The 144,179-nt window shown below is 39.1% G+C and overlaps 3 protein-coding genes across 3 annotated transcripts; 2 read left to right on the top strand and 1 right to left on the bottom strand.

Moving 5' to 3' along the window:
• Window positions 1-39,779: 39,779 nt before the first annotated feature.
• On the top strand, window positions 39,780-86,641 carry LOC135472939 (short transient receptor potential channel 7-like). Its single transcript, XM_064752717.1, has 16 exons — window positions 39,780-39,854; window positions 43,942-44,592; window positions 65,842-66,015; window positions 66,841-67,008; window positions 67,499-67,760; window positions 71,096-71,252; window positions 71,689-71,813; window positions 72,505-72,689; window positions 75,174-75,292; window positions 77,312-77,403; window positions 77,789-77,845; window positions 78,373-78,533; window positions 81,342-81,548; window positions 84,319-84,442; window positions 84,652-84,807; window positions 85,303-86,641. The coding sequence occupies exons 1-16, from the start codon at window positions 39,780-39,782 to the stop codon at window positions 85,680-85,682; spliced, it is 3,093 nt and encodes a 1,030-aa protein (XP_064608787.1). The 3' UTR covers window positions 85,683-86,641.
• A 3,332-nt stretch (window positions 86,642-89,973) lies between these two features.
• LOC135472852 (amine oxidase [flavin-containing] B-like) lies at window positions 89,974-103,594 on the top strand. The gene is made up of 16 exons (XM_064752594.1): window positions 89,974-90,119; window positions 90,801-90,937; window positions 91,160-91,247; window positions 91,486-91,660; window positions 92,523-92,637; window positions 93,196-93,352; window positions 93,922-93,931; window positions 94,125-94,214; window positions 96,288-96,375; window positions 96,982-97,082; window positions 97,700-97,879; window positions 98,407-98,594; window positions 99,278-99,354; window positions 99,856-100,204; window positions 100,596-100,683; window positions 101,619-103,594. Exons 2-16 carry the CDS (start codon window positions 90,814-90,816, stop codon window positions 101,811-101,813), a joined length of 2,025 nt encoding a protein of 674 aa, XP_064608664.1. The 5' UTR covers window positions 89,974-90,119; window positions 90,801-90,813; the 3' UTR covers window positions 101,814-103,594.
• Window positions 103,595-107,163: 3,569 nt separating this feature from the next.
• On the bottom strand, window positions 107,164-121,165 carry LOC135461708 (UPF0764 protein C16orf89 homolog). Its single transcript, XM_064738909.1, has 7 exons — window positions 121,102-121,165; window positions 114,136-114,291; window positions 113,466-113,616; window positions 110,763-110,880; window positions 109,655-109,814; window positions 108,646-108,765; window positions 107,164-108,076 (listed from the first exon to the last, which is right to left on the bottom strand). The coding sequence occupies exons 1-7, from the start codon at window positions 121,109-121,111 to the stop codon at window positions 107,910-107,912; spliced, it is 882 nt and encodes a 293-aa protein (XP_064594979.1). The 5' UTR covers window positions 121,112-121,165; the 3' UTR covers window positions 107,164-107,909.
• Between the last annotated feature and the right edge of the window lie 23,014 nt (window positions 121,166-144,179).

The raw sequence follows: 144,179 nt of genomic DNA, 5'->3' as shown, positions 1-144,179 counted from the left end.
AAGATTCATTTCCACAACAACGTTTAACATTAACACTAACAAAGGTATGTAAGAAATTATACAAATAAGAAATAAAGCCGGTAACACACAAGAGAGAAGCCGTCATCAGTTTTCAATGATGCTGGGCAGACAATGAATATTCCAGGCATGAATTCCATATCAAAGTTCAAATTCGTAGTCCGTGAATGAGTTCCATGTCAAATAACAGCTAAACAAGTAGGCCTATCTCAGTCGCGCTTTCATTGCAACTGTTCATAAAGGCCCCTAGCCCCAGGTTAAGCGGTATTAGATACAGTTTGAAAATGACGAGCGTTACACACCCTAACCGATCAGATTATGATTCAAAAGTAACGGACGATTACGTCTTTCCCGTTAATATGTAAAGATCTCATGCTACAAGAGGCGCCATCTATGATATTACACATGACATACAAGATAGACGGTTACACTGGGCAACCAGCGCCATCTATGTTGTTAAATACCATGTACGTGATAGATATGTACATAGGGATAACAGCGCCGTCTATGTGGTTGATCACAATGCAGATCGCCAGAGATTCTGAACGCTCTGTCCATACCTGCCAACGAGAGTGTTATATTCAGTGTAAAATTTGAGAAACTTACAATGAAGGCGTTTGATGGAGTATCCTTGACAAACTAGTTTTTGAACTAGCAACTTGTGACGCAGATTAAAGTCATCACAATTAACCCAAGATCTGACAAATGCTACAAGGCGAGATATGTATACGCCATATGCAGGACCCTTTGGTATATTGCTATCTAAATAAGGATAATTTACAATATCAAAATTGAAATTATCCCTTTTGTCGTAAAGGTGGCGTGAAAGGAGACCTTGTCCGTCTTTGTACAGATATAGATCCAAATAAGATGTAGGCCTACCGGTACCATCAGGACTATCTGTCTCCTTTAAATCCAGTGAAGGCGGATAGATTTCCTTCACCGCTTCAGCAATATGGGGATTATTTAACGCCAGTAGATCATCAATATACCGCTTGGTAAATGAAAAGGATCGAGCTTTAAAGATATTACTAAAGATATTACAGAAGTAATTTCTGCATATAGTCGTATTCATATGAAAACAGGTATAGGTCTGCCAAAAGAGGCGCACAACTGGTACCCATTGGAATACCTATGCACTGTTGGTAAATGGTATCTCCGAATTTCACATAGATGTTGTTAATGAGAAATTCAAGTAATTCAATAAATAATGTAACATCCCATGAGTGGTAACCTTTATAAAGAGTAGAACTAAAGAAAGCCTTATTGCTTCTGACGTTAATGTAACGGTGACCAGTTTTAGTAAATACCGAGACAATTAACGACGATATTCTTTCAATAAGATCTTTGTGAGGAATCGTAGTATAGAGAGTAGAGAAATCCCATGTGGATACGTCTTTGTACGATATATGCATATGAGCATCGAGTTCTTCTGTAAGACGTTTGGAGTTGTTAAGAATCCACATGCAGTTGACACCTGAATTTTTTGTTATGGCACAACAATACTTATTCCAAAATGACTTTACTTCTTGTAACGCTCTCGTAAGTAGGGTTGACAAGAGTTTAGTGGTACAGCTTCTTGAACCTGCAATAAATCGAGCCTTGTATGGGGATTTATGCATTTTAGGAATCCAGTAAAGTTGTGGTATTTCTGTGTGACGGTAGGTATATTTATGCGCCTTTCTTTCAGAAAGGTTTTGTGTTTGTTCCTCCAGAAATAGTTCCTCCAGAGTACATGTAGTAGCAGAATACGTGGATGTCGTTGTAGATGCTCATAGCTCTTGAACAAGAATTTGATAATAATAATTCTTGCAAATAAAGATGACATTATTAGGAGCCTTGTCGGCTAAAGTGATGACAAATTTACTATGAAGGGCAGCGAGTGTTTCTTGCACAGTGGCATCCTTCAGAACCTGTTTAACTTTAGGTAGAGCATCAATGTCTAGACGGTGTATAGTTAAACTAACTTTCTTTTTGACAATCTCAAGCCAATCGTTAAGTACCGAAGAATCCACTTTCTCCCGTTTTGACCATTTTTTAACATACTCCTCAAGTGCCGAGATAACACACAGGATCTAACAAATTTCCCAAGATATGTTCACGCCATATGCAGGACTCCTCGGTATAAATTGCTGTCCAATTAAGGACAATTTACCATGTCAGTATTGAAATTATTCCCTGTGTCTAGGGTCTGCGGGAGAGGAAACCGTTTTGGTATTTGTACAAATATAGGTCCAGAAATGATGTACCATCTGGAGAGTTTGTGGTTTCCTTTAAATCCAATGATGGTGGACATGTATTTTTGGCTATATACGGTTTGTTCAAAGCTTCCGGATCATTAATATACAGTGTAGTGAATGGGAAAGATTGGGCCTGGTGAGGATTATGCCATTATAATTTTGCATATAGTCGTATTCGTCTATGTCTGAAGTTCTGAAGTCATGTTTTCAGAACTGATAAATGTTCACATAAATGAACCTGTATGCACTTCCTTGATTAAGACTTGCTCGGTATAGTTTTCATTCCTCAACATAGCTGTACGTTTTTTTTGCGGGAAATAGTGTAGTGTTCAGCGGAGCTTCAAAATTCGATATATGTGAAGATGTGTGATAAAGGTTACGTCTGCCTCAGACGTTAATACCCCAGCATTCTTCAAGGTGTTTACTTTTTAACGTTATGGATAAGTTGCGAGAGTCAATGTTGCGTCTAGAAGTCGAGATTAGGACGGGTTTAAATAAATATTACGTATGAATGGACACCAACCGCCAAAATATCAAAGTTTATGTTGATACTTGCACAGGCAGTTCAATGAAAATCATATTTACAGCTGATACCTGTGTGTAAGTTTGACTCCACTTCCTGCCTTATATCCCAGCAGGGAATTGAAATCTGTTTTGCAGTGAATTTAAGACCGCCTATCTCTTACGGAGACGTTCACACACTGTCACAAAACGGCTCTTATTTGCTTTTATTCCACGTCTTCAGAATATCTAAAAGACATTTTTCATTCGCTAAGCGTGACTAAAAGGCGCCCGGCCGGTCAATAGTGTCAACAGATGCCAGCCTTCGAAAAATAATCCAAGTACAATGGGAGATTTTTGATAGTTGCCTCCAGGATTTCGGCCATGTTTATTTTGCTGCAGTCGATTCACATCATAACCTGATGAATCAGCGTCTGTTACAGAAGTTCACTGTTACAGATTGATATATTACATCGCATAATGGTTTTGAGTCTTTAGTGAGTAAAACCTGTGTCTGATACACAGCACGTGGGCACAAGTCATATATAGCACAAGTGTTATGTGTCTGTAACCGCAAGTTCTGGAGTTTAACTAAGTGTATATAGAGTTTATTGAGAAAGCATTGGTGTAGATATCGAACAAAATGCAAAAAAAGAACATCAGGTGAGCATGCTCACAATTTTGAATCGAGTTAATCTTACTAAGGTTAGCCACGTTCACTGCGCTTAATTCGCTGGTTGATAAATGAATTTGCGTAACAGTTGTTATAGATTATTGAGTCTGAAGCATTCTGGTTATGGATCGCTTACTTCACAGTGCTGTTTGAAAAAGGCGGGTATTTCTACCTTGTCTTTATACGCAATTCACACCTGTTTGGTTCTCAGCTCTGTACGTTATACCTTACTACGTCACTGTAAAAAAAAACTGTATCGCGGGCATCAATATCAGATTATTTTTAAAAACAAATATCTACGTATATTAGACTATATTTAATATTGCCAGCCACAATTATAACAGATAGGGAAAAGAGTTCAAATATTGATTGTTGAAATCTAGTTTCACTAGTCCCAATTTCTTATTCCATCGCTGCATCGTCGTCAGTGTGGACGGCACTCGTCTTTTCTTTGAAATCAATTATTCCTGCATTTGGAATTTTTCAACATACCACATTCCATAAAATAAACCGTGAATTCATCTTCTGATTAACTGACTAATTAAACATATTCATCAACATCATGTAAAACATTGTGTGCGTTATTTTACAAGTCAATCTTGACCGAGGTTTCCAAAATGTCTCCAGAATCTGCCATGCCCTTGGATTTACACAGTGTGTTAGTGTGTTAAAGATAACCATTTCAGTACCCAAAAGTGCGACATTTCCGTTGGTTCCATTTTCATGTGGTTGTTTTTGTCTCTTTTTTGGTTTGTTTGAACAGGTTGAACAGCATTTAGAGTTATGTATAGTGAAATCAGAAGAAAATGAAATAAAATGAAAATGAACAATTGTGAGGTTAATCAAATGTTACAGTTGCATGGTATAGATCAGAGCTATTCGGAGTGTTCCGGTCCAAAAGTCCTCTGAAACCAGGCCACGATGAACAAGTCGCCTCCATGAAATATATAGGCCTTCCTCCACAACGCTTAAATTTTAACTTTTTAATAAAACAATAAGTATTGCAATACGGTGTACAATCACAGTTAAAATACGTTAATTTTAGGGGAAATTAATTTTCCGGATGTACCTTTACAAGCAGTGAGTGCAGATATTACGTTGACTCTGCCTCAATTTTCTCACAAAATCGTGTATCTGTGTGTTCTTCCAGAGTCACACCCAGATCTACGCTGTACGCAGGGTACACAATCATCAGGACCGAGTAGTCACGGCTGGGATACAAATGTAAATATACAGAATTAAACGATGTGCACACAGGCATGTTTCAGTGTAAGCATCAACAGGTTTACACCCCGTTTGTCTTTTTACATATGTCTAATTACTGCTGAAACGAATCAATCCATCTCGAATCAGGAAAAAAATTAGTTATTTCAAGAGGGCATAATCTATTCGTCTATGCTTGTATTTACGGCAAAGTCCACATTGCAACGCCAAACAACATAAGAGTCTACGAATAAAAAAATGGGACCTATGTATAGACTAAGCGTTGATTTTTAAAGTAATACTGCAACAAATTCAAAACAATGAATGTCTGTCGAGTTACCCCCTACTTGCAAGGTGGTAAATTTTTATCTCTTTTATTTAATTTTTTTCACGATTTTCGGCCATACTGATTAACCATGCCATGACGTTATCCGGATTGAATCGCACACTGCAAGACATGCAGTCGCCCAAATCTATCACCTTGTCAACTGTTTTCATTTTCGCTAGGATAAATTCATTGTTTTAATCTTGTTTTATCAGCTCAATGATCGTTTTAATTCATCACCGTGTCAGTAGGCCATTAGCCAATGAAATCGGGGTTAGGTTCTGGCAGTGATTCCAATCGTATACCTTCCATATACACATTGGATTTGACATTCATAAAATTTAGTCGACGGAAATTTATCGCAGCGCGGGTTTCGCTAGTTTGATAGACCATTAAGCGAGGAGCATTGAGAGAGGAGAGGCTGAACGGATCTTCCTGTGATATTAATTACCGTTATTGCATTTTATGCAGTAATTAATTGTGATGTGTATTTGTGGTGTACAATAGCACCCGGGTGATAGGCGCCAACTGGCTGCCTGGAGAACGCTACAACTACACTTGCCTACCCGGAACCTCGCTCCTCGTGAACGACTAATTGACCAATAATTAACTTCGTCACATTAGTATCCAATTGACCAGAAATAAGGGATAAGAACCGCAGTCATTTAATATTTGCAACTACAGACCCTGTGCATTAAAATGTTGTAACAGATCAAGTCGTTTCCGTATACACTGAACCTACGTATATGTTGATCATTTTGTCTCTCACGTGGATAGTGAGTGAGTGAGGGCTTGGGGTTTAACGTCGTATTTAACAAATTTTCTCTATTATAGTGCCACCAAACTTTAACCCACCACCGACATCCCTATTGTACACAGCAAGGAATGCCAATTACATTTCGGTTTTCTTAAAGCAAAACTTTTGATGTACACATTTATTAAAATGATTATTCAGGTTTACCAAGAATAAATAATCAAATAATCTAACCTGGTATAGAAAGGCAAAGAAACTGACTGAAAGTAAAAAGTTAGCTTATAAGAGCGGTATCAAGTCGCGTTCAGATATGAAATCATTACTCAGGGCAGCATGCCTTAGAAATGAAGTTCTACATTCTGCTATGTTCATATATTTACCCTGAACCGTTGATGGATATTTTCCTTGAAATACTGAGATGATATGTAGAGCTTAATAATTACGAACCCGGGACCCCGTTCAGCCTGTCTATCGCCTCTCTTCATTTTAAATATTCATCAGCATAATAAGGAAAAGTCCAAATCGCATATATAAGTTTTTTGGCCATTTAATATATTTATGTTCATTAAAGCTGGTGTCCTTCATCCCTCCATGGAGACTATCTTTAGGCCACAGAATGCTAAGTTCCTTCAGGCTATTGCCTCCTTCCTGATGCGCCGTAATAGGCTCTGACGCCTCAGTAAGCGTTTTATGTTAACCTTTTGCTAATCCATGCCTGTCTGTCTATTGTTTGACCCTCTGTGTCAACCCCAAACTATGGTGTGACTCCGTGTCCTCTGTGAATATCCCTCCTCAAGAGTTATGTTGTTTAGTCATTCATATTTGAGTGTTTGCGGTGTGTATTTACTGAGACAAACCCAGACATGGAAAAATTGTGTGTGGTATACATGTGTGTGTGTATGCATATACGTAATATAGTAAATACATGTACCTACTGGTATTAAAGGCTGAGCTATGGCACAAATCATTCGTTAGAATGGGGCTGCCATTAAACCAATATATATAGATGATGAAGAACTTGAAAGCTAATTAAACAGCATCCTGATACCTTTACAAAAAGATGTTTTACATATAGTGTAATCCCTGCGAAATAAAGAGAGAGCATGAAATACACTCGAATAAAATCTAGACAGGGTGCTCTATAATCTGATGTGGCCGTGTGATGTTATAAGATCATGAACTTTCTCAGCCTCTGAACTATGTATCACCTTAGCATCAGTATATGTTGATAGCCATATTCATTTACAAATAGCAATTTGCAGCCCTGCATATAGCGCACACATATAGGTGTCAGGTACTTCATAGAAGAGCTGGTACGAAAACAAAGCAGTTTCAAGCCGAGTATATGAAACACCGTTACAAATTAGGTGAAGTGAACAGCCGGTCTCACTAATTCGATTCTGACATTTAGTGTAGTATTTTGCGCATTATCCATATCTGCATATTCTGTGCATATTTTGTGGGCATTATTGATACAGACAATCTGAGTGTGAGCTCTTGAATTCAGACCATTGCACCTCGGTTTGTGTTTTTTGCGTAGGGTGTTCCGGCGATAATCAAATAGCGGGTTGTGATTTAACCCTGGAGATCTGTGCTAGATTGCATTCAACCAGGACTGATTACTGAGCCGGGCATGGGGTGTTCTCTGGACACTTGACGGACATCGAGAGAGCCCGGATGGACCAAACGTAACGTTTCTCTTCGCCGCACAAACACAAGGAACATCTTTTCGAAGCTGACAAATTGATTTGGCGGGAAAATGAAATTGCCCTGAAGGCCAGGGCGAGCGTGTTTGGGTCATCCACACAGATTCCAGTCTCATAGGTAAAACTCGATGACTTTTGAATCCTGAAGACTTTCATATCGATGCCGAAGAACATCAACGACTGGATTACGTATAAAGATCTCAAACCTGTTTAATTTGAAGTATGCATTTTAACATTTTATCTTTTTTAGAAAATGTTATTAAGTTTTACTATCTATAACACTGTTAATGTTCTTCTTTATTTCACTTTGATTTTTCAGATGTTCAAATATGGTTTCTTTACAGTGTGGCATTTCACTGTCTTCCAGAACACTTCATACCCGTCAATTCCAAGACCAACTTCATGATTTCATGAACAACTTCAAGTTAGACGAGAGCCACTGTGGTATACCATTATCCACTTAGTATAAACACACGCTACTTGACACTAAATGCACTTGGCACTATGCCATGTGACGGGTTGTAGTGATTACACTGACCGGCCCGAAGAAACACTGTTACCAGCCAGTTTTTTCGTGACCGACCGCGTCAGCACTGTGTCCTCGCCTTCTACATCGCAAACAAGGTGTTAAGAGCTTTCCTCCGTCGAGGTTCTGGATTAAAGTCACTGCGTGGAAAGTGTGATGAATCCTCTCATCCCGTTCAAGGTTGACTTGGTACTGATCATTTAGAAGCCAAGCCACCTGAAAACCCGTGGTTTAACTGGACGGCCCTTGATATCAAGATGTTTTTTTATTTTACCACACAAATTGAAGTTGATTCCACTGTTTCTCACCTGAGGCTCGAATTTCACCGGGAGGTGGCGCTTATATTAATACCTATGGCCTGAGTTCTGCTACCGAGCATTAAGCAGATACTATCCCCTTTATCATGCCCAACAACATCGGCATTAACAGCGATAAGCTGACGTCTGATAAGATAGCTCATGATTTTAGGCTAAGCAATACATGCACACGAAGAGATAACGTATTTGGGAGTGTTTTGGTGAACTATAAATCACTATATGATCTATAAGTAGGAATAAATAATATAGACTCCAATAGAATAAAAACATAAACATGTTTTAACCGTGAGTAGGAAGACAAGGTTGGGAAGTTAAGAAACTGTCACCGTCTGTACTTGGTATTGACAGGCGGTTGGCTATTAATGTATTTCAAGCCTTATAACATCACGACAAGTTCAAGACTACATGAGATTCACGATCGTTGCCAATAAAGAACCAAGTGATAACGCGCAACTCCCAGAGTCAATACAATCGGATAGAATTATGGTCTCTATACGGTATTCAAACACTGACGACGCTTGATTGGTTGTTTGAAGAGACTCTGGCTATATTCGCTAGTGTATTGCTGTGAGAAGTCTTCACCTGGCTCCATTTACCTTGTTTTTTGCTTTAATGTATCTGAAAACTGAAAGCTTGCTAATCAAATACTGCGCGGAATGTGATATATTGGTTAATGTATCGTTTGCCCATAAATTAAGGAGATCTTGCCTCTTTAAGGTAAGAAAAAATATAAAACGTTTTTGTAAAGTCATGTTGAAAAAGATGCCCCCATAATAAGGTGTGTACTGGGAATTCTGTTCCTGACATACATTCAGGTCACCTTGCTGGAGTGAATGGACCCTGGAGTTATATTACACCAGGTACTCAGCTGAAATACTCATGTTTCAATCTTAATCCACTTGTAAGTGTTATGATTTACACTGTTCAACGGCACTGTTCCTTCCAAGATACGATTGATGGCGCACTTTATCACGGCCTATGACGTCACGCTGTAGTAATGACGTCAGAAGACATCATAGTGTGACCCGGCTTGTCTTTATGTGAAGTAACAATGTTACTTGTTGTGTTTGCAGATTATTGTCACGGCGTCCTAGAATCACCCACGCAAGGTCAAAAGTCACGCGATAAGCTTACGTCACGCCACACATAAACTGAAGTGTAAATAACCAATGCTTTCAAAAAGTTTATGTTGGGCTACATAGGCTGAAGTTTTTTTTTATTTGCATGGACAGTAAAGAACGGATTCAGTAGTGGAGCACTCGTACAGGAAGTGGTTCAAACTAGCGAGCCATCTGGTAATGTTGTCTAAATGTTCCGGAAAATGCTTAGTGTAAAGAGACTGGGAATTTGTGAGAGCAGATCTAGTATTGACCATGTCGGATACCGCGTTGTAAAGGTCCATTACATCCCATCACTAAAGCAACCTTAAATACAATCCCTCAGCTTGGCTATCCCTGATTTAAACGTTCAAGATTTATCTTCTAGCCGGGTCTAATGCAAGATTCCAGGGGGAGTGTAATTTAGAAGGCTAGATGAAGCTGCCAAGAAAAACTTATTCACTGTGTTAATTGTATTTCGATCTGATTTATAACAACGCTGTCTGCTCAAACCTCTTAAATCTGGACCGACTACCAATCACTCTTACATACCAAATCCTCCCCTGCTTTAAGAATTCTTCTTTTCTAATGTCTTTTTTTCTGAACTCTTCATTCAGGAATTCCAGAAATTATGTTAAAGATTTGCGGTACCCGTCCAATGGTGTAAGTTATGCTGGGATTGTGTATTGTTACAGTGAGAGAATCCTGCTGGAATTCTATTGGGACCCCCTCACAGAAGACAGCCCCTAGTCTTACCGAGCTGTGACAGCGTGACAAGGAAGGGGGCGGGACTCCGCTACTACTATCAAGTTCCTGAGTCACCGAGTAGACGATGGAGAGATCAGGTATGGCCCGTCCTGGTCACATGGCCATTCCGAAGCCCAGTGCACTGAGAGAGAGCCAGGAAGTGTGGCCAGCTGTTACAGTGGTCATGGCCGCGCCTATGAGCGAGGCAATCAGAGGACGCTTACCACACGAGGCCATCACACACTGCTGAACCTTTATCGTACCTTTTATCAGAAGCCGCTGGAAATTAAGAATCACCAATGCATGTCTCTCGATGACTTGTGCGCTTTTCCTCTGTAAAGATTTCGGGTTATCGAGGCTCTTTATGAACGTCACTAAGACGGGATAAGTTTCGGAGACCAATTATGTCGTAGATAAGGCCCTAGTATCGACTGCTAACTGCAGATATGGCTTAACACGACTCACCAATAGGACCCCTGTTTTATGACCCCCTCTCAATGACTCGGCGGAGCTCAACGGGTCCAGTATACGACACCTTCCAATGGCCAGTCATTGGAAATGTGTGGAAATTCCATTGATTACTTGTGTATCAGCACCTGATAACCGATTGTTTTGTTGCCATAAATCTGGTAGGGCTCGTCCCAGAGTGACACGTTAGGTTTGCTTCGGAGCTCGATATTTCATAGCCCTGCTAAAGGCTATCTTCTTCGGGGTCTCACTAAAAGCAATAAGCTATGAAGCAGACGTCAGGTGTCGCTGACCTTTTCTTTTCCGCCGGCAGGATTTTCGGGTGATTTTTCACGTGTTGTTTCTCGGGAACTGGGGAGAACTCCTCGTTAAGGCCGGCATGATGGTGGACTACTGTCGTCTGGCAAAAATGGAGGACTTCGACGATGTCAACTTGACGATGTAAGTAATCTTTTCCTTGACATGAGCAGTTAGGTAATCTGATTCATTCTGACCTTTAGCGGAGTTCAGTAGACGCTCACAGTTCATGACCAGGGCTTGATGTAGTGTGACTATAATTTTACTATGAGCAACACATTTTTACTCTTGGTATATGTGTATGTATGTAAGTAAATCTTAGACTGAAATATTACTAACATTGGATTCCTTTGTATTCATCTGGTGTCAGTGGCGATACATGGTTACCGTCACAAACATTCATGTTAGTGACGATGCATGGTCATTGTTACAAACATAATAAGCCGATAGGTACCGGATGCACCAATCCGCAGTCTTTTTCCGGTATTTGTCAGATGGACCGACTGTGTAATACCAGGGTTACTAATGCTTGCTGGCGAACTGGGGTTAGCGTCCGTACACGCAAACCCAATCTACGCTCACATCATTCCAAGAAAACCAGGTAGACGTAAACAAGTTATTGTTACCAATACGTGTAGTTGCACTTCTTTTTTCCTGTAATCAAATCTGGGGTGAGTTTTCAATGGGGTCTTCTGTAGATTAAAACACTGACGCTCAAAGTCATCGCGGTACCCAGGAATCAACCAGTAGGGAGATATTCTTGATTAATGTCCTCATTTTTGCCTGAATTTCTGATTTATCTCGACACTCTGGCAGTTTCTAATCCCATCCAGTCTAATTGGACCAAAGGAAGACAAATAGAAGACAGAGAGCAGAAAGTAGTCGGGATGTGACACGCCGATCGAGGCACCAGCTTTCGCAGTATTAATAAATCGCTGTTTCATGCCGTGACGGCTGGGCACAACACGAGACGTGGAATGAATCGGGGCCAATTTGTGTTTTGTATTCTATTAGGATCATCTCCAGCGTTAGATGCAAACTACGAGGCTGTAAAACACGACGACTGTCGAATACGATGAGGCTTGAGCACGGTTTAGCGTCTTTAGGCGGCGTTTTTATGTCTTCCGGCTCAACGCTGAGAGATCTTACATTAAGTCTGGTTCAATACGCGGCAAGTGTATAGAATTACTCCGTGCCGCTTATGCAGACTCTAAAACAATTTACTTTTTGTCGAAAACCGGATGTTTCCATCGTGTTAAGTCGTGTTGAACACTCAATAAAGCTTACTCTCTTGTTGTATAGGATACTTAAAAATATTATCGTAAATGCAAGCTTGTTGTCTATAGCGTTTCTTGATTTCCGTATTGAAGTGCGGCACACAAAGATACAATTTTATTAAAAGTCTAACGTATGGCAACTTACGGCTTGATCTATGTGTTGTAATGAAGCCGTGCTAGTTTCTCTTACACTCATCAAAAGCTCTAATAGAAACTAATCCCATCTTAGGTTTTTAATATATTGACATTCACTAGCACAGGGTACTAATAAATCCATTCAACAGGAGAATCAGTTTCTAATACTGTTATACTGTAATGTTTCCCCGTACTCCTAATTCTCGAAGGACGTGATCTAGATTCGCTAACAACCCATCAATAGTTGAACTGCACGCAGACTGGCTCCGATATGCAATTTCCTCATTTATCAGCTCTATTTCTGAAGATTGCCAGATAAAATGTTCGTGTTTATGGTGTGTTTTTTCTTCATATCTAATTAATTTTCGTTGCTCTTCGGCTCCCAGGTGGGCTTACAGGTACAGAATGTTATCCCAGCCTCTGATCCCACCTAAAGATTTCCTAACTTCACCCGGACGTTTTCAATGGGAACCAGGCTTGCTATTCACAATCTCTCGATTGAATAAACTGATTCAGCAAATGTGAGTTATGGCTGTTCGATACGTGATTCAAATTAAAATGCATCGACGAAAAAACTGTTTTAATAATTAATCACTTTTAGAAATTATCTGTAAAGAATCTTCGTGAGCGGTAACGAAGCAATGTTATCAGTTGTCAGTTTGAACTGCTCGGAACACGAGAGGATCGCGGGGGAATACAAAAGTGGTTGTTTCGCAGTTGTGAAACATTTACCTTGCAGTCAACATTTATTTGTTGCGTAAACTATGTACGCGGAAGTCTGTACCACAACAGGATTATACAGTACGATTGCTTATGTACGAAATAAAAAAGCGATACATCATTTTGCATTCCGCTTAGTTTAATGCTTTTAAATTAATTAACAGTTTTGAAGAGTATAGGTTTTATTAGCCTGTCTCGCTAGTCTTATATAGATGTAATGTAATGTTGTATAATAGCCCGTTCAGTATGATGGAATCAGTACTTAAGCATCGGTGTTTGTCGCTTACCCGACCATGTGGATATGTCAACTAGAACCCTGGATAATTGGCCAACTTGTCAAGCGATATCCTGTTAAAGTCTGCTGATAATGGCCATGACGTGTCACCTTAGTACGGGAAAAAATCAATGCCAGGAGTGGTCCACCTATGGGTATCACCACTGAAACCTTGGCTTTTTGCCGTTACACCGATTCCCAGTACACTAAAACACAAAGGGAAACAGCCATGGATATGTCCATACAGTTCTCACTAGAGTCCATACAGTTCTCACGGAGCACAAAATTTGTGCTCCGTTCACTAACATCTCTTCTGGCTCGTTCAGCACCCCGTGGCGTGATCGTTAGCCCCTCCAGCTAAACCACTCATCGTATCACAGAGCTGTGGTGGATTTGTTTACCTCCAATAAAAAAACCAAATGTTGACAACACGTGCTGATTTCACACAGATATTCTGTACCCCACTTCATAATTAATGACTACAAACAATGGAACCTAGTTAATACACCCTAACACAAATGACTATAGATTTATCTGTATTTGCTTATATCACGTGCATTGTGGACAGTGAGCATGTTAGGAATTCTGATTATTGTAACAACGAATAAATTCGTGTTTCATACGAATGTAAACAGTTGACATTTGTTAGTGTGTCAAAAACTTTGCCATTTTCAGTTCGTGCATTTATTCACTTAGAATGCTGACATATATTTCCTTAAAGGTATTTTGAATTATTTATTATCACTTTACAACCGTGTCAACCTGCTGTTAATTGGCAAAAGCTCTCTTAGTATTGAGTTCTTTCCTTTCACGATTTTTGTCTTGCGAACAACTATGAAGTTGGTAACACAAAAATCGTAAAAGGATATTCTAGCACTAGAGTCAGCCTTTTATTCTAGTACTAGAGCACGACTTTTACTCTAGCACTAAAGCAAGCCTTTTTTTTCTAGCACTAGAGCCAGCCGTTTATTCTAGCACTAGAGCAAGCCTTTTATTTTAGCACCAAGACAAGCCTTCTATTCTAGCACTAGAGCAAACCGTTTATTCTAGCACTAGAACAAGCCTTTTATTCTAGCACTAAAGCATGCCTTTTATTCTAGCACAACTGAAGCTCTTCAATTCATCTCTTGTACTTACTAATTTCCTGCAATGAAATATCCTCAAATCGAAATGGGAAAAAATTGACTGTTAATGTTTAATTACTATACAATATAAGGCAAATCCAGCATAAAACAGTTGGAACAAATTTACTTAATAAAAGAAAAGAGCTACATTTACTTATACACCCGGTAATTTAGTTGTAGTCATGACTGAACTGTTACTTTTTACGTTATTGTGAGACATTCTCAACGTTCCAAATTTCGATGAACAATCTAACAGCGAATCCGGCCTTGGACAAGGAATTTGCAGATTTCCTTACTCTCACTATTCGTGGGGTTTTGGTTAATATTAGTGGTCGATGATGCTCGTGCGGCATTTTTTGCGTAGTCTATTGGTTGAGTTCGTTGATGACCACCGGTCTTCCACCAATGTTATTTGCAAATCTGTATATGTCACAAGAAGGATAGCTCGTAAGTAATTTGGCAATGTTCTCTCTGGAGAGAAGCATCGCCCGTGACATTGTATTTTTTTGCACTCTTGCAAGTCGTATTGGTGGATTATTCAGCGTAAAACTGTGCAAATGACCAAACACCAGCCCTAGAGAGTCTATTGTTGCCAACGTCCCGCGAACAAAGATGGTAGGTGCAACCTACAAATTCTCACTATGGGATTGAACCCGCGCCCCTTCTCGTTTGGATTGGCCCTCGTAAATCAATGAGTTACTCTGTCGCGTTTCAGCGTACCAAGTGTAAATCTTGCAGAGCGTCCTCAACATTGTGAAAACGACTGCATTTGGTAAATGGAAGGAATGTTTGTGCCAAACCTAGATCTTGTCTAAAAACACTGCACTTCAGATGCCCTCTACGTCCGTGCTGCTCTTCCTCAATAATCTTCCATCTTTAGCGCATTTAGTTTATTTCTACTCCAGAAAATTTTCATTCATATTTGCTCATCATTCGCGCAAGGTGACATGAAAAAAAAATTGCGTGAAATATCGGGGACCTTCTACGAAATCTTTTACAAAAATGTGAGCTATGTACATGCAATGATTTAGCACACGCCATCATTTTTTTTTCGAAAATAAGTTATTTTAATTATCGCTAATGGTGTGAAAGGTACTAGGAGATTCGGCGAAACCCAAGGCTCTATGAGCTGGAATGGCCGGATTTACTGCCGGGGATTTGCAGTAGGGAACAGGGACAGAAGGGTATCTGAGCATAATTGGGCAGATGTACGACAAGGGTCGATTAAAGCTCACATAAAACCCATCCTGGCAGAGAACAGGGCTTGTCAACTTCCACAACGATCAATACAACCAAAAGCTATACATCGTTTCGTGAACACTAACGACCTTCCGTTTTTAATTAATGATTGCTTCTCCTACAATTCCTCCCTTGTGGATTGCTACGGCCATCTAGATATGGCCGTAAATCTAGGAGCAATAAATGGATAATATGTATTATAGATATCTGGAGAGAGCTGAAACTATTGAGTGGTCAATAGGGTCAGGATAACTCCTGTGAGATGGGCACCGGGGCATGGGGTTTGTTACGAGCACTGCAACACATGGCCAGTCACAGTAATATATTCATTGGTTGTTAATCCCACTGGCCGGACGCTAAAAGCTGATGCCATCATCGGCTGGTCGACTACTTTAGGTGTTGATGTCCAAGCCGTATCTTTTTCAAATCCACAATACTGCGATTCCTGGAGCAGGAAATCTGATAAGCAGCGCCAGTGGTCAACAGACGGTACTGCGACCGCTGGCCATAGAAGCAGGAATGATGAATCAGCCACTTAACTATGTTCCATAAACCAAGATGTGGCAATCTTCGAACAGTGACTTTCGATCACGGCAAGGGAGTCTTTGATCTGTGTAAACTTCCCACCTCGTAAGCCACACACGCGTTTAGTTCTTCCCATGAAGACATGCGTGTATAAAGATGTATCTTTTATCTGCAAATTAGCTTATTCTACAGTGAAGTACAGGATTCCTCATGGCTGACATTTGTGAATTTAAGGAATAATTTATTATTAAGCAAAGCTATAATATTGCAGGAAGAAAATGGGTGTCTTTTCGTCAAGCTGCATCATCTTGCTTTAGAAAGGTTTTTTCCAGCAATCCTCTTTTTTGCCGACATACCGTATATGTGGACAGGTGAAAGGAAACAAACACAGTTATATGGGATATACGTGTACTTACATATGTACATATGGCAGTGTTTTTAGAATATGTAGGCATACTTGGCAGATGTTTCAGTGCTTTCCGTACATTTGTGTGTTGTTAACGTTTATTCATAACCATGACCACAGTAAAATTCCACTTTCTCATATTAATTGCAAAGTTTTTTTTACCTGTCTGCGGTTTTTTAATATTTTGCGCTTCAAACGAAACAAAAGCGTTGTCTCGGGACACACCCTCAGCTTTAATGCACTCATGCGTACTAACACATGACTGACATTGTGATTAGACGGCATTCAAAACATCAGCCTTTGTTTATGTGGCCATCCTGAATGCACTATATTCATAATCGAAATATAAAGAGCAATTCATAAATGATGTCTTTCTTCAATCTTAAATCTTTCTTCACCATTTTTATTGCTGTGACTACAAAGAACTTTCTATCCTTGGAACCCTCTGTATGGAAACACTTTATTTGAATAACAAACCCGCTAAATTGACCAATTTTGTCTGTACCCCACAAATTGACCTGTTGTGGTTTAGCCTACAAGTGTGTGTTTGACTGCGGTGGTACCATCTAATGAAGTACTGGGTGAATGTTTAAAGAGGTAACGACAAGAAACAGCGAATTTTCTGGTAACTGGGTCAATTGTGTCAGGTTTGGTTCTAAATTCACTTTATTACACCAATATCCGCAGACAGCCACGGAGAAATTCCGCAACGCATTTCATACATTCTGTGTCTATGACAACCGGAGGCCGGATATGAGAGTCATTCCGAGTTTAACGCCTGGCCGTTACAAAATGCTCGATTGAATTGCAGAACTGTATAACAGCTCGTTAGTAGGCAGTTGTGTTGGTCTGTTCAAAGACAGGTCTCATGCACAACGCTAACCGATGTCGTGTCGCCAGGTGTTTACGTGGACTTCGAGCTTGGTGGATTTGAGAGGGAACCTTAAGGCATGGACTCTGCAAGAGAACATAGAACGGACATTGCATTTCCCACTCTATGTTGTTAATGCCTTTAAAAATTCCATTGATATTTGACAATTAGAACTTTGAGTTCTGCATGCTGCCCATCCTGACTGACTTCTATTACATCTTTGGACATTTCATGTAATTGCTTTCACATTCGTATTCTTTAGGTCTATGTCATCAGCTTTCTCGCGACCTCTGCCAAAAAATGCCGATTGATTGTACAGCAGCTGCAAGTGTAAAGAAAATGGGAAAGATCTGAGTAGAGTTTTTGTGCCGTCTCCCCGGTGATCAATCCAATTTAGCATTTACGGCCAAGGTGTAAAGTAAAGCCAGAGGACAGAAACCTCGACTTTTACGACAAGAGAATGTCTTTCAAGGTCCGGTAGAAAAAGATTAATCTTAGAGCCATGTAATGAATAACAATCAAGGCTTTGGTCTCTCGTGTTCTTATCCTGCAGAATGTAGTCAATTTGTCGGCTGTTTCCCTGGGTTGTCTCAATTTGCCAGTGAGTATTTTCGCCCTTACGGCAACCAACCCGATTTCATTTATCCGAAAACTGATCAGTTTCACTCTAAAACTGACAACATTTCAATTATTGCTCTGATCTTACCCAACGTAGGTTTTAGCATTAAGTTCATTTACTTTTAATTGGATCAGAATAGGCCTTTCAAAGCAAGAATGAACACGTGTTTGTGCTTAGATTTCTAATATGAGACACATAGAAATATGTGAAAACACATAGAAAACATGTAAAATGGTTTAGAGTCTTGCATTTATAATATAACGTTGATTGTTTGCCAAGACATTGAAAAGAATATATTTATTATTAATGTGTACCAAAATATTGATGTCAACAATCGTTGTGAAGAACGTCTTATCGCAATATCAGAGAATCTGTTTTGCTAATATATAATGTAAATATTTACATCGTTAATTTATGCCATTTTAGGACTCTATAGTACCAATTTTAAGACTATGCCCTTACCTGGTTACTTTCCCTTTCTTTACGAGAAAGTGTTAAAGATGAATCGCCATTTCAGCTGGAGGTATAAGATGTGCAAGAAAAATAAACTGCCCTGTTTCAACAGATACAATATACAGCTTTAGAAAAGTCATTGGGAGTTTACATGAGAAAATACAATCATGACATATTAAACTTTTGACTTTTGCTGTCATCAGGTCAAATCTAGTTGTCATTTTATGTTACATACGTGGCTATCAACAATAACATCCGTGTTTCCCCAACAGCACTTGGTAATGTAATTGTTAAGTTTTATTTGACAAGTACATTAAACTGAAGGTAATATAGATGACGTGTCCAGAGCAAGAGATCACAGCTATCGACCAAAGCAAAATTGTTTTCTATAGTGATTATTCAACTCCCCTCGAACTGGAGCAAAGCTGTATCCTGGAACAAAACTGGTGTACGCCTAATAAGACTTTTTTGTTATACAAACTTTACTCAGTGTCTGATATAGTAATTAAGTGTATTCATTGAGCTCCTGGTTGGAGCATATTTGGGTTTAAAAGAAGATAGCTAATTTAGATTTACTTCAGAAAAATCGCTGCTCAGTATGCTTCTTAATGAAGTGGGTTTTACCAGCACCTTGGTCTGGCAGAGCTATATGACAAATGGAACAGAAAAAACCCTAACGATGTTATTAAGTACCTTCATGAAACCTGCATGATTAGAGGACGGTCAGCCCAAAACTAGGTGATTAATATACGAGATTGCGTTTGCCAGAACATAATTCTAGTTCAATGAATTATATTCATTCTCTTTGTATTGCTAAAGCGGTCTTTCGGTTTATCAGATATTACATCGCCAAACTTGTAGGATTTGTAAATAAGCAACCATGGGTCAATATTGTTTTGTTTGGGGGTAAGAAATAAATGGGCTAAATTATCGTCTGCATCACAAGACACTGCTGTGAAATGAGAAATTAATTTGTAGAGCTACCGACTTGCAAAGAGATAGTATTCTGATGAATTCACAGTAACTGTTACTGGATTACTGATGAAATGGCCGTTCCAGCCAGTTCCGAAGCCTGCCAGCTACGGCTTAAGGAAACACTACTAAGTGTATGTCGGTTGTGATGAAAAAGGAAAGGTTTGGCAGGAATGTCAGCCACGCCATAATCTATATGTCAACCGCAGTTTGGACAACGCCAGGCCTCGCAGTGTTGCATTAAATGCTCTCCTTCGAATAAGAATTTAGTTCCGTTGTACAATTGAGAAATTCGATGATTATTTCACAGTTTAGATGATCTGAGGTAAGAAACGTAAAATAAAAATATGTGTGCTTTGTCAGTAAGGCCGGTGGCTCTTTGGCTAACAAAACGTTTACCGATAATTTGGTTTTAAACTGGTTTTTTTGTGACCAAAATGTCAATTTCGACGCGCTGTTCCTTTGCGGCAAGGTTTATAAAACTCCTTTGCCGCAAAGTTTATAAAACTCTTATATGAAATAGGTTATGAATATATTTCTTAGGTTGATTCTTTGCGTGTGCAGAGAATTTAGTTCCGCTATGGAATTGAGAAATTCGATGATTATTTCACAGTTTAGATGATATGACGTAAGAAATGTAAACCAAAAATGTGTGTGCTTTGTCAGTAAGGCCGGTGGCTCTTTGGCTAACAGAACATTTACTGGTAATTTGGGTTCCTTAGTGACCAAAATGTCAATTTCGTCGCGATGAATGCCTTTGCCGCAAGGTTTATAAAACTCTTCTACAAAATTTCTTAGGTTGATTCTTTGCGTGTGCAGAGAATTTAGTTCCGCTATTGAATTGAGAAATTCGATGATTATATCACAGTTTAGATGATCTGACGTAAGAAATGTAAACTAAAAATGTGTGTGCTTTGTCAGTAAGGCCGGTGGCTCTTTGGCTAACAGAACATTTACTGGTAATTTGGGTTCCTTAGTGACTAAAATGTCAATTTCGTCGCGATGAATGCCTTTGCCGCAAGGTTTATAAAACTCTTCTACGAAATTTGTTAGGTTGATTCTTGGCGTGTGAAGAGGCACTGTACAAATATCCTAACTTTTTCAGTCCTTTAGAATTCAAACTCGTTATTACACCACGCGAGGTGAAAAACACGGGTATTAGAAACAGGGACTAGTACTACAAACGCTTGAACTTTACCCTTTTACTTTCCTGTGAAACGTTTTCTAAGCTGCCATCAGCAAGACTGTGAAGAGGTCATTAAACCATTGCTATATTTATAAGAAACTGCCGCCAAATCTATGCAGATCTCAATTTTATCGCCAAAAATTGTGAAGAACTCGGGGCCTGTATCGTTTTACTCATATGAATGTTTACACGACAATTTGCTTTTAATTACTGGGTATTGCAATTAAGATACACACCCTTGTTACCTTACACAAAACACACCGATAAAACTAAACTTAGCCTTTAGGAAACCGAGTTTTATGTGCAGAAGGTGATTAATGGGCTTATAATTTTTCTGTTAGTCAACAAAATCACTGAAGTAAGGCCTTTCATGTAATTTCAAAATATTTGTGTTTCATTCTCTTACTGATTTCTCCAGTCAAAATCCACTCCATATTGGTGGATTGAAAACAAATAGTAGTACGAGTTTCATTTATTTATAGGCTTGCTATTTATCGCCCTACTCAATTATTTTTTCAATTATACGAGAGCGGTCAGGTTTATGTATGGAGGAATCTAGAGTGGCCAAAGTTCTGGTTATTTAGTTAAAGCAGTTTATCTTTAATGAAGCTGATAGCTGCAGAATAATTGTGACCTGAAGGTTGTCCTCAGCGAGACACAAGACCGGTCAGACGCCATGTTCCTTTTACATCAAACAGAATTGTTTGATGTAAAAGCGAATTGCCTTTTGGCAGGGAGGTGTCAGGATTTAAAGCTGCCACATGTTGTTATTAATTGGCATGGCATTAACCAGTCCGTATTAATAAAATCTCTATTAAACAGAAGACCTTTGTACAGATGGATCAAAGGGAATGTCGTCGCCTGGGATTCAACAGATACTTGCTATCTGTAACGCCACCCGTCAAGGTATTTCCCAACTAACCTGCTAGTCGAGGAGAGGTTTAATCCAGTACACGGGCGCTTCTGATCCACTACCTCTCTCACCGAGACACACCAATCTGTAGTCGCGAGTAAACAAAACAGACTTTGTTTCCAGTTGAGCACGTACGCATTTGTCTCTTCTCCCCTGCGTCAATCGATACTTATGTGGTGGTGAGCAGAAGGATGCCGTGACTATCCTTTTCACAGACAAGATCACTGTTATGGTACTCTAGATCACATACATCCTAAGCGTAATCGGCCACATGTCAAAATGAAAAATCGTTACTGAATATTTCCACGACCTATAATTCTGTTCATTTTTATTCATTATCACTTTTTTGTTGTTTTAAATATTTTACCAAAGCTTTTATAATTCCAAGGTGGTAAAATATTTACCACTGTTGACGAATGATACACACTTTTTATGATGTAATATTAAATCGATAATTTTTATCGAATCAAATAACATCCACGGCATATTTGTCCCTTAAATGCTGATTTTAAAAAGCGAAGTTAAGTAAATAGATGCGAACTGAATTCTAAACACCACATTGTTGGATTTAAAAGGTGTAAGTTATTCCTCATACCTTCTATAACAGAAATATGTAGGAAGACGATAAGATTTATGTAACCTATCAGAAGTTAGCACAAACACAAATATTGAATATATCTTCAGAGATAAACCAGAGCATAGCGTTCTTTACACCATGCATGACTGACGATCCTTAATAGAAAACTGTCAAATTTAAATTGTGAAAAATGAGCTTGTGATGAAATCCAATTTTCAGGTGTTCGAGTTAAGCAGCCATTTTATTCTCACGAATTAACTACACAGTCGCTTGGCTCATTGCTTAACAACAAGGGACTGTTTCAAAAGATCCCCTGTGTGTATAAGCCCTTTCATTATTACTCGAGTGTTGGCTAATCTTTGATAGAAACCAAGCTACTCAAGAGAAGTTGCAATAACAAGTCCACTAGTTCAAAGGATGACGCAAGGAAAACAGAGGCGTATCAAAACCAGCGTGACTTTTGTTCTCCGTGGTTACCCAACAGCGGAACAATATCAGTCGGAGGAATTGTGAATGACAAATGACGTCAATGTGAGCGTACTCTGTTTACGCAATGTTACTACGAACCCAATGCCAACACTGCACTACACACCCACACATTCCATGGATCCATCTTACAATAGTCATAGTAAAACATTGCTAAAGAAAGTAAAAGGCTAGCTGAACTAGCCTTTTCTACCTCCCGCGGCGGCGTCACCTTGGTAACGTCTAACCTTTGGCTGAGATAAAGACGCTATGAAATACAACATACATGCAAATTGGATGTGAAACAATAAAGCTTTTTCGACACAGAAATAAAAATAAATTGTATCGATTTGGCGAGAATCGGCATCTGAGCAACAGGACTCCAGGTGAGTTTTCTCAACGCGCCAGTTGATCATACAATAGCGACCATGCCATTTTAGTTTAGCTGGTTTCCATCTGAGATATGCCAGTCCAAGTAAAAACACACTATAAAATCAAATCGCCCCAGTAGCAGTTAAACATCTTTCAGAGAGCAATAATCTTTCAATTTCCAGTGCTGAATCAAGTGAGCACGAACAGGTCAACGGCTGATACACGACAGGACGATTTGCCCTGAACGTACGATTTATACTTATCATAAACTGAGCAGCAGGTTGACAATACAGTGCGACAGCCTATTACAAGAGTTACACGTGCGGCCTTGATAATTTAGATAGCCCTGTTTCTCTGAGTATTTGAAAATATGATTTTAATTATTAGGTTAGACGTTAACAATTATTCCATTCGGCTGAAAGAAATTATTATAATAGTTTTCAATACCAAGAATAGATTTCTTTGGTATTCTATGTGCACTAATTTTTAAATTTTAATTTTAAATTCTTGACATTTTCGTTGTACGGTTAGAGAAAACGTAAAATTTATTTTAAATTCAATTATTTTTCAATTAAACCAAGTACTGGTCACACACCGAGCGTTGAGCATGTAATTTTTACCACATGAAAATGACCCGCAGCCTTTATTGTGTCACTTCGCTACAGTGTTGCGAAAAAGGCGGTGATTCAAACAGCTACACGTCCTCTCGGTAAACCACTTGTCTAAGAAACCCAACTCCTCAGCCCGACAACGGTAATGTAGCAAGAATAGAGATGCTTTGAAACTGTAATTCTTAGCTGAACAAAGAATTAGACTGAACGATTCAACCTAATCGTTTAAACTGAATATCACACGCTTTACGTTTGGATGGGGTCCACAAGGGACTATTTCTGACATGGCTGCCGACCAGACGGCTGCTGGAAAGAAAACCGTTGTACGGATACTGGCGCGGATGCTTGGATGCTGGCCTCACAGTGGGTTCTTAATCAGAGGAGAGGGAGGCGGGAGGAGTGCATTAGTACTTCATACATATACCCCAGATCGCTCTTTGACAGGCCTCCTTTAGCATGCACAACACATGAGCCAATGTCAGTGCGATAGACACTTCAATTTATTGAAATGATTGCTGACCAACAATATGATCTGACCGACATTTTTATATATAGTACATTTTGTATCATGTCTAGTATAATTTTTTCAATGAACAAGTAAAAAGCCTCTTAACAAATAAAAAACAGGCACTTACCTGTAAAATGAAGCTCCTCTATTTGTATTACTATTACAACATATATTAATTCAGTCAATTACGTGATCAAACCCAGTTATGTAGATGATTACATCCTACAACACGCTACAAAAAACCCTATTCAACTTCTTCTGAAACATTGCGACTGCTGTTTTTCTATGATTTTATACTCATAAGATTTCTTCTTGATCAACATGAGAGTTGTTAACAATTTCTGAAATATTTATGTGCATGTGGAATTATTAAGTCATCTGTGAATTCGCGCTCTTGCAAGACTTTCATGTTCAGTTACAACAGATTTTAAAAACGTTTTGACATCAGGTAAAGATTTGACAAAATAGTAAACACTAAAATGCATATATGAGAAAGACGTTGTACAGTGCATGCTTTGTTTTGAGGCCAGCTGTAGTTCAAGAAACACTTAGGGCCAGTTCATGTAACGCCAAGTTGTTAAAAATAAGTTGACTTAATTTTGAATGATAACGGCAAATTAAACGGTGACTATTTCATTCCTATTGCCTTTGCATGTTATACCATAAATTAAGTCCAGTCATGTATCACAGGTAATTGTCTCTAGACACTGTGAACGGTTTCAGATAAGTTACTGTTCTCAGAATGGGAGGCACGAAGCTGAGGTATCGGAAATTCTACCTATCCCTTTTTATATATAATATTGCCGACCAAGGAATAAACTGGTTTTAAGGTGTTTAACCATGTTTATTCCACGCGGTTAACAGTTTTGCTTTATGGTGGGTACAATGTGTAGAATATTGATTTTACTCTCTCTCCGGATCTCTGTCACTGGCCTGGCAGTAACATTTCGCAAACAGAGTAGGCCCAAATTGACTTTCTTTTGTTTGGCTCTAGCTCACGAACTTTTTTCTGTGAACTGCAGTACAAACAAACACTTTCTTGCAGTGTGATCCAAGATAGATATCATGAACAATTATTGCAAGGCGTTGCTTAAATCACAATCGAATTGTATTATCAAACGTAAGTTGCCAGAATAAAAATGATTTCCGTCAGTTTTTTTCCTAAGTAACCTAATATCAGTCTTCTTCTAGTTTGTGCACACTATAGATCTGACGACACCATTTACCCATCTCCTACCCACAGCTACCAACATCATCTAAGTGTCAATCGATTAACAAACAATAAGATTTTATTTTTCCCCATAAGAATAGTGTCTTAAAATATAACTTTACTGAAGAAACCTTTCACGACATCAATTGCGTTAACAACACGGAAGAGGACAGGCTATTCTGTCCGTAATACTTCTTAACGTTTGGTCGAGAGGTTGGCTAGAGTTGCAATTACTGACTCACCTTGGGACCTATGTCAATATTGACATAACTCTTGTATCGCCTGCTTTACACACCTGTCTATTGCAGTACTGTCATTTCTTAGCCAGTGTTGGTCTCCCTAACGGAATCAACGGTATAAACGCAGGGATACAACCCCTCCCGTTCTTATGAAACAATGAAGTACAGCCTTCAGTACATCGTGCCAATAGCATTAGCTTCTAGATTATTCTATATTATTGCGGAGCAACTCTGCTTGGCTACCTATAACGATGGGACGTTATTCTTTTATGTCTGGCCTATCTGACCTTATTGTGGATACGAGTGTCTTCAGATATCAAACAATCAGTTCTTAATAAAGTACAGCCTTGGGCTCTTCCCAGAAAATCATTCTGTACTTAAGCCTATGGTGGCTATTTTTATTTCATACGTGGACTAGATTCGAAGCTTTATCTTTAGATACCACTGTCACAGTAATATAGCTATAGCTTCTCATTAATTAGTGATCAGTAATCATCATCCCTAGAAATAAGCTATTAATTAAGTCAAGAAACCTACGTGACTCGTCCATCTTGTTAAAGGTCTATTTAGCTCAATTTGCCGGACTGTTTGTGTCCAGGATTCAATGGTAGTCTTGAATTCTGCGTAATCTCAGATCACAACATCAGCAGGGAAATTGGAAGATTTCGGATGGGTCGTCTGACGAGGCCTCCGCTATCCCTGTATCAGTAACACTGGCACGATTGTACTCTGATCCGGATTTTGAGTCGAAGACACCTACTACCAATCTACGCTTCTAATTTTCGGCCTTGGATGATAGCTGGCTTACTTGAACGTGGTTGATATGTGTATCTTCTGGCAATGGCATCATGTCTTAAACGACTAGCCACGGAGGACTGGAAACAAAGCCTTGAGAGACGGCCCATTATCAGGAATATATCGATTCTATTGGTAAAATAATGGGCATTCGATACTTGATAAGGGAAATTCATTTCCACCTGCTTGGCACCGCGCGTGATGGAATGAGGGATGTATGTTAGGAGAGTGGTTGTTTGACCAGACAGTCTGTTCTATGATCAGCGCCAAGAAAGAAGGTGGTTAAGAGACCTTACGGACTCAGACTTGTCCTAGTTTTACTGTCCTAATTGTGGTCAGAGAACTATTGCTGCCCCTTCAACTTTCATCCCACTCACGATCTGGATTATCTTCCCCGCTTCACCAGTCCAATCCTAATGTCACTGACAGGATACGTAACATAGAATCAGTCTGTCACGAATTACAACAAGTGTTTGGCAAAGACTGGAAACATTGCATACTGGCGTATTGTGGTAACTGACGACTTTCCTGGATTCATGGACAAATCACAGTATTAACAGTGATATGGCTCACTTCTTTATACACCCGTATACTCCCAAATACATGTTCAAAGTTTAAGAGTTGTGGCAACATCCTGTTGATTCAAATTCTGTTGATTTAAAAGCCAATGTTGTTTGAATACCATTTTAGCGAGATAAAAGAATATGGTATGTGAACCCAAAATGTACAATACAGAACTAATATTCTCTGTTCTAAGCAGGCAACCCGGTCTGTACCTTTTAGAGAGAAAGAAAAGTGAAGTGCTCTTACTGAAGTGCGTGTTACGTCATTTCATGTATCTGTCTCTAGGGCTCCTCTTGATATCGACCCATGACAAGAAAGTCTATTGGGCCAGCAGGGGCCAATTACATGACTGGGTTTGGCACCGACTGGGGTCTACAGACATCTGCTGAAAAGACCTGTCCATGGTGGCTATTGTCAAGTATTTGAACTAGATAATAGCTATAGCGCCTGATCTAAGACAGGCAGACAAATACCGATATCTTCCTGACTGCTGACAGAATGTAGGGGCACATGGACCGATTCAGGCTGAAAATGTAAGGGTAAAACAAATATCACTACCATCAAGACTTAAATTAAGATATTCGATTTGACCTACCAAAGTTTTCATTCCTGGGCTTAGGACGTCCAAGAGAATGAGAAAGTGATAAAACCGGACTACACAGTTCGCGTGCGATTTCATTTGGAGGTGAAGATGAATAGCTACCCTTTTGTCGCAGTGATATAGACTGAAGGCATAAGCCACTTACGAGGACTTACATTTACACGTTGTTGTACTCACTAGATGCAGTCATTACTTAGTGATTTACCGCTATATGTTCCTGCTTAACGATTAAACCATTGGCTGGGCTTCTTTATGTCCCTCCTCAATACCACACGCTGGCTCTGTGTGAGTTGATCGATGGATCGGTATGAGAGCCCGGGCACGCTTTCCTGGAGAATGGTGTCCCGCCCTCCCTGACTAAAGAGTGCTCAGAAGTAGCTCCTAGTAAAAGGGACAATACTCCGGAAAGCACAATTAAGGCAGCCGTGAACAGCACTCCTTTGGAGAAAGGCGGTCAATTAGCAGAGATTCTCTGAAGTGAAGATTTCGACTGTCCGATATATAGCCGTCCTGTGCTACGTTTATCACCGTCTACTCGTGGAGTAAAACTCTACTGGCCGTCTCTTTATAGCCACTCCGGATCGCTTATCCATAAAGACAACCCGCTTACGTCTTCAGCCATCTGTAAGCTTTTCGAGAAAATGCCAAACTCATCCGCCTTCCCCTACGCTCCACTAGCCCTGTTTCTCTTCCCATTGGAACCTAATATATGTAATGCCTAAACCAGCGAATGTAATATTGTTATGGGCGAACATGGTAATTTCATTTCCCAGAACATTTATCAGTAATTAATGTCTTAGACCTAGTTTGTGACATCTTTAAGATGAAAACCAAAACACCAAACAACCGAAAAAATGAACATGTACGTAGTGAATGATATTTTCGTTTTAACGACAGTCTTAACAGAACAATGCACGAAACGCCGTCTCTGTGGTGAAGTATTTAGTTTTATAACACTCACAGTCAATACGAGGTGGTGTTCCCGTTTAAGACACATTGGTAGATAAAACACAGTATATAGTGTGTGTCCTTTAAAAACATGCACGTAAATAACTCACAATATGTTCAGGTGTTTCGTTTGTAATATAAAAACTACAGCATGGAGAGTAAAACTAGAGCAGCGACGACAGTTTTCTAGTTAAATGGCGAATGTGTTGCCATCACACTTAAAACATTTACATGGGAACGGTACAAAGGAGACACTCGCGACACACACACAAGTAACACATAAAAGCCCATCTCTGTACTAATTTGCGTTCCCGCTTCAGACACCCACTCAAATGACACACAAAACACCGGTTTTCCTTCTACCTATTTATCTAAACTGAGTTCTCTATACTCTAGGTTGGTGTCAAAACCCCATCGTTGGGAATGGTGAGCCATTGGGTAAATCACAGAACACCGTCTCCGAAGATTGACGTTCAATATAATTGTCTTCAGTGAAAACGCCAAGCTTTGCTTATTTGCTTTACATAAAACTATAGTCTTCAGAAAAAACGCATTGCTTTTTTTTAATTTGCTTTACCTAAAATAATAGGGCGCAATGACCCTGAAGCCCCCCCCCCCCCACCACCACCACCACCACCACCAATGCGGTAGCTACGAGTTTCAAGTCCGGTTCATGCTGGCTTCCTCTCCGGTCGTACGTGAGAAGGTTTGGCCGCAACCTGCGGAAGTCTTGGATATCCCGCGGGCTCTGCCCGGTTTCCTCCCAAATATTCTTGAGTACGACGTAAAACACCAATCAATCAAATGAATGAATAACCTAATATTATTGTTTTCCATAAAAAAGTAAATCTTTGTTAATTTGATTTACCTAAAATGATAGTACGCAGTTTAAAATACACTGTAAATAAAAATAACGAAAGCTAAATCACTGAATATTGTGTGAATATAAGTAGGACGTGCAGAGGTCAACACATCAATGAAAGAATGCCTTTTTTCTGTATATAATGGAATTGCTCAGTGAAAATCAAGCGGACTATGAAACCCACAGATTTACATATTCAGAAACGTGACATTAATATAGACTTGTCCTTTTCTAAGACAATATTTAGAGAAAAATGCAGTACATTGTCTATTTGAGCACCTGTTATGGTTGTGGAATTTCTGTATGAATCTTACTGCATATTGCCCTCACGTGCTGACAGCGGTACAGTATAGAAAAAGTGATATGTGGTCCCAGCAGGCGTCGATAGCAGCATATCAATGTTGCGTTAGTTCTGACCTGCTGGATTAATCCATTGGTTGACTGGTTGATAGCCCGATGTGAGGAAACACGATTTCAACTCGCCTATCAACACTTCTCCATTTGACGTCGTCCATCGCTCAGTTTTTGCCTGAATTAGGGCCCAGCTCAAGCCTTTTGTAGGAGACTTCTCGGCTGGACTTTGCATCGACGATTGGTTGGGACAATACATACCAAACCTCCAATCCGTCTTGTAATAAATACTAAGGTTTTTCCGATATTAAGCCCCGGGTATTCGGTATTGTTCAGAAGAGAAAAGACAGTGCGGTATATATGAACTAACAACTTCTACACTACAAGTTCGAAGTCACTGAAAAAGCATAAATACAGTAGATAGAAGCACGAAGTTCGTGTGAGTCAGTTAAGTAATGTTCTCTATGCGTAGAAAGCCTGACGCTAGTCAGTACGATATTACAATTTGAAATGGTCAGTGTAGTAACAACCCTGGCAAAACCGCAATCGTGTGTCCATAGAGGCCCGGTTGTCATGGAAGCACGTCAACTGATCTTTACCATCTCAATAAACTTTAATTGGCAATATCAATGGTAGAATGAGCACTCGTAAACGGCACCGGAGATAAATCTGACAGCCGCTTACCCGTATCCAGTTTTCATAGGAAATATGGCCTACTTTTCTGGGAATGTAAGCGTTATTTGTTACGGCTCTGTGTGTAATTTGACATAGGCGCTCCGAATCTTTAGCTGATTGATCATTGGTAAAGCTTCGAGTAAAGAACAGGCTGTTGTGGGCAGGAAACCCAACAATGAATTTCCTTACAGTATAATCATCTTGGTTGTTAGTGTTTTTTTTAGGATTATGCGAACTGCCGTCACTGCGACATGGTTGATCCTTCTCAAATATAATAAGACAGTGTAATGTATAGCGAGTACTTCACCATACCAGTTAAGCCATTACAGTAATTATCTTTACGTCCAATTAATAACAGATAATTTCTGTAGTGGACCAGTGAAAACCTAACACGGAATACGCAAACTAATTTGCTGTTCTGCCAAAACCTACACAGATCAATATGTATCTAATCTATACAAACCCACTTGATATCCCAACCTGTTGTTTTCACGGATGTTCTGGATTGGGTGGCATATTGGCGGTGTTTAGGAGATATCTCACACGTCATTCTATTCTTCAGAGACCAGCACTAAAGGCCAATAATCTGCAACTTTTCTCTTGAAAGATTTTATTTCCTATTTGCTGAGTGAATTCCTTTAAATATGTTTTTGTTTTTGTCAACAAATGAAATGAAATTACTAGCACTTTAGAAGAATTGGTAGCCTCCATATGTTGTGATTGAGGTGGTGCATCATTTTTTTCTGATTACATGACGAAATTATTTTGTTCGTAGAAAAATGTATTTGTAGAAATTTAACACAAGCCGTTTAGATTAAACTAGGATATTAAGACACATCCTTTGTGTAGACTGCACGCAAGACTATAGTTTGTTGTCACTGTAATAAAACAATAATAAAAAATTCCTTATCTCTGTATCACATCGACTGAATATTACCATGTGTTTATGTTTAGATTTCTATTTTGTAAACAAATTCTAAAACACTTTTCTCTGATTAGGGTATGATTTCCTTAGAAGTTTTCAACATTTAAGTCTAAGTCCCGAATAAATAACAGTTTGATAGATTTAATAAAACCTACAAAATGTGCGTTAATAAAATCAAAATTAAGTCCCTAATGCATGCGTTCTCTTAGATCTCTATTATATTTGCCTTTCCGATGAACTGTAGATATAGAGCTCTGATGTAGGAACTAATAAATCTGTCAGAGGTGAGATCCTCCCAGGACTAAGGTGTCAGGCGTCAATTTAATTGATCAAATGCACAAAGTCACTCTGTGGGACATCCATCTTACTTCTGAATGCTGATAAGACGAATAGAGATTGAACGAGCCCTGAGTATCCCTGTCAATTACAAACGGACTGCTTGAACATAATTAGATGGCAATATTTGTCCAGCATAATACTGTGCAGCAGCCGTCATGTTTGGGGTAGAGTTTGGGCATTGCGTCTAGGTTTTAGCACACGGCACTATTTAATTCCCTAAATACAACATGTTATTTCATTTAACTCGAGCAGAAGGTCTTGTATCGCCAGAGAGCTTGTTCAAAGGTAGCGCAATTTTCTCGATATCCACGTTAGCAGGTGTTATTTCAACACATATTGGGTATCAAGTTTATTCAGAGTTAGTCATTCTGTAAGGAATCCGGTAGAGAGCCTAAGTCTATAAGCAGGTAAGTGTGTACTGTTTATGTAGTGTACGTGTGAAAGATTATCTACATACAGTCAATTTCGTCGTAATTGATGTTCACTAAAATGTCACAGGGGTAAAGGATCCGCTGTGTGGGGAGTAGTCATAGCAGTTCGAATGAACTTAAAATATGTATAAATTGTTATGAAACGGGGACATATGAAATGATCACTTAGTATAGTGCAAGATGTTTTCATTTGCCAACTTTACGCAGTCAAGGAATAGATCATAGTGCCAGAATCAACGCAATGGAATCTAGAGTTAAATACTACATTAATTCTTAGATGCCTCCAATTTGAGAGTGTATCAACTGCCAAATAATTCTGTGCCTACACTGACAATGGAATATACAACGTCTCATCCGTGTGTAGCAACCTGCGGCTGGTCATTGGTTTCCCCCTGGTTATGTCCGGTTTCCTCTCACCATAATGCTGACCGCCGTCGTATAAGTGAAATTTTCTTGAGTACGGCGTAACACATCAATCAAAATAAATAAATAAATAAATAAATAAATAAATAAATAAATCTCATCCGTGCGTGACAAGTATGCTTCAAAGTAACCTGGGTAAATATCGATGGTTTTGCTGGGAAACACCGGCCCACCGTGGAAAACATTTTCGTGTACAGACAGACACAAGAAGTAACGTGTCTGTTATAGTACCATATTTCTCAGCAAACACCCCCGTATTTGTCTGCTGTTAGTCCAAGTGTGAATTGCCAGTCTGCATACATGGGTACGCCTGGGCGAATCACTCATGGTGAAGGCCAGAAAACCGATACCACATTTACCAGACTCGATTTGCCCTCATTTCCGTCTGTGCTCGGATGTTTTTGACGGATGATGCTGAGGAATGAACTAAATTGTGATGGATTGACCCCGAAAAAGCAGATAAACAGGAGCAGAAAATGGCAAAGAATCTATCTGCTAATACTCAACACACAGCAAAATTGTTTCGTAAATATGGTCCATTACCACCACGTAAGAACACATACCCAAGTTAAAAGAACATAATAGGCAATGTTGTTTTATACGGCATGTTGGAAATATTAATATCTGTGAAGATGATTGTGCAAATGTTTATAAGAACATCTTAACCTTTCCTGACAAACTGTTAATGTTAATGTGCTGTGTGAACGAATGAATTCAATAAGCGTTCATTGTGATACTGCAGTTGGGTTGTACTGCAGGTGAGTTGATAATTCTTTGTTTAGTAAATGGCGAGAAAAAAAATCAGTAGGGTTGACACTGTATTGATTGTTGTAATTCGTCAAAGTATGATGGATAAGGTAAATGTTTAATCATTGACATTAATATATTTTGAAAAGCCAACCCAAACCTATATCCAATCAATATGTCCACAAATCGCAACAACTTTTGGTGCGCAAGGCATTATGGGTGAATCGTGTGCAGGCACTAATTTGTTTAGGTGATTTCCTGCTGTAAATAAATCTTCTAGGTTGGCTGAGGTAAACAGTAAACAGTTTTGGAAGTTTAAGACTGAGTCTCAGAGAGATTTCTGCAATCTTGAAATCAATATCTTCTCATTACCCAGCCCTGTTAGTGCTCACAGCGCAACAACGCCACTTCTACTTCATTAAGTTTAAACACAGGGAGTATGCCGAGCGTCAATCTCAGATAAGTACTCTGTATAACATCTATGATAGAATAAAAAAATATACCACCAAAAGAGCAAGTGCCACTGTGATTGATGCCTGTCGATTTGTTTTGTTGCTGGAAGTGGGGAACGGACACTGTTATAGGTCAAGTGTAAAGTCTTACTTACTCTATCTCCAAACGGATCGATGTAAAGCACTGTTCTGAAGTAGCCGTGGGACCCAACTGTGACCGCTGCCGTGTGGAGAGCTATGGGCAGTTTCATTGGAAATGCCAGACAGCGCAATCAGATGAAAAATATATCTACCGAGACCGATATGCCTTTAAAATACTGACAGTTAAGTATAGTCTACAGATTGCAAAATCACTTTTCCGTGACATTTCTGGAAGAATTGCTGTCCTTTAGATGACATTGCTTGTATATACATCAACCAGGCCTATACACGTAATCACTGTGTCTGAGCACATGTTGCGCATATCAGTAAACCACTAGGGTCCCAACTTTATCGGCCGTTGACAATATGTAAATCAACTTAGCTGAGTTAATATGTCTTCTCGTCTATCAAAATAGTTTACAAAGAAAATGATTGGCTGAACTTTAGTCCACATTTCTGTCGAATCGTCAGCAAGGAGTCGGATGTTGCGCTAGTTAACACATGTAAGCAAACTTTAATCCAACATTTGTGGTTTTTCTCAAGTCATTGCTGTTCTGTCACAATGACCTTTAAACATCACTGTCAAGCTCTGGACTTAATACTGATGGCTACATGTTTCTCTGCAAAATTTTCTCCCTTTTAAATTACTGACTTTTTGGCCTTCTCGTTACAATGTTACACTATTGACTCTTAGCAAAGTTTCTCACGCAGTTATTTCTGACTAACTCACTGATAATTTGACAGACGAGAGCCGGTGTTTCGATATCACTTGGTTAGATACAGTGGGTCTATTTTGGTGACTTGGTTGAAGGACGTTGCTGTGAGATCGCGACGTAATTGCCAGACCGACCTCAGACATGACCGTGTGGATAAAGATGGAAAGTATCTTGCTCATTTACGACTGGCTGTGTTCCAAGAATCCCTCTTCAGGGCATGTCTGGTGTTCTGCCTAGCTTACAATTTCTTGTCAAATCAACATTTCTCCAGTGTTCAAATTGTGCAAAATTTAATAAGTATAAGGTGATGATCACCATACTGGAGGTGATGATCACCATAGTGGAAGTGATGATCGTAATACTGGAGGTGACGATCACCATACAAGAAGTGATGATCGTAATAGTGGTGGTGATGGTCATCATACTGGATGATGATCGTAATACTGGTTATGACGATCACCATGCTGGAGGTGATGATCGTAATACTGGAGGTGACGATCACCATACTGGAGGTGATGATCGTAATACTGGAGGTGATCATCACCATACTGGTGGTGACGATCACCATAATGAAGGTGATGATCATCATTCTGGAGGTGATGATCATGGAACTGGAAGTCATGATTACCATACTACAGATGATGATCACAATAATGGAGGTGATGAAGATGCACTTAACTGTAACCTTGTTATGTATCTCCAAAATGGTTGAATGTAGTAGCGTTTGAAACAAGGAAGATTGTGTGATTTTTGTGATAACGGGAATACAGTTGTCGGAGCCTACGTTTATATCAGTGCTGTCGATAATAATTTTTTGTTTTTGTTTTTATGGCACCTAAGGGAATACCATTCATTTTTAGCTTTGTGGAACGACAAGGTTTCCACTTAACTGAAATATATACCTGATACTCCGAAGGTAATATATACCTGATACTCAACACAATGTATTCATTTAAATACCATCAGTATGCCTGTGTTACCTTTGACTACTTCCCGTAACATTTGTCCTTACAGAAAAAGCCATGTATAAATTTTATATTTTTGGAGATTCCCAGTGAATACTGTCACGTCGGTATGTGGGCAGACACTCTTTTCCATCGGAAGCAGTTTAACTTTATTCCCTACTAGTTAACCGCCTGAAACACTCAGAGTGTTCATTTAACACCTACCCGCTAATATTATATGCAGAAATCATTATTATTTCAAGTGACTGACCTTCAATGTATTGCCTACAAACACTGTCCAGCGGAATGGTCAAATCATTCTGATTTGGTTGGGAACAGGACCAAGGTGGAGTGCCTTTCATTTCTGTTTGAGACGGTGCATGTAGAAACGATCCCACACAAGTTACAAAATTGTCTTGATATCTGGGGTAATTATTCGAAAACGTGGACGAGCTGGTACTTGGTAGCTTGCCGTAGTGTTTGACTTACCCCCTGTTGGGCATCCCTAAGTTTGTGATACGGGGAGAGGGACTCTAGGCCTCTTGACGCGACTCCGTACTTAAGCCATGTTGACTCAGCATCTTTGAGGTGATCTTTGATATAAACTGGGAAACATGATTCCCTAGAAGAGTGGGATAAAGGGGCGATTGCAGCCTGGTATCAGCTGGTTCGAACACACGTCTTTTCTATCGATCGCTATTGTCCGACAAGTGCCCCATTGTAAAATACTCGCTTCAAGAGCTTGTTGACAGTAGGCAGTCATGATCGAAGTTGGCAAGCAAGGCTTGGCTTTTCTTTGCCCTTTTCTAAGTTTCCTTCCAGGAATCGCTTTCCAACCCAACTCGCAGACTTTCATAACCCTGAAAGATTGCATATTCATTCGCCGCCAACTGTAGCTCGATCATTGCTCTGCTCTGAACCAAATTAGTCTGGGTTACTGGTTATTGTTTTATATACACAACTGATGCACATGATAGTTCAAATAAAATAAGTCCGTTTACACATACTTCTAGGAAAATCATACCAAAAGAACTTCATTTCAAGGATGCCTAACTTGATAAACTAAACGGAGTAAAATATTTGCATGTGTTCTTGTCTTGAAGAATATTCAACAAGCGATTATTTACCAGAAGGATCAAATTTTGATTGTTGAACACATTTTCGACTTTTTAGCACACTTGATTCTTTACCCTGATGTGTAATCAACCAATCGATTAGTCTAGAAACCAAAAACAATCGAGAAACAGAACTAGTTAAACGATAAGTTTAAAAGATAAGTATTTACCGAAGAGAGTAAGGCAATACGCCTATATGATCTATGCGATATCTTGATGTTTCAAATATATATATGTCATTTCAATAAGATTAGTTTGCCATTACGCTTCTAAATGGTGGAAAAAAACGATCAAAAATACATATAATAACATACCACAATAATTAGGTAACTTCTTGGCCATTGGAGCAATCTCTCACAAATACATCTGTAAAATAAGACATATTGGTGAAAGATCAACAGTGACGATCACAAAGATAAAAAGTAGATACAAAAAGCTTCACAAAAAAATAACACAGGCTCGTCACAATACTAGTTTTTCATTTGTACATGTAAGTGTTCGACAGATAAAAGAACATCGTTTCTTATTTTGCTTGCGTTGATAGCTGTTTAATCAAATCGTGGAAATAGGATATTCGTCAAAAAAATCCTAAAACACACACAACATCTCCCATACATGGTTTGGTCAAATTGTTGCCACTTATCACGCGTACATATTTTGATGATCAATCTATTATATTGCTATGACGCATGGGATTTCTCCGTGATATTTTTGCTTCGTTCAAGAAGTGTTTGCTTGCCATCTATAGGCCTTATTGTGCAGCGTCTTGCAAATCTCTACACATATTTAAACCTTGGCGAAAACAACTTATTTGTGAAAATTATTTGTGAAGTTTATCAATAAGCCATCCTATGAAAGACTGAATAATGTAATAACTTCTTGCTGCAGTGTATTGATTCTTTGATTACTGCCATGCAGTTTCTGATCCGGACATCACATTGTATGTGATATATCACATCGTCTGCTATGAACAGCTCTGCCAGTATACCGCCAATCACCGCTAAAAACGCAGCTCACGTGATCTACCATTTCCTCGGTGTCAGAAATTGGCATTCCGTTGGTGTTCATTGCGCCCGATATATTTATTGAAGAAATGTCCAGGTCATTACTTCCCCACGCTGAGATGTACTTTTTTGTCCCCAACATCGCCACTTCGGTGAAATGACTTTACTTGCGAAAAACGCATTGAATTTGCCTTGAAATGATACGATAAGAATGTGACGGACAGAGGGTGGTCTACATCACCGGGGCTTTATTGAATGATGCTACTTATGTCTAACTTCCTGACGGTCTATTTGACTTGTAACTATTCCAAAGTCATTCCACGCTTGTTCAATTATCATATTACTTGTTTTTCCAAACAAATTTCAAGCCTTCATGTACTTGACGTGCATGTTACATGTACTTATTTGACTTTAACATGCTGTTCTTTACTTGTGCATGTTACATGCACTTGAAATGTGCATGTAGTTAACTTATACATGTTAATTGACTTGTACTTGACTTGTGCATTCCACATGCAGTTCATGTTACATGTATTTGCCTTGAAATGTATCTGACTTGTGCATGTCATATGTATTTGATTTCTGCATGTTACATGTACTTGAATTGTAGCATGTACTTGACTTGTGCATATTACATGTGCTTCAAATGTTCATGTTAAATGTAGTGCATGTCACATGCACGGGTATTTGTCTACAAGAGTTCTCCTCCCTACCTTCCCTTCCATGCATCAGTTCAGTTTGGGCGGTGTAATTAATCAGCAATTGCTCTATGGAGCAGAATTCCAGATTACAGGTCGAAAGGGACAATTGCTGTTCATTTGAACATGCTTAATGTTAGTCCGAATAAGTATGTGTTGACAGTCTTACTTAAAGTATAATTGATTAAAAACACATTCATCATTATATGTCGTCTGGCCGGAAGTAATAAGCTGGAGTGCACGGTGGCCGAACATTTCAGTGCAATGTATCATTTCCATAGAGCACACGTCATTGAAATCAATACGACTGAATGTAATGAGGAAAGGGCGACTCTTAATTAACACAACCCCGTGTCTCTGAGGCTAGAACAAAGCTACAGGTAGCCGCTATAGAACAACTTCCGTCTTATGGCCATCGTACAATCAATTTCATGCTTGGCCGAAAGATGAATGGTCCAAGAAAGTGCATTAAAGACGTGGCTTCACAACCGCTTTAATAGTGCTTGTATTGTTGACTTCAACTTGCTCGAACCGTAGTGAAGGATTGCAATTTCGGAAGGTAAACACAACTCCTATTCGAATTCTTTTCCTTATTCCCTATTCGAATTCTTTTCCCAGTATCAACAGGGACGTTAGCTTCCTGGAACGTCGATCGAAGTATTTAGCTCTTAAATGACAGTTATGGAAAGAAATCGTTTCGAGTCTTGGCATAATGGCTAGCGCTGACAAATTGTGGCAGCCTTGTTGAAGTATAACCAAGAATCTAAGCAAACATCAACCAAGGTTTGGAAAGGTTCTAACCATGGAAAGCTGTTGAGGTGTATGTTCCGACGGACGGCTTTGTTATTTGTCGCTCTTGGGGTTTATCGTACAAGGGTTTAATAAGGTGTTTCAGAACGCCATGCATCGTCCTGAGGCTTAGGTCCTATTTCTCCTCTCTTGATCCTCGATTACCATAAATCACCAAAGTCAATCTTTCCTGTCCATATCTATATAAAAAATTGACCCATCGGCCGCTCTCTTTTTCCAAACTTCAACTTCATTTTTAAGGTATGTATCACTGAGACCATTCAGCTACGGTCTGTCATCTCTAGCTCTTAAAAGGCTGTCGCTTCCTTGTGCCGTTCATGCGTGGTTGGGCCGTTGTTTTGACAAAGCCGGGTTCTCTGTCAGTACCAACAAGGCTGCGCTCAGATGCGGATGTATAACGCCTGCGAAACTCACCAACTTGTGGCTAGATCAGACAGCCGGCTTTGGTACGAGGACTTTAGTACTCTGACGATTCCAGTCAAGAAATCGAAATCAAGGGATCAATTAGGACGCACCGAGGTTCGCCGCGTTGGGAACTCTTGTGTTTAGGGTGATCTGTTAAAGGTTGTTAACTCGGGAAATGTTTAAATGACCGGATGTTTCCAGGATGTCTCAGTTACTTAATTCTTGTGTCATCCATTCATCTCCTTCTAGGAGTCCAGATTGCAAGATGACGGAGACTCGGCGTTCGGCCACAGCTGTGCCTTCACAGGGCTCGCTCTTCACTAACTTTGAGGATGTGCAGGTAGGTAAACATTCTTTAACCATAAATTCTATAAAATTAATGTGTATATATCCTATTCTATCTAAATAACTCAAATTATGAGATGCTGAAATGATAGACGTGCTGCTGGGGAGAAATATTTAAAACATGTTTATTGCAGCGATAATACTGAAATGGCGGAATAGAATTTTTGTAAGAGGTGTAAGCAAATCTAATCCCGGAATCAAAAACAAATCAACAAATGCACTATACCGTTGTCATTGACAACATGACAGGTCCATTTGGACAAAGGCGGTTTGTTTCTCTGAACAAACGCTTCAGAAACGGGAAGCTCCTGAACATTGTTGGCTCTATTCGCCTTGATCCCACTTTATTGACCATTATCCTTCAGTGATAAGAAACAGAGCGTGGTGAAAAATAACAGTGATTATTGGGGATAATGAACCTTGGCGAAATAGCACAATACGGAAATGAAGACATTAAAACAACCAAATTGAGTTGAGCACGGGATTAAGCGATTGGTGAATGTCTCCAGGTGCAAAGTTAAAAGTTGTGAATCGCCCCGTTACAAGTGCTATGTGTTGCAGAATATATACTCCAAAACATAAAATTCTTGAATACTTGAAAACATGATCTAGATATCAGATCTTTTTTCTTTTAGGGTATAGCTATTATTGAATTATTGAATATGACAGTGTAATATTGACCAATCCTCAGATATTTTCGATGTACCGCAAAAATACGCTGTTGTTCAGTGGAATAAATTACATACAGCCAGACGCGGATACATAATGACAAGGGTTTTTAAAGGTATACAATTTTGAGGTGATTCTGAGTTCCACTTAATAAAGTCAACCAGCCATCATCATTGTCTCCTTCCGGCTTTGAGCTTGAAACCGTAAACCAGTGTCGACATTCTGTGTCTATTATGAATTCATGTGCCACATGCTGGAGATCCGCATGCTTCTCGGGGCATGCCATATTTGGATTTTAATATCTGCAGTCATGACAGTTCCTTTGGTGACGTTCAATATGTATATGTCTTGGTCCAGCACTGATCGGTCCGCTGCTTGCGTACATATGGCTATGTCGGACTTCATATGCATATGTATGTAATAAGTACTGTCAGTGTAGTTATAGTTGACAGCGCTACAGATATGTTCACCAATGATGCCAATCTGCTACAACGCGATACCGCCGTGATATGAAATCGAATCCAAAGTAAACCAACTTCTACACCTTCAAACAGGGCAGTCGTTGAAGCCTTGTTGTTCGCACTAACCGTGTATAGAATGCAGTTGGTCTAGAAAGTCTCCGAAAGCTGATATAAATCACAAGTAAAGGAAAGTAAGATGTTCAGTATTTAGCATAATATTCTTTATTTATCGTATTTCTGCAAAATCCTTGAGTCAGTTTTATGTGTTTGATTTCAGAAAAGCAAATCACAAATGGCAGATTTATCCCAGACAAGAGTGTGTGGTACATCTGGGTAACCACTTGCTCAGTGATTATACTGTGTAGGTCACCAAGACCTCACTTAAACAAACTAATGTTTTTTAGAGAGAAGTCAACTGATCAGCTGCTTACATCCAGCTTCGTTCAGATATCGGAGATTTTCTAAGAAAAAAAAGAAGAAATCTATTTACTAGACAATTACTTGTTCATCGGCGTAAAGTAGGCCATTTTTCTTTAAGGTTTCATTTTTCGGTTGAATTCACTTCAGTCACCACCAAACCACTCAAGGGTAAAATACCCGGGAAGAGCACTTCACAGCTTAATACAGCAGTGGAGAGAAAACACATGAAATCCCAGATTGGTTGGCTTTAAACCAGTTTTTCTTGTCTTTTTTGTAGGCGTTTTTAGCAGGTATGTGTAAACCTATTCTTGGCATACGACAAGTTACTGGTATTTTTTTCTTCCTCGAAGCATCTTGGTGCGTGTGATCAGCGCACTTTTCATTATCAGAACTGCAGCAAACTGATTAAAATAAGACAGGTGACGCTGGAACAGTTTATGATTGATTGGCGGTCCTGAGCTATATAATTTTGATTCAGTAGGAAATTCTAAACTGCGGATATATCCCTGAATCTTTACCTCTATTGATTGTACTACTCCGTACCGTAGTTAAGTAATAAGCGGTGAGTAAAAAACTGGCTTACCCCTAAAAGGTTCGGAGGAAACTTCATATCCTTTCTTACAAAACACAATAGGTTCTGTCAGAATGTTCGATTCCGAGAAATTCTGGAAATTGAAGTTGAGTAAAGTTACATTTTGTCGTTAATCCACATAGAGTACATAATCAATACGGCGGTTTTCCAATTACACTACTTCCTTTGACGAGGCAAGTGGCGTACTACCCTTAACACCATGGAGATGAGCTCGTACTAACTGTGTATGCTCGCCATATCACTAGCAACAAAGCAAGACTTAATAGCCGGCACGTATATGTCAATGGAGCCCAGAGAACGAATTTTCCGCTGGAAACGCCGTAATTCGTTGTGATTAGATAAGAAAGAGGTTCTGCTTTAAATGTATCACTATCCTAGTAAGCCTAGTAAATTTAATGACGTTTTTCACGTCTGTTTTGGGCATACAGAACTGTCTATAACACGATGTATGTGTTTGTTATACTCTGCTAAGGTAACATACATGCAGCTTACAAGAGCTACTAAGGTCAGAATCCATCCAAGAATACAATCATTTTGAAAGTTACACAGATCATGCGAGTCCTATTGATTTTGTTATTTTGGATACACAGTGTCTTGGCATGCTACACATTCTTACTAAATTCATGGCAAACCCCAATGATCCAGGCTTTTACATAACCAGGTTTTACGGTAATTTGTTGGTCTGTGCGCCAACTGACCACCTAGTCTCCAGTAGGTCCAAAACCTGTGTTACGTATTCACGAATGAGGACTGCGCAAATTACAACATGGGCCTGTACTCAGAATTCGATTTAAAAGGTACCGTACAAGAACACGGCACTGCCCCAGTGCTCAGAGGATATCTGCCCAGATCTTTTATTTCTCTGTTTACTGAGGTACATGTACATCTGGATATTGTCTCACGCTTTAACAGTTTAATACTTAATGGTCAACAGTCGCATTCTTCTGCGAGAGCAAGGGATTATACAAGAACTTTGACTTCAAACGAGTCAAAAAGCCTTTATCAACATAACATCTTTTATAAAAGTATGTTCGTCCAAATAATTCTAAAAATATCGACCGTTATTCGGTCTTGTCCACATTCAGATATTTAGATATTGTACGACTTAACATTTTGAAATTATGTGCTAGCCTGTAATCATTACAGCGGTTATATATCAAAGACACTTAATCGATTGAGCAAATCTCTGTTGTGTTTTGCATGGAAAATCTGTTACATTCCGGAATTGGCTGTGACCCATAAGACATTTTATATTCCTTGGAATAAAAATACTTTCTTGTGTTTAATAAACCCACAATCAGTTGTGGACATCTTATCAGTTTAAATAGAAAGGTTAACAACCTCAATTTCCATCAGCTGTCCAAAGCTGTCTGCTTGCAAGGTAATGAAACTTCACTCCGGTCACAAACCCTGTCCAAAGTGATCAATAAAACAGACAGGTCATAACTTCGTTATGTCAGTTAACTAAGTCAAACTTCACCGGAATCGCCTAGATTTGGTGTATTTTTCTAAATATGTTAATATTTCTTCTTTTTTAAAAAATTTTATTACGCATCACTGTAACTTTTGACTGTAAACGACTACAATTCTTCCCACAAATGTTAATTTCTTGTGAAAAGTCACAAAAAGTTATGAATAACAAATATCACCAAATGCGATATACATGTAGGTTATGAGCACATCCAAAACTAAAGGAAAAGTTAAATGAAACAGATTTTGGGCTCCTTTGTTGAATGAATATGCCAAGATACATGTAGTTTTTTTGTATACAGATGTTCCTGAAAAATGCAGATATTTACAACAATCCACTGAACCATACTTTTTGTAAAGCAGCGAACACAAGGGCAAACTTTGCTTTAGATGCATGTGTTACAAGCGCTTTGTATGTTTTCATTCATGTTGTCTTTTTGCCCTGTTCTAACCGCTGTTGCTGTTTTCAGCTGACAGACGAAGAGCGGGTGTATCTAAACGCTGCATCCATGGGAGACGTTGGGGTGGTGCGGCAATCCGTGGAGGAGAATGACATCACCCTCAACCTCAATTGTGTGGATTACATGGGAAGAAATGCCTTACATCTAGCTATAGACAGTGAGAAAATTGATGTGATCGAAATTCTATTGGATAACCTCAGTTTTAATTGTATAGAGGAGGCTTTGCTTCACGCCATCAGTAAGGGGGCAACGAAGGTCGTCAAGATTATAATTGAGCACCCAAATTTCATGGCCGGAGAGGATAGGTTAAAACGATTGGGTGGCGGGGAGGCGTTTTTCAGGACGGAAGAAAAAAGCCAGTTCTCACCGGATGTGACGCCATTGACTCTCGCTGCCCATTACAACAACCATGAGATCATTCAGATGTTCTTGTCGAGGAATCATAAAATAGAAAAACCTCACCCTATATCATGCAATTGTACAGACTGTGTTACCAAACAAAACTACGACTCGTTAAAACGATCCCGCTCTAGATTAAATGCCTACAGAGCGCTGGCGAGTCCGGCTTACATGGCCTTGTCAAGTCCAGACCCCATCATGACGACATTCGAGCTAAGGCAGGAAATGATGAAATTGGCGGAAGTGGAGAAAGAATTCAAGGTAAGGGAAGGGTTATATTCTGATTGTGTTAATGTTGACTTTATGACTTTGTCTGACAAAATATATATGTACAATAACATACTATTTGGTCCAGAAAATAATTACACCTTTTTACTAATACTATATGTGTTCTGATCATTAAACTCAGACAAAGCATTCTACATCAAAATGCTAATTTTTTAGTTACATGAAGTTTAAAGCATTGATTTGTTTTCAACTGAAGCTATAGATGACGAATTCATCATGACAAATTACAAATGACTGATGTCTTATTCATGTCACGTGCTTCAGTAACTCTCCCAATCCCGATTCCACTTCTGCAACGTGACGAAAAATCACCATATAGTCTTCAAGAAATATAGGATGCATGTGCCTTTCACCCGATCAATAGGGTCTCCTTCAATTTATCTTTCAAGTAAAATTTTACAGCTCAATGCATGCGGGACACAGATATTCCAGTGAAAGCTTACTGCGTTGTTTTTCGACTAGCTGATCTTATTTACAGAATCAAACACAACCATTTTTGATACACTTTGGTTCTTGGCATTCCTAAATCGTTAAATAGTTCAAATTCTGGTGGTGCGAAGTCCATGTATCAAACAGGACAATCTTTAAATTACCGCTTTCATTGTTTATATATTTATGCATACACTGCTGCTTTGGTGTTTTACGTCATATTCCCGATTATTTCACTCATGTGACAGTGGTCATTTTTATGGTTAAGCAAAATGAGCAGAATGAGCTTCCCCAGATACCCGGCAGTCATCCTGTAAGTACAAACATAAAAAAGATCAAAATGTAATCAGGAAACCCTCACAGGCCAAAGCCTAATGAAATGTACCAAAACAGTTTCAGTGATGAAAAGTAAGTGAATTGTACTGAAAAAGTCTGTTATACTCTTATTTGGTACTTGGGAATGAATACTAAAATATGAATATTTATTTTAGATTACAATTTACTTTAGTGTGTATTGCTTTGTACGCATCTCTTTGGGCATCTTTGGAAATGTAGACTGCTTCTTGCTTGTTCAAATTATATACATGTTTAAGATATTGAAATATTAATTAGATTCTGTAAAAATGTTTTGGGGGAATTAGATGTTTATTATATGTTTGATTATTTGTTTTTTGATTAATGACTTGAGTGTTCTTGAAACTTTGCATTTACTTTAAGGCGTCATAAATTAAGAACTATGCGATTTAAATCAAAGATAACCTGGTACATTATTTATCCAGTTTTTCCTCAATAATTTAATGGCGTTTTAGATTTCTCCCGTGATAAAACTGTTAATACAACTTACAACAGGATGTAGTGTGGAAGAAGGAAGGCATGGCTTCTTTTCCGATTTGTCCTGGGTATAGATTCGAATTTATCCTCTCTGTGGGAAGATATTTGGTTCATTTACAAGCTATTTCTGTGGGGCTGTGTAGATGACCAGACTCGCATATGTGGACACATTATGGGGAATTTGCCAGATTTAGGCTGTATGTCTTTTGATGAATGTACGAAGTGCTGGAAATCAGGCCAAAGCTCGGCAAACGGAGCACTTGCTCTTCTACAAGTAAAATTACTTATATACTGAGACCCAGACAACAGTTTATTGGTGAGATATAGCTGGATTGGACTAGGAGGTCTATTAATTCCACAGTTTGTCACTGGAGGTTGGACCTATTATAAGTTTTCGCTGATCGCGTGTCAGAGACCACTTGGAAACCCGTACACCACGGTTTTCACTGTGCGAAAAGTGGCGAGCTTGGTGTGAATACAATGCTAGGCATGTCTCAAAAAGAAAAATTAAGCTGCAAGTTTTCATGACAGTTACACGAATACATTCTCGGCAGCTTTCTTGGCAGATACTTGTCATCTGTGGCTTACCAATGTCGGCGTAGCCAGCCCTTGTCGTCTGTTCGTCTAGATTCCACAGTATGACCAGTTACATTGCCCGTTGCTAGGCTGAAAATTTTTATCAATACGCATTGTCTGTATGCCTCGAACAAAGGTATTTGGCAAAGGAACGACAAGCCGATAAAACTTCCATGCGGCCCTATTCACATTCAGTCCTGTAGACATTGATATGTCTGATGCCAATATATCGAAAACATTTTGTGTTACACTTTTTGCCCTACTTAAGTTGGTTGAAGTTTTGTTCATTTCACTTTCATTTCAACATGAAAAACCTTTCACGGATCCGATCAGTGTAATATTGCAGAGGTTACTCTTAGAACATATAAATTTACATATTAGCTCTACAATACGTGTCAGACATATACTTTGAAACGCGCACAAACTTTTTCAGTTTTCATTTTGGCCGCAATGATGAGTTGTGATGATAATATATCCACCCATTTTGTGAAGAATTAACAAGTCAGGCATACAGGAGACAATAGTTATTATCCGAGAGCAACATAAGTACAGACTATGATAACTGAGGTCAGATGTATGAATTACAAAGCTACCCTTTAGTGGTTTCCCCGCAGCCTAATCAGTAACAAGTACCTGGAAATTTCCATTAGATGGTCACTTTAGCATATATGGTATATTCCACTTATGTATGAACTGCCACTCCACTTGACTTGCGTCTTCTAACCCATCGATTTTCCTCGATGAAATACTGACATTAGCAGCCATAAATCTAGTTTACCCATCCTCTTCTATTTACCTCTGTAGACGCAAGTGACATAACCTGGAAGTAAGCCAGCATTTTCCGTATCTACCGTTTGTTCTGTTCTATGACATGTGTAGACCAGGTCGGTGCTCTACTGTGTAATTGTGTTTGCACAGACTTCGGAACCTCCAAGGTTTGAATCAAACTCGCAAACTGCTGAGGTAGTTTCCTGATGGAGACAATGTGCCTACCAGTCAGAATATCGCTGCCATGTGTCAAACCCGGCCACCGTGAATCTTCAGCTGAACTGTCCCGATAAGTAATACCGTCAGTCGACCACCCTTGCTTCATACAGCCTTCTTACTTCCCAATGTGATAAGCTCTTCGTTATGTTCGAGTGCTGTCTAAAACCCTCATAGACTGAAGATGTCGGCCATACTGTTCTCAGTATGAACTCTTGTGTACAGCATACTACCAGCTGTTTTAAATTCTCACATTTATTTATACGCTAATGCCACTAATTCTCCAATTGTTGCGTCGTGACTAGAACAGGTTCCAGATGATACTGGAAAAGGTAATGTCACAATTTCTCAAAAATCGTTCCAAGATCATCTTGTTCAACCGTCTTGGTTTGGAATATAGGATTGAGCATTTTGTGCATAGCATTACAAATACCAGCTTTGGTTAAAATGGCGTCGCATGAAGAGCATACTGACTCAGGGCTCACGTATTCTAACGCTTATTATAAAGTCCAAACCGAGGCCATGAAAACGGCTTTTTATAGTGTTTATCTGTTAAACATCCGCATAAGAGGCAGACTCTCTAGCCACTAGCTCTCTACACCGTTATTTTCTTCTACAGTGGACATCGGACGCACTTAGACGTTTGTATTCACTTATTTGACTAACAAGATTGTCAGCTCTATGCAGCACATTTGCTACATGCCGCCACAGTGACACTACATCGCTCTTACATGATTATCCTTCTAGGGTCGGTGGCTTAATTATTTTGGTGCTGGTACATGAATAAGTTCTCCTTCTACATTATGATGCCATTAGGTTATACTGAAAAGTGGAAGTGAATAACAAAGAACATGTTCAGAATAACAATGATATCAGAAATCGACGTCGATGAGTAAGCAAAGATAGCCTTATATGTCAGATTATTATCTTAATTCCTGACTTGTGATATAGTTAGGTCAGGCATTAAGCATTCCCAAAATAATTATATGTATCTTTCATTACTTATTTGCAATACTACTTTTCTCAGCCGGCTCATAATTTGCTATGATGGAGGCTAGCGTAGCGTTGATCTTGTCAGTAATCTGGCGCGTGTCCAAATAACGTCTGATCTCGGGGTCGTACGGGAAAGACGCGAGCTTCAAGTGTTTGGACGACAATTCCCCATAAATGGCGGCGTGTGAGAGAACTTCCGGCTGATTTTTCTGGTACCGGAAATGGAGTCATGATCATGGATGGGCCTGGTGACTTAAGTCGGCTCTGAGGCTGATTTGTGCAGTAAGTGGGGTCAAATCAGTCCTGACCAATAAGTCCAATTATAAAGCCAAATCTGGCCACTGATTGGATTTCGATTTGATCAGCTCATTCACAAAATTTACAGCACTTTCTGTAAAGCGACTTGAGTCGTCGTTGTGACGACTGAATTAACCCGCTTTGTAGATTCAGAATTAATTCTCTACGCTGAAATTATATCAGTGCAGAGCTTGATTTCACTGGAGATTGAAAAGTGATTTCCACACGCAATTTCAAATCTGTGTCTCTCCTCTAAGTGTATTCAAAACTCACTCTTCACAAATTCGATAATCTACCTTGTTTTTAACGTTTTCGGTCTCAGTTCTTTTTTGCGAAAGTCTTACTTGCGTATTGCTGTGATCAAGGGAACTATCACTGGCGTGGTTTATAGGTAGTCCACTCAAATTCAGTAATGAAATTCATGCTTCTCTTGCTGTAAATTTTTTTGCATCTTTTTTATACGCTAACATTCGTGTGTTGTCCTTAATTGTGCATTTTGGCAATCGTACAGTGTTGTTTTGCAAGACACTATTACTTACTATTTGCTTAATAATGTTTCCAAAGTGTATCAATCTAGTACTTGTTTAAGAAATGTTTCTGCTTATTGCTATTTTAATATGTCTGGAAATAACAAAATTAACAAAAAAGGTTGTTTTCAGTGTTAGTTATCTCTGGTATCCCTTGTAGTGCTTAGGTCATGATACGTGGAAGCCAGGTCGCACTGAAACTGGCCGTTTGTCAAGGGCTTGCCACAAGCCCGAAACCATCACACAGTGTTACGGTTGTGGTGTAAGAATTGGCATAATTCATCTGCTATTGTATTTGTTTGCTGATAAGGCGTCTTTGTGCAGAGGACATAATCTGCTAATGGGCTTTATGTGTTCCAATAGTAAGATGGAAATGAGAGGCGGAAGGGAAGAATCCTTCTGAACGCTTACAATTTGAACACCTCCGATGGGGAAGATGCGTCCCAAATTAAATTTGATGTAGACATTTCCAGTTTACCTCGGGTGCAAAAGACCTAGGAAATCCCGACGGTGTGTCCATAAATCAGAAACGGAATACTTTGTCCCAGAGATCGGCTTTTTAATACAATAATAGCAAGGTCAGATGAAAATGGATTGATGCTTTACCGGCCCACATCGATGTGATGGAAAACATCTGTTTGACGAGCATCTAAAACTGGAATGACATTTTATCTAATAATAAGAAACTTTATGGAATGGCGCTTGTCCAATGAAAACTGGCCTTAAATGCGTGCCGACGAGGATGGTTCTCTTAATTCATCTAGATTAAATCGCGATACGCGAAGTGATCCTCCGAGTTGACAGGACAAACCCGGTAGATGAAAATTAACTATTCTGTCGCATTGTAACAAAAAGCAAGTAGATGTTTTGAAGAAAGGCCATGCATATAAGAAACACATGCAATACCCAGGTGATAAAAAAAGTTGTCTCTATGGTCTAGTGTCTTCATCTTCAAACCTATGATTACAATGGCTAAGGTGGACGCAACAGGTAATCCGTGTTACAGCTACATGTACATGCAAAGCAAACGTCAGTGGCATACGGTTGATCGTCTTCCATAACATATAACTGGTACACAGTCTGCATGGGTTTCCTTCTTAAACTGGGTAGAATTAATTAATAAAACGTTGTTTATGTCAAAACGCCAAAGACTTTCCGCCTCATTTCCAAATGCCAATGGGTTGTTAAATGTCACATGGGTTATTAAATCCCACTGGGTTGTTAAATGCCACATCAGTTGTTAAATCCCACTAGGTTGTTAAATGCCACATGAGTTGTTAAATCCCACTGGGTTGTTAAATGCCAAAACATGCGGTTTCTCAAACGGCAAAACATTAACAACCTACATTCACATAAACCGACGTTGGTCAAGAACATTCCAAATAATGTGATTAACTATGCTTTTGTGATAGATCAAATACGTTGCTGCTAACAGAGGCCCAATGCAGAGAACATGAGCCCCTGGAATCTGTAGTTACATCTGTAGAGAATTTGTGAAGCAACATATTGCACATGTCTTGCTATTCAGAAATCCCCCAATTTCATTACCCTATATTCCATTCAACGATTGTGTAATGATGTTTTCCCATGGCTCGAGATTGTGCAGGACATGAAAAGCAATTTGTTAGTCTGGATTGTGACTTGGAGCTAAAGTAAATGTTGATATCACTGGCAATAGGTTAGCCAAGCTTTAGAGTATCAGGACACTCTCCTTTTCGTGACTGCTCTCGTAAAACAGGGCATGCTCTATCCGTCAGCAGATAGGACTACCTTTCTATGCCTATGTCCAGCTAGTTCTAATATGAAAACTGTCATTCCCTGTTGAAATATCTACTTTATAGTGGAACATCAATCTTGCTTGTACGGATTTCCATTTTCAGAGTTTCCGGAAAGGGTCAATATTTTGTATCTACTCGTTCCACGCGACCTAGGCTTACGGGCATTTGACAGGCGTAAATGTTTCCTCGAGATTAACAGTTATGTAACAGGCGGTAGCGGATACATGCTGCTGAGGAATTATCAATGGTTAACCATCAACAGGACGTTAACCTTCAGTACACAGGGAAGACACGATTCCACATTCCACAGATGCAATATTCCACTGTTTCATGTCAACACATTTATAATGTTTGTTTATGCATAGGTTGAAACTTAAGCATGTACATTTATTTGCCGAGCAATATTCACTGTTCCATAAAACGATTGGCTTGTGTCTGCATGATGTGGGACTGATGACCACAACATGAGGTATGATATAGCTAGATGGCTGTAGCTACAGTGATAGAGTTCTCCCTTCCCTCGTAAAAAATGACGAGTTATAACGCGAACGGCAGAGATATATTCACTGTGTGCAGTCAATGGAATTGCGCTATCTCTTGGCACAGACTTACAAAATGGTAAAATATGGCAATCTGTTTCACACACAGGCCGATATACTCCACATAGACTTTATCTGGCTGGGTTGCCAAACCAATTTGGTCTCATGGTTTGAATAAAAATCGATTGGAGGTCATTCAGCTAATGAGAAGGACGTGTCATCGTAAATGAAGGCCTAGGCCTATGCACACAGCATACAATTGGCGAATTAACTGTTGCAGTGGTTGTAAATGGGAATTAAACTACAGCCTTCTCAGAATAGCTACTAATGCAGTATTAAAGTGCAGAACCATGCCTCTGTGGTGGCACGTCTTGAGATTATGGTCAACAACTTTCTATCCGATGTACCTTTCCCAGATGTACAAATCGGCCATCGGTTTAGACAAATCAAAACTGAATGACTACTGAATGATTTTTTTTTTTTTTTTTGATTGGTGTTTTACGCCGTACTCCAGAATATTTCACTTATACGACGGCGGCCAGCATTATGGTGGGTGGAAACCGGGCAGAGCCCGGGGGAAACCCACGACCATCAGCAGGTTGCTGACAGACCTTCTCATGTACGGTCGGAGAGGAAGCCAGCATGAGCTGGACTTGAACTCACAGCAACCGCATTGGTGAGAGACTCCTAGGTCATTACGCTGCGCTAGCGCTTTAACCGACTGAGCCACGGAGGCCCCCACTACTGAATGAAGTGAAAATATTCATAAAATATGTCAACTGGTACCACCTCCACGGGGGAAGGACAAAAACCCGCGGACAAAAGCCCCGCGGGCAAAATTCCCGCACACAAAAACCTCAGCGGACAATACACGCGGCGGACATAAGTCCGTCGATCAATATTAAGAGTGTATGGTAAATATCCTATGTTGTTTAATTGTTTGAAAATACTTGAAATATTCTCCCTGAAGTGACATTTAATATTTTAGTACATGTTTGCAATCAGTAGAAGCCATTCCTCCTCGTTCAAACTCCGTTTATTCTAAGCTTTTTTGACGAGACCATTGGACCATTTGCTTTCCAAAACACTGTGCATGTGCAGGTTCATGGCGTTTCATTACAAGATACGGCTATTGCAAATATGACTGCAACGTAATATCGACATTTTTCTGTGAATACTTTTATCTTTTAATCGATTTTGAAATCGTTTCTATGGGATTTTTTATTATCAGGCATTTCCATTCTGTAGGGTAAATGACAATTTATGGCTTTTGCCCCTCGAAGTGGATTAACCAGAAATGATTTACTGTCGTGTCATGATAAAGTGCAATCGAAACTAAAATGGCCGCAATTGTTCAAGATTTGGGTCAAATATACACTTTTACTATAGCTCACTTGATTTACATCATGCCACTTCATTTAACCTACCTAAGACTCCTGGAGACAGCTAAATAAGTCATACAGTCTGAAAGGTTCCCACAGAAAGCATTTAATGAGCTGATAGATAGTATGTCAAACAAATTGGCGGCCTTTGCTCATGTTTTGAAGTAGGAAAAAAGTTGAAAATAGTAAGTATCTTGGCAATATGGTACGAAGTCCTTACTGATTATCTACCTACTCCACACACGACAATACATCGTTTGTCAAATACCATACAATTTCCCATTGGTTTCAGATTTCAGGTATAGTACCCTGATATACAGCATGGGAACTGAGGGTTCTCTCTTGTGTTACGAACATGTTTAGCATTTAGCAGGGAGTTCAACAGGAGAGATCATTTTATCATGCGTGATGCTGGGGAAAATTGTGCTTTCCTTTTTCATGTTCGCAAAAAGACAAAAAAAACTTCCTGAAGTTATTCATACTAATACTATCGTCTTGACTGACAAAGAGAGTTCTTCTGTTTACAGGAAGATGGTATGAATCTCATCCAATTGGATGTTTTGCCATGATGTAGTTGGGCCATGAATCTTGACGGGTATAATTGTATCACAACAATTGGGACTGTTCGACATTTCAGACATGCCTGGAAACTTTTATGAGCTTTTTTACCTTAACTTTTTGGAAATAATCATTTAGCATTTGCCGGTGACAAGTTAAAGGCACTCTTATCCACCTAATTACTTCTATTATAAGAAAGAATTTGCATGACCTCGATCTGCGCATTATATGTCTGCTCTTGTACAGAACAAGTGTCACTCGAACTGCCGTCAGCTCCATCCCGATCCATGTGTCGTTATACCTGGCAGAGAATCAGGACTTACAAAAATGTAATACTCAGGGTACATCAGTAACGTGTTCATTGTAATACTCAGGGTACATCAGTAGCGTGTTTAATGTAAGGGTACATTATTAACGTGTTCAATGTAATACTTAGGGTACATCAGTAACGTGTTCAGTGCAATAATCAGGTCACATCAGTAACGTGTTCAATGTAATAATCAGGTTACATCAGTAACGTGTTCAATGTAATAATCAGGTTACATCAGTAACGTGTTCAATGTAATAATCAGGTCACATCAGTAACGTGTTCAATGTAATAATCAGGTTACATCAGTAACGTGCTCAGTGTAAAACTCAGCGTACATCAGTAACGTATTCAAGAGAAGCGGTCCTGCTCGCACCAACTGACACTACATTGAGCAAAAATTTCAGAAGTATAAAGATGATCGCTGTCGAAAATCGATATGAACAAGACAACGTAATAGCATCTTAGTCTCACATCCATCAACCATTAAAGATGACTCGTTAAAAAAGTCAGCCTTTTTCTCATAGATGTCAGCTATATCTTAGTTATGCACGACTTTGTGGGCGGGCATGAGGTGGAATGGAGTAGTGAGGTTTCTTTTTCTAATAAAAGCATTCTTAAGTTCATCTGATCGGTTTGGAATTGGTATGCAATAATTTATAGTGCAACAATAATTTTATTCGTATACAAGAATGACTATATGTACAAAATGTTTTTGCAAGGGCGAAACCGCTTACACGTTGTCTTGTTCATATCAATGCATCCATTTGCATTGATTGATTGATTGGTTCATTTGATTTTTGTATTTTTTTTGTATCCCGATGTACAAGATTTTTTCACCACTGCGATGGCTGCCAGTTGTATGGGTGGTGAACGACTAACGGCATCGCCAGATCGCCAGAAGTGGCATTCTGGGGAATGTGCATGGAGATCAATTTTATTACAATAAGTGCACCAGCATGCGCTTAGGACGAACTCCATACAGTAACACAGCCTGTACTGTGATACACGAGATAAAATAATAGTCATTTGCTGTGGTTATATTATAATAAAACGTGTAAACAATTTTAAATACGATAGAGCCAGACACAAGGTTTACAGTAAAATCAATAGTAGTCTAGATAACTGGTGTCGCCCTCCGTCAAAACATGTTGAACTTTGTCCCATATCCAGCATGTCACTGTATTTTTTGAAAAATTAAAAGAGCTGATGCGTTCTTTCCGTCAAAACCGAGTTTGTGGACATTATGAATTAGAAAAAGTAACTTTATTTTCCTGGCAGTAATGTGAACTTCAAACATATCAATGTGTTGAGCTTACGTTGTTACGTGTCACTCACTAAAGGCGATTTTTGTAGTGTGTATGACTGTTTTTACAGACAACTGAACATAGGCGACTGTCTAAAACAAGCAGACTGTTGCACTGCCGGACAATGAATATTGTCGATGAATACTATGAACGATATGTCACCCACATTCTTCTGAGCGACGACACGTCCAGTTTGAAATTCCAACTTTTACCATTTTTCTTGTTATATTTGTCGTTATTGTGTACGAGTGCAATGCCATAATATACCCATTCAGCTATTCATACTCACGCTTAATACAGGACTGAAAATATGACAATATGCAGTGCTTATAAAGAAATCTACATCGATGTTCTCGTGTTTGATGAGGATAAAGTGACAGTTTGAACGATGAAACGGTCGCAAAATTAGGCATCAATACGGCGGTGGTGTTTTTATGTAGGCTTGGGCACAGCCGGTTGTAAGCTGAAGTTATCATCGTCCGAGATGATCCATGGTTGAATATGTACATCAAATCAGTGGGATAAATCGTCCTGTGTTCCAAGAGAGGCAGCTTACATCACAGTTGGCCCCAAAGGCTCCACCGAGAAGCAAATGTAGAAAGTTGAAACAATTCAATTACCTGGTGGGTGATGTATGGATCAGTCCAGAGCACTCCGATCTGTCATAAGCTCTGCTCTTATTGCCCCAAGCTAGAATCAGCCTATCCCACACAGACAATAAATACTTTATTCAAATTTGATAACAACACACACAGGCTTTCTCGAGGATTCTCAAGCCGCAGAGGGTCTTTAGGTCACATCGCAAAAATTAAGCCCAGAAAGCCAAAGTCTGGGGACTCATAGTTGGCCAGATGTTGAAGAACTGAAACAAACATATTTTCCACTAAAGTATCTTTAAAAGGAAGAAAAAAGAACGCTATATGGTGTTTATTATGAAAAAAAAACATGAAGGTCACAATTGAAGCGCTTTTCTCATAAAATTTAGAACACAGGTTTTGAAAGCGCTATGTGTTTGTTAAGTCATGCTGTGATATCTTAATATTTCCTGTTCACACTTTTAAAAAAAGGCTTTTATTTCGTCTGGCGAGATGGTTGTAGTGAATCCAAAACACAATGTTTACACGTGAATTATTTGTCATTCTGGGATAATCATGGGATGTTGAAGACTAACACCGTTATGTAACCTGACAACGGCACGTCGACTAGACGGACTGATCATGGGTGGACATAGCGGGGACAACAGAACATGAATTGCTTGTTTAACAATCCTTTACAAATGCTTGGTAATCGCATAAAAGCGGCATGTTTCTACATAAATCACATGGTCCCGCGATGTACGCAGGACTGAAACGTGAAATCACGCTGTGCTAACTAAGGCACAGGTGCGGAAGTACAAATTGCCATGTTGCGTGTGTGTTTTCATTCCGGATTCTGATGCATCAATGCAGACTATATGTGTTTCAGGGGAATTCCAAAGCATGTACATGTATATGTGTTTACTGAGGCCTGGTAGTTGTTTACAAACCATATTAGTTCTAAAGACAAAGAAACTGCTGAAAAGTGGGCCAGCCAAGACACAACTTTCCACCTTTTTCTTGGTCATAACTATAGAAGCACTGCCAAGCAGAATGTTCCTTCACTCGGGGGATGAATTACAACGGAAATTGCTAATTACTTCCCAGATTGCGGTCCTTTTATTGATCGCTTTGTAAAAGATCAATCGGTCAGATAACCGCCAGCAGACCCTAACCGTCGATGCTGTCTTATCTGTCTTATCTCCGTTGGCCTGTCGTAACAAAGAAAGTCGGGGAGGAAATTTCAACCCGGAATATGGCGACGGAAGGATTCTCAAGAAACCAAAGCAAATGTTGCCAAATAAAGAACGATTTTCCACGATCGCCAGTTTTAGTGTGCCATGGAACTCACATCGTTCAAAAACCCAGGCTGTAAAGACGTCTAACGCTAAAGGAAATGGTAAAAACTCCTTATCTGTTACAAACCGACAATGCAGTTAAATTTACTTCTGCTGTATATACCATGCCCTTCACCAATTGTTTCGTCTTTTGTTTAACCCAATTTCCAACAGACTATATCTCGAATGTTTCCTCGTATAACTATTTCGTGTTATAGTTGTGTCATCGTAGTATAGGATATGGCTGTATTGTACCGCCTGTGTGTGCTAGAGCTATTTTTGTGGAAACAAAACGTTTCAACTACGACCTGCATCAATCTGGTTTATGAATGAAGGGCCAAGGACAAGGCCACACCGCTATAGCCAAAACCGGTCATTCCCGAGCTGGACTTGATCCCGCAAACGCTGCAGTCTGGCGTAGCTATATGTAGGCCAACAATAGCACCCAAATGTTGCTCGTTAAGTAGGGCTATCTTTTGCTGTAGTCATGTTTTGCAACCACTTTTTTGTGCCGTGATTATATTTTGCCGCCAACTTTACTTATCAGACTTATCAGATATCACTGCCATGTGGGTCATGTTCCACCGTGGCTACCACTTGTACTCAAATGAAGATTTTCAGCCGCAGTGTACCTGAACACTCCACTCTGTGTGAGATATACAGATTCATTCTGTGGACGCTGGGCGGATTAAGTATGACATGCTAATAGCCAAAAGGGCCGAATAAAGCCCCCCGTTATCTACGTCAGTCTGTTTCATTATTGTTAATTTGGGACCAACTTTTTCGGACAGATAGTCTTACACATATTGAGCAATTGCAGAATTGGTAGTTTTTTGATGGGAGACCGTGTTTGCAAATTTATGCATTATCTTAGAGAAATCGATATTTTTGCACCATGTTCCCTTGGTGATTTATTACGCAGATAACCCAACCGTTTTACCTTATAAAACCCTGATAAAAACAATTTATACCACTGACCATGTCATCAATATTGAAATTTTTACTCTCCAAATCTTTTCAATTTTCAATATTTCCTTTACATTCACATGTATAGTCATTTCCTTTATGAAACAAATAATATGTCCCTGTGTAAATTGTACCACAGCTACATCCTACATTACACGTCAAGGTCGTCTGCAAGAACTGTATTCTGGGCATACTGTACTGTGGATGTTTTTCCGAGCGCATACGTGTCTCACACCAAGGTCAAACTACAAGCATGCCGCACTAGAACTCCATAAGAGCATGTTGCAGTGCATCATGTACTATTTTAACTTGACTGAATTTTTCAAGGATAATGTTTTGAAATGCTCCATACGTTAGTGTACAAGGGTGAAAGGTTGTATACGGTGTCTGTAATGTGAAACTGTCCAGGAGGATCTAAAAACAAAGTGTTCCAACAGGGACTATGCTTTCTTTGACTTCGGGTTTCGTTACACGGGTTTTATTGTTCACGCCAAAGCGTGATTGAGGACAGGCACAAATTGTCCGATTCATACGGTACCCTTGGGGAATCAACGAGCTAATCGACTTTAACAATAACATTTTTTCATCTGGAATTTGACCATCCCAATGAGGGACATTGTTCAAAGAAAAAAGCGAATTGCGAAGAAAAAACTCGATCTGACACTTTATGATACCTCCCATCTGACATTTGGCTGCTTCCAGTTGTTAACAAACGTCACATGGCTGATTGGTTCATTTTAATTCCACAGGTTACAGTATTTCTGCCAGCTTACCATCTCTCGTTTGGAGCAATGCTTTTTTTTTTTTAGTAAACTTGCTAGGCAGACGGGTGTTTGTAGATTTTTCATATGATTATTTTTTTTCAAAACCTTTTGACTGCGAATTTGCTAGCATGTTTATTGAGATAAGTCTTATATACAACCAACCTAATTATCGTCTGTATTAATATTATAATTAAGAACGCTAGTAAGGTCGATGGTGAAAAGCACATTGACAAGGCCGAGGATTTAGGGATATTCCTAAATCGTTTATTTCTTCATAACATTAATCTCTTAGATCGAAACCTGTCGTTCATTTATTCGGCTCAGCCAAACGTTGGGCAATGAAATCTGAAATTCATGAATAGGCCTATGTTGACAGCCATTAATTTCTCATAGACATGAATTAAGTCGACTGGCTAAGCTGAGAGAAATATCTTCTCCAGCTTGCTGGTTGGGAGGCCTTAAGTAGAGCTCGTTCACAGCCGTAAATGTAACCTATCGCGCTTAAACACGATATATGCTATCTTTATGACTTAAGGAGATTGGGTGGGGGGGGGGGGGGGGGGGGCGAGTCTCATTAAAGCTGACGTACTCTCTTCTCGTCCCTAGGGACATACAACGGCTGATAGCCCAGTAGACACATATCAATACATTGACTGCTGCAAAACTCTTGTCCCGTTGTGGTGACGACTGGGACAGAGTGCCCCTTGTTCTGTAATTTCAGTAGCAGTTGTTTTACTTCAAGGAATATGTCATGTGCATATTTCCTTTAAACTGAGTGGTTCGAGTGTACCCATTGTAAACTGGGAAAACATAAAAAACAACTTGATACATCCGCGCTTGTCGGGCCAAGACTGCTATACCTATTCGGCGTGACACTCCAGTGAGTCAACAAAAGAGAACCTAGCCTATTCTTACCATAAATATCATATTCATATATGCTTTCCAGTTTTTGTTGATATTGGTCAAGACTAACTCGAACTATAGGCCTAACAAAGGTGTGCAACTATGTTATATAAAAGCGCAATTGAGATGGATATTTTGGCTATAAAACGAGAGGTTATATAATATAATATAATTTGAATACTGACAAAATTAACATGCCCAGAGCGTTTTTTATGTCTATCCATTATTAGAAACTGTTAACTCCGTTCTAATTTTTTACACACTTTTTCAGCTATTTGGTTATTTGTGTTAAGAGTTGTTTTGGACATAGAGCTTGCGATTGGTCACCTTGAACCTCCATTAAGATCAGCGATTGACATACAAATGTCTCGAAGCCTGGAGTCATAGTGCACTCTTGTTTCTCTCTAGTTTTCCTCATGTGTCCTCCTTACACGTCATTAAATGTTTATACGCTGTAGTCAACGTTTTTAACATTGCCAACACAGAGCGGAAAAACTCGACGCCTCTCAAATACCGATCGGTGATTTTGTTGTCATTCCAAATAAACTTCATGTCAATTTTGAGACGAGAGTTGACTGGAGAGAATCTGCCCTGGAAAGTATACACTTTGTAAAGGTTTTAGTGCCTAGGTTTTAGTGCCTAGGTTTTAGTGCCTTGATCGTGAGATTGGTAAATGTTTGCATTAAGCGTCCAACAGAGGTAACTTTATCACGGCCAGGGACTACCGGAACAGTCCTCCGGAAAGTTGGTTATTGCAGTGACAGGTTCTGTGTACTTGACGGTTTGGGACAAGACGCGGTGGCAAAATGATGAATTGTTGTTTAACAAAGGGGTTCGTAGGTTTAATGAATTAATGGCTTTCCAAGGCGGGTGGTTTGATTAATGTTTAGTTGATAGACTTATCGATCTCTCACAGATATGCGTACTGGTTGGAATAGGACTGACGGCTTTGAAATTTGAACGGGGCGCCCGCGCCTTTCTTTAGAAATTGAAAAAAAAACCGCATTCCTTGTTCGCAAATGTGATTATGTGTCGGTTTCCCATGCATAATAGACGAGCCAGTGTAAGACTCTATCGATAAATTTTATCGGTTTCAATCTACGTGAAAAAATGAACTTGTACCACGAAAATAGCGCTTTATGACAACATTGTAGTCATTATGACTACATTGAACTGTTGTAATACTATATTAACAAATAACTCTTGAGTAAGTTACAGCGTTGGTTATTAATTTAATGTTTTTTTGCAAATATTGATGGTAATGATAACAGACAATAAGATATCCGTCCACCAAGCTGCTGTCCGCCGTCACGTAAGGGAAATATTTTTGAGGACTTCAGAAAATACCAAATAAATAAATGTATAAATAAATAAACAGGTAACAAATACTGGGATGCTATGTATAGCTACAGGAAATGTATTTTATACATAATACCTGGACATTTCAGGCTTTGAGTACACATAAAATGAAATCTAGCAAATCTAGCATCATAAAGGACATATCTAACCCTCTGCCCACAATAAGGCAACTAACACTATGATCAACAGACGGCCGAGCGCTCATCTTATTTTAATTCTGGTCATTGAGGGCGGAATAATATATAGGCACATGCCTGCCCATACAACTAAATTACTAGTCGCAAATTCGGTTTGATGCGTGCTTCCTTTCTAACACAAAATGACTTGTCTGCAAGAGACGGGGCTATCAACGCGACCCTACATCACTAGATAAGACAAGATTAACTCTTAGACTGCAATTAGCATTAAACTTTATATCAGCAGCAAGAGTGAGGCCAATTCGTGCGCCTCCTATTTTGTCTCCCCTTAACTGGCGTGGCGACGACAAAGTCCTGTTATTTCCAGCAGGCAGCAGATAATTACGTTCACAGGATGCCAACATGTGGCAGCTGCAAGAAATCCGAGTTGATGGTAATCAGGTCTCAGCAGTAGCTCATTTGAGGGCAGGTCATTATCAGTAATTCTGACAAACTACTCCTCCATAAAACCCATTTGTGACGCCCTTTTAGTTCATCTCATACAATAGAATATATCTGTACAGAGTATTGTTCAGGGATATGGATAAATTCTCCTCTAGGTCACTACGTTATCCCACTTTTTGTGAAATCGTCAGTATCTCTGGGAAAACAGTAGTCTTTTCCAAAGTTCATTTATACATCTCTGCTTATTTAAGAAGACATAAGCATTTCAGACTGATACGCAATGATCCGTGTGCACAGTTGATTTGTGCACATACAGTCTTAGAGCCTTTTTGCGTTAGTTTCTTAATTGGTAGTCTCCTTTTTAGCACAATTCGCTGAACAGTGCTACAAGTAGTAGTTAATGGATATGCAGAGTGAAATTGCTGTCGTGCTATTACCATACCCGTCATTGGTTAGTACATTGTGGGTTTTCAAACTTTTTGCGTTATCGTTATTTAGGGTTAAACTTTATACAGCTGTCACATTTTGCATGCCGTATCCAACATTTTATTTGGAAGTCATTTCCTGGCTTACAAGCTGCTTCTGCAAAAAAAACCCGCTTTACTCAATTTAATCATAGAAAGTTTGACGCAATAATGATTTACTTGAAATTTGATGCATCAGATTTTGTGTTGTAATTGGTTTAGCCTGTTGTAGTAGCGCATAGCAGTTAAAATATGTGAATTCACCACACCAGACAGGCTAGGGTATCAAAACAGACATTATCAGGACAACATACACTTGGTCTAATTGTGGAGGAATGTCTTTGGCCTTTTCCTGGCCGACCTTGCGGTTACTGGTTTCCTGTGCGTCAGTTTTTATTAAGTCATTGGAGAACGTAAAGTAAACACATTGCTTCTTTCAACGTATCGGCTTTCTCCTGACCTAAGATTTAAATTCTTAGCTATCCAACTGTCGGCAAAGAATGGGATTTGTATGCAAATTTAGCAATATTGAACTAGAGCCGCAGTTCAAGAAAGTGACAGTCAAGTGCCCTTGTTGTGACGATGTCTTTAAATTAGCCTTGGTCCGCCAGGAAAGCTTTTGTTATATTTATTCAGTATCCATTGAGTGAGACCCAGACAAACATGCTGCTTCGTTGTCGTAAATGAAATTTGAGTGTATCATTTTGTACAGAATAAAAGCATTTTTGGGATTGAAATAAGATTTTATTACCAAGACGCGCTAATGTGTCAAGGCATATTGGTTTCAGATCAGTCGATTAGTTATGCAAGGCTTTTATCAGATACTGACTGTATTTCAACAAGAAGTAAACTATCTAAATATGCAAACTGATGACAAAATCCAAGAATTTATGCATCTTTACAATCTGTCATGAAATGTCTCTGAATTAATTTAGGCGCTTTTGAACAAAGATGTAAACAAGTACAGAGAACACGACTGTCTTTACCCCCACAGTTTTACAGCATTTTTGGCACTTTCTTAAGGCATTGTTAGCAAATTTTTCTGTATTTGAATTATTATAGTTAATTAGACACAAGTGACGCAGCTCGGAGATGACATTGCACTTTTGTATGCCACGGTTACTGGGTCGAGTTTAATCATAAGGTCGTATTCAAGACTTGGTAACTATGCATTGCCTTGTCACAAGGTTGCGACATCTTGTGCCTGTGCCGATTGATGGGGGCTCTGTAGAAATGAATCCTCACAAATGTTTGGTTTGTTCTCAGTCGGACAGATCGTGATTCTGCATTAGACGGCTCATTCATGGCCTTGTTATTGGCATGTCTATCTTGAGTCCAGGAGAGGAGTCCCACACACTTATTTATTGATTGTCTATTGCGGGAGAAGGGCACCGTGAAGCGAGCCATCTTCACTGAGACACGCTCTAACAACTGGCATGGTTATCATCGCGGTATGGACACTTCCACGCTCATGATTTACGTGGCAGTGTTTTCTAGATAGGTTCCTTCCTGACTTCTATACTAACCAAGGTTCATATACTGTGCACAGCGTCCTTATAATATGCACAACATACAAACTCATATACTGTGCACAACATTCAGGCCCATATACTGTGAACAACATCCACGCCTATTTACTGTGAACAACATCCACGCCCATTTACTGTGAACAACATCCATGCTGATATACCATTTTAAAAACCCAGACTCATATATTCCGTTCACAACCGCAAACCCATGTACTGTGCACAATATCCAGGTCCATGTACTGCACACAACACCCAGGCTCATATACTGTACACAACACCCAGGCCCATGTACTGTACACAACACCCAGGCCAATATACTGTACACAGGCCGTTTAATTGGTGGCCACCTGTCTTGTTCTCATTCATCGAAGCTTTGTGTCGCTGGCATTCAGCTATTTCTATTTTATAAGTTAAAGATAAATGAACTTTCTCTTCTAAAGTATGCTGCACCATTTGCCTGAAAATAGAACAAAAGCTGATTGTCACAAGCCAACAGGTTAAAGGGGTGAACTACTCACTTAAGACGAATCTCTCGTGGTTCTGTCATGACGATAAGAGGCACATATGGGTAATCATGCATTCGCTCAGCGTTCACCTGGCTTTCTATGCCAGTATATCAGCATTAATTTGCTCTGACTGGAGTTGTACACTATTCTCATTACTCAGTACAGTATTGCAGGATAAACGCAAGTGTAAAATATCTTAAAGTATATATATACTTTGTAAAGTTATCTATGGTCTCGCATTGGATTATCAGACGGTGGAGGTATTGTGCCTTTGTTGTTTGTATGTATGCAAACATTTTGTATATTTACAATTAATTGCAAAACAAAGCTCCGAGAGCATTTAATGTGGAAGTAATTTTTTCCTACATGCGTTATAGAAAGAGATACGGCCATAACCCAGCACATTGCTCTCCCCCTCCAACAAGGGTTTTATTTCAGCATCTAAGTGCTTTTTTGTAGTTCAAATGGTATATTGCATATGTATACCAGTATGCTAGCCAAATAGGAATGGGGATTGTTGATTAAAATTATACCGAGTTTTATAACAAAACATTGTCCATCCCTTGCAGCTATAAAAACCATTGTCACGTGTACACAGCTGAGTTTGTAATTATAGAAAGTTTACGAGGAAATAAAAAACGAACATAAGTTCTTCCGCGACGCCTACGCCAGGCCTAATATTCGATCGCCGTGTCGTGTTTTTATATCAGTTTTTTAAATGATACATCCCTTTTGCGTTTTCTTCAGGAACCCCATTCTTCAACATATCTTAAATAAAGTCAATCGATTTCATTTCACTTTTGCTCGACGTCATTATGTCCCGTGGCACAGTAATTTACCCAGCAGAGCAGGCGGCTCACCAGTTCTGTACTTACCAGTAATCATTAATGATTGTGTTGTATGTACCTATTACTTTGTGGGAGCTTGGACACAAATGTGATTCATTGAAGTTTTTGCCACAATAAACCTGTTGTGTATTTTTGAAATCCGTAGAATAAATACATCAGACAGCATTCACATTTCGAAGGTCTGAGAGAACAGTCGGCAACGGCTTGATGTAATGCTGGACACATACTGCATCACAATATTTCTTCCATATGATCTAGCGCTATTGAGCCTTACCCTGCAATAGTCTTCGTATTTTACTAAAGGAGTAGACATGTTCACAAAGAATGTCGCTTTTCAGCTTCTTTGAAAGCATCGCACTAATCAAAGAAGAATTCAAAGCTACGTGAGCTCTTGTTGTCTCTATTCTTGGATGAGGCAAACATGAACATACTAGTATGTTCTGAAATAGCATGAAATAAGGCCTGCCTCAAACTTTAAGTTATTTTAGGACAATACCTGAAATGAAAAGCACGTTAATTTAATCGTCTACTTTACTACATTTCTTTTTATTGCTAATCATAACGACTTCGTTTTTATTATAAATAAAGATAGCATTCAATTACTGTTGATTTTGTGTATTTTCTGCATGTTCCTGTTTCTATTGTCTTTTCAGTAAATATGAAAAACGTAGTAAACTTAAAGCTGTTATGCAAGTGTTTTGTGTCATTTCTAGGACAATTTGTATGCGATGGTAGTAATTACTTTGACATGAATGGCCTATATCTATTCTTTATTGGTAGCTGTGATAATCATTTAAGCAACCAATGAGTTGACATTCAGGATCAATCAGTGGATCAGCCAACTAAATTATCAATCAATCTGTCTTTTGTCTTTCTTGTCAGAGTGATTACCTGGGTTTAGTGGAACAGTGTATGAACTTTGCCTGTGAACTGATGGACTTGTGTCGGGGCACGCAGGAAGTGGAGGCCGTGCTTAGTGAAGGCTGTGAACCCGAGAATGGCAAGAGAGACCCCTTGGCCAGACTCAAGATGGCCATCCGCTACGAGGAGAAGAAGGTCCGAAGTAAAGAGGCGTATTCTCAGGTTTTATGTTGTTAATAATATATAAAGAGCTGACCGTAAGCTTCCAGTCTGCAGTTGGTATGTATCAGTTTTACTATGAGTGGTTCCTCCGTCAGACCCTAAACATGTTAATAACCAACCCAGCTTGCCCTTGGAAACATAGTCGTGTGTAGAACGATGGCATGTTCTGTCAGGGTGTTCCATATACTGCATACTCAGCGTAGGCATTGTTGTCAGGTATAAGCGTCATATTGTTGTTGGGTTCCGGATTGCTTATCGCCGCGCCCGTGATACTGTGTCGTTGCTGTCATGTATATCTAGGGCTGTGACGTGTCTTGTTTTCGCTGTGGGATTTCATGTTCGCCTGTAGGACATAGGAATACACAAAAAGCATTGGTTTGCTGCGCGTTGTATTTATGATCGCTGCATACGTGTATTGTTTCATGGCATGATAAGTTAAAATCAACTTGAGGAACCCCCCCCTGTGGGACACAATACCTTTAAAGGAATCGAATTGAGAGTCCTATTAAATTCGAACAGTTCTAGAATTACATCATGCTAATCGAATTTCTTTTTACATCATCAACAACAACAACAACAACTACTACTACTACTGGTTCTGGTAACTATTTAAATCGTCTTACAAATAGTCCCTGTCAATCCAAATTTATTACAGTGTCACGATGCATCATTTTCAAATATGACCAAATCTTTTGGGGAAATTCTTTCAATAAATGACAGTAAATCGACAGAACATGCTCACAGAGGCGTACAGCTTTTATCAAAGCACTAATTCGTTACCTATTCCATTTATTTTAGTTTGTCGCCCATCCGAATTGTCAGCAACATATGACAAGTATCTGGTATGGGTCAGAGATGGGCTTTCTCCAGTCACTGAATTGGCCAAAGAAAGTTATCTACGCCATTTTATTTATCCCACTTATCCCATTTTTCTGTGTTATCTACGTCTTTGCACCTAACAGCAAGGTGAGTTCCTGTGACATTTGCTTCCATGCAGGAAAAGTGCTTGTGTGTCTTGTTTCAATATCTTGCTGTAATCCATCACAAGATATATCAAGGATTGTAACAATATAACCATTTTGTGTATGTAGTGCATTGATACGATAACGCTAGCTCTCATTACAAATTGAGTTAGAATGCTGTACTTTGCGATTTGTCTCACGGTTTAAAGGTAGAAAGGTTGCTTTTCAGTTGTGAATATCTTCCCAGATTGACGAGGTGATTTGTGGAACCTGATATCCTCATCTGTTGATTACACCCGATATGTGTTGTACAAGAGACCCTATTTCACTGATTACTGTGACCATTCCCCACTATCATACCGTAGTTTGTGTATTATCATATTCTGGTTTTACTTTCAAAGCTGTGGTCTTCTTATATTGTGCCAGTCACATTGTTAACATGTTGTATAGATTGTTTTATCTTTATGTTATACTGCCTCTGTCTTCCCTTGTAGATTGGCGCCATAATGAGATGTCCCGTGACGAAGTTCATGACTCATACAATGTCACACATGTGCTTCCTCATCCTACTCGCTGCTGCCACGTTCCGCATCACGGAGAGTGGCGTGTCAATGACCTCCACAGATGACCTGTCAGATCCTCGCTATAAGCACCTGGCAAAAGAAGAAAAAATAGAAAGTTTATTAAAAGAGACTTTGAGGCCCGCCAACACCTTGCTGACACATGTACAAATTTGTATAGTTTTTTGGATATTAGGTGAGTGAAGAGAACTGAACAGACCGTAGATGTTAGTCTGAGAGGGGCTTAGATCAAAGGCCTTTCTATCTAAAACAGGGATCACGATTAACCGGAAATGCTATTATTTCAATGTTTCTGTTGCGTTTGTGACAAAGAAATAACAAACCCACTGATTTTACTCTTTAGAGCCACTAATATCATTAGTTCGATCACTTTGATTAGTCTGCTTGTTTTTGATCACTATCAGTTTGATCATACAGCACTCAGCGTTTGCGATTTTGACGCAAACGGTGTAGATTTAGTCAAACCGGAAGTTACATTGTGTACGAGCTGTCTCAAGTGTACATCAGTGCATTTTTGGGAATGGAAATGTGAATCAATTTACCCTTTATTTCCAATGTGTGTTTTTGGTTATACCTCTGGTCCCTGTTACATGGGGAGGCTTTGGTGCGAGTTGTTCTCAAACCTCTTTGGCCGCCACGGTCACGTGGTCTATTGGTAATTAAATTTTTAGCGAATATGGTAAACTCATTTGAGTGGCAACAGTTCTAAGAATGCTCGACCCATTTGAATGAAAGCTTTCGGCTTTCCGTGAACACATATTGTACATAAAAATTGTAGATTTCAATTCTTTGTCGAAGTAGACGACCGAACACCTTCCGGTTACGTACCGTGACGGTCAATGAGGGGTAGTGCGTAGACTCAAGCTAATCTGTGCCTTGCTGAATCTGTGTGTTTCTTGTGGTGGTTACTGCGACAAAACTGTAAAATGCCCCGCAAAAGTCTGCAAGAAATCCGGCCGCATTTAGAAACTTGTGTTGTATCGATTCTTGTTTTAGGGAACCTTACTTTACCCATACAGCGATCACTCGGGGAAGGTAAGTTAGTCGGTGTTCTTTTTCCTCGCCTCTATCTCTTATGCTTCACGGTTGTGATTAGTCACTCAGCGAGGTTTATCCAGACAGCCGTTCCTGACAGGCCGAAACAGCTGCTCGCCAAACAGTCGTCAGTGCAAAATCTGCTGTCGTTCTCACCCTTATATTGTCAGGATTAATAACACCAGAGTCCTTGCACGCTGTCAGAAAACACGATAAGTTAGTAACCTCTGGCACCATCTGCAAATGTGAAATCAAGAGAGGGAAAACCTTGCTCTCATTTTCTACTCCAATGGTCTTAAGGCTTTTGACCTTTGGTCTCAACAAAGTTTTTTAAATCTTGTAAGTAAAGTACAAATTGTAAGGTTTATATCTTCGGTATTATTCGATTTTATGCCAGTAGTATTTAAAGCAGACACAAAAATTTAACAAATCTATCCAAATCAAGTGAAAATTATTTCCTCTTTATACCTACATAACAGTGATTTCTGTTAAATCTTCCACTATATTTGCGTCTGTGTGATACAGCTCATGAAGTTCGATCTTGCACCCATTCCCTTTTTGTCCACTGTTTAGCAGGGCAGCTGTTTCTGTGGATTTGATTTGTCACATTCATCTTTTCTTATCACAGCGCTGTTGTTGTCAACGAACGCCAAAGTTAACGGTGAAAGCCAAATCATAATGTCGTCTATCAGAATTAGTTGTGAGAAATGTTCGACACTGTCGATAAACCTCGACACGTTGTGATTCCTTCCTCTTCTATTCTTTATTAATCATTTCATGTGGAATCTTCACTGTATTCTGTTGTCAGTTATAACTAACTTGTACATATTTTGCTAATAAACCTTTCTCACACCTCTATATATCATTACATTTGTCTTCCACAAATGACGGACTGTAAATATTTATTGTGTACACATTTTTATTTACATAATTGCCATAACAAAAATTTCAAATATTAAAATTAATATGGAATGAAAAGCAAACGGTAATATTCAGTCACTTTTATCAATATTTGGATAAGCTATACTTCTTCTCACGAATCTTCAGCTACGATGTACTTCTTACATGTGCAATCATCCCACAAGGAAAAATTGATGTCCACTTACAAATGTGGAGACAAGAAATCACTTGTCACACCTGGCATTATTCCAACAGAAGGCCTTTCGTATTCATGATAATGATCAGATGGTTAAAGCGCTGGCTCGGTGAGGCTACCAGATTATTGACCAATGAGGTCGTGAGTTCAAATGCATCTATCGCGATTTCGGCCGAGGTATTAAGTCAAGAGGTTTGCCAGGTGACAGGGGAGGTCGCTGATTCACTCCGGTTTACTCCACCCATAAACCTGACCGCCTCCATTTCTTGAGCACGGCGTTAAACGCTAATCAAATAAATCATAATATTGATACCGGATCGTCTACTCAGTTCATGATGTGCGATTGGTTGTAAATAATTTAAATTTCAATTTCATTTTTGTTTTGGCAAATAAACTAAAAACTACAGATATGAACGCTGATGTGAGTAACAGCGATGTAGGTTTTGTAGTCTACTCCATTAAAGCCATTTTCCATGACCAGTGTTGACAGTGATTTATACTTAATATGGTGCTCATTCCGTTCATCCAGCGATCATTCCATTCACAATGTGAATGTGATATACATATTATTATATTGAAACATTATGACTTGTTGTGGTTACAAACTTATATATATATATATATATATATATATATATATATATATATATATATATATATATATATACACAACTCAATTTTATATTAAATTGCAGAATCTTCTTGTATTACGCAGCTATTTTGGCCCTCATGGAAACTAAAATTTTGTTCAAGTTTTGATGTTTGCAACAAAGCATTACTGTAAAAAGTTAATCTTAGTTTTTGTCCTCTTTTCTGTATGGTATTGATTGTGTCTATAGTTACCTCCCCCTGCACTCTAGCTTATCTTATCTGCACCCGTTTCTATTTGTTGTTTTTCAGACAGTTCCTTCACTTCTCGATTAGGAAATATAAATGACAAAAAAATTCTGGATGCAGACGCACAAAATTAAATTACAGCTTACATTTACTACGCAATAGCAGTTTGCGTCCTTGCAAAATATGAATTGGACTAAATGATGAAATTATATAACTCACCGACTACATGTAATCAATAGTCTTTGCCGGAAAGAGAAAATTGTCTGCTCGAAAAGACTACATAATTTAATATCATAAGACGGTTAACCTTTTCTTTGCAGCAAATGCCAGAGTAGCCTAAAACGCAACAACAACCCGAGATGGCACATCCAACCATAAATATTTCTATAGAAATTCTAATATAAAGAAGAATTTCTTTTTAAATGTCTTAACTTCGCACTTGACTTCAGCTGATGCGAATGGTGTTCTCGGAAAATTGGATGCCGACCAATATTTCTGAAAAAACGGGTGTTTTAATGGTGAATATGTGTGTGTATTTGCAGGCTTGTTGTGGATAGAGTGTAAACAAGTGTACAACTCAGGGGCACGGGGATATGTCATGGACAACTATAATTTTATGGATTTCATTGTTTTGTCCATGTACCTTGCGTCGTATGTACTACGGTTCTTTACGGATCACAAGGTCTCCGAATCGGACAAGTGAGTGCTGTGTTTTGATAACCGAGAATTAAACCGTTTTAACTTTATCCTGCTCAGTTTGCCTAGTAAAGTTTTATTTAGTCATTACCTTTACAAATGGTAACATTCATCTCCTGCCAGTTTCCAATCACATGATCTTTTTTACTGATATACCATATCAGTCCAGTGGATAAAAGTGGATAATCCTCGAGAAACTGGCATCCCATGAAATATCATGAAATATGCCATCTTCATGCTATTAAGTCTCATTGTTTCCAGATAGTGTGGGATTCGAACATGCGGCTTCACAGTCCATGATGGTCTAAGTTGCACGACCATCGACGGCTTTTCGGCGCTTAACCATTTTCAAAGTAATATTTGCATCGACACCTATATCGACAAAAAGCTATTATTGAGAATAAAGGCGACTTATTCGTTTGTCATTGTTTGTTTGCAGTTATTTCAACGGCACAAGTCGAGCGAGAGAGTTTTTGATAAACGAAAATCACACAGGATTTAAACAGTTTCTTTCCACTATACGATCAGACAAGGACGAAACTAAGAGCTATTTTATGGAGGCCTGTAAGTACATGTATTGTATGTTCAGGTCATTGCTAATTACTTTCAGATGAATGATTAAGTTATGATTATCAACATTCAAAAGCTTGGTGATTTTTGGACAAGCTTTAAACAGTTCTGAAACAAGGTAATATGAACGCAGCGTGTATAATTCTATAATTTACCTCAAACAAGAAGAACATTTCATCTGTAACCGTATCTAAATGTCGCCCTCTGTCAATAAAAACTAAGCTGCTTTTAGCTTGTTAGTATTGAAGTCCATGCACCACTCTAAGGTAACCTACATATTAGAACAATTGCAGAGGTAGAGGAGTGCGGACTAGCGAAAGTCAAGAGGTTGATTGTTTTATAATCTATAATACTCGCAGGGAATCTTACTGCACGTGCAAATATTTCAGTCAAGTGTTAGAAGAGTTTCAGGCGTAATTGTGCAGTAACTTGACTCAAACTGTGAGTAGTTCTGTTTTCAAAGATGACCCTGAGTAGAAAAATCTCGAGACCTTTTCGGCTCAACGAAGTTTTAGCGCTTCGCCAAAACACTATTTTTTCAAGTTCAAACACATTTGATTATCTATTTTCCGATGGGTGACCACGACGATATTTAGTGTTCACTTTCGTGTTAACATCAAACAGTTGTTGGTGATATTCATACTAAACGCTCTTCCCAAATGACTTTTCTTGTTTGAATTCACAGCCCGTTTTCAATGGAAACCCAACGACCCGGAAATCGTCTCGGATGTGCTCTTCGCCATAGCTAATGTGATAAGCTTCGCTAGTACCACCTACCTCATGCCGGCCTTTGAGGTTCTGGGTCCTCTCCAGATTTCCCTAGGCCGGATGATCGGTGATATCACACGCTTCATGGTGCTATTTACTCTAGTAAGTCCCGCATCTACAACTCTCTCATCTAGAACTGGGTGATTAACTACCTTGTTGTATTGACCAATAATTTCGCAAGGCAGAGTGTACAAAGTTGTGCTGCGATGCGTAGTAATGTTTAGCTTCAGACACACAGGCTGGCGCCTTGCCAGCATGTGGTGCAGTTTTCCACTTTATGTCTTTCATTTGTTTATGATTAATACATGGTAATGTCATTAGAAGTGATTGTTGCACCACCCCCTAGTCGGAAATAGAATTAACGATGAAACAAGTTGATGTACTCAATAACACATTGTTGTTTTCTTTTAACAAAAACTCTGTCCAGCATTTAATATTTTCATTTGTTAAATATGGATTGCTAATGACATCAAAATAATAAACTTATCCAAGTCAAATTCAATCAGACTGTGTATATAATAGCTGTTAGTCAGAGGCATGTTCTTGGTACAGCTCTAGGAAAACGAGGGCATATTAGAAATAAACTTCTACATGTTGTTTATTATATGTCATTTAAATATACATGCAAATGTGACGTTCTATGTATACTTGTTTACTGTTTCGTGGCTGACTGACGGAATGACAGACGAGGATAAATCTATAGTCCGTCTCGGTACAGATAGGGAACTCACAACATTAAAGTCATGTATCTGACTGTAGGCTACATCAAAATGAAAAACTGTCAGACTTTACCGCCAGCCAAATGTTAGGTCAAAAAAGATAAAGCTATTTTATGTTAACATTTTAAGAATTCCGATTACTGTGTACACCGGTACCGGCGTCTGGAGATATATTCCAAGATGGATCAGCGAACGATGGTTAAATCATAGAGATATTGACTGGATAGATCTAGAAACTGAATCCAGCAGTTGTCTCGACAGATCTCAACATTACGTTTCAATATGAGACTCCATAAAAATCCAAATATGATTTTGATAAATGGAGTAAGTGCGTCTGCAGTGTTGACTTTTGGGTCGAGTTATCCTCGCCGTCTGGATCTCTTCCCAGATCAGTTCGTCTTACAAGCTATTTTTCTTGACTGTGATAAAAAAAAGCCCCGTGAGTATGTGTGTTTGATAATAACATGCCTTTTTTGTGGATCATACCTTTAAAAATACGTCTATATTTCTTTCATGGCGTTTTTGTTATAGCGCTCTTTCACCTTAGGCGTACGTACATGTAGGCATGCAAACCTTTCATACACTTTCATATTAGCGTAATTAAACCGATTTACCAAGGTGCCGAACACAACATTTTCGTTATGGCCCGATTCGGCATATTAGCAAAGCTCCATTGCCAGACTATTACCTCGATTCTTCAAAGCGTCTTATAAACATAACTGACCGTTTGTCGATTTAAGACAAAACGTGAGAGGAACAATGAACAATGCAACTGCAAAGGGCTTAACGGGCTTAGATAGTAGACTTTTTCAGTTATGAAACATCACGATTAGATCTGACGGATTTTTATGTTTTCCCAGGCCTATGGCACATCCCAACTCACCTGATTAAAGTGGGTACACAGGGTTATCTCATTAGCTATCATGGTAACTTGGCTGGCTTGTGTCGTTACACTTACCTTGAATGTGGACAGAGACTACATGATAAATACTTGTAATATTGTGTCTTCACTTAGCTTTTATTTTGACTTCTCAGCTTCTTGGCGTCTTGTTTTGAAATTTATTTTGGTTTGACAATTATTACTCTGGACAGTATACTTACCTGCTGTTGTTGTGATATACGGAAGTGTGATAAAAGGAGAGATATAAGAATCGTCTCAATGTCATTCATCGCCTTGTTAGCTTCAAGACAAGTGTGGAAGGTAATGACCCTAAAGGCTTGGCCCAATTTTCCATTGACTCCATCAAATTATAATCGTGTAGGAGTGACAGTTTTCTGGTGACACAGCAAAGACTACAATCACAGTCCCGCTGGTGGGGTTTCTTAGCGACACGGTATAACCATTAACTTTGTCTACATTGATGAACATACAGGGATCAAGAGGTCGGACACCACTCAGTGGCCCTAATAGAATTATTACACCCGCGGCCTGCCCGCCCTTTGCTATCCATCAGAAGCTAATTTCCAAGAGCTGACATACCGTATATGAACATACAAAAGACTGAAAAAAGAGACGTATAAGGCACAGGCGAAAATAAAGAGGTTGTCATATGACACTAACGTTGGCATTGCTGATAACATATCAAGTAACCATGACCCCATATACGTCAGCTCCATATGAAAAGGCTGAATATAATCATCGAATAATTAAGCCGATAGACTATTTTATAACATATTTCTATTTCACACATATTCATGACTAGGGAATGTCATTTTTGCAATGTTTAGCAATGTTGAATCAAATTTAAATAATTTGTAAATCAAGAACTTACATAGGCTCAGTTATTAGCAACGTTCAATGTAACTTAACCATTCTTTACCATTTATTCTTGACAAGCTTGGTTAAATCAGATTCTGTCTTTTGCAGGTATTGTTTGCGTTCATGGTGGGCCTACATAACCTCTACTGGTATTATGGTGCACAGAGGATTAAAATGATGTTAAATGATCATGTTGTCCAAGTCCACGCTGCCCAAGCATTCCGCGGGTAAGTTTCTATACACTCCTTCTACATGGTTCTGCACTCCTCCTACATGGTTCTCCGACCACGGAAACTGACAGGAAAACGCCATCCGGCCAATTCAATCCACCAGGTCCGTCCAATCCAGTCGGTCCATCTGGAGATTCAGACCAGTTACTTAAGTAACCTGATGTGCAGTTCAGGGAAGGTTATTTTCAGGCTGAGTAAAGTAATACTGTAATAACTCCTCTTAAGGTAAAATGGCCTCGTGACGTGGACTTCCACCAATATAAGCTACATTTTGTATTCAAATCTATCTTCACGAAAACACCTGTGGGCAAGTTTGTCAGTTATTACCACATGACGGTTGTTTACGCCAAACATTCATGTTATTACCACCCATAAAACGGACATCATCATTAAAGGATACAAATAAATAAATGTGACAAGGGAAATACACATTGTGAATGAATCTTATACACACCAAACATGATCTTATAAGTCTATTTCCATTTGTCATTTGTGCCACCTATGGCCATTTGTCACTGTCTTCAAAGAAAACAAACTGTTTCGTGTGAGGCATTGATGTATCATTTTACATGGGGCTTAGTAATATTCACTTTATATGCATCTGCGGCATGATATCAGTCTGACAGGGTATTATTTACGACTGTAGTAAGAATGAAGGTTCAGTAGTCACACCAGACTCGTAAACAACGTATGATTAAAACATTTATCTGTTATGAATTAACACTGTGGAATAAATGAGTGGGGACGAAATAAGACCTCACGAAGGGCCCGATATGGACTCTCTTCTAGAAAGTAAGATTGAAGGAATTCCGGGGCAAAAAAATCCTTTCCAGGGAAATTAATTCGTCAAAGACTACAGCTTTAGTAATTGCTTCTACTTTATCTATCTTTACATCCAGAGCCATACTCATAAAGCTGTTTTATTTATTGCACATTGCATCATGAGTGGAAAGATAGGGTCGTAACGACCTATTAAATTTTACTGCAGACGCACAACGCGGTCTTTTATCTCGTTCCATTACGGAAAGCAACAAGGGTTAGTAAGGCGAACTGATACATTATAAATATATATCGATTGGACATATAATAATTGGAGAGCGGTAGTAAATAACCAATTTTACGAGGTCAATATCTTCTCCTTCACAAAAGGGGCCTACTTTAAGATTTGATGATGGACTGTCCACACATGTATTCGTGTGATAAAACAACGTTTTGATTCCCATCTTATTAAATCTGAATAATTCTTATGGATAATAGAGGAATCCGGCGAATGACCAATATATGGCAGTCTTAACGCTGGACTTATTCATAGAGCGCTGTGTTACCCCGTAACACTCTTTTCTCGATGAATTACCGCTAGTTTATGTACCCTATTTCAGCATCTCAGAATTTCTTTGTTTGACAAATAGAAAAGAACCTGGAAGCTATAGGATCAAAAAATGTTGTCTTTACAATAAGATGACTTCGATCAGGAATAAAAAAAATCCCAAGAGTTTTAAGCTACTGGAGATTTTGATGATGTTGTATTGTTTTCCTACATACATCATGGTCTTTGATGCAAGTATGGTGATTGGCATGTTTGATTTACTCATTTGCCGAACATTGTCTTAAATGCATTTATCTTAAAGATATTAGAATTTCTACTACACCTTTCCAGTTAAAGCACGGTTGGTTAAGAGAGCGGTTGTGGGAGTTAAACTTATGTCATTTTCACATGATGGTAAAATGCTAAAGGACCTTTATACTTATTGACGTAGGAAGTACGTGTGTTGACCTTTGGGAAATCTCGTCTTGTCTTTGAGTAGACTTGTGCCTGGTTTTCGTGGCACAGGCTCCATCGTTTATCCACACTCAAGGGTAATTCAAGGAAACCAATACTAGTAGCTACGATTAACAAAAACCTTTCAGGCGACAATTTCGTGATTTAGACTTCATTTCCGGTCAATTTAAGTGGCGCTTTGCTCCATCTTGAAGCCATTTGATCTGTCACTGTAAATACGTGCGTTTGTCTTCCAGGTTACAACAGACGTTTTACAGTCTGTTTTGGTCAATGTTTGGTCAAGTCAGCGTAAATGACATAGTGGTCAAGCAGCCCGGGCCTGACGGTGGTGAGTATACCGCTTCTTCCAGCCCTCATATCAAACTACAGCTCCGTTGCGACCCACACAGTAAACAGAAATTCTATCGTTATTGTTAAAACGCTATTGTCTGAGCTTTTTGGAGGGTAGATAGTGTTCCACGTATATGTCAACTGATTGTACTGTTTGCAAGCAACTGTATATTTGGTTGTGTGAGGTTCATTATGTAATCCTTCCAGGTAAAAAAACCTTGCAGTAGTGTTTTATATTCAATACTTGTGGCAAATAATTGCCTTAACTACCTTACACGTCTCACACATAGCCGATTATTTCCAAGTAATTGTCATAATGATTTTGTCACAGATATTTGATTTCACTGACAGATGCTGTAATGACATTTGGTTTTACTTTCCAGTACGACGGTGCCTCACGTTAGACAGCGAACGAAGTAGAATATTGTGTACTGATGAAAGTTATAATATGTTGGGAACAGAGAAACAAGGCTAGTACAAAACGATCATTTCTGAATGTATGTACGATATGGTACGATGTATGCCATTTTAGAATGTATGCAGTAATGGCAGGTGGATCTTAAAATGTCTTTCTGCATTCAACCGAGATTAGTCTATAGAACAAGTAAATGTGACAGTGTTGCCAATAGATATGCTAAAGGCTTAATTTGACGTTAATCCAAAATCATTCATTCTTATTTGTTCCAGTGGAAAACTCTGTGCTGACCATTGCGTCCATTGTGTAAATTGTCTGATTTGATTTTAGGTTGATTTATAACGGTTTGCTTTGTAATGAACACCGCCTTTCCAGACCATGTAAACTAGTCTCTGATACATCGCGCTATCAGAGTAGATCTGCTTTTACAGAACTGAGTTTAAATTATATAAAATAAAACAGATTAAAGCGACATGTTTATACATTCACCGATGTTCATTGCGAAAAGAATACAGTGCATTCTTAATGCATAATTGATGATTTTGATTACAGTTTATACTGCCTCCATAGGTGGCACATCCTTCATGGACAGCAGCACTTCGATAGTAGAGGCCGTGGGCACTTACATGTTTGGCATCTATCATGTCGTCATCATCATCGTCCTCATTAACATGCTCATCGCTATGATGAGTCACTCATTCGAAGACATCCAGGTAAGCAATGGCCTAGTCTTTACCTGCAAGAGTAATTAATCCGGTACACTTCTGAAAGAGATATATGCGAGAAGGAGATCATTTAACCAATGATAAACATATTGACATTTGCATTCTACAGCTCTCAGTTGCCTGTAAAATCAGTGATCATGAGATAGGCCCAGCCTCCTTCCCGTCAGGAAAATAAAATTAAAAAAGATGCCGTGGCACGAGGAAATGGTTGCAAGGAGGATTTTATGATTTTGAAATTGAAAAATTGGGTATGAATGTTACGTGATGGTTAATCACTGTATAGCGACATAAAGGTAAATCCCTTTGTAAGGGTACCAAATCCCTTTGTAAGGGTACCACTATCGGAGAGTAGAGATGAGAAACAACTGGCATGTTTAACTCTCAGATCAGCGATTGGCCTTACACAAGATCAAACAAAGAAACACAAAGACGCTTGAATAAGTTCAATACATATATTGTACCAAAATAGACAAATAATACAACAGACAATAATATACAAAACAATACAAATAATTACAAATATATAAGTAGACTCTTACAGCGTCCAAATCCGGATGGAATATATTCAGGCTCCGAGAAGCGAGCCAGTCCACGTAAATATAGAATAAATTGTTAAGATGAATTCCTCAATCTACACAGATACGTCTTTTATAACAGTGGTTTATTCCCCTACTGCTTGTGAATGTGTAACTTGTCAGGGCGGACGGATTGACAGTAGTGTCCGTGATGCCGAGCTGTCGTTGTATGTTTCACTCCTCAGAAGTATACAAAGTTACTTTCACGGTAAACTGGGATGAAACGTACGTAGTCGCACAAAGAGACAATGAGCGATACAAGCCCCAAAGTAACGTCTCCAAAAATAGCCAGTGGCGAAACATAAGCTCACAGTGCTCTGTACATGTGACCGGTTAGGTCCGTTCTAGGAGGAAATATCACCAAATAATAAGACATCATCATGGCTGCTGTGCATGGTCAAGTTTATTCAGTGACAGTGAAACATGGAAAAAGTGACCAGGTGTGGGTACCTCATGGAACCTGTATATTGATAGAACAGTTTCATATCTAACCTATCAGTACACCCAGAGTATCAACACAACTTTATCGAGTGCTATTAAAAACAATTGATCACACTAAGTCAATCACCTGAGTACAACACTGTGATTACCCGAAAAAACCGTTCACATACATTATTGCACAGTATTCTGGTATTCTGTAGAACAAATGACAAGGATTATCAGAAACTCGATTCACGTATAACCTTATTAACATACAGCCATGAGTTTACTGATGTCACATCTCAAAATATCACTGACCCTACACTTTACTGCTCCCAAGCAATGCCGGATTTTAATGCAGTAACTATTTACTGCAAAACTACATTTATATCAGTTAAGGATTTCAAGAAATTTACAAGCAAAAGAAATTATTTGCAGCTACACTGTTGCAAAACATTAATGAAATGAAACTCGTCGCTCGGTGAATAACGAGAACACCTCAGTATCCATTAGAACTGTGACCTACATCAGGTAATAATGAATACTATATACATGGACCAAAATTATGACCCATAACTTCCAAACTTTCTGACCGAACGGGGTTCACTAAGGCACAGTGGTCCTCACTGAAACATCCAGGGTTCCACAGCAGTTTAACTATCTACACTATTCAAATGCTATAAAATCATAAAATCTGTAAGGTGTTCAGATTATTCCGCAATACTTGAATTGTTATGTGGATTTTATGTGTGAACAGAGTTTTTGGCTTCCAAATTTTATTTTCATCATACAGGGGAGATAACTTTGTGTTCAAATTTATTTAAATCCACCCACAGTTCTTCCTGTGCTTTAAGCTTTTGAGTGACAAAGGATATTTCAAAAATATCTCTTCTATCATGTATATAGGAAATGCAACACTTACCATCCGCATTCAATATTAAACTATTATACATTCATAGCTTATAATATGTTAGTCTATATGAACTTTTTGAAAATGCATATGAACATTATGGCAAAAGAATGCCAACTTGATGTTTGCACAACTCACACATGCTGGTATTACATGTCATAAAGCATACCGTCAAACAGTCGTATTACTTGGGCATATTCTGACTCACCTTTAAAGATGGTCATACTAGGTTTCCCACAAAATAAGCTTGTTATGCTTCCACCGGAACAATTTCTATTGCTTCCTAAGGACCTTAATTTGTTGCTGATAATGTACAATGTACTTTGAGTGACGAGCGCATGTCGACGCTGCTAGTTTAGGGCAAATGTACCCAATAACATGTATTTTGAAATAAAAAAAAGTAATATACATGTACTAGTAGAAGTACATAGCTTGTTAAATTAAATGTTGAAGAATGCAATCGTATACCAATCGTTAACCATAATGAACTTTCTTAAGACAAATTTCCAGAGCAGCATTCAACACAAACCAACAAAGACTTAGAAAGTATATGAAATGTGCAATTGAGACAGACTCATGTAAAGAAGAGCAGTCAATAGTTTTTAATGATGCTGGAAAGATATAAGAATGTTTTGGTGCATAAATTTAACCACTATCCAAGTATATAACTTTTTAATAGATTTTAATCAAGATATGTATAGAAGTTGTGCTTTGGTAGAAAATTCTTATATATGCAATGTGTATAATTTATTCAAGCCCTGTGTTAAACAGGATTAAACACAAAATTATGAAACAAAGGTGCAGAGATTGACACTGTATCCATAGTCACGGAAATACATTAGTTGTATTAGCAAACCAGTTCGTTATCGGTCTTTTGCTTTTGTTCAACAGACTGACTGTGACGTCGAGTGGAAATTTGCTCGGACGAAGCTTTGGATGAATTACATGGATGAGGGCAGTACCTTGCCCGTTCCATTCAATATGATCCCCACTCCCAAATCCTTCTGCTATGCCTGGAGATTTTGTCGGGAGTTGTTCGCGCCTCGAACCAACAGCATGCTGGAATACGAAAAGAACAAACGACAGACGTTCATAAAGGTAAGATTCTGGATTACGTTTTCACTTTAATGTGAGTATCAAGTTTCAGGGTTTGTTTTGGTGGAACGATAGTTCCAACAACCTCATCCCCAAACTACTTTGCTCCTTTAAACAACAGAAAAGTTTCTATACAAAGAATGCACCTTCCTTACAATAGGATAATTGATGACAAGCGGAACCCGAAGCACAGTTGTGAAGAGTACAGTCGCTGAATATTTCCGGAAACATTCGTTTTTCTGTGAAGACAAGAGGATTATTCACAAATGCTAAAACGCTAATAAAAGAAGCTTTCTCGTTTAACGTGACAAAAAGATACAAGATTTGTTCAGTGTCCACCAATAATAACTTGCCTAGGCTATGGGACGTTCGTAACGAGAACAGACAAGATGGATGTCGACTTCCGGGTGAGGTGTTTCACGGGCGCTCCACTCACGCAGGGGATTAGTGGCGCCGTGTAAACATCTAACCTGTGGGGAGAACTAACACGAACCAGTTCGCCAGTATTGCTGTGCAGTGTACCAGGACGGCAAGAAAATCAAACATACGCGACATCTACTGGACATTTAATGGAATCCGGATCGGAAACTAAACATGGCTTCTGACAGGTTGTGTCCCCCGTGGTGTGCACAGGTTGTGCCCAGCGAAGTCTGGACAGGCTGTGGGTGTATTCTCTGAAAGAACGATTTACCTTACACTTAACAAATACATTGGAGATGCAGAGCTTTATTGCCACGTTTTCTGCAAAAATAGAGTGTATCTTGTTTGTTTGTTTCATATTCAAAATTGCATTTTTTTTTACGGTCTGAATGTTCCTTTGAATGAGTGAATGATTGATTATGTGTACAAGGAGTTCGAATGATAATAGGAATTCACTGAGATGGAATTCATTATCTTGGTGAGCGAACGTATATCAGGCAAGATGGGTGCTGTAAGAATCATGCTGGCGGTTTGAATACCGAAATTACCCCGCCCCTTTCCGTGTAGTATTGAGGTTCTAACTGGTGTTCACGAACAGGAAGTCTTTACATAAAGAACCATTCGGGTATCCTGGAATGGGATAATTGTAATGGTTTGGTAGGATAAACGTTGAACGGTGCAGGTCGTTGTGCACCACCCTCCCGTTGTTTGCGCATCGTTTGACTAACGATGAGCGTCCGCTGTGTTAAGACTCTGATAAGGCAGCGGCATGGCTGCATTGATCTCCATAAAACTGTCGCGGATGCAATTGCTTGGAAGGCCGACTGGCGTAGGGTGGTTATTACCCATGATTTATCGCCTGTCTGCAGACCTATCCGGAACCGCTGTGTGAATTACACGAGGTATATCCAGCGTGATATCCTGTTTCTGGAGAAGGGACTGACGTGAAGTGTGTCCAACAACAGGCAGGGGCCGAGTTAAGAAGGTTTAGGGATATTCAGGTCAATTCCTTACACAAATAGTTCACCAAAACATTTATATACAGCCGTGCGGGTCTGTTTCTTTGCCCTGTATAATCAGTGCTGTTATCACCTGAACAATGGCACAGCCAGGATAATACCTATTGATTTTACTGGACCTGTTTCTGATTTATATGGCCATCTTCTAAATTAAGTTTCCCCTGTCGGTTTAAACGAACTATTCGATATGAGGTGCAGAGTAAGAGATGGGAATATCCACTTGAAGCCTGACAACCCTACGGAGACCCGCCACGATCTTTTGCACTAAAGACTATGACTCCTTCTTTATTATCTGATGTTCAGTTGGTCTATCTCGCTAAATACCGAAAATCCGCGTCGAAAACATTCATTTATGCTGCTCAAACCTGATCATAGACGAAGATGGTTTGTTCATTGTTGAGAAAAAACATACATGCAGATATGGGATATACGTCATTTATTTAAAATAACGAATGGAAATCCCATCCTCTCTTTACAAGAATTATCAAATGTAAAAGAAAAAATATTGACATGCCTGTGTTACACGTTAAAGACCATTGAATGTCAACTTACGAGCAAAGGTGAGTGCAATTAATGCACGAGCCAGATACCACAAACTGTTCACAAAGGTCTGGATGGGTGGGATTTTCAGCAGATAGCAGGGCTTGGTGCAAAATGGCTGTGTCTGTGACTTTGAGAAAGGTCTGATGTGACCGTCCCCAGTATAGACGAAAAATACACTATTTAACAGTTGTATTGACATGGCAATGTAATCCACCAATGTTGGTAACATAAATATAATTATGGTGTTGATATTATCAATTCGTGAATATTAAAACGAGGGTGAGACAACGACTGGGACAGTCGTATATTTGGTTCAGTTGGGCTGATTGATGTACAGTTATAGCTGTTATTCTCTCCACTTAGCATCGTCTACATGATTCTTTTCCATTTTTACGGTTTCTTACCAGCTGTCAACAAACGACTTTCAACTTCACTTTATTACAGCTGTATATGATCAGTGCAACTTTCACGGAACAACTTTCTGATTATTTCATTGCACCAACATATATGTAGCTGACTGCAACTGAAATCATAGGTTGGTTTGTATTCCAAAACTGTTTAGTGGGGCCACCTTCCATATTATCACTTGTTACTTGAATGAAAGTTTGTGAAGAGAAACCCCCATGCGAGGCTTATTTTGTTTTGATAACGATCCAGTAAAGTACTTGTGTAGCTCTAGCTAGTTACATGCTTGCCTTGATTTTATAATACTTTTGTGTCTGAACAGCTTTTTGCGTACTGTGTGTTGTGTTTCAAACTAGGGCAGTTTAATTTTATGTCTTTCTGTACAGAAACGCCGAGAAACAGTTTGCAAAAACATGGACTTGAAGGCTGAAGAGACGTCTTACGCTGATATAATGCAGAGATTGGTTCGGAGGTATCTGTTTAAACTGGAGAGAGCACGCGACGAAAATGGTAAGTCCTTTAATCGTTTTATCTCTTCACTTGAATCAAGTATGTGAACATGATGTGATCACCAAAAGGACCGACCAAATGAACTTACAAGTTGAGGAGTAAGAGTAGAATTTAGAACACCATCATTTGCTTCCAATAAATTCACAGCGCATTAGAGGGCATAATCGGTACATACTTCATCAAGGATGTTTTTTTTCTTTTTCTATAAGTTAAAGACTCTGCAGCAAATATTCCAGGAGAAGCCATAGAGATCGTCGAGGCTGCACCGCCGGATTACCCCCCACCGGACCCTCCATCAAAGATCCCATTCGCCACGCCGGTTATTCAAGAAGCAGATGCACACTTTCAGGATAGGGATAGAGGTAAATAAAATCACTGTTTTTCACTCGCAGAACTCAGAGAGAACCTTATTTTCCAGTCTATTGGGTTCAAAATGTGTCCAAACAGTGCTGTAACATTTGATAATAAGGCTAAGGTTTAACAAAATTGATTCCATGTAGCTGATATGATGAAAATGGAGGCTCTGTTATATTTGCTAAAACATGCTCTTGTATGTACTATAAATGTCTTACTCCATGGGCTGTGAGAAGATTACCTGCAGAGTGTGATGCTGTTTTTCTGCTATGGGGAGCAGTGCATAAAGCTGAAGCAAGCCATTACGAGCGGTAATGCTGTGTTCTTGTAACCTCATTTTAGCATGACCGTTTTTTCTCGGCCCTGGAGCTTCTTGTTCAAAGAACTATAACATCTCGGATGTCATTGAAATCATTATGCAACAGTATTCCATGAGTGTTCAAGTCATCCGGCCATTAATGACAAATTTACGTTATTTCCAGGCTATTCCACATCTCAGAATCACCCGAGGAAAAAATCCGGCGGAAGGATGCACACTCGCCGCTCCTCAATTTCCGGCAGCGCGCCCTTGGCAACAACTGTGAACATTCCGCAGCTAGATGCTATTCAGAGGTCTCAAAAGCTGCTGGATGTACGATTACAGCATCTACAGTCAAGTAGCAAGGAAAATTCGAAACTAGTGGACGATGTCGAATTTATTCGTCGCTTAATGACTGAGAATCAAAAAGCTTTGTTTAATATTATTCAGGCCTTGTCTAACATTCAGGGAGAAATTGTGAATCTAGCCCAATGCCTACGACCTACCCCCCCTCCACCGCCCATTACCCAGAATTCAACATCGGCTCATCCCCGGAAGCGTTCCAGGGAGGAGGAGAGCAAAGTTTAGCAAAGACCTTTTTACAGTGATTATTTTACAGGGATATATTCATTTTACGTTTGGATGGTTATACTACATCAATATAGAGTTGATCGTTTGCACATTTATTGCCTTTCACAATCCATTTGATATTCATTAGTGTAAATACATATAAGAATACTGGGATTATGCAGCAGTGGTTCCTTAATCCTTTAACATAGTGTAGGTATTATGATTTTGTGCAGTCCGTCGTGTTATATCTATATTCCCTGTGTGGCCATTTTGATTAATTCACATATGACAGCACCTTCTGCTTGGTTACAAAATTCCTCCTGGATTTCATTTTGTTGTGTCAGAGAATTTCACTGGGCTGTGAAGGTTACTGTGGTTGTGCACAAATTATGAATAAAATTACAGTTATTACAGGGGTCAAATTATAGCAAATTATTGGCTGGGACCACACAATTCTGTTCCCAGACAGGTTGCTAGTAAGTCAACGATCTGTTTGCTACAGCAAGGAGCTAACAATGGACCGGGCTTTGAGGTAACCAAATATGGTGAGCACCTAGTGATGTGGAAATTCAAGGGACTGCAACGCATGAAAATTCTTTTCATTGCCAAAATGACGGAGTGAATGTTTCTTAAATTCCCGAGTGTTTTCAGATTTCAAGACAGTGTTATCACTAATCCTTAACGAGTATTTTTCGTGTTACAATATTCCTTCATCAGGAAAGCACCAATGAAAGGCCTGGAATTAGAATCCTGTGCTATGTCTGGGGTCATTTTAGCCTCTTTCACTGCCACAGAAAAATGGGATTTTCGTGGTCATTTAAATAATTTCACCAGCAAATTAATTGTAAGTGTATCTTTACCCATTCTAACCAACGGCCAAAAAGGCGCCATTCTCTCAAAACTCTGGAACTGCAGTTACCGCCCCTGCCTTTTATATGCCTGTATAACAGCGACTGCTATATCATTGTCAATGTGATCGGAGCTTTGGACCTGTCTTTGCGCTGTTATATGGATATGCTGTTCGATTACATTATCGACGATAGCATTATATAGAATGTTTATGAAATAAATGTGTACTTCACATTTGCTGTTAGAATTGGATGTTTCATTGTTTATGTTGTTACTCTTAGATTTTATGTGCGACATGTTTAATCAGAAGATAAGTTCTAACTTAACAACTCCGCCTTAAAGAAAAAACGATCGTTCATTTTCTTTACCTTGAGCATTACATTGGTAACTGATATAAGTAAATTTGTTAAACCGACGCAAAAAGAACATGCCTATCACTAACATTAATCGCATAAAGACAAAAGGATACAGTGAATGTTTTTAAAGAAGCCTGTTTTAACTATCTGCAGGCACTACGATCGTCCTCATGAAGTATGAGGTAGTTAATTTTAAGCCATCAGACGCAGGAAGAATTTTTCATGAGACACTAGTGTAAGCTGATGACGGATAGCCAGTCAGGTTGTGGTATATGATCTATAAATCAATAAACTTAAGACGCTTCAGCGCGATTAAAAAACCAAACGGGTGTGGATAAGTTGCCTACATGTTTCGAAATGTGCAAGACAATATGGATATTCTATGTCTTGACTGCTGCATACCCGGCTTTTTTACGAGTTGTTACCCTGTATCTGCTAAATATGATGAAGTCGTGTGTGAATAAACTGTTAATAAATGATATATGTATGCTTGTATGTTATAGCCAGTCTACTGCTGTTACCTTATAAATGCTTAGTCCTAAATGTTGCATAGTATGCTATATGAAGAGCAGTGACTTGTGTTATTTCTTTGTTCAGAAATTCGAGTCTTGTGTTTTAATTTCAAACGTTGTCTGTATTCATTATATATTTAGATACATGCAGGTGTTGGTTTATCTACATACATTTACATGGCGCGCTCTTGTTAATTACGCTGTTATGCTGTACATAGTATTTACGTGTACACATACGCTCCCTGAATGGCGTTTCGAGCCCTCATCACCTACTATACGTCATTTTAAATATTTTCTACCTATCAACTGATTGCTGAGAGACAAAGAGTTATTACAATAAGTGCAAACTGTGTTAAAAATGGAGAGAATTGAAACCAGAAGCTGTGAATGTTTGTCAGCTTAAGCAAAATTCCTTCAAGGCAAATTATTATAATTATTTGCATGTGTATTACAGTCACATATACTTATTTATACTTAACATTGTTGTATGTTGGTTACATGTATTTTAGGAAAAAGCAATACCTACATATATAGTTGATGAATTAAGGGTGTTTTGTTGAATGCAGAAAATAAAATGTTGAATTATTTTATCAGACTGATCACTATGCACGTGACAAAGTTCTAATCAGGTGTACATAATGATCATATAAAGATGTCCAATAAACAGTTACTACAACTTCAATGAATTGTGTAGCATGTGTTCTCTGTTGTTGTGTTACATGTATAGAATTCATGGTGGTGACATCCTTCGCGGTCTGAGGATCGGATTAGGGGTAATCAGTATAAGCGTGTATTGTTTACAAAACAGCTGTAATCTCTGTAGACCTATATTTTATTCCTATATTTTTTTATCCACATTCTCAGGAAGTGGGAGGTTGTAAGTATCTGTTTATCAGACTTTGTATCTCATTTGTAACACGATACCAGAGTTAAGCCATTGGGTGCATGTATACAAAGAAATTTAACGTTACCTTCAACACGCAGACAAGTGAAACAAATCTGGCTTTACCTTTGGCTCATCTTTGAATTAATCCGTACTTATTTCCTAATTTATATTCTTCTTAGTTCTTTTGGTAGTTTGTGGCCAACGCTGGTTTGTAAATCGATCTTGGAATGATTGACCCGGAACGCCCATTGTGGTTGACGGTTGTATATGAATGTTTGGACTGCTAGAATCATTCCCAACATATTACCTTCGCCATCATAATTATTGACGACCAGGTTTACTGTAGCTTGAACCCTATTATAGTCGTCACATATATAAACTAGTACAATGACCCATGAGCCTCTCACTAATACAATCGCTATAAATTCAAGTCTAGCTCATCTTGGCTTCCTCTCAGGTCGTACGTCAGAAGGTCTTGCAGCAACCTGCTGGTCGTAGGTCTCCCCCCCCCCCCCCCCCCCCCCCCACCGTCCGGTTTCATCCCATCATAATACTGGCCGACGTCGTATAACTGAAGTAGTCGTAAGTACGGCAAAAACCACCAATCAAATAAATAAATATATTTCTAACCATTCGGACTTATTGAATTAAAGTCTGCCTTACTATATAGGGGTTATCCACAGGGGTTAATAAACGCTGGGATAAGAAAAACTTTATCTCACCCCATAAGCGTTTTAAGACAAATCTCACAAACAAATTGCCAATCAAAATATTATCCCTTATTTATATACTGTATCTACTTACAATCCCAACAATAATATTTTACCCATAATACTGAGTACGTCGCCTATATTGACGAATAGAATCAACAGTAAACGATAGAGCCGAAACCTGAAGAAAATGTTAACAAGATGCCGTTTTTCTGAATACCAATGTAATGCACGCGTAAATAAATTGTAACAAACCCAAATCTGCGGAGGCAACAACGTTCGCTCGAAGCTGGGATTAAGTCTGGGCTAGTATAACAGACTTATAATATTAGTCCCAGGATTAAAATGGATAGTCTTCGAACGTACATGTGCACTTAGTTCTAATAGCTGTAGTTAAGTTTCCTATAAATTATGATAGGCTCATGCACCTGTTTCAACATATAATAGTGTTAACTCAAGGGATGCTGAAGGGTGGTATTTGCAAGCATGCAGCATGCCTCGCACCTATTATGCACGTCATTTTAACCGTTGCATTTCGTCGGTCTAGGAACTTGACCGTTGCGGAAGGATCTAATTATAGTAACAGTGACTCTTCATAAAAAAGCTCTCCCTAACTATAAACATTCTCTGATAATTAACTGATCTAAGTTTAATTCTGTTTCTTAAGTGTTAAATACATGAAGAAGATACATTCACTGGTAATGATGTACCTAGCTGTATAGGGCTGTGATTACGTATAGGCCTACTAACTATCACAACCCTGTCTTGTTCCGTAAGCTTACCTTGAACACCTCTGAGACGACTATGACTACGGACAGACAAATTATTTGGTTCCCTGCAGTAGTATGTTAAAGCCAGAAGGGAAGTACAAAGCTGTTCTAGGTAAGCTCATGGAATTAAACAGTATATATGAGCTACCGAGTGCACGCGTGAGTTGACAGGTGTCACGTGACCTAGTCACATGATCATGAATCGCACTGTCTTTTGACCCACATGGGATGAGCTGTGTACTTGTACTTTTGTAGCACAATGGGACGGGGTCGTTTATAGTTTAACAACACATTCGCATGAGCCATTTCAGCCTGACATACATCAATGTAAAAAGCGAATGCCATATCTGTGAACTGAATGTGTTTCAACAGGTAAGACATCTTTATCTGGCTTTGAATGGCAGCGCCGTTGTTGTTGTTTACACCCGCATGCCCATGGGCGATATATTATACGTGCAGAAGTGAGATTAATGATTAAACGTTTATCATGAATGAATGGGATAGTCTTCACGAAATTTGGGACAGCATTTCATCATAACACCAATCATGTATATTAACTTCAGCAAGAAACAAGTTTGTGGTACATTATTTCTTAATTGTTCAGTTAACATGAGAAAACTCAGATGACATTCTAGTGTATTGACTTCTAAATACCGCTGGCATTCAGCTGCCAATTGAGTACATATCACATTGTTTTAATTTCCGAGAGTTCACGACCTGTACATGTAGGTATGTTCAGTGTTTTATTTAGTTTATTAGTTTTTTGGATTGCATTACTTGTCAATTACTGTTGTATATACATGTACATCTGATATTATCTATTCAGTGTGGGCTATGTACTCCAACCAGTATGCAATTAACCTTTATTAAACACTTGTGGTACAGAATTATGGCAAATAAGAAGGATTTAGGGAATGCATCTGTTGTAATCAGATATACATTATCACACCATGTGAAATGAATTCAAGCATAAATTCTTCAGTATCACTTCAGTATGGGCTTTAAATACTTTTGATGACTTGCCCCATTCTTAGTTAGTTTTTATTTTATCAGTAACTGAGCAGTAATGGCGACTGTGGAGACAGAGGTGGATGTGGTGGTGGTTGGGGCTGGGATATCTGGTCTAACAACAGCTTATCACATCCTGAAGAGGTGCCCCACCATGACAGTGGTAGTATTAGAAGCTAAAGGTAATTAAGCCTTCTTCAGCTGGTAGTTTAGTACTTTAGTTTATTTTAATATTATTCTCAGACATATTTCATGTGGCTATGGTTTAAAGTATTTACTCTGTTGTATTTACGTTTTTTGTATGCTATGTATTTTTGATAAAAAGTAATTTTATAATAATAATAATAAATAATTAATATTAATATTTATGTAGATAATATAGTATGGTTCTGATCTGATTATAGACAGGGTAGGAGGCCGCACATTAACACAGGAGCTAAAAACTGCTGATGGCACAGACCTCTGGGACCTTGGAGGCCAGTGGGTAGGCAGGTCAGTACCATGTGTACATGGGACAGTATCATACAAAGTGTAAATTATGCTGGAACACAAACTGTTATATTACTTCCACTATTGTTTCCAAATGTATGTTAAATAAAGGCATAAATCCCCCCTCTCCCACTTTTAAATTTCCAGTACAATGATTTCATGATTTCACCATTATTTATAGACTCTTAAGTGTATTTAACAAGTTTATCATGAGTTGTGTGAAATCTTGTCTATATTTTAGCTCCCAGACCCATATTGTAGACCTGGTGAATGAATTGGGGCTGGAGCTGTGCCGTCAGTATACAGAGGGCAGGAAGTACATGCAGCTGGGTGGCTATAGGCTCCGAAGTTACTCCTCCAGTCTACCTTCATTATCTCCCCTTGCTCTTGTGGACCTTCACAGATTTATTACAAAGGTACTGAACCGTACATGTAAAATCTTATCTGATTAAAGTATTTATAAGGATTGGATGAAGTACATGCACATGTAGATAATATGTTTTCTATAGTACTGTGAATTTTTAAGTTAACCCCTGAGTTTCTTTAGGTATTATATACTATATTTATTTGATTGGTGTTCTATGTCATAGGGAAGAATATTTCACTTATACTAGCATTATGCTGGGAGGAAACCGGGCAGAGCAGGGGAAAACCCACAACCATCTGCTGGTTGCTGGAAGACCTTCTCAGTTACGAAAGCCAGTATGAACTGAACTTTAACTCATAGCAACTGCATTGGTTAGAGGCTCCTAGGTCATTGTGCCATGCTGGCATGCTTACCACCTTGGCCACGGAGGCCCCTATATACTATATTTCACATTATTTTGTGAAATAAAAAAATGTACTTTCACAAGCACATGAAATCAATAAAATTATTTTTTTGAGGTCAACAATTTAGTTTGTCTGTTGAGAAACTAATCAAACTTCACAAACAACTCTTAATCAAGTGAATCAGTCAGATTCAGGCCAACTGTGTCAGTTGATAAATACTAGTCTTTAGGTGAAATACAGTTCATGTAGGACTTGTTCCAGTTGTTCATGTGTGGATGGGTTCACAAGTTAGGCTTCAAGGAATGGTTGATATTTATACATATAAAATGTAAAACTTTAAGATAAATGTGTACAGTAAGGTAAAACAAGCCAATCTTGCATGTCCTTGATAGTGCTGTGTAAATTGATGTCATGCTAGCATCTAGAATTGGGGTGTGCTAAGAAATTGAAAAGCGTCCATATATTTGTGAAAAGTAGATGTCTTAATAGATGAATTGTTTGTTACAGATAGAGTCAATGAGGAAATGTGTATCGATGTCCAATCCTTACAGATGCTCACAGGCAGAGCTGTGGGACAGCAAGACACTGGAGACATTTATACAAGAAAACTTGTGGACCAAAGGTAAAAGTTTGTACAAAGCACTGAAAGTTTGGATACAAAGCATTAAGGTAGTTCAGTGGTATTGATGGGAAGAAAGTTCTGTAAGTAAAGACTTATTCTGACGGGTACCTGTAGATGATTGAGTGTAAATTTGAAAGGGTTCGTATGGGTCATTGAAAAGGCAAAATAGGATTTGAAAGGCATACATGTAAGCAGAAACAGCTGTGTCATTGGGTTATAGAGTGCACGGCAGCTTGGTTAATCCTGATGACATGATGGTGCTTGTGATTGTCTCAACATATGCGATTTTGCTTACTTTGAACTGGGATATCTCTGTAGTGCACAAAAACCCATGTTCTGGAACCTGTTTCTAGCTGGACAAACTGGGGTTTTGGTCCGGTACCTGCTTTGCGAGATGTAATAATTGCTTCAGGACCCAGTTGTTTATACATTTGTCCACCGTTATTTGACTGAGATGTTGTTTATTAAATAAATCAATAAATTAAAAACATGCATAAGACAAATATACAATATATTTTACTGTCCATGTTTTATCAAATGTACTGTTTTAACAAACAGCTGCCAAAGATGCCATTGCAGCTGCTGTGAGGTGCATTCTGGGAGTTGAATGTTGTCAGATTTCTCTGCTGTATTACGTGACGTACTGCGCAGGAGCTGGGGGGATTGAACGGCTCATTGAGACAACAGAAGAGTCTGCTCAGGATTTTTTATCAAGGTAGTTTTTGTCACCTAAACCCCAAACTAAAGAGAATGGAGAAGGGTACTAGTAGAATATTTATTAAAAAGCAGCTTATCCATCCTTCACCAATGCGGTCGCTGTGAGTTCAAGTCCAGCTCATGCTGGCTTCCTCTCCGGCCGTACGTGAGAAGGTCTGCCAGCACAACCTGCGGATGGTCGTGGGTTTCCTCCGGGGCTCTGCCCGGTTTCCACCCCACCATAATGCTGGCCGCCGTCGTATAAGTGAAATATTCTTGAGTACGGCGTAAAACACCAATCAAAAAAAAAAAAAAAAAAAAAAAAAAGCTTATCCATCCTCAGCCTGTGTCACCTCTCTAACTGTATACCAGTAACCCAGTGTTAAAAGCTTGTCAGCTGTGATAGGGCTGCCCTGTTTTTTATTTGATTCCTTTTAGTGTAATGTATATACATGAAATTCTTGCTTGATGTAAACTCTTGATCTGAATATAATTATACACTTTTCAGCTGTGAAGATGATGACCATGCCATAAACATGTAATGTACTTTTTTAAATGAAGCTTTTATAGAAGTGTTAATCATGTCAGGATAAATGAAGTTTGTCTTTCTTTAATTTCACAAATTTGGACTCAAACTTTATGTCTATAACCATTATTGTAAGACCAAGAGAAAATAACTCTTGCATGATTAATACCATATCATATATATTTGGATTGTCCTCCCTTCGATGTGGTTCTTGGCTAATGTTATTTTAAGTTTCTGCACATGTGGATAATCTATCATTTTTCAGGGAGGCTCACAGCAAATAAGTAAGGAGTTGACAAAACTTATCAAAGAGAAAAATGTTCTCACAAATCAGCCAGTTTTCAGTGTACATCAGGTAGGTATTGCTTTTCTTACATCTCAAACTAGCTTACACTTTAACTAGCTCATATTTTTTCTGGAATATTTTGATAGCATAATTTGAAACGCCTCGACAATCTGAAATTGTCATTCTCCGCATAAAGATGTTAAATCTCATCCACAAATTCATTTTTGTGTGTATGAATGTGCTGGAGAATCAGGGCACATGTTGAAAGCTTTAGCTTTTTTACTCAGTCCAGTGAAATCTAGGCCTTGTCAGATAGGCCAGGCTTATTTTTCACATTGCAACTGATCCAAGAGTTTTCAGTCTATAGGACTGAATTTGAAAAAAACCCTCTTGAGTACAGCTTAAAACACAAATCAAAATAAATAAAAAAATATTGGGCAGAAATATATACTACTTTATTAATTTATTTGCATTTATATATATTATTTATTTATTTATATATTTGTTTAGTGTATAACACCATCTTCAAGAATTTTTCACTTATCTTGTGCTGGCCAGGTTCATGGGTAGCGGAAAGAAGGGTAAAACACGTGTTTTCCGCTGAAGTAGGACATACATCCTGTCTCCTGACTTACATGTAAAGCTGCAGCCAAAAACTGTGAGACCTGGATTTGAACACCCAACCTCAGTGGTCAAGAGCCCGTATGACATACACAGCCAGTGCTTTAACCATCTGAGCCAGCAGTCCCCCTTTTCTTGCATGTCCACTGCATCTTGAATACATGATGTAGTTGGTGTTGTGGGGCCTCCATGATCGAGATGGCTCATGTTCCACCATGACCCAATGGCCCATAAACCCTTTTCACTAGTGCGATTGCTGCTCATGCTGGCTTCCTCTCCAGGCGTATGTGGGTAGGTGTTCCAGCAACTTGTGGATGGTGATGGGTTTCCCCAGATTCTGCCCTGGTTTCCTCCCACCATAATGCTGGAGGTTGTATTTGTCATGTGTCCTCATCTGGTTGTACAGCTTCTGGAGGTCCCGCTTTATTACATGGGGTGTGCAAGAAAATGCTATGCAGTTATCTGATCTATTTGTTTAAAAGAGTTTATCAATAAATGTATGGAGGTGTCTCCCCTTCCTCGGTAAATGTAGGTCAAGTTGTTTCACTCAGGTTGTCACCTAGCTTGACTTCATGCTTACCTTTCCGATTTGGGTTTTCATTTTTTCGAGATTGACACAAATTTGCCATTTGTCCTCACCTGGTTGTGTTGCCATGTGTCCCTCACCTGGTTGTGTTGCAGTGTGTCCTCACTAGGCTTGTATTTGTGTCCTTACCCTGGTTGTGTGACCATGTGTCCTCACAGGGCTGTATATGCATGTGTCCTCACCTGGTTGTATTTGCCATGTGTTCTCACCAAGTTGTATCACTTGATTCCTGTCATCAGGTGTCCTCACCTACTTGTGTTTGCCATGTGTCCTCACCAAGTTATATTTCCATGTGTCCTCACCTGGCTGTGCTGCCATGTGTTCTCACCAGGTTGTATTTGCCATGTGTCCTCACCAGGTTGTATTTGCCATGTATCCTCACCAGGTTGTATTTGCCATGTGTCCCTCACCTGGTTGTATTTGCCATGTGTCCTTACCTGGTTGTATTTGCCATGTGTCCTCACTAGGTTGTATTTGCCATGTGTCTTCACCAGGTTGTATTTGCCATGTGTCCTCACCAGGTTGTATTTGCCATGTATCCTCACTAGGTTGTATGTGCCATGTGTCCTCCACCAGGTTGTATTTGCCATGTGTCCTCACCAGGTTGTATTTGCCATGTTTCCTCACCAGCTGTATTTACCATGTTTTCCACAACATGTATTTGCCATGAGTCCTCACAGATTATATTTGCAATCTGTTTTCACCAGGTTATATTTGCCTGTGTGCCCTCACCAGGTTGTATTTGTCATATGTCCTCATCAGATTATATTTACCATGTTTGATCACCAGATTGTATTTGTCATGTGTCCTCACCAGGTCATACTTGTCATATATGTCCTCACTGGATTGTATTTGTCATGTGTCATCACCAGGTTGTATTTGCCATGTACCCTATTAAACCTGGTTGTATTGTTCATGTCATCAACTGTTTGTAGGAAGAGGATGGTGTGAGGGTGAGGTGTGGTTCAGGACAGAGGTACAGGTGTCAGAGGCTAGTCATTTCAACACCCCCTCATCAGACAGGTAATGATTTCTATCAAAAGTCACTTTATATCAAGCAATAGCCCTTTCAAATAAATATACCTAGACCACACAGTGAAAATCAATTTTATGTGAACCCTAATGTTAAAAAAACAATGCGATATTTGCATCATTCATATGTTTTCTTCTCCTTTAATTGCTGTTGTAGAATCGAACTCATTTTCAAGGATTGTTCCTCCCAGTTATTTCCGAATCCTACAAGCTAATAGTTGTATGTGTAAAGTACTCTTCATATAAAATGTACTTGTTTGCTTGAAGCTCATTCCAGCTTTTTACATTGCCACTTATAACTATGCATTTGACCTTAAAACTGTATATTTTCACTGTTCAAATTCCACCTTACTCAGTTTGTTTTCATTTTTTTATTGTACAGTAATGGAAGTGACTCACCTGAGGACAAAATTCCATATCTCAATCAATCAATGCTACCTGTAGTTATGACTTGTTTATTTTTCCACATGAATGCATGGTGGAGTTTTATACATGTACACAGTAAATGAATGTGATATTAAAGTGATAAGGCTATATGTTTTTTGAGGGGAAATCTCCGGTCCTGTTTTATCTAAGTGTGATTTCTGTATGTTTCAGTTCGTATTAATTTCCAACCACCATTACCAATAGAGAAAAAAGAAATTTGCCAACGGATGCCTGTGAGTCTGCTGATAAAGGTGATAATTACATACCCAGAGGTAAGTCTTTATAGGCTAAATGTTTTAAAGGAAGTAATCATCACACACCTCTGAAAACTGTACCTAATTAGTAAAAATCCCTTCGCTTTTTGCAACTATATGCCTTGTATTTATATTCAGAATGTCTCTTTTACATGTGTACTTGTTAGTGAACACTACATAATTTTATCAATAGCCAGAGGTAAAGAAAGAAGGTTAAAATATTAAAATGTATTAAATTTCATGGTTTCAAGCAAGTTTTAAAAAGTGAAGATATTTTTAGCTCATTTAAAGTTTTTTTCTTCTTTGTAATTCTTCCTTGAAAAGTTCTGATCAATGGTATTAACATTTCACATTTCTTTGAAGTAGAAATTCAAATGTTTAAAGGTAGTATAAGGTACCATAGTTCTTCTAATTTTTGGGACAGATATTAGAAATGCTGAAAGTAGAATATTACATTTGATTACCAGCCTTTGGGAAAAGTAAAGACATGAGTATGTTAACTAGATGGTCTAATCATGTGAGAAAAAAGAAACTCAATATTCCTGCTACAGTTACATATATATTGGCTAAAATGAGCAGACCAGGTGTCTCAAAGATTAGAATAAATAGGGTATCAAATATTTTAATTTGAACAGGCTTTCTGGAAAAATAGAGGTGATTGTGGAGAGCTGGTGACAAATGGCGGACCAATCAGAACCAAAGGTTGTTTGAAAGGCCCTGTATGTATTACATACGATTGTACGTCAGCCAACGGGAATCCAGCTTTAGTGGTGTTTATGGGAGGTTCGCCAGCAATAGAGTGGAGCCGTGTGGAGGTATGCACACTGCATTCCTCACCAATGACATCAATCACTAAATTACCTACTATTGGTGATAGAAGTGGGAGAAATAGAAATGAGAAATTCTGATCTAATAGCTACATGCTCCCTTTTCTGACATGTCACAGCTTAATGACATTCTGGTTGGACCACCGACAAAACTGACTGTTATACAGTGTAAGTGAAGATTTTTTGAGCATGGTGTTAAACCATGATCGGTCAGTCAGTGTTTTTTTGAATTCAGACCATAGTGCTTTAAGTGCTTTTTCCTATTAACTTGGTAATTAGAGCTGTTGCAATACATAGATGTTTCTGTAAGAAAGATTTCACTTCTCAAAATACAGAAACTAGAATACGTTGCATAACAGGCTGGGAATATGTGTAACATTTAAAAGGCACTGTATCAAGAATAATTAGATACTGTGGTAAGAGTTGCTTCTTGTCCTCGTTAGTAAATGTAATCACAAGACTACATTTAGCTACATGAAGTAATATGAGTTTGGCCTCTACTTGTGCTCCTGCAGGCATTGGATCGTCAGAAAGCTGTGTTGAACACTCTGCACCAGGTGTGGGGCCAGATCGTCTATGACTATTTGGACTATCAGGAGAAGGACTGGAGTAAGGAGCCCTACAGTGAGGGCAGTCCAGTCAGCTGTGTGGCGCCAGGGGGAATGAAGTACTTCTCAAGTGGACTCCGACACCCGTTCCACAAGTATGCCATGCACCTTGACCACAGCCAGTTAACACTCACCGCATGTACCTTGCATTAGTCGACCATTGCACGACCTCCACATTGAAATTTTTTAAACTTCTTCACAAGTTTCTTTATTTATTGTTTTATTGTTGCTATTTCAACTATAATATGTTTTGAAATGTAATATTCTATCTCACAAGAAAGTTGGCTGAAAATATTTTACTCTGGTACACATGTAGATTATGGTTTAAAATATTTCTAATGTAACTTCATATATTATACATATATATCGGGTTGGCTTTAAAAATGGGCCATACTTTGATGCTGCATTGCTCCATTATCCTTTGTTCAAACCCTTTCAAACTTTAGACATTCAAATGGCATGATTTTGTTAATGTACTGACCAGTTTTCAAGGTCATAGCTTGAGTAGTCTGTACACAGGGTTAAAATGAAAACATAGCCTCAATGACCCACATTGCATCACCTGTCAGGTGTCTAGAGTAGAGCGCGTGCTGCACCAGTGTGACACGCGTCAGTCAAGTGTCGTCTGGAAAAATTGTCTGGCTCTAGTGGTTTTCTCTGCGGCGGGCAAGGAATTGTTCGCAACATGTTTCACTGAAAAGGGTTGGAGTGGGGCAAAAATTGTGGAAGAGTTCCCGGTGGAAAACTGGAATAAAAGTTCTGTTGACAATGTGATCAGACAGTTAGAAAGGACAGGTTCTCTAGAAAGAAAGTCAGACAGCGGGCGGTCAAAAACTGCCTGGAAGAAAATCTTCAGTATGTGGAAGAGGCACTTAGTTCCCAGGAAGACAATCCCGGCATTCACAAATCACAGAGACAGATTGCAAGGAACCTTAGAGTATCTCGGACTTCTGTGAGAAATATGACAAAAGAATTGGGATTAAAATCGTACAAACGAATACAGACTTCAAGATGGGATGAAACGGACAGAAAAGAAAAACGCGCTGCAGAAACCTTGATGATAAGTTTTCGACGGAGAAGGTGAAGAAAATTGGCTTCATGGAAGAAAAAGACTTTCCATTTGAGATTGGACGCAGTAGACGCGTTTATGGCAGATGAAAGCGGGACATCCATGTTAAGATGCTGTACCTTGAATCAAGTCGGTTTACAAAGAAGCTGATGGTTCCTGGCGGAGTTTGTTGGCGCGGGAAAACCCGCATATATTTTATTGATACCGAAAAGACTAAGGTGAATTCCGAAAATTACATGAAACTTCTTGATCGTGGCCTTCCCCCTGTTTTCGCCGGTTGTACCCAGAAAATGACTGTGTCTTCCAGCAAGACAGCGTGCCATCCCATGCCAGCCGTGCAACACAGCAGCATCTTGAGGAAGTGACTCCTCAATTCATAACTAAGGAAGAGTGGCCACGGCAGAGCCCCGACTGCAATCCCATGGGCTACTCTGTGTGGAATTCTCTGAGCGAGAAGGTTTATGAGGGTCGAACGGAAAAATTCACTGAGGATGAACTAAAAGCCCGCATCAAGGACTGCTGGAAAAAATTACTCTTAAGGAGAATGAGGGCTCAATCAGTTCATGGAAGAAACGTTTGCCCGCCGTCCACCGAGAAGATTGAGGACCAACTGATCACCTTTTCAAGTAAAACAAGGTAGAACATCATTTTGAAATGCTCGGAACATGCGTTTTGACTATACTTTGATTTCGGTCCAATGAACAGAAATCTTGAAGGATGAAATTGAAATTTGGTCTCTATACTTAGGACAAACTGGCTTTTTAGTGTGTAGATTTTTAGGAGCTGACGTAAGACGGTTTCGGAGATATTGAGTGTCAAAGTACGGCCCATCTTTTTTTTTCCCCACCCGATATATATATATTTTTTTTCAATATAAATATAATGTGTGCGTCAGTTATTTAACCCATCAGCTGTTTTTCTGTGATCATAAAATATTGCTTCTGGCAATGTTTTGTAAAGTTTTGTGTATATAGTCATTTTTATATTTATTTCAAGTTATTAAACATTTCATACCCTTTGGTTACAGGATACATTTTGCTGGTACAGAGTCTGCTACAGCTTTTTGTGGCTATATGAATGGGGCGGTACAGTCAGGAATTCGTGCAGCCACTGAGGTGACCTGCTCTTATACACATGTTTATCAGTTCCTAGTCGTAAAGATTTCTTTACAGAAGAAATAACAAAATTTGAAATAACATCTGTAGTCTGTGAGCATACCCACTTGTACATGTACATGTGGAATAAAATAACTATTAATCATTTCATTAATGTTTAATTATATACTTAAGATTTGTTCACTTATACAGTGGTGTTCATTTTGTTGGGTGGAGGAAACTGAAGTACTAGGAGTAAACCACTAAGCCGATTCCTCACGTATGATATACAGATTAAAGTTAAAGTCTGTGCCACTATTTATACATACAAAAAAAGAAATAAGCCACAGAGAGCACAGAAATACAAAAATATTTTAAAAATTCAATAATGCTTGGTAGCCGTGAAGATGGAGTTCAACATCGTGGATATGGCACTGATGGACAATTCACCCTGAACAGCTAAGTTGAAGAAGCCTTAAGGACTTGGCTAATTGTTAGCATGGAAAGCATCAGGTGGATTGTAGCTGTTACGTCAAACACACTTAACTCATTATTGTGGACAGTGGGAGTGGGTAAATCTGTAAATTCTCTGCCCAAGGCCAAGATTTAAGCCTATTTCGTGTACTTTGTGGTTTGAGTCCGGCACCTCACTATTGAACCACCTACCAGTCCCTGAATATCAGAGCTCTCCTGTACATGTTGGTCTTCATTTTGGCAGCAGAGACCAGTCTATCCTTTCTCTATGTCTTAATGCTGGCTGCACATGCTTTTGCATTAATCTGTTTAAACACAAAGAACTTCATCAGGATAAAATATTTTCACAACACTGTTTGTATTAGACACCAGGAAGTGACAAAAAGGATAATGTACTAGTAAGTCACAACATTGATCGGGAAAAGTGCGATTAATTACCCCTTTATGGGTAAGGATTTCAAGCCATTTTTGCTTGTTCTCAGGTTCTACATAACCTTCAACCAGACCTTGTAACAGATGATGAGCTGGATGAGACATTTTATGGCACAAAATCACACGAGCCTGAAAATGCTGGTGATAGCCCGTCCTTGATTGGCCGTGCTGTCAAATGGAGTGTTAGGGTTGGACTCGTTGTGTCAGGAGTGATCATTGGTCATCGCTTAGTTTCAAAAACCTGAAGTATTTGTAAACCGTTATAGTAGAGGGATTTGTCTGTAATTATTCAAAATGATGAATAAGTATGTTTAATTTTTGTCACCAAAGTATTTTTAGACGCATTAATGTTTATCTCTATGTGGGTGAAACGTTCCACATTGTGTGTACATGTGTATATATTTCTTCACATTTGTTTTTAAATTTTATTTAATTCTTTGCACCTACTGAAGTCAAACAAGAACAATTTTCAGATCTTCTGTTGCCAGTGGTTGCCATATTCATGTATCTTCACAGGGGCCTCCGCGGCCGAGGTGGTTAGCGTGTCAGCACGGCGCAATGACCCATCAGCCTCTCAAAAATGCCGTCGCTATGAGTTCCAGTCCTGCTCCTCCAAAATGCTGCCGACGGATAAGTGAAATATTCTTGAGTGCGGCGTAAAACAGGAATCAAATCAATAAATATTTCTTTACCATTTTTATGATTTTATAATTATTAAGTAAATTTTCTGTTCCTAAATTTAAACTTTACAAATGCCCAATCTGTCTGAGAGAATTTTATCACTTTAGATAATAATTTATGTGAAAAAATGTAAAGAGTACTTAATAACTATGTTCCCTTCAGTATTGACAGTGAAATATGGGGAGACCATTAAATGTAAGGAAGGTCTTTGACGGCATACATTAATATTGGCAGGCTATAGTTTTCAGTGTGTCATATCTGTTTTGATATCAGGTGGCCCATTGATCATACCCCCATGTACTGTCACCTCTAGCGGAAGTCTCCTACGCACACATGACATGTATGTGTTGTTAATTTATGTCTAAATAGCTTTAAGCTTCAAAGCAACAGCGTCTCATAGCATATTGATGACATTATTTTTATCAACACTTTGAGAAGTATAAATAGTTTTATCAGCAGTGATTGGAACCATCTTGTGTGCCTTTGATGAAAGTACAAATAAATCTATTTTCAAATAATTACCTTGGATGTTAAAATGATTTCGACGGCCTATTGGATAAGACAGTGTGTTCTGCCACATGTGTGAAGAGTAAAGTATGACAAATGGTCTCCTCTCTTTGTGAGTAAAATAAAGAGTAATGATAATTTCATCATTGGTTGAATATACATATGACATCTACACGTTCTAACAGGAATGACTGCTAAGGAATGAGATTGTTCATTGCTTGAATAATCACCGTGTTGTGGCTTTGCATACGCCGAGAATTTCCAAAACAGCTGATACTGTGAAATTAGTTTCAGTGAATTGGAAATGCTGAGTTGAGGTTTTCATGCCGTTATAGCAGTTTATATCAGAAGATAGTGCGAAAGAGGGGTGATTTTCTCCAGGCCCTGCCCGGTTTTATTTAGGATTATCTTAATTCCAGGTTTTATCCTTTACTCATGGTATGGTTCCCACCACTTATACACCTGATGCCATTATGTAACTGAACTATCCGGCTGGCAGCCTTAAATCTTACTGAAATAAATAAATGAGTTATCTTTGCCCGTGCCCATGGTCTTTTTGAAGGTGATAGTGAGATGAACTTAAATCCTGTAATTGCATGCCAACTCATCGAAATTGTGAGCTTCGTTTGATGTCATATAGTTCATATACGACAAAGGAAAATACCCCGAGAGAATACATAGGTTACCTGACTGAATAAATAATCTGATAAACGTCAAACGTTTTCTACAAGGTAACTTTTTATGTTTCATGAGACTAACACTTTTCTTTTTACTGACATTTGAGGGGAATAATTAATAAGTTACTAGCATGCAAAGCGATCTCCATGGCTATGTACCGTTGGTAGACTAATGTTAGTTGACTTATTAAAGGTTGTTGGTTTCCTGTGTAGGTTCTGATATATGGACCTAAAGGTATCTCCAATAAACAGGCTAATTTCACATTGTCCTTATACATTTTGACCAACGAGCACGCCTGTAGCGGCACAAGGAGACACTGTTCATTCGTGTGGAATAATGTAAATGTTAAGTATACGTCATACCCACGTGCTCTTTCGGCTGGATTCTTGTAATGGCCTCTTGTCTTTCCTGTTAGGCAAATGCTGAATTTAGTGACTTCTGGCTGCAGGTAACCTCGTAGCAAGCAATCTACAGCTTTACCAGAATTATACTCTACCAGATGTGGAATATACTTTGGTGCACGTTTGAAATTTTAAAGACAGGAACAAAAGAGGCATGTGTATTTTATTATGGAAAGTTTGATGTATCCTAAGTATCAGTAAATATCATAAACACCGGGGGTTGTCTTTGTTTTGACACAACCACCGTTACGATAGAAGGCGTCATACGCATTGACCAGCTTGGAAACTCCCTACAAAGTATAAATCGTGAACATGACACGCTGTCTGAACTTACCTGTCCGCTATACCGCCACTTCCAGGGGCACTTCCAGCTTCTATCACTCAAAATGGATGGACATGCAATGGTTAATTGTCAATTTCAGAATAGCTCTTTATTTCCATCTTTGTAGTTCAGTACTTTGTGTGACGAATGACTGTCTAATTGGCATCATAAATGTCGTACATTTCATTGTCAAGAAATATGGTCACAATGCAATTTTCTTCATTCATTTATCAGCTAAAGTGCAGAGGCTTAATAAATGGACCTGTCACTCATTCCGGAATAATTCGAAGCAATTGATCTGGCGACCATGGTGAATAATGAAGTTGTCATTCTCTATTCACTCAGACTGGTCATGCTACCGGTACTACAAGAGACGTACACAGACGTGTGAAGCCTATATCAAATATGTGTATTGTTCTCTGTATGCCTATAAATGTAGGCTTTATGTCGCTCTGCAATGAAAACTATTCGCTCGTCGTCCGGGACAATCACCTGGACACATTCTGTTGTTTCAGGCATACCTGGGAACAGCCAAACGTAATTCCTTTTGTAAATGGAACAAATATAGCGGTTAATTGCCCAAAGGCCTGTCGTTGGCTTGATTAACCTTACCTCCCACGGGACTGTTATATCCTATATAAACGTCAACTTTGCAGGACTATTTTCCGGCGTCCGTCATATGATATTGGATACAGTATTTTCATTATTTCCTGTTACACTTATCCCGCCGGCATTTGATTTTCTGTTCCCTTTATGTTAAATGATTTTTTTTTCTGTTTGCTTTTCCGGTGGGTTGTATGTTTAACGAAGAAAGCTAAACGGTAACTTGATCGGTTGTATTGTTAAACAACGATAGCATATGTATAGCAAAAACTGTTTTCTGTGCATTTACAAATGCTACTGTGAAAAACAATAGATTGCTTAGAAACCCAGAGCCTCTGCACCTGGTTCCACATGAGCCTTACAGGTACTCTGTCAAAAACTTAACACGGGTTAGTTACGGCGAACTATTACTGCTGGACTATAAAGGTGTTGATCGGGTTAGGTCTGGGTCAGATGCACAGATCATTCTGTTATGCACTGAGGACAAATTTTCAGCGAATTCCTTGCCATAAATAAAGTACAAATGAGAGGAAAGAGACAGCGAAGAAACTGGACAATCCTTTTTAACCTTCAAGAGGACAATATACATATTTATTATATATTATAATGCATAGTAAATGCATTCACTGCATGTTTTGTCGGTATAATTCAAACAGCAAAATATATGTAGGCCCAGGATCATCGTATAGCGTACAAGTCGTGTGATAAACCTGTGATAACCAATATGACACTGTACACTAGGCATATAAGTTTTCTCTGTTAATAAAATCCATAAATGTTTTATTCAAATAGCAGAGTACCCAAAAGCACTCGTAAGCGGCAGATATATAGGGTTTTTACATAAAAGATAGATACAAAAAGTAAGAAAGTAAACAGTAAATCATAACATGATTGTTATTATACTCCCTAGAATACTTCAAAGACGTGAATTTTGTAGAAAATCCTTTAAGAAAAGCGCATAATATGTGATCAGTCCTTGAAGTACAGGTACATATACTTGACTGTACAATGTTAAGTATCATATGGGTTAATCGACAATGGTTAAATATGTCGATTAATCGGCACTGGAAAACTTAGCATTGTAGAGCCTTTGAAACTTGAACAGCAAGGGTACTGTCATAAATATTCACGGGATTACATAATTATGCGTGTTGCATTCACACATGACACAAATGTTGCATACCAGGCACAGCTGCATGTGTTCGTTGGTCGATTTCAGTGTCAGGTGCGCACATGTTCCCCTGGCGTCGACAAAGAGCAAAGGTAATTGAATGCCAATCCGAGAAACTTGATCGCATGTGTATAACGTTGCAGTTTGTTTTGTGTTGTGTCAAGGGATATTTAACGAATCTTTAACGATCTATACATGCAGAAAATCTTTCATTACGACTGTATACTGCACAATATATTAAAGATACGTGTGTACATATGCCATGTATATGGCAATGGAATCTCTCTCTCTTTGTCTGCCGACCTCGATGGCTCAGTTGGTGGAGCGTCCGCTTCGGGGGCGGGAGACCCAGGGCCAATCCTGGGTAAGACTTAAACAGAGAGAGTTGTACTTTCCTCGCTTGGCGTTCAGCATTAAAGGGAAGTGCAACGACTGGTTGAACCGTATTAGTATAATGACCTCGGTTCGGCTGCTTCTCAGGGAAGCAGCACTGAGATAAAAGAGCGGTGGAAATCCGTCCTGCAACAAGGAGGCACAATACATGTACTCTAGGGACTCCTTCGTCGTCATATGACTGAACAATTGTTAACTACGACGTTAAGCCTTGAACACTCACTCACTCACTCACTCTAACAAGATTACCCACAGATCAGTTAATATCAGTTCAATAATAGTTCCCCAAGCAGCCTACCTAGAGCAGAGAGAGTGGGGTGAGACTCAGTAGGTAGGGTGCCTAATACCTAACCGCGAGGTACACGAAGCGAGAATTCCGGCCTGGTCTAGGGATATTCATCCGCTGATTTGAATAGGTTAGTTGTGTTTCCTTTACTCATCAAACTGAGTCATCGTACTGAAATAAAACAAGGTGATTCCTGTACCCTGCTTACACATGCAGCTAAAGACTCACTCTGGTTGTCAAGGCCACATGTCAAATGATTAAGTGTCTGCGCCCGGAAACCTGTGTCAAGAACGAGACATCTTGTACAAACTCGCCAAACTTAGACGTAAGCAATTACGTTAATGGCAGGCGTGGGCTGTTTGCAGCGACCTGATAATTAAGATGATCATCTGCCGAGGTGGAAGTAATATTATTAATTTAGACAGTTGACCGGAGTTAACAGACAACTTGACCTATGCACACGGCCAGTGGGCTCTATCCCGGGGAGAATAATGGTAGGACAAGGCTATTTTCCGCCACAGGCAACAATAAACAGGAAGAGATTGCGTGTGGGACCTTTTTCTCATCTTTATTATGTTACTTTTTTCACATCATATTCATTCTTTTTTTGTCGATAAACTGAAGTGTACATTATACATAACCTTATTACACTGATTGCATTGCATCCCACTGATACACTGTACATATATATCTTGCGCGGAGTACACAGGATACTTCAAATTCATACATACATATATTATGCAAAATAAATTGGGCAGTTAGGCAACTCCTTGTTATAACAGTCAAACCAGTGGGTGAAAGGAAAGAATAAAAAAAAAAATTAAAAATATAAACATATAGGAGATGAGGTTCATTAAATGTATATATGTGTACAATGAAACGGTGGAATGGCTGTAAGCACCTTTTATAATAGAGGCAATTATTTCTTAGCTCTCTCAGAAGAAAGAAATTGTCCTCCAATGTTGACCACAAGAACGAGTCTTACCTTTTGGAGAAGATACATGTGTAAATGATAGTCATGTCAGGAAGATATGTTGTAATCAAAGTGAATTAAATTTCAGAGGCGCGCTAAATTGTGAAAATTGATAACAGGTTGATTGACTCATTATTACCTGAAGACTGATGTACATAAGGTAGAGAGGTGTTTTCTTTAACTTCGAGTTTAGTATGAGTCTGCCAGCAGTAGCATGTACCTTTGATTAAACGTAGGTCGTAAACATTAAATTCTCCCAAACAAATGAGTTCATGTCGTTTTTTTCTTCATTCTTTCTTTCTTTGTGTCTTTCCTGTTTCTGTTCCTCATTTGCCGGCAGCCAGTGGTGACATCAGGTACTCGATGATGTAGCGAATGTACAGTGCGACAGCGCCCCCAGCTACCGTTGTGCGATGACACAAACAACCGTTCTCCAGTGACTTCTCTTCTCGTTTTACCCGGCTTCGCTTGAATTTAGAATTGCCTACACGAGCTGAAAATCATGACAAATACTTCTGTACATTGTGGTAAGATCAGAAGTTTTCATAAAAGACATAACGAGTCATAGTAGTGAATGTAAACCAGTAAATGTGTTCATGGTACATGTATAATGTACCATGCTAAAACGGGACAAGATTATAGAAGCCTGTTAAATGTCGATGTCTTGTCGTTAAATTGCACATTCATGTGTTTTATCGACTGTGCCTCCTGTTGTTATTACCTGTGTGGTCTAAGCACTGAAATTTAAAACTTCGGCAAGCCACCCTGCCTATTACTTATTTTTCCTTCTCGCTAAATCTTGCTTGAGGAAGCTACCGGAAGTTCTACCTGCTTTCCAAGCGTATATATACAAGTATCGCCTATGAGTGTTATGGGTTTAACAGTGCATATGCACATGCCTGTATCTATAAATATAATTCCTGCTTTCGGTATTAATATATTGTATATTATAGCTTAATGAAACCCGCTTTAAAGGGTTTACATCAAAACAATGTCGATCTACGTCACGAGAAACAGGTATGCAGCAATGTTTCCAGATGTTCTGTTCGTATTGAACCTTACCTAGTCCAAACTCGCCTGGCTGTATTACGTAACACCCGCTGTGATCTTGCCAAGATAGAATGGTGTCCAGCCACTCGGCGGTGAAGAATTGACGATATCCAAGCATTCCACACAGGGCAGCTGGTAGACATTAAACAAGAGTTTCAGCTAAACAAATATATTCCTATTTATAAAGTAGATATAGGGAAATTGTCCATCAGGCGATCTTTGTGTCATATGTTCCCACTAAAAATTAAAGCGCATTGGCATTCAGAACAATTTAGCAAATATTATACATTGTAGTTTGGACATGAAGTTATATCTGTCTATATCGTTACCGCTGTATCGCTGTGTCCTTCACAAATTAAAATTGGAACTTTAGGCCAGACACGAAGGGATATCTATTTTTTCTTGCAAATAGTATATATGTGTGCGAATTAGTAATCTGGTAAACACGGGTATACACGGCCGAGAGAAAGAAAAACTGACGAACAGAGGGACGAACAGAGGGACAAACGACAGACAAACGGACAGACGGACAGACAGACAGACACACAGACAGACACACGGATGAGCTAACAGACGGTGGGAAAGGCAGACATATATACAGACGGACGGACAGAGTGACAGACACACAGAGGGACAGACACACAGAGGAAAGAGGGGCAGACAGACATGTAGACAGACGGATGCACAGACAGACGTATAGACAGACGAACAGACAGGCACACATATAGACAGACGGTCGTTCATTTTATAAACGCACAGATCATGCATACAGCGGATGAGGGTTGCACGTGGTGAGGTTAAAAGTTATGGCAACAGGGATGCAAGTGGCTGACATTTCATGTTAAGGAAGACTTAATTTAGCCTATCAATTTCTATGTTGAAATATATACAAGAAGTTTGAAGCAGATATTACACCATGCAGGAAAGGATCAAGCCGCCGATTACAATATCTTCAACTTGACCCGCCCCGGAACGGAACTGTATCCGGCAGGCGATTGCCAGTGGTGACATTTTAACTAACCTTGTTCCATGAAGAGGTCCTGTTTGTTCACTGGGTAGTCAGCGTCGGCTACACGTTTAGCCTCAGCCAGCATGTTTGCGCAGAACGCTCCAGCCAAGGCGTCCGGGGGCTGCTGTCTGTTCTGGACAGCCTTCTCTGTCATCTGAGCACCGCAACCAAACTGGACGGATAAACAAAAAAAGCGTTTTATATTGTTTTATACAACAATAAGTTTTAGCTAACGAGCTGACCGACGAACAAGTTCATATTGCAGGAGTGAAGGCCTAAAGGGAAAGCGGTACTCTTCAGGGATTGATTGCGAACTCCCGTATTAATGTCATAAAATGTCGCGGAGTGTACTTGACCAATACGAATTTGATGAGGCGGTCTTCCTAATAACCTCAAAGCTATTTTCGCTTGCGATGGCTGACCTTCTACTTGTTTTTTAACTTTTCCCATGAGACTGGCCTTTCCACAATTCTTCAAGCCCATGTCATATTCTACATCTGAATAAGCTATGCCAGTATTATAAAGACCACTGAAAAATATTACATATGCTAAACGACGTTACATTGTGGTAATTTCGTTGCCAACAAATATTATATACTACTGTACATTGTATATTTTGCGTTGTATTCATAAAGAAGGGCCGGCCTCTATTTTTTTAGCTCCACATCGGGGACGGTAGATCCAAGGTCAATCCCGGGTCGGGTCACAACTAAGACCTTAAAAGAGGAAGTCGTAACTTCTTCGCTTGACGTTCAGAATTAAGGCGATAGCGCAATGACTGGTTGACCCGTATCAGTATAATGGCTCGGCTGGTACGGCTTACTTACCTTCGGTAAGTCATCTCAAGGGAAGCAGCACAAGACAAAAAAGCAGTGAAAATCCGTCCTGCAACAAGGAGGCACATTACATACACTCTAAAATTGTTAAGTATGACGTTAAACCCCAAGCACTCACTCGCTCACTCATTCACCGTGAAAAAGCAGCAACTTTTCCCATCTACTTTCATTGAACACATATACACTTACCACGCACTGTATATTTAGTCAAAAACAGTAATCGAGGCCTATTCCCTGGAAAAACAAGTCAGAACATATCCTAACTAAGACCATTTTGAGCGTACCTGTTTTCCTATTTCCAGGTAAAATACTTGATGGGACAAAGAATAGGCCTGATAACCTGGTTGTGTCATGAGGCGCCAGCAGTGATCGGATATTGTACAAGGCACAGTCGTGTGAGGCCTGAGGAAGAAACACGGGCGGATATCAAGATATGAAGAAAAAAAAGCTAACAGCGGAATACAACAATTTTTTTAGCTTCATAACGTAGAAATGCGTGTTCAGTGTTTTCGTAATCCTCATGGATGTGATATTTTCCCATATAAAATGGGGATGCCCATTTTCCAGCCCATTCTCCAACACTCAGCCCAATCGCACTATTACTTACATAATAATTAAAATGTTGATTTGTGTGTTGGAGATGATAAATGTGAGTAGGCTATTTGTTGACGTAGGTTAAAATTGTAATGTCTTTGACACCGACTCGTAAACCCGCAATCACAAGACGATATGTATCGTATCGATTCATTAAATGAATATGAAAAACTGTTTCCCACGATTCGAATTCGTCTAATGGAATTGAAACGTGACATGCACTATATCACGTGACTGTAGCACTCGAAATGTAGCATTGTCTGAACACGGCTTTAGCAACATAGACTTGTTCTATTTTCACCTCACTTGTCGAACTGATCAAGACGATACTACAAACTGTACCGTCTATAGACGAAGCTTATAAATGGTGAAATACGGCCTCGTGTCAATTTGCCTTAGTCAGGGTACTATTTTAACTCTTCATGTAAATGTTTAAGTAGTGTAGGAATTTACACTAGTAACCCTTTAGCACCATGGCTTGACCAGGATAAGGTAAAAAAAATCAATGCAGGGATGTCAGTTGCAGTCTAGTAAAGGTCACTGGTCTAGAATTACCCTACGAATGCTGTGTTGTTAGCACATTTAATAAAAAAGCACATGAAATCAATGCAAAGGCACCAGGCCTAGAGGAGTCCCGGTATATACCGGTTTATACAGGCATGAAATACAAAAAGTCAACAGCATAGAGGGTAAAACGACAGTGTGAGAGTTTGCAAATGGTCACACCGAACCGGTGATATACAGCCTTTTGTCAATTTACCCCAGTTTGACAAAGCCAAATGTTCCTTGTTCCAAACAGACTTCTGGTGTCGTTAAGAAATAGTGAGGCCGTGTAGCAAGTGAACTGTTTCGATTCTGTGCGATACCACACAATTTGGTTGATGAAAAGATGAGGCATGAGAGTTAATTTTTACTACTCTTTAGATGAGTTATGATGAGTAGTATCGAAAATTGAATATAACTTGAAGTATCTTCAATTTAGTGACGATTACATTGCTATTCTTATCTTAAGGAATAACATTTTAAATGATGGCAAAGGTTAGATAATGTGCTTCAAGTATCACGAGAAAACCTCCTTTCCAATCGATCCCAATCATTAACATACTACGTGCTTCTCTCTCGCTCTTATTGACCTGTTTTCAGTCCGATAAATGTAAGGGAAATTTGTTCAAATCGGAGAGACAATTGTTCCAATTCAAGAAGCTGGTCGTTAGTCAAATTTTCTTGCTTCAGTTACAGCCAGATTTATTCCAATCAACGTTCCATTGCACAGAAGGATAATCTTTCATGGACTTTATTTCCTTTGGCAAAGATGTTTTTGTCGCAGGGTGTTCTTTCAGTTCACAAGAAATGTCAGCGTCTTCCTGTGCCTTTGATGGATTATTTGCTCTATCAATCAACAATTTATTTGCCTTTTGACCACTGCCCTATCGTGAACCCACAAGTCAGAACGTGTTTTCTAACTACTAAATCCGCTCCTTTTTTTGCAGCAGTAACAAAAGCCTGACAAGGACACTGAGTGTTAAACTAATTCTGTCGTAATCTCCTCGTACACTTTGCATCAAACAGGCTCCACTGGGATTCAAGATTTTCCTTTGATCTTACATTGCGTACTTCTCTATAATTAGACAAAAGCCAGCTCAGTCTTTTATTATACCAAATCACTTTAATGTCTCTCTCTCTAACATTTATGCACGATTTAGATTCCCAGGATAGGACTTGATGTTCACATCCATACTCCCTTTCAAATCCTTAGGCCCTCTAATTCTAGTGTCGGGAATAGACCCATCCATGCAGTTTGATAGTAATGGTAAAAATGTCATCTAGTCCGACATCAAACTTGTGAGCTACGAAGAGACGGTCCAAGCCATTAATTGCAAGATCCATTTCCAAACAACGTATAGCACCAGTTATCAAAGTAATATGTAAGAAATAATACATAGAGAGAAGCAGTCAGCGATGCAGGGAAGTACATTTTCTAGGAATAAATCCCATTCTTAATTCTAACCGGTAGTTTGTAAGTAGTTTCCAGGTCAAATACAAATATGGGCATCTCACTCGCGCCTTCATTGCAGTTGTTCATATAAGCATCCTTCCCTAGTCACAGATTAAGCGGAATTAATTTACAGTACAGTCACAGGCCTTCAGAGGTCCTGAGCGCTCTGTCCATAACATATATACATATATACCGTTGTCATAGACACATTGAGAGAATCCATTTAATTGGTGAAATTAAAATAGATGAAAAATCATGTAAAGTTAAAGCAAATATATCAGACTTTACCCATATTAAAAAGTACAACCACATGCATTATTTTAATGTTTATTAGCCACTTGAAACAAAATGTTTTAATTCTAATGAAATAATCAAACCGCAATGTAACAAAATTTACCCAGTTCCAAAAAATTCGGCAAGACAGTTATCAGAATCCTCTTCATGCATAGCTTCGCCTTCTCCGCGAGATGGTACCACAAGGGCGGGGTCAAGGTCACGACTCGGCATATCTATTTCCCAAAATCCTTTGTTTAAAATTGCTCCGATTTCTGTATGATAAAAACAATATTTCAGTAATATAATTTCAAGCAATGTAAGTGCCTTTATATACGGTGGATGAATACTTAAGAACATCTTTTATTAATCTATGCAGTTGTCGGACAATGTTAGATTTGATTTATCTAATCTGTTTTACGCCGTACTCAAGAATATTTCACTTATACGACGGCGGTCAGCATTATGGTGGGAGGAAACCGGGCGGGGCCCGGGGAAAACTCACGGCCATCCGCAGGTTGCTGACAGACCTTCCCACTTACAGCCGAAGAGAAAGCCAGGACGATGTTAGAAGAAATGTTTTTATTGAGCAGCTTGAAAATGACAAAAGAAACTCATTTCTGGTGTAAGTATAAAATGGAACTATTACAAGAATCCGTCACTGACAATAATCAGCCTATAAGTCTGCCATTACAAGAGTACGAAAGTACGAATTTCACAGCTACTTAATGATGGTGGAAAATGGCTTGCATAACCCCAAAAAGAATAATCATAGTGTGAAAGGCTTGGCATACTTTGAAAGTAAGCTGGAGCATTTTTAGCAATGTATGGAATGGCCGAGTCACTAATCTCTTGCGCCGAGAGTTGCATCTCCTTGATGGCATCTTGACAATCACGACGAAGTACAATATCACTGTCTTCTAATCGACGCAAAAGGACCTTCAGCTGACCTGCAAACAGATCCAAATAATGTTTAAATCGACAATTCCTACACTGTGAGGATTTCTGTGTAACAGTTGTATACTATACCAGACCTTAGAGCTGAAGCCTGCAAACAAAAGGACTGAACACTGAGAAATTTACGGCTTATTAGTAAAAAGTCTGTAACCAAAAGTTTCTTCGTATCAACAAGTTGCGTTTCTTCTCACTGATGGCATGATATGTATGATCTATGTATAGGCCTATTCGGCAAAAGTGAATAACCGTGGCTGGATGAGTTAAGTAAATTTGTTGACCATTCAAGGGCTTACAACTGAAGGTCGATACTTTCAAAAGTTTGTTCTCAGCATAGTTTTAAGAAGTCAGTCTTGTGTTTCCAACTCAAATTTATTATATGCTGCTAAGGCAATCGATTTGTTGTTATTTTTAGATTGCTCTTAAGGTTAAAACCAACCCCATTGCCACCTGAGGCACAGCAAACATAAAATAATGGCTTGTTTTTAACGTCTATAGAATTGAGCTTATTGCTTTGTTGACTATCCCGCCCACAGTTGACGTTACATTGTCTTTCACAATGGGGCACTTCGGCTGATGTATTAGGTAACTTCTCTCAGTTCAGAGGTGTAGGCAGGTTGTTTAAAACTGCTCGAAGGGCGAGTAGGGATAGAAATACTCGTAAATTATAGTCTTCAGTCAAAGTCTGTAATTTTGGAACTTCCCGTTATCGCCTTTGGCTGGTAGTGAACTTTGATCGGGTGACAGTTTCTTTTAAAATATATTCCTTGGAGTTCATTACTTCAATACTTTGCAAAGTATCTTGAAAATGGGAAGCTTTTTTCAGTAATTTTTTAATGGGCGCTATATTCTACAACAAATGTAATTTATAGCAATGATCAAAACAAACAATAATCATGGTGGCAGTATTTTAAGCAGATTGATTAAGAACTGCTTATGGTTGTTTCCGTTGTATGTGCACATGTAACAACATGGGCCTTTGCTGCCCGAGTGATCTACCCTCATTTCAAATCAAAATGCCTCGCCATATACTTTTCTAAGAGACTAACCGCATCTCAACATCCGTGTGTCTTGACGATGTCCCCCGCAGTATAAGTGAAATTTTCTTGATGATGGGATAAAATGTCAGTCAAATAAATCGATGTTTTCATAATTCAATCAGCAGAAGATCTAGTTTAACAAATATAACACATTACATTTCATTTGCATTTAGTCCGTTTGCCCACAGAGTTAACTGCTATCCCTTAATTAGTACCATACTTTCTGTCGAATTTAGTGGAATATTTCTTGAAGCGTTTGGCGTTGGTGTATGCATCGCCGCAGACAGGAAATGTCGTCCTGAACGCCAGCTTGTATTAATGATTTTTTAACCAACGTGCTTATATATTTTGATTCTCTGTAGGACTATGATATATCTCCATTCGCTTAATGTATCCATGAGGTCAAAGTTTGGTTTTGTTTTTATTTGTCCTTAATTCATTTGGTTATACCTAGCAATTATGTCAAAATGTAACGAATGCATCTATTTCGAGTATAGGTCTGTAACTGTGAACACCTATAAAATAATAACCAACGCTCGATGAATTTCCCCATACAAAATTCATGTCGTGAATGATTTCAAGTGCTCCAAAACGTAATTAAGGACTTTCTTGATAACCTTAATATGGCAAAGTGCGTAAGTTTATTTGCAAAATTCCATGCTTATGTCCGAACTGTATAAGGTGACAAACATCCTGTAGGCGTCCAGACAGCGCGTCTGCTATACAGTTATATATCAGCAGTGACTGGAGTTAAGGTGGGACTTAAAGCCTGTTCAATGACCCGGGTCTGTTTGAACAACGCCTAGGCGAGAACGCGGATAACGTCGGCCATTACACGCTGACATCTCTCTCCGGAGACATGACTTTAATGGCCGATTTCTCCCAGGGATGCTAAAACAAATTATTGTAGTTTGTCGCCATCATGCTTGCCGTCCACAGTTAGCCTGGTTTATAGATCCTTGATTAAGTGCTTAATGGTTTTTCAAGTCTGCGAGATCGAGGATTGAACACGGCGTAAAATGAGCTGGACATCTTGAATGGCACCCAGGTCGCGCTCTGATCTCCATACAAACGGTGACCGGAAAGGCGAATTAGCCGCTGTGCACATCGATCTGGCCACAACATACGTGACTCCTGCTTTGATATAACTCTTTTCTAATGGTGCAGAGATAATGACATACTGTCCTCTCGGTGATCAACGTTCTCCATTCCTCCTCGAATAAACACATCATGTTTTACGATGGAAGAAGAGTGGTTGGTGTTGATTCACCATCTACCGGATGGCTGAATCCGACACGACCAAACCAAACAGCGAGACCAGTGCAAAAAATGGCTTGGGTGAGAGGAAAAGCTAAACTGAAACCGTAGACGTCATGATGTCACATAACTAAAAATGATTAAGCTTTATGTAATCATTTCAAGGCTAAGTAGGCGGCAACGATGGCCAGGTGGGGGAGGACATGGGTCCGTGTCCCATAAAAATTCAACTTATGTTTATATACATCCCTTTATATTGACTGATGACTTTTAAAGCTCAGTGTTAGTGTCATTAAAAATACATTGTTACTCATGATAAAGTAATTAAAATTTTTTCGGAGGCGATTTTATGTTTATTTTAATAAATGAACTACATGAAGCAGTGTGAGATGTTTTTCGCTCAACAATGATTTAAGAGAAAATGTAAACACCCCAACTTCAAGGATAGGAGAGAGTTTAATCCGATTTCAAGAATGGAAAGAAAACCAAGTCATACACATAATTGCTTTCTTACGCGCTAAGGTTTATAGGTATTATTTTCAAAGATGCAAAGGAAACATATTAATGATATAGCATGCGTTTAAAACATAGAAGGGCGGTTATCGTCAAAATTTATTTATCTGAACACTTGTTTCAACAATATGACGGAGGAATGGTTATATAGTTGGAATAAACCGGAGTGTCCAGAGTAAAACACAGCCCTTTGCCAGATCCCTAGAAAATCGCCCCATTTAATGCCGCATATTCCGATAACATTTTCAAAAACTTATGGTAATATATGCTACTTTAATGGAATTAACGGGTTTAAATCCTCAATACGGACAGGGTGTATGAAAAGGTTGATCGACTATACAATATACTAAAACACAGGATTACTGAAAAATTAACACAAATTGTACTTAAACGGGTATCAATTTTCATGTCTGGTTTAAGCGATGAGCGGTACGAATAATGAAATGAATTTTGTTTGTCGCCGAACCGCATGCACAGAATTCAAACTCCTTGTACCATTCCCGTACCTGTTAATTCCTGATTGCACCTGGTCAGTTGAAGCGACGTAGAAATGAACATTGGTAATATTGTGTAATACTAGGCCAAGGTGCATAACTGTTATAAAGGTGACGTTGCTAACTGGCTGAGACCTCCTGCTAACAGTCAGTGTAAACTACATCTTCTGAATGCATCCTCGAAGACTCCCAGTTACATTTTTGTAACTATTTTCCCTCTAGTTTTTACCGAAAAATGGTTCACTGAAAACAGGAGTTGAAAGTTTGATTTGAAATATACTGTATAGACCAGCTTACCCTTGTCAAGCTGTGCGCAGGGCTCATTTACTCTTTGCACATGCCACTTTGCACTCAGTGCTTAATTACTGGTGAAATTTCAATGTTAATTATTATCCAGATATTAATTAATACTTAACGTATGTTTAATCACTGGGCAATGGTCCATTATCCCTCATGTGTCCCATTCTTATCTAGTTTAGTTCCTTCAGGAATGAATAGTATATTATATTTCCCATCATTGTTATAGCTGTGCCATGGTCTCTATCAGAGCACACACATTTGGTGTGTGCCACGGTCTTCTCTTTCCTGCTCAGTTTACTCTATTATTTATTTGATTGTTGTTTTTAATAGTTAGCCAACTGTCATCAAGTTCTTGGTTGTTGGACCACAAGTTTCTAGTTTTACTATTATTTATTTTTTGTCCAAACCGTGATTGGTTGCCCCAAGCTTTATCACTGAGATTTTAAGTGCAGGTCAACTATGCATTTTACGCACATATAATTTTGATAATAACGCGTATCTTGCATGTCAAAAACTCTGTTGAATTGGCCACCAAAATGTTTAAGTCGATATAAGAACATTTAGTTGGCGTAAACTGAATCTGATGGCGCTACATTACTCATTTAGAAAGTCATGTAGCAAGACAAAACACTCACTGGAATCGTGCTTATCCAAAAGCTTTCAGGACACATAGACGGAGAAAAAGAAAAGGATACTTACGGTGAATATGAGATATTAGGTATCACATAAAAACGTAATTTATCGTTTAATAGAGCGATTTTCTTGGCAGTAAACAGCCTGTCACGTTACCACCTCCCATACCCATAGAAATTTGGCACAATTTTTGTTGTAGCGTATTGCGAAATGGAACCCCATGCAGTGTAATAGATAGTTGACAGATCGTAATGGAGTGTAGACTAACTCCATGAGGAGATAAATGACATCATCGCATAAATAAATATTTCAATCCATAGAGATTTTCAAAGCTTAAAACCTGCGTCCAAAGATCCATATATACGATATATATAGTGCTCGTCAGCTGGTGGAGGTCAGTCTATTAATTGCAGGTTATCCATTTCTTAACAGGGCAGAGCGATCCTGTTAGCCTGTAAGGGGATTGTCATATAGTGTCAAAAAAAAAAAAACTACAAACAATTTCCCGTTCTGACACTACGTCGGTGCAATATACATTGGAATTTACCATTAATATGGATGCCTATCAAAACAAATGTGGAAGCCATGCAGTGTGAAGCAGACAATAATATCATTACATAGGCCGATTATCTAATGTGTCTCTTGATTTGTTATTTGACCTCCAAAGTAGTGAGCTTACAAACCTTATCTTGTAAAGCAATTCTGATCCAGCAGGATGCAGTATTCCTAATGACATTCGCTGATGGCCTGTATTTGCTAATATGGAATATTGCCCTGTTCAAGTTACCTATCCAGAGGGTCTGATTTAGCCCCGGTTAACATGTTATTTACAAGTCAGCAAGTCAGTCAGTTTTGTTTTTGTCCACAGAATATGTCATACATATTTTTCATTTTTGTAAGTGGCGACAATTCCACTGAATATTCCATTTCAACGCCTAAGCCTGTCCGGGATTTAACTTTGTGCAATTACACCCGTTTTACGTATATAATACTTCTGGGTTAAATTATTTAACGATCGCAGTATTCACCTATAGAGAAACCAAATTTGACGTTCAGTACTTGGAGGATTTGATGTTCACAAAATCTAACAAAATGCAGGATAAGATGCAGATATATGTCGTAAACTCAGTTAGATATATGGCCTCAGTATAATGCCTTAATCCGACCAGAGAGCGTGTTATATTTCAGTGGCTTTCCCAGAACTACGCCAATGAATAGATAATTAAAGACGAATGATATTGTTGAAACGTTGTGGTCTAAGCGTCGGAAACGAAACACGGAGTGATACGAAGCCTCTGAATTTGTGAAGCGAACGGATAGCTTTGGTCAGGCGGCAGTTTAACACGAGCCAGGGGACTCTCATCATCTCAGAGATTATCTGCTCGTCGGTGGAAGATTGCTTTGGATGGGGACTGACAGGACTAGATTAGCACAGATGTGGTCGGGCCACCAATGGACTTAGCCCGCGAAGCAACAGATACTGTTCTTCTCACTGGGCTCTGAATTCTATTTCTGCCAATAAAGACAGATTCTGGAAACAAGAACGACGTATGAATACCAAATGGGGAGAAAACACTTGGTTCCTAAAGCAAGTACAAAGGCCACAACAGGTAGCTTGTTGTCGACTACAACCTGACCAGGTCAGAACAATGAGCTCACCAGTCTGAGTGAAAAAGGAGATTCGAGTAACTCGGGCACAGTAATCCTCGGACTTACTGACGAATTTTAAATGAGTCCAAGATAAATCCGATTATTTCAATTTGAGAAATCGACAGCGTGAATTTTCGCGTGAGACAGCCTCTAATTTGAGTTCTGAATAAACCCTGCATTTGCTATAACTAAAGCTCTCTTCTTTCTGTCTCGGTGCGGATTTTCTCCTAAGCTGTTCGCCATCGTCATGGTAATGTTGGATAAACTTGGACTAAAAAGGCACACACTGTTTACTATCAGCAGACCTTATATTTATTATTACATAAAATGCGATATATTACTATTCCATTCTGAATGAGAAATCCGTGTTATAGGCACCACTATATACTTAGTGCTATATACACGGTTTTACTGTCCAGTAGATGGTCCCTCATTGTCAAATATCTATCATATGTCTACATAATGGGACATGTACATCCATATTTTAATATCCATTCTCTGCAGCAATGGCGATCTCTCGGGTGACGCGTCTGATCCAACGCTAATGAATTGCTCGGAGATAGCTCTGATGATATAGCTGTTTTCTGCTGAATCAGAATAATATATCTTTGCCCTCCGGCACAGTTCTGCCGGTTTTCAGTATCAGTTGTAAGTGATGTCGAATATCAGTAACATTATCATATATAAACCGAGACAAGCAGCGTTATCGCATGATTCCAAGTTCACATGTCCATACTCTGGTATTTCACTAAAGTACCTACGTTTCGTGAGTTAAAATTAAACAAATAGAACATAACATTTTGTAAAAGTTACAACCAGGTAAATTGCTTCTGCAGACTGGAAATGCATGTTGTAAGGCTATCAAGGAATCTATAAGCTTTTTAAAAGAATACATAAAATATCAGCCTTAAATACTCACCGTCTACCATTCGAGTTCCTATGACAGCATCTAAATTTACTTCCTTGTAATTTTTCGCAAAGTAGCGTAAAATTCCCCGAAGAGCTGAGATGGACCTGAGGAGTTCGGACTCAGCAGCTGCACCATCTTCTGTCAAGCCGGCGACAAAACTTCCCAGGCAGACTAACCCAACAATCAGTACACTCAAATGTAACACACGGATAGCAAGCATGTTTTGCCAGAACACTGTCCAGTGAGCTCAGAGGCCTTCTGTCTACTGTCAAACACACACTTCCATCTTGTACAGTAGGCAACAGTGTTCATATTTAAGCCCCCGAATTCAAACAACACACCTCAGTTATAAGTGCAAATTGAAAGACGCATGCGCGCGTGGGAGCCGTTTGAACGGCGGTTATTTAATTGGTGGACGCCTGGGTTGCGGCAATATATTGGGGGCACTTCTGTCGGCGTCTCCTCTTGCTTTTGCCTCGACCATTTACACGTGCTCTAGCTTAGCAATTTACCCAGCCTCCATGGCATTCCATTTCGGAAAAGCCGCTGGTAATAAAGCCGAAACAGACACTGCATTTCGCAGATAATCGCTGCTACTCTAACTTTGCATTTTGTCCAATTAAGCTTAATGAACTCTACCTGCCGAATCCAGAGATGGACTAGCTTTGTTTTATGGCTTGGATCGTACAAATTACCCCAGAGAAGTACCGGGTATAATAGGCTTACGGATAATGGTTTGGTCAGAAATGTCCATATCATTGGAAATACCGGGAAATTGCTGGTTTCCAATTGGGGAGGATAGGACTGGACCTGTCGGAAGTGCTAAAGGTGGCAACCCATTCACGCCCTGTCAACTCTCCATCCTCTATCCCCACGGCAGCAGCATTCTCATGTACGAGTCAAAGTGCTCCCCAGGGCTTACGGCACTGAAGTAGTTCATTGAGTCATTATCAAAGGAATACCTGATACCATGTTAAACAAGTTAGGGCAGTGTTTGCCTGCACAATATCAGCCTTGGTCTGGTACAAATCACTCTATAGCGCTCACTGTTTGAAAGGTCCCTAGAGGCGAACTATTGTCTCTACCCTTCAGTCCAGGAAGCCGCCTTATTGAGGATAAGAGCCGGAATTAGCCGATTCCTCTCGATTATTGCCGATCTATCCGCCTGAGGGACCTGGTGGTCTATACTAAAGCAATCATGGTCAATTTGTTCCACGGGGATTGTCCTGTTTACAAGTCCTCGCTGAAAGTTTGTTGAATTAATTTTGATCATCTCTCTCTCTCTCTGTCGAATATGGGCACTGGGATACTTTAGGCACGGAATAATACAGGGTACTGATATTTTAAAAGCAGAAAGGCGAATATTTTGACTCCAAAGTAGGCATAACAGCATGACATACAACATTGGGATAAAACGAACTATACGGAAACAGTTTTGTGTTCTCTTGTATGAAGTTCTCTTGTATGAAGAGATCAAAATTCATGCAACCAGTGAACACATTTTAAATGAATTCAATGGCTTATTTTGTTACATTGTTAATATCAAGCCAACCAAAAAAAATCTCTCCATGTAGTATTAACATTGAAAGTTAAGTGAAACTAACAGAATACCAATTTCACGAATTCATCAGGACACAGTGATAATTCAGTGCAAACCTTAATTCATTGCCAAATAGGCCATGCGTGCATGAATTGTATGAGATTTCCATTTTGGAAGGCTCTTATCGCATCAAATGTAATAAATGTAGAAATAAAAGTATTTTCGTACGAGAATATATGGAGACAAATATATATGCATGTATACAGAAATCACCAGAAATGAAATGTTTCCTGTTTTAAACATCAAACCAGCCACCTAAGAAGCATTATATATATATTTTAATTTTAATTGTATTACTCCCATGGTTGTTCTCATGCTAAGGACACCTGGCACGGGTGGGCGAGCGATAATCAAGGGCAGTGACGTCAGAGGTTCGTCAGGCGTTAATGGTAAAATTCATGTTGTTAGTCCAACAAACGGAAAATTATATTCTAACATTAAACCATATACCATGAGTTACTAAACACTAAATATGACGTTTAACGTATGCGATTTACTCAATTTCTTAGAAACCCTATATACGTAAAGGGGCTCTCACACGAAGCCGAGTTCGGCCGATTTTTTTCTGTTGTTTTCTGTTGTGCCGACTTTACGACAAGAGGGATAGTTTCAATTTTGACATCGTGAATCATTTCGCCTTGTAGCATTTGTTGAATCCTCTGTGTTGTGTGGCGATTTCAATTAACGTCACATGTTATTACAGCAAAAATTAGTGTGTCCAAGATTCCACCAACCGTCTTCTCTCCAAGTTTCTTAAATTGTACATTGAATACACTACATACTTATAAACAAATATTTATTAGAATCTCTGACTGTCTAATTTACAACTGTGTCTAAGGCCTCTCAACCTCAGGGCTAGGGCCTTGTCTTCATGAATTAGATCACCACGTTAGATATATATTAACAAATGCAATCAAAGCGTGAGTGAGATACATATTTTTTGATCGATACTTATAAACTAGCGCTTTCCAAAATTACTGAAAATCTATGGCTGGTTCTCTTCGCATGAATCCGTCCTAACTTTTTACCCTGTGGTTTGTATTGAACGTTGTTTTGGAAATTATTCGTCCGTAACGGCAGGTTTGTTTTTGACGGCTGGTGTACGTGTATATGCGACTGTCTGTGTTGACAAGATCTAGTTTACTACATTAAAGTGTACAATAAAGCACTATTTGTCTTGGCGACAGAAGCTGAGCAGGCTATAAGCTTTCCGCTGATTTCAGTCAAAATGTTAATGCATGTGTATACAGATTTATTTGTTAGGCTAAATGCAAAATTCGAATTAACATGAAAGACCTTATCCTAATAATATCGCTTGTCTAGACAAGGAAAGGTAGAGCACAACATCAACTGACGGACAGTCATTTACACGCCTGAAAGTACGCCATTTCCCTTTAGCAGACGAACAACAATTGACAGCTAAATGCTGCAGGTTGCTTGGAACGTGGCCACTGCCCAAGTAACATGGTTAATTTTATTTCCCACCTCATCCGATTCACCACGATGCAATAAAAACGATTGGAAAGTAATTTCTTAAGAGTCTAAAACAAGGAATCGGTACTGCTCAAACTTCTGTACTATGTAGTGCTGATAGGATATTTTAAAGTACGACACTAAAGAGAAGATGTAAAATCAATGTAATCAATTTGATTTGAGCTACACTACCAAAAGATCAGCGTTTTGTTCTCTCAACATGTATTAATCCACCATAGCTTGAGGGGTTTTGACCACTCACAAGCTAGCACATTCTAGTGATGTTTATTACGTTTTTCCGACTGTGGAACCTGATGTTATACTTCAAGTGGAGGAGCAAATTTATCTGTCTTCAAGGAATGACTATTTTAAGAATGATCTCTAGACAGGCGATAGTGCACGCGCCTCGTGCAGTGAAGCACTTATGTCATTGTTAATTTCCTACAATCTCGTCTTCCAAAGCATACTCCAAATGTATGTTATAGGTCTCGAAGTATTCATCTCATAAGTAGTTTTCAAACTTTAATTATGCCGTGCTCTTTATCATAAAAACTTGTACATTTGCATCTGAATAATGAAATTCTGGCAAGTGTTAATTTGATAAGAACAGGTCATAAAATACAAAGTTAAAGTTGTTACATACTGAAGACAGACTTTGTTAACGGGGTACTAAAAACTTCATCTCTTAATACCGTTACCGTTTGGGTAACGGTATAGTAACAAATGGTTCTTCTTATAGTATTTATTTTTATGCCGTGTTGTTTATTTTACTAAACCTATTCTGTCAGTTTCAGAACATAACAATGTGCCTCGTTTTACTATTGTATTATTGCACCTGCATAAGGTGCTATAATGTGTACCGTTTTACTATTGTCTTATTGCACCCGTATAAGGTGCAAATAAAATATACAAAAGGTGCAAATAAAATATGTCGAACGAAGTGGGGCCAGCTGGCAATCATTGTTGAATGAATTTGGGTGTGCATTCTCTGATGAACTCATACTTCCTGGCCAAGTCAGCAATGTCTTACGGTCACAAAGGTGTCTTGTAAAAGTTTTTCATTCTTACAACAAATACCGTCCATAAGTTAAACTCTAGTTCCTGTGGCATACTGACCAAGCCAAGGAAATACAAATTCGAAAAATATCGCTGTTACGTTCTTCAGATAAAAGTATAAGCAGTTTCCGCGAGCAAGACTTCCTGTTCTCGAGACCTAAATTACGTTAGCTCAAGGCACCCATGAATTGGTCAACGTTTCCTCCGTCACGGATTAATGGCATGATTTAGATGATCAACATTTTCCGTAAGTTAATTTAACACCCTGCACGGTCCTAGGTTGCGAGAATCGATTGAACACGTGAGCGTGGTATAAACGAGATGAAACAAACTGTCTAAGAAAACCGCCATACAACGTGACATTTCTGCATGAGCTCTGGGGAAGCAAATAAACACGAGAATTCCACAGCTAACTTTATTTAAACAAAAGTTTCTATCAAAGTCCATTGATGTACTGACCAAAGAGTTTATAACCACCTGTGTGTAAACAAAAAACGGGTTGGAGGGGGGGGGGTGCGGTGAGGGTGAGGAGGGAATTATGACCAAGTTGATAGAATCGGTTAACGTCCCCCTCCTCAGTGATACTTTGAGCTAACGTGCAGTCACCTCACGTATAATCAGCGTACATCGACGGACAAAGAAAGGGGTACAAACTGCCACTGATTGCCTCGTTCAGGCATGTTTGCTAACAACGGTCATAGTGGATTATACTGTGACTTGTGATCAGCCATCCAAAAAATGTGCCGGCACCACTGGCAATGTATAACGGTGATGATTACCTGATCTCTACTCGGATAGCCCGATCTAAATTTTTCTTCCTCGATTTTGACGTATTGTAAGAACTTTATGGAACGTCACCTCATTTCAACAAGTCATTGCATATTTGGTTTAATGGCTGAACACTTATCATAACCAAAGCTGTGTGGTAATTCAAAAGCACCCAGTAGAAGCTTTGAAAATACAGCAGCCCAGCATTATGGTGGGAGGAAATCGAGCAACCAGGCAGAAACCCGTGACCTTCTGCAGGTTGCTGGGAGATCGTACCACGTACGAACGGAGAAAAAGGTCAAAATTGCATACAAGTGTAATTGCACGGGTTAAATAAGATTGATTAATCGAAAGTAAATAATATAACTGCTGAATATGATTTAGGTGGTTAAACACTATGTAATGGAATGCCTTGCTAAAACTACATGCACTTCATCATATACATCTTTTACATATCCACGCAATCACCCAGGAACCTCTCATCAATGCGATCGCTGTGAGTTCAAGTCCAGCTCATGCTGGCTTCCTCTCCGGCTTCCACCCTCCATAATGCTCACCGCCGTTGTATAATATTGAAGTGAAATATTTCTGAGTACGGCATTAACACCAATCAAGTAGATAAATAAATAAATTTTACATGGACAACACTTTCTATTTGGTTGGTGGTTTTGCCCGATCCATCGTAAACTTAATTAATAAGTTTTACCATTTGATGTGCATAAGTATATAAACCTTTCAAAACATAAATTATTAATCTTTTCTATAAATGACTAACTGTAATAAGTAAATTCACTTTTGATTTTGGTTAATGTTCTCATTCCCTTCCAACATAAATCATACATTAGACTGATGATAATACGAAAAGCGATGATTATTCCTAAGAACGAAAGTCTGACCTTTGTGGTGTATGATTGAGTGTTTATATTGGGCACAGCTTCAGTCTGAGAGGATAAACCCCATGTTTTCGCGATGAAGACGACGAAGTCCCGCTGTCTGATTTACTGTCATACGAGATGATAGGTGGGGGTTGTTGTTGAATCGATCAAGCCGATAACAGAGCCATTCTGTAGTTGTAAGCCTCTCAAATCTAAATACCGTTGTACCGTAGTCACAACTGACAGGTCTGTACAATGGCCATTCATCATCTCAGTGCTTCGGTTTCAGACAGGTTGAAGAATTGGACAAGCTTATAAACGAGTCCTTGAACAGCTTGCCATTCGAAGAGTCTGGTTTTCTCTTTCTTTGTTGGAACCAAGGGCTCTCTACTCTCACCTGAGCACTTCTGTTTGTTATGAAGTTGACATCTTTAATAATCCAAGATCATACACAGAGCATATTGTCTAATATTACAAAATAACCTAAAACGGCGATGTTACGAAGACTGTTGTCAGAATAAAAGCACAAACAGATCATTATCACTGAAAAAAGTGGATTTCCAGGGAACTAAATCCAAACCTTCTGTTTGTATGTTTTTATTGTGTGAAAGGAATGAGGGACTCGAGGACGAGCTTCAAATAAGGCCCAAAAGACAGCAGAACGCCGCGTTTTCTTGTGTGACGTTGCAGTGCGTTTGTACTTCATGTTTGCTTTATGAACACACACACACACCGATAATCGTGACGTAATAAAGGAAAGAACAATTGAGTTTACAGCTTTGGGCCTTCTTGATACAGGCGGGAATTCTCCAGTGCTGTGTAAATCACGTTGATCCTCAGAGGATTGATGCATGTGGCATCACTTTATTCAGTTTCACACGGTAAATCAAATCATAGCTTGAACGACTACAGCCACAGTTTTTTGATATATATTAGTTATGAAACATGCCCATACTTTCCAGTATCAGCCGCATAGCGGTATGTTAAATTCTTCCTTGGGCTAGTTTGATTATATCTACTGTAAGTTGTTGTACTCGGGTCTGATTATTTTGTATTTCTGGAAACAGCGTACAAAAACGCAAATACAGAGCACTTGTTTTTACTTCATTTTCGTTTTCATGACTTAGAAAGGGAACATTTTTACGTTGGTGACATTTCATGACTGGTCTCTGCTTATGCCCCATTACCGGTGCTTAAATGGTACTATTATCTACCTAAACAGCGACAAGTAATTTTTCAATGCAATTCCATTCGCCATCGAGACATTTGTATTTTACACTGGTGTATATTCCATTGCTTTCTTTTGAGCTTTATATTTTATATGACGACACCTATTCTAATATTCCCAGGCTTAACTTTCATTTTAACTCATTCGTCCCTTTTAATTTCAGTTCAAGTAATACGTTTATTCGATAATAATTCAACGGGCAAGAGCCGCAATGATTTCGACCGAGAACATTGTCTAAACATAATCAGTCTTACAGCTGATTTGTTCCCATGGCTTTGACGGACTATTGAGTCCGTTGTTCCAGAAATCCATTCACCCACACTTTGATGAGTAGGTTTGCGTGGGAGAACGTTTACTCAACCAATGCTAGACACTTTGGCGGGGAAACTGAGCATTTGTTGATGTGGCTGGTATCTCCGGGATCCGTCTCCTGTTAGAATCTCACTCAAAACCAATCTCTGTCTAGATAAACCCAGTAGATCCTCCAAAACTCTTGAACTCCTACAGATGTACAGCCTTATCTGTGTTAACTGTATGCTGGGCTATATCCCTGGATAAATCGTGACCTGAGCAGCGATACGACATGGCACCGTTAATTACACGGCCATATTTAAACCCTTTATAACCACGTGTAATAATGAATGATATCCGATGATAAAGAGAGGCTTGCAGTGTCCATCAGTTCCATGCTACACTACGTGAAACACGACCCAATACTAATATGTTTACTCTTTCCAATGTAATGTCATCACAAAACAAGTTAGGATGAGCGAGAAGCTTAAGTAAAATCTAACTAAGTGACATTAAGTAAACAACAAAGGACACGTCCGTTACAGGACAGATGCGTTAACAGCCATTAACGCGTACAAGCCCATGCCCCGACCGAGTCTTTATTGAAAATACAAACTCCATATTTGCAAAAGCGGAGCTGTATTACTGTGTGAACTTATTTAGGCCCTTAGTTATAGCTAAGTGTGCCACCAACATTAGGTGAAATCGGTCAGCCTACCATATTTTGTGGAGTGAAAGAACAAAAACATTCACTACATTCAACAAAACAACTGAATGAATACTGGACAACAGTAATGATAATATGGAATAAATCTACTTCAGGTCTCTCCAGTGCAGGGAATAGTTATCAGACGCCTCATCCAACATTTGTATTACCACTGACATACGAAATGACAATGCCAAGACAAAGCAAAGACAAAGCCGTATTGATCCCCACACCTCGTGTGGCATTGGATGGGAGTCGTGCACATTAACACTCTGTCACAAACCGCTCCCCCTATGGCTATACGTATTTCACACATTCGGCAATGGGATATATCGGTATCTTTGTTTTTACACTTAGGCGATGCAGTGTGTCTTATCTTTCACTCGGATAGTCTTTTGAGATTTCGGGAATTTAAATTCTGAATTGCATGAGACGGTTACAGGACAAAACTGCATAAGTTTTTAATTTGTTTTGGGATAGGTATAAATGGCTGTTCTGGCGATTATAAATTTTCGTTGTTCTTGGATGACACCTTACAGGAATATCTGGCTTGACACTTACATCTAAACATGTATATTTGTTTTCACACGTCACTTATATATATCGTCACGTTTGATGAGCGGAAAGCGCACCTGAGATACATATGATGATTAATGACATCTTATAATTGGATACTAGATATGGTACACGATTTGTACAGTGAATTCAATTTATGCAGCTAGGAAAATCTTGTGGTATCATTGAAAATTGCTGACTACCTCTCTTTGCTGATTCCGTTCTATTTTCTTACTTTCCTTACTTTCTACGTTCTTAAGTGATCTGTTGTTATTTTGAGAACTGGAATTAATATTATTGATACGAATCTGTGCTTCAATGTCAAGATTTCTGCCTAGTGTTATCATATATATAACCAATTAAACTCAGAACCAAATTCATCTGGTGCCTTCATATACGTAATTAAGAATACATTGGTCTGTCTTTACCAAACAGTTGAGGTATTTCAGTTATATGGATCTTTGAAACAAGCAACAAACGAGCGGCACAACATAAACTCCTGTCACATTGATTTCTTTTATATTCCATTGGAAAACTGGTATTTAATAGCTGTCTTCCAGATGGTCAATTTACATTTTGTAGCACTTTCATAGTCCTCAGTTCGGTTTTGCCTTACTTTTGACTATTGTATATACCTTATCTAAACAGGTGTCGGGAGCCAATGTAGTGGTGTTAATGGAACTTGTCTACCGCTGTCTGGCAAACGTTAAAGACATAGGGTGGGTTTCGTGAACAAAGAATTTACATAAGTGGAGGACCAGGTGACAAGCATTGTGTGGTTTCCTGTATATACTGTCTACGCTGACAATACGTCACTGACAGTCCGTCCGCCTTACTCGTATATTAACATCTACGTTCTAACCAAGGTGTCGAGTTAAAGACTGCCGTTCTGAGTACGGAGACACACTCTCTCGTTACAGTCTAGTTCTCTAAGCATATTGACCAGGCCATGGGAATACAAATTGGAATAATGTCACTGTTAATTTCTCCCCAAGTCCTTCAGATGACAGTAAACAGCCTCCGTGAGGAATCCTTCCTGTTCACGAGGCCCAAATCGCGTTTGCTCAGGCCACGGATGAAGTGGTCAGCGTTTCCACTGCCACGGATTAATGAGATGGTTTGGCTGATTAACACTTTTGATTAGTTAATTTACCACTTCGGTACTAGACACAGACAATCGATTCATCGCACACGTGGACGTGTTACAAACGAAATGAAACGAACCATTAACTTGGTAAACTGAGTCTACACTTAGATGGAGGGACATAACTTCCTGTAAATTGATCATTTCACCTTTTCCCACAGTAAAAGTCCTTTATGTCTTCGCATCCTCAAAGTCCGACACTTACCAACACATTACTGTTCTTTGAACTAGAAGGGGGAATGTTCGTCGTTTAATAGTCAATTTGTTTTTAATAAATAAGAAATCAATGTGAGTATTATGAGTTCCTTTGTCTTCCTTCCGTATTTCGTTCCTTTGTTCTCGTTCTCTCCCAAGGAAGATAACAATGTAATATTGTAATTCTTAATCACTGACAAAATGATTGTATTGTTTTCCAAGGATTGTAGCGTAGCCAAGGATTAAGGGGCCGTACAATAACAACACCAGTCTTACAAAAGATCCTGGTCCAACATGACCTGGATTTCATCACGAAGAGTACAATTGCAGTGTTGGACACAAAATTGATACTCTGGTTTTAACTGACATGTTTTATCAAAAAACAGATACTAATTCACAGATTATTTTTAGAATTTATCCCAACTTTCAACAGTGGCGATAAAATAATTTCGGTTGTATATAAAAATGGATAAAAAGAATGTTTTAACCAACTGTTCATAAAACGACGGAAAACTGTTGCACCCTCTCCCCGCCCATTTCCCAACACACACACACACACACACACAAACACACACAGTACCTTCTACCACGTCTAGCTCTTTTTTTTTGGAGGGTTATTTAAATTTCACACTATATATAGTTTATATGAAGTTCATGAGACGGATTGCCCACACATGAATTATTTCATGGATCATTTCACTTTGGCTATACCGTTTTTGTGAAACATGGCCCACGGTTAAACCCAGAATGGGTCTGTTATAATGTGATATTCAGGTCACTGCTGGCACATTTGTTTCAAATACGTTTTATTTAACTACAACAATAGTTTTTAATAACACGGTCAATGCATGAAAAATTGTTTCTGTCGTTTTAACTTTATTTCTTTCTTCGACATTTAAGTGGGGTTGAAAAGTTGTATACATTAGACTTTAATAAAGGCTGAAAAATGCTTCGGATCTACTCGTCATGATGAAGGCATTCACAAAAGTGGATATGTTAACTGTTACTGTGGTCTTGGTAAAGACGCCTGGCTACCATTTCTTGTGAGACGGTTACTTTTATTTGAACAGATAAGCTTGCACAGATTTAAGCTCACAGAACAACGCCAAAACGCTTCGCCCCCAAAACAGTGTATTCATTGAAGTTACTGCCATGTATCAGGTCCCGCTCTGCCTCTGTACAACCTGATACCGGATCAGTCTCTACATAGAACTCGTGAACTAAGACCGCGTGGGCTTACTCAATGGCCTTATTAATGCTGGCTGTTTTTTTCACTGTAATCATGTATAAACAGTACCCAGACCCTCATTATACGAAATGACATCATTAATTACAAAGCGTCATTTAAGACACTGATGTGTACTAACACAGAATGATGATAGAATCTGGCATGTCGATCAGTTGATGGTTAATATTCCAGAAAGGCTAAAATGAAGTGTTTGTTCTGTTCAGCGTACTGCTGTTATATGATAAAAGCATAGGTGACAGAGAAGCGCTCATTAAACTTTACTAAATAAACATTAAATAAACAACTCAAAGAACACAACATTAAGGTAACAGTCGTTAACATGTTAGCCTCACATATAGTTACCGACAATTCACATCATTAATGAGCACATCAATGAAGCTGTTTTATTCACTGGCCATACGGCAGACATGTATAGAACTGGTATCAGCAAAGTAAATAATCTACAAAGAAACGAACGTTTCGTATCCAGATTTGAATCATCCTTATATTGTAGTGTCTGATATTGTAAATTACATAGACTAGACATAATGTACAAATGACCGCTTCCAATCATATTAAGCAACGTCATAATGGAGCCATGGAGCAAGGTAAGTTTAGTTGTACAGACATGCATGGCAACATTTGCTGTATAAATACAACATCATACGTCAGTTAAAATCACCAGACCACGCTGTCTCCATGGTTACAAACATTAAAGCTTGTTTTAACTCTTCAGAGCAAAGATGATTACATTGCTGTCAATATCACCCCTTCTCTAAACCGTGACACTGTCATCTATTGTATGGGAGAGAGTTGGGATTAGCCTAACTAATCTTGTGTATGGTGGATGACCATCATTCCTGAGAAATCGCCAAGGCTATAGTGACTGAAAACTTGTGATAGACAGAAAATAGTTAGATCAAAAGGCAGTAATACTTGTATGAAAAAAAGAAAATCCATATTTATCCATCATAGGTTAGATCTGGGTTAGACGTTACCCGTTTAACACGAATGTAGTTTCTCGTCAAGTTTGGCTGCACCAAATCATGCTTTCACACTAATTGACTTATTCATTTATTTGATTTTTGATTATAGGCTTAACATAGAATTGTACTCTTTGGGTGGAGAAAAATGGGAAAAAAGACGGACATTGGGCAAGTTACTGATGTACTTTCCATTTAAAATACAGATATGCACACCCTATTGGTTGAAGACAAGTTGTTTTCAACGAGGTTTAGACCGTGCAAACGGCTGCATAAAGCTTTGTAGACCGCTTATTGATACAAGCACTGAGAGCGGGAGAGTCTACAAATTACCTGCCCGACACAGTCTGCACCTCGTTTGTCGACAACAGCCATATAAAAAGGAAGAATCCTCTAATTTATGGCAAATCTGAACTGTCTCAGAACCGTTTCTTGCTGTAGGCATTTTTACAAGACTTAAAAACTTTGAAAAACACTAAAAATAATTAAAATATCAAGATCAGATAAATTAAAAAAAGGTTTATTTTTATTCCATTGTTGGATTTTTTAGTGTCACCGTGCCCATAAAACGCAAAATAGAAATAGGTCTTACCTTTATGGTTATAATATTTGTGCTAACATTCACTGAAGATCAATCATCTTCCACCAATATTGTGAACATATGTGAGAACGGTCGTCAGTAACTTGCCAAGGTTCGGGGGTTTATGCTGGGCCGTTGCCTCCATCCATGAAATTGACCGCCGTAATTGTATAAGTAAAACATTCTTGAGTTATTATGTCATATTACATAATTTGTGGGTGTTGAGCACAGCGATTGAAAGGCGGGCACCACGAGACCACTGCACGCTCCGTGTATTTACTGAAAGAAAGGAATGTACATTCTGACGACGAACACATTAAAACATTTTAGAGCCATCCGCAAACATTAAGTAAAAATTGACCGAACAGTATTAGAAACATAAAGACAGAGATGCATTAAAAGAAGGTGTCGGTAATACGTTTGGTTAATGAAAATTTAACTTTCAGAAGAACACCACAATGTATAAGAGGCATGCTAAGTCTCTAAGATTTGTGCTTTTCAATGCATCCCTGTGTTATCATGACAAACATTCTTCTAAATAGGAAGATAAAACAATAAAGAATAATGGAAATAAAATCACCGAGCAAAGTTTTGTTGTAAACCAATGTCGGTGCGATTGCCTCTCGACATATAGAATCGGTAAACAAGTGATAAGAACCTATTCCGGTTAGTGCTTGAGCATTCATTTCTCATCACTTCCTATGTGACACATTAAAGGCTATCCACGAAACGCGAATCGTGGTAAGGATCTGTTGTGGCCGCGTGCCTGTTTTAGCTTTTAGTAGACAAGGCTCTGTATGTCATTGCTCGGATAAATTTAATCATAATACGAACAAGCAAAGGCGGTTGATTCCTGCTCGTGCATACACGTCCATGGGTCACATTTTTAAAAAGGCTCCCAAGTTGTCCATTCTAGCTTGTGCGCATTAGTTTGCCCTTTACCACTCACTTTGGGCTATATATACAGGTCGGGTTTACTTTTCAAAATGATCGCCAAATATTGCCCTTTGAGGTTTCACAGGTGGAACATTATCTACGTACGAATAGACATTAATAACCCACGCATCATCAGCAAGACAACGATTAAACATGTTTAGTGTGTTTTATTTAAGTAACTCTGAGTTACAAAATTAAAGGCATATTGTCGACATCTGTAGTATGAACATGCCCATCTCTGAGGGTAAAATTTTGTCTTCGCTGAGAAATACATGTTCGTTTTGCTTTTCATCAAACGCTTTGTAGTTTTAAATATACATACAAAGCTTAAAGCATGGCACAAGATAATCTGATAATATATTTTGAAAAAACTGGACACACGAAGAGCCAAACGCCAGGGATCCTAGTATATATTCCCAGATATACAGGCACGTCTGGCACTACGTCAGTACTGTTGATTGGTCACGTAAACCTTTGTTGGCAACTGTTACAAAGGTCTATTATGCTAATAAAGTATTTACGTAAGAAAAAGACCAGGTGAAAATAAGGCTGTAATTATATCGGGTGACAGCCATGCACTGAGATCGCCTTGCACCACCCAACCAAGGTGTCAGATTACAGCTGAGCACTCTAAAAACGGATAACACTTCCTCCTTGCAGTTCTGTTCCCTCAGCAGATTGGCCGGGCCTTGGGGATACAAATGACAATAATGTCAGTGTTTATTTCTTCCGAAGTCCATCACATGAAAGCAAATGCTCTAGATGAATAAACCCTTCCGTCCATGAGTTCCATGTTGTATAATAGCTCTTCCCTCAGATGAAGTGGTCAACGCTTCCAAAGCCGAAGAGTAATGAGAACGATTAGCTCATCAATAAGTGGTGTTGGCTTATTCAAACCCACATTAGTAGAGAGCCAGGTACCCCACACACCATCCTATATGTGGGTGTCATGCAAACGTTGTTGTTTAGCACCATATTCAAGAATATGAATAATTTCTTTTACTTAATGGCAGTAAGTTTTATGAGAAAATTGTTGTGCCCGAGGTAAACGAGCAACATTTGGAAAATAATGTGTAGGTGTTCTCGGGGCGTACAGACTTGTTCGCCGCAGTCGTGGAAGACAAGATGTCTTCATGACACGTTAAACTCCGGAAACGTGCCGGAGTTTTCCACACACAAAAAATAGCCGATAATCCTAAACACGGAATATGGGCGTTACCAGGGGGAGGCCCCCTGCGAGGCGTTCATGTTTAAGGCTTTTGCACACAGTTTCATATCAACTTAGCGGCCTGCGATCAGCTAAATAATTTAAAGGTTGACACCAGTTAGGGTTTTGGTAAAAAAAGCCTTTGCTTAAACCCAGCAAGGATGTTTAATGTGATAGGTCAGAGGCTCCTTACAAATTGATCAGAATATATCTGTTCAAAAGAAATGCATTTAGACACATATTATAGTATTTTGTGATAGCGTAAATTGTACCAAATGTCAGTAATAACTCCGTTCGATCGGGTATTTCAACATAATTGCTTCCGTACATGCGTTCATCGTGCTAAATTATTACTCGATTCTTCTGGTTAAATCTCAGCATGTCTTCGGCTTTTTTTTTAATCGTTGCCTTGGCCATAGGATGGTTACGATGATAGCGTCCACGCTAATTAACTGTCCACCGATACTTTCAGAAGTACATTTGTGTGGGAGAAGGCTTACCAACCAAAACGAGAGACTTTGTCATGGAAATTGAGTATTCAGTGACGTCACTGCTATCTGGTCGCTCGCCTCTCGTTATAGCGAGGACCAATCCCTTTCCATTCGATATCAGCTGACGACCACGGCGGCTATGAGTCGTTCGCTGACACACACTTATCTGCTGCTGTACTCTTTTATACAACCTATCCAGACCAACTTAATAGTAGATGGCACCCTTATTTATGCATTCACGTTTATCCAGCGTGTACTGCTGTGTGATTACAAATAATCAGCCTCCTCGAGGCCTCTAGGGTAATTGTGTGAACAACGTGGAATAAAGTGATATGCTTGTTTTCTTCGGCATTCTGATAGCATACAGCACAATAGGTTGACGGAAAAGCATTAAACAGTGGTAATGGTTGGTGGCCGAGTGGTTAAGACGCTTGCCTACAACCATAGGACATTCGAAGTCTTGATTCAAACCCAACCTCAAACTCGGAATTCTTGATACCCAAAGTGCCCTCAGGGCAATAAGCGTCTTATACTGCATGTGTACTCTGCTGAGCCTCTCCACCGTATGACGTACAGCATGACTTGTTTGAAAACAAGAGGTCTTAAGCAAACACACAAACGAACCAACGAGCTCCGGCCATCGCCTATTGCCATAAGGTGCCCCGAGAAGCTATGTAATATCGTGATTGCCTTTTGCTGGCCTAATCAGAATACACTGCCGAGTAAGCTGAGAAGCAGGATACGCCATACTCCTCCCTACTCAACATCTTGTCGTTCTAGCTATTCGCCAAAGTGGAAAACTATTAATAACCCAATTCCAAACAATTTAAAATTCTGATACAAAAATAATATTACGTCGAGTACTGACAATCTTGACCTTATTTTAACTGCAATCTTTTCATCGATGATCAGCGGACTAGAGGCTGAGTAGTTAATGCTTATAGCATATTTCAACTATTTCTCAACCTACGACTGAGTACAGTGCTCGGACAGTGCGGCTGGGGCTGAACGAACACATCGAACGCATTACGATCAAGGGCAGACTGGAGATACATAATCTGTTTTAACTCAGATGATGAGAAAGATGACGTAACTAATTCAATATTTTATTCAGTTTTAACCCATGGTTCATTGATAGACAAGCCTGTTCATAATCCCGTGCTGTTCATACGCTTTGCACTTGTCAAGCTTTGAAGTCGTCATTGGATAACAAAGTCGACCCAGAGGTTTATCTTAGCTTTGAGATTTATTCTGAATTTTGTTCTGCTTCAGATCTGGTGGATATTAGTGAAGAAGAATAACATTAGGACGAGATATATTTTTGGAAGGACGTACAGGAAAGCCGTTGTCATACGCTTGTCAGCCAAACATTGTCACCTGTCTGCGCTGATTTCCTGCAGCAAACTTGTTCTGGCCTTCCCATATGTACACCTTGTTCTTTGCCCTTGTGGTTCAAATCATTTCCGTTAGGAGGCTTGTGCACGGTAAACATGCCTGACTCACGGATTACATTTCATACATTTAGGTTCCTCTTACCAATAAGCTGGCACATTCTTGACTACGGCATAAGACACCAATCAAATAAATAAATCAAATATTCATACTTTTTCTGATCGACATTCGTGTGCACTGGGCAGAATTTTTTTCACCTATTAACAATTCCGAGGGTCTCCGTGGCCGAGAGGGTTAGCAAGCAAGCGCGGCGCAATAATCCAGGAGCATCTCACCAATGCAATTGCTGAGAGTTCAAGTCCAGTTCATGCTGGCTTCCTCTCCGGCAGTACGTGGAAAGGTTTTCCAGCAACCTGCGAATGGTCGTGTGTTTCCCCCAGGCTCTAAAAGTTACTGATAAACATTCCCATGTGTGACGTACGGACGCTGCACGTTATAATAATGTGAGACAAGTGGCTTTTCAAAGAACACAGCGACCGAGGGAGCGCAATTGGCAGAGGCACGTCCCCTAATATGAATCAAGAAAAATAAAAGTAACTTCACAGTAACCTTTGGATGACCCCGTAATAATCAGAAATGAACAAAGTATCCCTTTTCCGCCTTTGTTAATCATTTGTCTTTTTCTTTATAATTTTGTGTCAGTCTTTCTGCATTTTCGTCGACTTACGGAGACAACGCAAATACATACATCTCGTTGGTTTATTGAGGCTATCGTTTTCTCCACCTTTAAATCTCCACCTAATCGTATTTTACTATGAACAAGAATCAGATAAATCAACTGGTAGCTGCATGTGCTCGATTAGCCCAACTTCCATTGCTAAACGTACAAACCCTTCACTACGACAAATGTCCTATCTCGCAATTGATAAAATCGTTTAAAAAATTCCTGACATGATTCGACCCAGATCCACAAGACTAAAACCAACTGGAATGGTGCTTTGTCTGAATTTGATATTACACACGTCTTTCCGACATCACTGGAAACTGCTCACAACTTCCATTTATATTGGACGTTAAACCCCAAGCACTCACTCCATTTATATTGTTGTCTGAATATGATATTACACACGTCTTTCCGACATCACTGGAAACTGCTCACAACTTCCATTTATATGTAATTATATTCCGCTTAACGTTTAGAGATTATAATGCTAATTTTATCAATGATAATGGTCTTTGGGGCTGAATTTGACTTTGTTTATTTGATATTGTTTTCCCGGTTAACGGCCTAAATTGTAATTTGGATATTTCGCGTACTTTAAAACCTCAAATTCATGAGTATATTGCAGTAAACAATTATAATCATATAAATGAAATAATTATATGATGAATGACTGAAAACAAGAACCTCTCAGGCTGTAGTGGGAGGGCCTGCCAACAATCTGCAGCCTACGGATTTTTTTTTTTTTTTTTTAGCCTTACCGAACCTCTGGTCTAGGTGTTTCTGTGGAAAGCCTCACACATTTGCCAGTTGAACATTTTCACCTGTCTGTTCTGATTTCCTGCCGATAATTTGCTTTTAGCTCTTTCCGTGTTTGAGTCGCTGAGGTCTGTCTATCCATACACCCAGTAATGTCTTTTGTTCAGTAGGGATCTCAGTTTCGGATAAAACCCATTCGTGTGATTTTAAGATATGTCATTGGCAGTTGATCTTGCTTATCTCGGTCCGATCACAGTCAAATTTCGGTTGTAATTCCCAGTGGGAATTGGCGCCTGTACTCGGTGACGTTGGTGGTTATATGTGAAGTAAACCTTTATTATTGCCTATCATACATATTAGTGAACAAGACGTCACACACCTACACTGCACACGCCACTACCTGACTGACGTAATAATGAAATGATCGACATAGTGCAATCCTTGGTTCAAACATCGCGATTTTGCCTTCATCTCTCATATGATATTCTATTAATAATGTATTGGTATTAGTTATCAGAATTCTAATTATCAAGAAACGTCATAGACAATTAACTGTTATTTTGTCTGTCGCTGATGTAGGATACGCCCATGTACATAGAACATGTACGATATTCAACAACTTCACAGCCGACCTGGAAATGAATGTGTAAATTCCGTCGATTTCACTGTTCCTATTGACAACAAACGGTTGGCCACGCTCGTGCGGTCATTTGCCCACTCTAACGTTCGGTAAGGACCCATTGCCACTTTAAAAGCAATGCATTGTTCGTGTGTAACCGTCCCTTATCGTGTATAACAGCAGTGTCGTGCATAACAGCGTCCAGTGTTGTGTGTAACCGTCCCTTATCGTGTATAACAGCAGTGTCGTGTGTAACAGGCTGCTGTGGTGTATAACAGCTGTGTCTTATATAACAGCCCAGTTTAGTGTATAACATATCATCGAGTGTAACAGTCCATTGCCATGTACAACAGAAATGTCGTGAATGACAAATAGCCCAATTTCGTATATTACAAAAGGTCCAGAGTCATGTGTAACGGCCCATTGTCGTGTCTAACAGCATTGTCGTGTATAACAAATAGTCTGGTTTTGTGTATAATACAGAGCCTAGTTTCGTGTTGAGCAGCCCGGTTTTGTGTATGACATACTAGTGTTGTGTATAACGACATAGCCCATTATATGGTACACAGCCCATTATAACGTACAAAAACCACGGTGTTATATTTATAAACAGTGGCCCTTGCTTTGTGTTTACACTGGTCAATGTTTCCTCATTAAAACTGCTTAGTGCTGGGCTTCACAGTGGCCAATGTCTTGTCATTAAAACTGATCAGCGCCTGGTGTTAACTGTAGACCGTGTCTCCTTCTCACAATTGCTTGAGATGACAATATTGTCACCTTCTGAAATATACAGGTGGAAGATCAAGGGCTATCTGAAATTGTCACAAATGAGTACGTGATACGTTTTATCTTGACAACCTGTATTCTTGCATTCTTGATCTCTTGTTTGACGTGTAAGAGACAATGGCATTTTCTGTCACGAATGCCACGACAAACAATAAGGATGAAAGCGATAAGACAGGTGTTCACCTTTTCGATGGGCTCATTACCAGTGCGCTTTGGAGCGATGTATCCCTGGCAGTAACTCATAAATCTTACTTAAATGTAGAAACCCGACACAAAGGAGAACAAAGCCCCTAATGATGCATCTGTATAACATTCTCTTCCAAACCGGGCTAATTATGTACGGCCTATATCAGTATCTTCTGCTTGCTGACTGTGTGACAGATGAAATGTTTGGCCAGTGGACTTGGTTTCTTTTGCAATTGTGCAACTCAGAGAGATCAGAGTAAACCACGCCATTGTAATGTGAGATGTGGTATCGGCATTTAAAGTGCCTGGATTTCTGTCTGGCTCATTTCACAAAAGCAGTGAGCAGGACGCAGTCAATAACTCGTTGACTAAAGAGGTAACGCTCGGGCTCGAATTCAGCCTCTGAGCATTTGACTGCTGCCATAAATCAGGAGGCCCTTGAGGTACCTGACGAAGATCGGTATTTTCTGCAACCGTCATCATATCTGAAATATTCTTGAGCACGGCCCGTCAAAGGAACAAACATTGTGTTTCTAGTCCAGATTTCATTTTAGATAGGGTAACTGACTTATACATTCTGTTTACTGTAAACTTGACACAAAGTTTCAGTTCTGAAATCCTCACACAATAATATCATGCAATGTGTCCCTGTGTGGGTGCATTTGAAGTATAATGTCTTGATAACTCTTATCTTTTATGATGTTCTTTAAGGTGAAGATTTTTACATAGTACGAAAAGTAAGTTTACATAGTAAGTGCATATGTTTTAATACCTGTTTTAATTTTGTTATTTTTTCTATCACATGCAGCAATTGCTCTGTCGCAGTCTCGAAACATCCCAAGGGGTATTGCTATGTAATACACCGAGTACAGTAATACATATAAAGACTGAAGAATATTTTCTTGAATGGAAACAATTGCTGTTTTGCGCATATCATTTTTACTTGGGATGCATGGTCCCGTTCAATGCCTGACGAATTAGTTCTAGTTAGGCGGTATTTCAACCTAAAAGATTTTTTGAAATAGGCCAAAAAATTTTTCTCATGCCATTTTTTCTTGGTAAGGCGTGTTTAATCTCTGATGTATTGACTCAAAGCGGCTTTTTCAACCTCTCAGATCTTGTTGAAAGAGAAGATTTGCAAACTTGCAACGAAATGTTCCTTGATCTGAGTTTAACAGCGAAGTATTGAAATATTCCGACCTATGCCTATGTCATCAAAATATACAGCCTGTGTTAGGCTTTGTCATCATCAGTGTAAATCTTGGAATTTATTAAGGCTTCTTAATTACTACCTACAAACTCAAATTATGTTGCCACTTCAAAAAGTTGCCACTTCATCGTGGGCTTACTGTGATAATTGATTGTCTTCAATCATGTACATGTATTAACCGAGCGGGCTCTGCCCGGTTTCCTCCCAACATAATGCTGGCCGCCAGCATAAGTGCAACAGTGAAATATTCTTGAGTACGGCGTAACACACCAATCAGATAAATTAACTAACACAGCCCTTTCCTGGTAAAAACCAAAGTTTTGATGGATTGGTAGAAAAGGTGTGGATTCCAGGAAAGCTCTTAGCGCTTTCTAAACGGATTTCCTCAATATACTTATAACATTGTCAGAGTCAAATCTAGCTACAGGCCTATACAGTTCTTGGAACGGTTGATTTTCTTATGTGAGAGACTCACCGACTGGATATACTCTACGCAGGCAATACACAATGTATATCTTGGACACGATTCGACGCCGGATTATCTCTTGCCACCTTGTCTTGACATTAAAGTGAAGGGGTTTATTATCTGTGTAAATCAAAACATAATAATCTGTGTAATCAACTCAATTCTCGTGATTACGTACCGACCCCGATGGCTCAGTTGGTAGATCGTCCGCTTCAGGACCGGTAGATTTAGGGTCAGGTCGGGTCACACCTAAGACCTTAAAGTTGTAGCTTCCTCGCTTGGTGTTCAGCAGTAACGACTGGTTGACCCGCATCAGTATAATGGCTCGGGTGGGGCAGCTTACTTGCCTTCGGTAAGTCGTCTCAGTGAAGCAGCATTGGATAAAATAGCGGTGGAAATCCGTCCTGCAATAAGGAGGCACAATACACGTACATGCACTCTAAGGACTCTTTCGTCGTCATATGACTGAAAAATTGTACTGAAAAGTACGAAGTTAAACCCTTAGCACTCACTGGAAACCTGCGTGTTTATGTAGCTTTATCGTTTGCAGGACAGTATTCGTCAATTCAAGACTTCAAGAAAAGCAAAGGATAACTGTGTCTCACGCAACAATTAAGTTGTGAAATGAGTAGTTTCAATGTCGTTTTTGCTCACTAAGAAACTAGGTATCTTTTACCTGGGCTGATACAACGAGAACTGATATACACCATCGACGACCACATACTGTTTTTTGGTGATCAATTGAGGTAAAAAAGGTGTTATTCTATAAATAGTGACTGAATTGAATAGTGACAGTACTGGCCAATGTTATAATTCTGGTAGGTGTAGAAGTACACACAAACCTGTTGAAGCTAGGTTGTTGAATGAATGAATGAATGAATGAATGAATGATACAACGAGAACTGATATACACCATCGACGATCACATACTGTTTTTTGGTGATCAATTGAGGTAAAAAAGGTGTTATTCTATAAATAGTGACTGAATTGAATAGTGACAGTACTGGCCAATGTTATAATTCTGGTAGGTGTAGAAGTACACACAAACCTGTTGAAGCTAGGTTGTTGAATGAATGAATGAATGAATGAATGAATGGGGTTTAACGTCCCATTATCACGAGAGATCTGTAATATTAGACCATAGACTGTAAAGGAGAATTTGCAAGTCACGTAATTTGCCTGGCTGGAAAAGCCATTGGGGCAGCTTAATGGGTTATTGAGGCTGTGTCTATGTTGATTTCTCATATATAACAGCACAACTCTGCAGCTAAAATGGGTCTTGGGTAGACGACAGTGCCATATTATAAAGGCTACAACTCAGCATATTCGTCTCCCAGGAGCCGGCATCAATGTGTACTGCACTCTACATAAATGCTTGGGCAACCATGATCGTACATTCGATCCCAAACCTTTAGAGATATTGTAAAATGGAACACAAAGGACAAAATGCGACGATCACCTTCTAAAAATAAGCATTATTCACTGAACTACATTTACTGATACAAATTGTTTCCATTAGGCCGATTTACTCCCACGAGTCACTTGCGCAGTAAAACACAAACACTTAGCTAACTCTAAACAAACGTCAGCATGAAGAAAGATTTAACTCTTCCATTGTGTTAAATACGAAGA

Source organism: Liolophura sinensis, chromosome 1 (genome assembly GCF_032854445.1).
Source record: "Liolophura sinensis isolate JHLJ2023 chromosome 1, CUHK_Ljap_v2, whole genome shotgun sequence".
Taxonomy (NCBI): domain Eukaryota; kingdom Metazoa; phylum Mollusca; class Polyplacophora; order Chitonida; family Chitonidae; genus Liolophura; species Liolophura sinensis.
The sequence above is the reverse complement of the archived record's forward strand: the minus strand, read 5'-3'. Positions and strand labels throughout refer to the sequence as shown.

Bases quoted from the DNA above. Each gene is read 5' to 3' on its own strand.
- LOC135472939 (XM_064752717.1), top strand. From the start codon at position 39,780: ATGACGGAGACTCGGCGTTCGGCCACAGCTGTGCCTTCACAGGGCTCG. The intron at 77,404-77,788 runs GTGAGTATACCG...TTTACTTTCCAG, and splicing joins GCAGCCCGGGCCTGACGGTG to TACGACGGTGCCTCACGTTA. The intron at 84,808-85,302 runs AATAAAATCACT...CTCAGAATCACC, and splicing joins TCAGGATAGGGATAGAGGTA to CGAGGAAAAAATCCGGCGGA.
- LOC135472852 (XM_064752594.1), top strand. From the start codon at position 90,814: ATGGCGACTGTGGAGACAGAGGTGGATGTGGTGGTGGTTGGGGCTGGG. The intron at 91,248-91,485 runs GTCAGTACCATG...TCTATATTTTAG, and splicing joins GGAGGCCAGTGGGTAGGCAG to CTCCCAGACCCATATTGTAG. The intron at 100,205-100,595 runs GTAGAACATCAT...CTTTGGTTACAG, and splicing joins ACCTTTTCAAGTAAAACAAG to GATACATTTTGCTGGTACAG.
- LOC135461708 (XM_064738909.1), bottom strand. The intron at 113,617-114,135 runs GTATGCCAAGCC...TTTATCATACAG, and splicing joins TGCTCCAGCTTACTTTCAAA to AAATCGGAGCAATTTTAAAC. The intron at 108,766-109,654 runs GTTAGTTAAAAT...AATGTCTACCAG, and splicing joins GGACCTCTTCATGGAACAAG to CTGCCCTGTGTGGAATGCTT.